At 39.3% G+C, this 144,179-nt stretch overlaps 2 protein-coding genes across 2 annotated transcripts; one reads left to right on the top strand and one right to left on the bottom strand.

Moving 5' to 3' along the window:
• Positions 1 to 22,898: 22,898 nt before the first annotated feature.
• Positions 22,899 to 71,127, top strand: COL3A1 (collagen type III alpha 1 chain). Its single transcript, XM_062506672.1, has 52 exons — positions 22,899 to 23,114; positions 31,446 to 31,454; positions 40,740 to 40,943; positions 42,540 to 42,568; positions 43,151 to 43,267; positions 44,866 to 44,937; positions 48,135 to 48,200; positions 48,786 to 48,839; positions 49,047 to 49,100; positions 49,889 to 49,942; positions 50,100 to 50,153; positions 50,496 to 50,549; positions 51,021 to 51,065; positions 51,247 to 51,300; positions 52,251 to 52,295; positions 53,014 to 53,067; positions 53,356 to 53,454; positions 53,572 to 53,616; positions 54,230 to 54,328; positions 54,770 to 54,823; positions 54,957 to 55,064; positions 56,246 to 56,299; positions 56,422 to 56,520; positions 57,585 to 57,638; positions 57,980 to 58,078; positions 58,232 to 58,285; positions 58,395 to 58,448; positions 58,914 to 58,967; positions 59,330 to 59,383; positions 59,596 to 59,640; positions 59,729 to 59,827; positions 59,915 to 60,022; positions 60,496 to 60,549; positions 61,474 to 61,527; positions 61,623 to 61,676; positions 62,280 to 62,333; positions 62,544 to 62,651; positions 62,812 to 62,865; positions 63,336 to 63,389; positions 64,015 to 64,176; positions 64,301 to 64,408; positions 65,232 to 65,339; positions 65,705 to 65,758; positions 65,910 to 66,017; positions 66,649 to 66,702; positions 66,811 to 66,918; positions 68,048 to 68,101; positions 68,322 to 68,429; positions 68,963 to 69,245; positions 69,720 to 69,907; positions 70,073 to 70,315; positions 70,981 to 71,127. The coding sequence occupies exons 1-52, from the start codon at positions 23,036 to 23,038 to the stop codon at positions 71,125 to 71,127; spliced, it is 4,380 nt and encodes a 1,459-aa protein (XP_062362656.1). The 5' UTR covers positions 22,899 to 23,035.
• Positions 71,128 to 75,917: 4,790 nt separating this feature from the next.
• Positions 75,918 to 122,557, bottom strand: COL5A2 (collagen type V alpha 2 chain). Its single transcript, XM_062506633.1, has 54 exons — positions 122,545 to 122,557; positions 121,481 to 121,705; positions 120,036 to 120,049; positions 118,734 to 118,766; positions 118,048 to 118,080; positions 117,329 to 117,382; positions 113,777 to 113,887; positions 112,293 to 112,370; positions 110,352 to 110,396; positions 109,794 to 109,847; positions 109,125 to 109,178; positions 107,624 to 107,677; positions 106,777 to 106,830; positions 105,998 to 106,051; positions 104,914 to 104,958; positions 103,924 to 103,977; positions 103,010 to 103,054; positions 101,090 to 101,143; positions 99,243 to 99,341; positions 98,769 to 98,813; positions 98,567 to 98,665; positions 98,100 to 98,153; positions 97,490 to 97,597; positions 96,941 to 96,994; positions 96,129 to 96,227; positions 95,411 to 95,464; positions 94,834 to 94,932; positions 94,683 to 94,736; positions 94,532 to 94,585; positions 93,997 to 94,050; positions 93,366 to 93,419; positions 92,988 to 93,032; positions 92,465 to 92,563; positions 91,598 to 91,705; positions 91,420 to 91,473; positions 89,900 to 89,953; positions 89,723 to 89,776; positions 88,646 to 88,699; positions 87,782 to 87,889; positions 87,621 to 87,674; positions 87,361 to 87,414; positions 86,104 to 86,265; positions 85,896 to 86,003; positions 84,859 to 84,966; positions 84,655 to 84,708; positions 84,225 to 84,332; positions 84,065 to 84,118; positions 82,746 to 82,853; positions 81,842 to 81,895; positions 81,435 to 81,542; positions 79,306 to 79,597; positions 78,960 to 79,147; positions 76,928 to 77,152; positions 75,918 to 76,064 (listed from the first exon to the last, which is right to left on the bottom strand). The coding sequence occupies exons 1-54, from the start codon at positions 122,555 to 122,557 to the stop codon at positions 75,918 to 75,920; spliced, it is 4,401 nt and encodes a 1,466-aa protein (XP_062362617.1).
• Positions 122,558 to 144,179: the final 21,622 nt, after the last annotated feature.

Genomic DNA, 144,179 nt, shown 5'->3' with positions numbered 1-144,179 from the left:
GTGAAAATAGGCATCTAAGACAAAAAAAAAATTAAAAAAAAAGCTTGGGGTTTCATAATTTAGAATATCCTAAATAAATATCCCACATTTCTCTTAGCATTTCGTATTTTTCTGCTTTCTGTCATCCCCACCACCCCCCAGTGTACATCAGAAGCAAGCATGAGGGGAAACCAGGCTGAAGCTACAGCTGCTGCTTTGATGTGCTGCCTCATGGCAACATAGTTAGGTCAGATCTGATGTCATGAGGCAGTTTTGTTCTTCCATGTGAGTGAGAACAGAGTGGAAGAGACAGATTTCAGCCCTCACAGTGCCTTCCCACTCAGCACCACTTTAATTTTCATTAAGTCTCTCTACTGCAGAGGAGAAGAGATCAGCCCTTGGTTTATGTCTTCACATGGACTACTACACTGTGCACTGAAAGTCTTGGTCACCCCTGTTTCACCATGAGCTGAGTCATGGAGCTAAACATTCTCAAATTTGTATTGTAAGGAACTGAACTAAAACACAATCATGAATCCTATGTCTGCTTCTATATGTGATTTCCCAGTCACTGCAACTTTTAGTGCCTTTTTTCTATTAAAAGTGGCCACTGCAGGAGTGCAGGAAAGCTCTTACATCAGCCAAGTATAACCATCAACTCTCTTCTCTGTTTTTTTCAACCTTTCACAGTTATTGTGACTGCAGGATGACAGACACATTTGGCCAAGCAACCTAAATGTGAAAACCACACTTGTACAGCACACAGATGGAGTCTGGCAATCGGAGTCTCTGTAACTTGTTGGCCAGATGGGAGTGAGACAGGAAGAGCTCAGCAGCAGTCACCCAGGCATGGGCCAGGAGAGAGCTACTAGGGCATGAACCTTCAAAGTTACACACCCAGAGTGCTCTGGAAATGGTCCAGAGCCAGGAGAAATGTCAGCTCAATCAACAAGAGGCAAACTTCTTGTCTTGCACAGTAGCCCTTGCTGCTTCCAAGTGATCTGCACAGCACAGTTGCAGTAAGGCAGTGAAGAGTCAGCAGAGTATCCATGAATGCTAGAATTTGTAGCCTTCAGGCAAGTATTTGGATTGATTCAGGTATTTCTTAAAGGGATCTATGCTCCAGAGGTCATGCACAGTACAAAATTCTGATTATCTCTTGGCATTTTTTTGTCTCTCTAAAAATACAGCCAGAATTTTTATTGTTCACTTATTTCTTACTGAAAATTATCAGACTTATAATGAGAAAACAGAAACGCTCCTTGGTGATATTCCACTACAAGAGAAATCAAGCACTCAAAGAAAATCCTTTGGAAATGTTCTACCCTCTAAAATCATAGGCAAGATGCTCAGGAATGTAAAACTCATCTTCAAAGGCAAATGTTTCGATTCTCTTGTCTCTCATTAGGACACTCTGTCTGCAATAGAAGTAAGAAAACCTGAAGAGTGGCTTTTAATAGTTTTTTGGTTGTGGGGTTTTTAAGAAGAAATTAAAGACAAAGTTTCTTGAAGCATTATTTTGTCATTTAGGAAGATGTTTTCCAAATTTATGACAATCATAATGAATTATTTTCTTAAAATACCTTCTCTCTCTTTATACTACTCAAAATTATTGTGTATCATGGCACAGATCTCTCTTAAACACTTAAATACAGTATATAATTTAAGCATGAGCCAAATCTCTGCAAATGCTATCAAATATCTTGGACTTCTCTAACTTTTCAAGTAGCACATTCTGATTTACTGCTTTGCTAGAAGCACAGGAAGGAACAATAGGACTAGAATTTCTTTCAGGGATTCCTTTTAACAAAGATGGTGAAGCCTAGATATTGAAAAATTATTTGTAGCATTTATCATCTCTCTTCAATATATTTTTTTAAGTTTAAATCTGAATTCAGTTATTTTTGTTCATATAACTCTTTGTATACATAGCAACATTTCAACACTTATCTTCAGATAAGACCAAAGTCTTACCCCACAAAGTATGACTTTGAGAAAATCTTGTTCTCTTTGGCATTTTCCATCCAAAAATTCAGTTAGAGAAGAATGAGAAAGGAAAATTTCTGGGGGCTGAGCAAAGAAGTTTAATTCCAACACTGAAAGGTCTCCCAGATGGAGACAGCAAACCAGACAGCCCAGTAGACACGAGCTCTGGCCCATAACCTGCAGATAAATCTGGTTGTACAGACAATTACCTCCACAGTCCACTGATGTCAGTGGAAATCCATGCAGGGTGAGGATTTGTGGGCAGACGTTTGGCTCTGCTCAGGTTAGGGAAGCTGCTCAGGTATTCCATTTCTTTGTAAAGTGAGACAGATTCTTGCTGCCATTCCATACTTTTACATTAGGCCATGGTTCAGTTCAAGCCACTAAGAATTGCTGGCTGTCAGGCTGAGCTGGATGCTGCATTCATTTCACCACTGGGAAGTCAGCTCCATATCTTGGATAAGGGTGTGAGTGGAAATAAGAGGTTTTTTTAATCCTATTGTTATCTCATTTTTCTTGCCATACAAACAAAGCTTACTCAGTTTTGACCTGAGTTTGGTCATGTGTGAGGATGCATAAAAAAGGTGAAATTGGAATTCTAACAGAGTTTTATGAGACAGATGACTATTATGTAACTAAATCAAAACAGTGATGCTGTAAATTTTTGTACTTTCATGACAAAATTACATTCCCAACTAAATTCTTTGTGCCAGTTTATAAATGTTAAAGGCATCTTCTACACATGCTTTTCTCTAATCCAGTCATCAATGAAATACAGAAGAAATGTGTTTTATTTATTTATTCCACAATGTTACTATTCCAAACTTAGACATGCATTTTGTAAGTATTTTTAGTTCTGTTTCCTCATATTGTGTCTACTTGCTTTCTCCTGTCCTGATGTCACATACACTCGGCCAAAAAGTAACAGATGTTCCATCGATTACAAACGTAAAGATTGACTTGCTGAAGTATTCAGTGGAAGAAAGAGAAGTCTTCTGAATGTGCTCAACTTCCTGGTATCTTTTCTTTCACTCTATCTTTGCTTCTATTTTCTTTTTATGGACTTCTTTTTCATTTAAGGTCATCTTTTTCTTCGTAGGTTCAGAATACGGTTTTGAAAGTTTTTTCTCTTAAATTTGGTTTGTTTCATTTGCATTTATTGAGTTCCATGGACAACATTCTAATTAGTTTTATGGTTTTCAGTGAAGAGTTTGCTAGGAACAAAGCACATGACTGAGAGGAAGCATCTGTGTCTGTTATTGTGCCTGACATTTTGGTTAGCAAAGGTATCCCATTTAAAAGCTGGTCCTTCCATTCTTCCAGTTCTAACACAGATGTTTGGAAGAATTATCAGTGTATATGCTTTGAACTGCCACTGTGAAGGCACACTGAAAGTGGGTGTGAGATCATGATGGCAGTTCCAGCCTTTCCACTTTGGCCTGTAGGAAAACACAGAAGGCTAGTGATGATGCCAAGTTTCTAATTCATTATTAAATTACACTTTTGAGTTGATTAATTTAAGCTGTTATCTGGACTGCATAGTAGTCAGGTAAGAAGCATCCCACAGAAAATGAGGATAGTAGCTCAGTATTTCTTGGAGCACTCATGTTGCTCAGGGCCACATCAGAGCCTTGCCAGTTCTGCATGGTGAGGCTATCAGGGCTCTCAGCCTCCCCAGTAGGTATTTCCCTGCTTTATTCATTTTAAGAAATACTGACTCCTCTGATTTTTGGCTATTACTTTTCTCTGGCACAGCTGAATTATTTTATAAGACACAAACCTTCCCACACTTCAGCTCACGTCTCTGGCAGGTCAGCAGTCCGTGTTCCTGCGAAGCCAGAATGTATGGATGGCAGCCATGCAGCTGACATGGTTTGATTTAAAAGACTGTAGTGGGAAGAGAGCAGAGTAATGAGTCCCCCAAAACAGGAGGCTCTCGGAAAAAACTCTTGCTGCTACATGTGACTGACCTTTCCGTTCACTCCTTCTGCTCTCTGCTAAGAGCATTTTGGCCTTCTCAAAACATATTTCCAAAAACTTTGGACTAAACGGAGAGGAAAAACATTTTGTCTACTGTATGCAAACTTTTCCCTCCAGATAAATTCCCTTCTGAATTTACCATTCAGAAATCCATAGGGTTTTACTACCTCTTTGCAACAACTTTTTTTTTCTCTTTCAAGCCCTTACCAGACTGGAACACCAGGAGAAATCCTCAAGACTCTTGGACCATGTTATGTGTTGTGCATGTTTATAAATAACAGTATAGACAGTTATGAATTTAGCAATTAAAATATGGATAGATTCTTGGGAGTGTCTTGTGCAGGGACACGAGTTGGACTTTGAAGATCCTTTTGGATCTCTTTCTTGTGAATCTTCTTCCGTGATTCTGTGATAGTCACTGCAGTCCTTTCCTCAGCCTCCTTTTTGAGTGTCATTGGGATACACAATGAAGAATAATAATAGGAAAGGACACCTTTTACTGGTTAGATTGTGTGCTGCTATTTTGCTGCTGATTGTGCCATACCCAGAGAACAATGTCTGCAGGAACTCAAAGGGATAACTCTCATAATAATCTGTGCTGCAGTCCAGCATTGCTGCTCTCTGCACACAAAACCCAGAGTATTCCTGTAGACTGATTCTTCCTGCAGGTTTTGTCACTGACACATCTAACAAAATATTTAGTGAAACCACATCATGATATGACTATGAGTCCCGTTCTTTCACAACACATTTTTTCTCTGCCTGGAGATGTTTATGTCCTAATAAACACTCGATTTAGAGTATTTAATTTAGAATATTACTTTTAACTTAACAGGTTATGTTAAATTTAGCTGAAACACATTACATGAAAATCCAGAAGGTACAGCTATAGACCATATGTAGCACTTCTATGAAATATTGTCCTGACTTAACTGGGATTATTCAGGTATTTGATATTAGGTCCAAAAGCTTTGCTGAGCTAGGACCTTGTGTAAATACAATGTTGTTCTTGCTTTTACAGAGTTAGAGGAAAATACAGGAAAGCTAAAACAAGCTATCAAACAAGATATGTGCAGCTGCCCTGGTACATTAATCTGAAGACAGAAGAGAAACAAAATCACATGTGAGACCTGAGAAACTGAATTCAAGGCCGGTGTGAGTAAAAATGATTCTCTTGAAAGATTACACAGAAAATTTTTGAATATAATTAAGACAGAGACAATTTTTATTTATTGTTAACATTTTATTCCTGTAGCTCATATAGAATAAAGATACAGTTTGTTTTTTTTAATGATTTTGACATTACAATTAAGGCTGCCACTATATCCTGTGGAAATGGGCTCTTAATCTTCATATAATAGATTATAATTTTGAAGTTTCCTTTTGCAAAACAACTTCTTTTTAAAGACACTTGAAACTATAAGGCTGCTGTTATGATGCCTTTCCTGCACAGGACTTCTGTATATTTTCTTTTCTGCAACGTTTTTGCAGTAACATAATTGTTTATTTACAATTTCAGAAGGCAAGGATCATATCTGATATTAGATTCCCATAGTATCTCTAATGGCATTAGACTGCCATTGCATCTTTTCCTAATAACAGCCATAAAAAAAAATTCCTATCTAATTTTCCAGTTTTGAGGAAAATAAGCATTTACTATAGGTGATCTCAATAAAAAATGCAGGAGCAGGTTTATGTAAACAAACTTGCACTTCTGACAACCTTGGAAGAGCAAGCAGTTCTACAGCTACACACCTCTTTGCAACTAAGCAAATCCATGTGCCAACAGATATCTGAGCCCTGCTATTCATTCAGCATTTTGAAATTCCTGTTCTTTCAGTACATGCTAATTTCTAACTGGCCAAATGTGGAAAAATGTGGGTAGGTGGGGATGGCTAACTTGTGTGTGATAAATTATCTTTTAGAGCCTGGGATGGTTCTCTACTTACCTACATTGTTCAATCTTTCGTCATTAAGTATCATTTTAGTGTTGAAAACTCCCAGAAAACAGCCACCTTATGCAGCAGAGCCTGAAAGGGAGAACTGAGTTGAAACAGATAAGGTTTGGATCTGCAATGTCCATATCCATTTATGAACACAGTATTTTAAAGAATGTACTACAGCTGAGGCAGTGCACAGACAGAAGGGATGATATGCCAGCTTTGTCCAGTATGAAAGATGGTTGCTGAAACTTTACACTGAAAATTAAATGTTGAGCAAGAAATGAGAACTGAGGAAGTATTTTGAAAGAAAAGAGTGAAAGAATTAGTTATTTGATGTTGAAATACACAGCTTGCAATGGCTTTTTTTCCTGTTAGGTTTTAGTCTCATAAAATCATTGTTTGTGTTTTGGTATAGTCTGCTGAATTTTTCAACTGATTCCTTTTCAGCCCAATTATTCCCAACAACCAAAACCAAAACAGTAAATTTTGCAAAATAGAATATTCTGGACATTCTAGTGATATTTTCCAAACTCATTCTGTTTATGTAACATATTCAAGCAGTCATGTGATCTTTAAAGTCCTACAGCCTTGTATTATAACTTTTAAATATTAATAAAAGCCAACCCTCAAAAAAAAAAAAAAAACTAGCCACAAAGAACAACTGAAAAGAAATCTGTGATTCTGAAAAGAACAAGTTCAGGTATACTTTGCATGAAATATTCTGGTACTTCTCTGTTTATTTCTTTCCCAGCCCTTGCTGTTACTTTCAGTAAGTTTCTCTTAAAAGTCAGAGGGTAATTCATGTTCCTGGCACGGTGATCAATCTTCTGTCCACAAAGCAGTGACCATGCACGTGCCAAGCTGAACTCTTTTGGGGGAAGGGTGGGAGTGGGCACGTTCTGTTTCCCTCTAGGTCCTTGTGTCTGAGCTCAGAGCTATTCCATGCCCTTGTCTCTCAGCTGGCAGAGGAGGTTTTGAGATCACAATTTGGTTAGAGAAGAACAATTTGACCAATGGTCCCCAGCCTCAAAGGCAAGTCCTGGAGAAAGACTTTGAGTGGTTCATGAAATAATGAGAAGAATGAAAGGGATAAATAAGGAATGGTTCTGTGCTGCCTTGAGCTAGAGAGCAATGAATGAAACCAGCAAGTGCCAATATCAAGCTACACAAAAGGATTATTTCTTCACATAATACAATGAAATTCAAACTGCCAAGGCTGTGGGCCTTGCCATGGGATGCTCTGAATGCTGTTTGTATAGGTTCAGAATTTTCCCAGAAAACTTGCGAGGAAAATAAACAAACAAATAAAAACAAAAAACATGAAAATCACATTTGGAAGACATTAAAACAGAAACACTGCTTGTTGCTAAGGAAATCCCTTAGCTGTAAATTGCTAGAATCAGTTTTACTCTGGGAGAGCATCAGTTTGTAATTGCTCTGCCCTAAAACTCCTCCTGAGGAATCTGCTGTTGGTCACGGGTCAGACGAGAATTTGAGTCCAGAAGGGCCTTTAGTCTGATCCAGTATGGGGAAAATGATGTTCTTGTTCTAAGTGAGTGATGCATTCCACATTTTGCATCAAACTCCCTGCTGCACAGTGGCTCAGCTGTAAAAGGACAGTGTTAATTGAGGTAAATTATGTTTCTGACCAAGGAAAGAACTTCCTCCATTGGGGTAAGGAGTAGTGACCAGCAGCCAGACTAATTAATTCAGTACTGAATAGCAGCTACCTGAGACTTCAGTAGAACCATCCCTTCACATAATTAACATAATGTGATTAACATAATGCAGTCACGTTCCCATGAGCTGGACAGAGCACACTCCATATTTACAAAGATGTTTTGTGTAGGAGAGGGACAGTTTTCTTACCTGTAACTTAGATTCCATCGTTTCTTCATTAAATAAGGCCACATTGAGAGTGCTGGTCCGTGTGTTAGTCCTAAAGTACTGTAAATATTTATTAATCAGGTGTTTTCACTTATAAATATCCAGGTATAAATAAATATCTAGTATTGACGGTTCATTTAAATTTACAAGTGTTAATAATCTCACTGGGCAACTCTAGGACTACATGAAAATAAAAAGAAATAATGTATAGTTATTATAAAGCAGTCAGTATTCTGGGTGTCTGTCTGAAGCACAGTAAAACAGTCCCTCATTATTGAGTTCTTAGAGCTCAAATCAAAGTCTCACAACAGCAGATTATTTCAGGGAATACTGGCATGGAAATATGGAGGAAATAAAGGAAATTACTTGTATGCTGTATAGTATATGTAAGTAAATAATGTAATCAGCATGTTATCTGTGATTACAGGAATAAAACGTGCACTGAGTTCATAGGTCTTGTAGGGCTTTATGTCCATCATGTTAATAATGACAAGAGCAAGGCCAGAATATTTAAAATGTTTCTGTTACCTGTGCATTTAGATTGGAATGGCATGTAGTATGTTTTGGTTTTTTTCACAATTGCAGGAATTTACAGAAATCAAAATATATAAAAAAACTGAATAAATTTTAAGTGCTTTCTCTTAGAGAAAAAAGGAGAGTAATTTTTAATAAAGAATTTGACTTCACTGCAGATCATGAAGTAGCTTGCCTGCAGAGAAGCCAACAGCAGATGAAATCTGTAATGGAAACAGAGAGAGAACGGGACACAGACTGCATAAATATGTGCAGTATGTTATTTTTATTCATTCCAAAGTCTGTAATTCAGAAAAGATTTTCATCCTGTTCCTTCAATTTACCATATAAAGCCATTTCATACATTTTTTTCTTCTGTACAAGACTAAAGAGCTAGTGATGGTTTGCCTTATTTGCTTTCTTTGTTTCCAGCAAATTCTTTCATTAAATGGTGCAGTTGAGAATATGGAAACCTGCAATTTTCACAGTAGAGTAACCATGCTCCAAAAAGTAGTCAGGCTGGCAGTCAGCTGCTCATAGGTCTTGTGCCCTTTGTTTTCTGACTTAGTTAAGAATCCTAAATAAGCTAGTTAAGTTACATTAGTTAAAAAACTGATTTTGTAATTGTCCACATTTAAAAAAAACAAACTTTTTTCTAATCTGCCTGAGGACAATAGACCGTATTGGGTATTTTTGTTGTTTAAATCATGTCTGCATTTTAATATCAGGTCCTTTTCTTTTGATCTTTAGATAAACCTTATGGCTATTTAGTATCAAGTTGGGACAACAGCCATTTCTTAAGGCAATGGGTTTTGCAAAGTCTCGTGTCCCCTTTGGGTTATATATTCTTTTCTTCCATTATCAAGTTGTATTTTCAACTCCACTTCTGGTTTAGTGTCGCTTAATACCCATATGTACAGTAATCCTTCACGCAGTCAAGCATCAGAAATGAGACAAGGTATCTTCTTTCATTTTCTTTTATTTATTTTACTCTGTTTAGTGCTTTACAATATCACCCATTGGATTAGTTCATGTCTTTTTATTCTAGTATGGAGACTTGGAAAAATAAGTGCCCGTGTAATAATTTGTAGCAATGTGTATTTACTTTTAATTCCTGATTCCTGGACTACAAAGTGTGAGTGTCTGCGGGGTTTTATAAACTATGCTTATATCCTGAGTGATCACAAATAAACACTGAGATTGTTTCTGGTGTAAAACATACATTTACCAAAATCTAAATTTCCAAAGTCCCACTAGAATTCCTTGTCAACCCTTGTAAAGAGCTATTCAAAGAAATTAACACAATTCAAGGAGTTATCTAGAAAAGTTAAGTTGTAATTTTTTTCCTGGCTTCTACAAAACAGAACTTTTCAAAAGGTTCAGTATAAAATCTAATGCTACCCACGCTGTCAGGAAATAAGTTTTCCCTTAAGTAGCATCCCACATTGCCTAAGAAAACATGTGGTCTAGGACCTACAACCCTTTAAGACCACATCATTATTCCTCTCTTTTACAAAAAAAAAAAAAATGTTCATTTTCCAAACAAGCACATCTACAGTAGGCATTTTAATTAAAAAAGTATTCTCTCTCGAGGATGCTCTCAAAGTCCTGGAGACTAGAAGTGGCAAGGGCTTTTTAGGACATCCAGTTTACACATCTGCCAGTGCATGATTGTGGAGTGCAGTGCAGTTTTTAATTCTCTGTCTACTGCTTTTTTGTGCCATGCACAAAGGGAAGCAGGATTTATCAGTTCAGTCAAAAAGTCAGTGGAGAAGGGCTCTTCTTTGCAGATTCTGCATGTCTTATTCACCTGAATTACCATAAAGACTTGGAGATTTTGCATATTCTCCTTTCAGAGTGAGACCACAACCAGCAATTTTGGATTAAAATCACATTGGAACTGAAAAATAGCAACTTTTGGAGCTCATTCTTCATTTTTTTATCAGATTCATTTGCATCAGAACTTGCATAGTTCTAGGTGTGAGAACAGAGTACAGGGTAAAATTGGCAATTTGAATTGCTCAGAAACACAAACTATTGTCTCTCTTTTGTTTTTTCTTTTCTTTTTTTTTTATTTTAAGCAGAGCTCTACCTTTATTGACAATGTCCCCTGACTAAATTTCTTCTTGCTTTCCAGAAGTCAAACATTTCTATGATGAGACACCTTTCATCAATGTAGCAAGGTTCCAGGTAATTAAGCATCCTCAGAAGATCTATCAGAGCCACCATAAAAGTGATAGTTTGCTACTTAAAATCCTTTTGGGCATGAGGTTAACCAAAGAGAAATGTCTCTTCATGGTTGGATGTGCATAGTAGGTCCAAAGTTTCTGCTGCTGTTCGTAGAAAATTGTAGAGGAAACACAAGTGCTTTGGTATATGAACATCTGCAGAGATTTCCAGGGCCTGTTCTTTCATCTTTCCTTCTTTTAAGGCCCTTGCAAAGAAACTGCCACTCTTCTGTTCCAAAATGCAGAAAGTGTTGTTAGTTCTCTAAATAACTGTTCAATCTCTCTTTGGAAATTCTGAGCAGCTTCTTCTTGTTTCAAGACTGAGGATATAAGACCTTAGAAACTGCACTTCTCTAAGTTTTGCTGCTTATCCACCAAATCTATTTCCTAACACGTGGCCACTTATTGTGTCCTAATAACATTCTATCTCTTCTTTCAGGTCTCTTTAACTATTGAAAAATCCTTGAAGAAGAAAAAAAGCAAACCAGCATAAATGAAATATTGTATAAAGTTACTGAAGTGAACACATTTTCTACACATGTTTAGAAAAGACATTAAATGTCTTGAGATATTTATGATGAATTATACCTTGTACAAGGAAGTAATTGTTTATAACATACATAAACACAGAATTTCCACAAACTGTTACATTGTCAAATTTACTTACAATATCTCCCAACATTAAGCTCCAGCTTGCCTTGATTGTTAGGTCTTCATAAGAAAAAGTGAAATGGATTTGACAACAGGAACCAAGAGGTATTTATTTCAAAATGCCTTGTTTACCTTGAAAGATGTACCCAGAAATCAGGAGACTTAGTTCCAATCATTCCACTCAATCAAGGAAGTCATTTTGAACTTTGTTCTGATGATATATTGATTATAATGATAAAAATATTTTATTTTTATATTTGAGAAAGGACATAAATTTAGAACACCAACTTGAAAATTCTGGTCCTTTTTTTTATTGGCTCCTGGGAAAAGCCACAATCTCTTCTGGATATGATTGAGATAAAAAGAATACCCTATAACTGAAAAAAACCCAAAACCCAACCATAAAAATACCCAAAGTGATTCACTCTGAAGCTGAAACATATGAAGCTTACTTAATAACATGTATTTTTTGGTCATTATGATATCAAAAGTTACTGACAGTTTATATGTTTTCTGGAACTAAAAAGTCAACTGTTCATTTTTTCCCAGGCTTTTACACATCTCATTGCTATCTAATCTAATGTCCACAAACCCACTGTAAACACAGACTGATGGAAAGTAAACACTGAAGCTTCAGTATCAGATAAACAGAACACTGAAGATTCAGATTTTTCTCTACATAGCTCTTCCCAACTTAATTTACAGCAAACTTTCCATATGTATCAATTTTCATGAGACTTTTTAAACTCAGCAGTGTTTTCTTTGATGAAGTCTAGAATTTTCTTGACCATACAGAGGCTTTGATCATACTTTCTCTAGGTGGGAATGTGGAAAGTAAAATAGAAAGTAAATTTTGGAAAGTAAAGGAGGTGCTGTGTACAATCACAAAATATTTATTATTTGGTACAGAGGTCAGGAAGAAAATATTTTTCACTCTTCCCAGAAAGAGGATAAAAAATGCATTACATGCAATGTCTTAACTTTTATGAGATCTTTTTTATGATAATTGTAAATTTTTCGTGCTTCTCTGCCATTAAGGTTTCCACAAAAAAGAGGAGTGTTAGTGGGAACTTTTGTAGACATGCAGAAAAATTGGTGTCTCAACATTGCTCCTTTGCTTCATTTTACAGAAGCTAGGGGACACAAAAAAGCCTGAAGAGTGGTTTTTAATGAGCTAGGTGAAGGTACTAAAAGGGCATTTGATAAATACCACTGAAGAGGAAGCGAGTGGAATGTTTTGTAAGAAAAGAGATGTTTGCCCAGTTGAGGATTATGGTATTAGCAAAGACCAAAGTGATGAAGTGTGAAACCAAAAACTGAGGAGTTATGACTAACTTTATGTCCAGATACTACTATGGGTGTTTTAGGGGAAAAAAAATAATTTTTAAGCATAGTAAACAAAATAATAATTTCCTATTTGCCAGCAGAGACAAAAACTAATTTTGCAGATGCAATCTAGGGATCTACTCACCTGGATTTTTTAATCCACTCAGAAAGTTCACCCAGCAATAGTCTGAAATTTTTAATATTAGAAAATACCAGGGATATTTTTATTGAAAAGGCTGCAGGAAATAGTGCATTAGTAATATATATATATTTTAGATCTGTTGCATTTCTCCTTGAGTTACCTGAAAAAAAAAAATACATAATGGGATGCTGAAGATGGAAATAAAAGTGCAGGACAATGAGTAGGGCAGAGGTGTAAATCTCCGTCCAAAATGGAAAAGACAGATGTAGCCAGGACCAAGGATCTGCAATCCAAACATTCCAGAGAAATGAGTAACATGTTTTGCAAACACTCCCCAACATAATTAGTCTTTAGTTTTGTGTGTTCTGATCATCAGAGGGATTTTCAAAGCTGAGGAGTCAAAATTATTTACACCCAACACAAATTCCTAACTTGCTTTCACCCTGATTTGAGTGCTCAGTGGCCAATCAATGTATTAATTTTAGGCTTTCAAAGAAACTGGTAACCATTTCTTGTAGAACATCAAGGTTTCTCCATGTTACTGCATATGCCTATGTCTGCAGCACTAAAAATACCACTTTATCCAGGTGAGTTAGAATAATCCTTGAGTTTACACATATTGTTTCTGCTCCTGATAAATATTTTAATAAATGTTGAAAAAACTGCACACCCTAGAAAAGGAATCTCTGGGCAGTATGTAGTCAATTTATTTGCCATAAATTAAAAAAAAAAAAAAAAAAGAAAATCAAAGCAGCCTTTAAATAAACATGGTAGACATGCCAGAAATTTGCTTAAAAGGCTGGACTGGGGAAAGGCTGGCAGAAGGATCAATACCTCTCTGCTTCTGCTGCAGCACTGCCTAAAGTGGCTGCTCATTTTGTGGGTGGTTCTTTTGCTTTTCAAATTCTCAGCTGGATAACTGTGACTCTGTCCAGGCCCTGTCCTTCCCAAAGTACACAGAGATTGGGGAAAGGATAACTAGCAACTGTGAAAATAACTGGGACATCCAAACATGCTTTCCAAGGCACTCATCTCGTCAAACAGGCCAAATCTTGGGAAAGCAAGGACAGTTTCTAATAAAATAAATTATATAAAACCATAGTTATTTCAAGTGTATTAAGGATAAAAATACTTGTAATGGCAGAAAGGCAAGTTGCACCTTAAAGAATTTTCACTTTTAGCAAAAAGAATGGTTTGTGTCGTTAGGATAAACAGAGTGAGATTTTGTTTTTAGATAAGGAATTAAAGGTTCAGGTAGATGTATATTAATGTTTTAAGATATTCTGGTCCAAGAGAATATGCTAAAGCCATAAAATTATATTAAAAAGCTCACATGATCTACAGAAAAGTATAACTGTTATTGCCTTGTGAATTAAGTAAATAAGATTTGTCTGGAACTCAAATATGTCATTTTGTCATTCTAAAGGTCCTTTTTTTAAGATAATTTTTTTAAAGCTCAACATTTGCAAATCCCAAGCTTCTGTTTGTACTAAGTGGCAAAGGGTAAAGGTGAAGTGTATGGAGTGTTTTTGTTGTAGGATTATCTCATTCCAGAGTGCGTTCTGGAGCACAGATGGATCAGCCTTTATATTAACTTATTTCAGACAGAATACATTTTATCTATTGAGATGCCAAAACGTCTTGACTCCAGTTCAGTTCAATGGGTGGAGGTTGTCATGTGTAAAGCAAATATGCTGTTCTGTTGTTGCTGGCTTTGCCTCGTGGGTTTGGAGGCAGCAGACAGGAGCAGAGCTCCTCCAGCACGCTCCCGCAGAGGCACTGATGGAGCAAAAAGCTAAAAAGCTGCAGGAGGGCTGGCAGGGCTGAGGTGTCAGCCTTTCTGCATTTCTGCTCTGTCCTCGTGTGATCTGATGTTCCAGTTTTCTCCATTCACAGTCCGTGGCTCACATGTCAAACTCCTGCCTGCACAAGTGGATCCTCCCAAACCCAAGTCTCTCAGAATCCCAGCATCCCTTTTCCTGCTCACCCCAGCAGTGCCTCCTAAACACCTTGAGAGTTCCCTCCTTGAACACCTGACACTCTGTAAGTTTTAAGTTACCTGTCTACACAGGTGATTGTTTTGGTGGTTAACACTAGTTCTGTTTGAAGGGACACCAAAAATGCAGAATTGCTCACTTAACTCAACAGAGGTCAAATGATAACCCATGGCAGAAAAACATGATTTCATAGAAATAGAGCTGGCTAAAGATAAAGATCACTGGTGAAAATATTCAAAAATATTTGTAATAATGTGCAAAGGAACAATTTGCAGCACTTGTTTTGCAATCTCACGTGTGAAGACCATTTTACAGTACATCTGGTTTAAAAATTGAGGATTCTATATAACTGAAAACATTTTTTACATCTGAAATTAATGCTAAGAGCATGGAACTTGAGTAGTTAATTTAAATTTGACATAATTGTCAAAGCAAAACACAAAAAATGAACTCTGTGAACTCTTTGGGGAAAAGTTTTCTGTTCATGCTACAAACATACTTGCAGTTAAATAGCAGCACACAAAGAGACACTGGTTTAGCTGTCCTTAAACTTTTATTGTGTCAAGTAGTTTACAAAAAAAATCATTACTGCGATGACTGTGAAACTTGGAAATGTTAAAAGAGCAAGAAGCTTCTAGCTTTTGATTCCCTGAAGATAGCTGGGAGCCTGCAGGGTCAGCCAAGTAGTGACTTGTGGAAGCAGTGTCCTACTTGTGCCTTGCTGGCTCAATGTGGAGCTGCTTTCTGACTCTCTGGGGACAGGGGTGAGGGCTTTGGAGACCAGGATCTTCAGCTGCCACAGGTCTGAATAGCTCCTCTGCAGTCTCATTGTTGGGGTTTTTCCTTCTGTCCAACTGGACTCCAGATGTTCCCAGTGCTCTTAGTTAACCAAATGACGTGTAAGTGGAATGAGAAGTAGATCAGAAGCTCTAAAAAACAGGGAATGCAACAAGTAAAAATGGCAGGTTATAAATCATCCAGGAGCCTTGGTATCTGCAGGTGCTCACAGATTCCTCTTCTTGTAAATAATTCAAGATGTATTGGGGTCTCATTTCTACCTCCATAGTAGCTGCTGTATCAGACAAATTAAGAGTAATTTTTTTTTTTTTGTGCTCATCAGGTCACAGTTCAGATGCATTTGAGCCTGGATTCCCAAGGAGATCAAGCCAGCCTAGATGTGGTTAGTGCAACTCTTGGGACATCACAAGCACTTCAATGATAAGGAGTGTGGGAAGTGTCTTTGTATTGGCATGATAAAGTTGTGATGTTTGTACGGTGTTCAACATATTCAAGTGTCTGACTTACATGTCAATAACTAGCATTGTTTCCCACACCATTGCTGAAGTGGTAGAAATAACTCTACAGTGCAAGAATTTCTTTCATGTGCCATTTTTTCCTCACACTTTCATAGAAATGAAAATAGAGAAAAATTCTTGCTTGTTTATGCTTTCTTTCCACTAGTCAGTTCATTGAAAAGACCTTGGTTTGCCTATAAATATGTTTCCTATTTTAACACTTGCATAATGAGCATCTATGTGCTTTGGAATTCTGATTTATTTTAAACAGAATCCTCAAAGTTTCCTTTCTGCTTGAAACATATCAGAATGTCATAGTCTAGTATCAGTTCCAGAAAGAGCCATACGCAGAAATTTCTGGGAAGTATTAATAGGTTTTTTCCCTTCGGAGGGGTCATTAACTCTGCATGAACAGATTAAAGATTCCTGGCTCATTGTATTCCAAAATAGCAAAGCACTGGGTCCAAAGTAAAAGTAGTGCACATTGTTAGATAACAGGATAAGTTATTCAAGGTCAAATTCTCTGAATTCTTATGCTTTGAATTATTTTTTACTCTTTGCTTAGCCGAAATTGCAGCCCACCCTATGTGGACTAATGTGTAGTTTTTTCAGGTACCACATTAAAAGCATCTTATGAATGTTTAAGTATTGCTGTTGGCAGCTTTGTAGCTTTGCAAAGATACCAATGAGGTGAATATTCCTGATGGTCATTTGTTTGAAAACAGTGTTTCTATAAGGTTTTAAAGATGAACTCTGAAAAGGCTTTCAACTTTGCAACTTGGAAAAGGTTTTTTTAAAAAAATGAATAAAAAGGACTTCCTTCTCCCCCTCCTCCCATGTTTGCATATAGGAAATGTTTGATTTAAATACACGTTGTTTTTTCACGTACGTGACGTTTTTTCTCAAGTCAATGTAAAAATAATATGACAAAAGTCCATTGCTGAAATTTTGCATGCTCTGTGTTCATTCATATTTATTAGAGGTCTAAGGTAAAATTCACAAATACTCTGAAATGACAGTGCCATAAATTTGCCCTGAACACGCACACACCTTGTGCTAGTGTTTTCTTTGTTCCGCAATATCACCTCCACTGAGGGGCAGGGAAACACAGGCTTTCCTATGACATAATTTGTGAGACTTCATTTTAAATGGAGGTCCTGACACTTTAAACTTTTTAGGTGATGACATCACATGGCATCAGTTTTTAGTCTAGACACCATTAAGTGTTAAGCCTGTATAGATCTTAACCATAAAATCAGTTCAGATCAGTAGCACAGCTACATACCTATTTCTATTTCTTCAGAATCTTCTTTGTATGCCATTATACTTGATGTTGTTGGCATAGACTTTGAGACTCGAATACCAGGTGGTGATGTGATGTTCTTGGGGCAGGATTCGTCTTGAAAGGAAAGGTGTTTTAAAAGCTGCCTTTGAAAAGCAGAACAGATCAACCCACATACCTAAATTAGAGTCCCAAGCTTTTGCTCCATGTATGACATGAATTCGTAAGTGGCACCATTTTCCAACAGCAGAGATATAGTGGGCTCTAGGACAGGATACTGGAGTTAACAGCAGAGAAAATAATATGTCAAGGTGGTAGATCAGAAAAAATCCCATAAAATACACACTGAGAGAATCCTTGCAGTCAGCCCTCCAGGCTGTCCACCCACCAGTGTGAGCAGCAGCAGGGCTGGCCCCACCATGGTACACTTCCCCTCTTTCCAGAAAAGCAGCTGGATGCTGTTTCTCCTTTCTAGGAAATCAGTGTGCTCTTTGGGACACATGGAACACTTACAGTCCAGAAGAGAACGTCATACCTGCCTCATACCATCAAAACTGGGCTCACAATATTCCTGAAGACTTCTAGTTCCTTTCTTTTTTCAAACTGGAATTTCATTTGCAGTGGAAGACTCTTGTACTGCGATGGTCTCTGACCTCCTTGCACAACTCCAGTGGCCTTCATTTGGAAAAGCTTGGGTTTTTTTCAAAATTCCAATTTTTTTTTTGCCTTGGTAATTTCTTTTGCTTCTCAGCCCATTAATATTGAACAGATCAAGAGTTAAAACATTTAATCCTGTGTTCTTCTGTTTTCTGTTTTTACTAAAGGATGAGTCATAGTACGGATGGCCCTTTGTTATTCTTTAGTAAATTCAAAAAGAATATTTATTCCCTCATTAGAAAAACAATAAATCAGCAAACAGAAAAATGTGAAACACTGATTTTTAAAATATACTGGCCATATCTTAATGTTATTGTTCTGGTTTTGTTTGTTTTTTTTTTTTTTTTATTTAAGAGAGATGACCAAAAAAAGAAAGTGCTCCTAAAGTCTGCTGAATTGCTATTGCTGAAACCTAAGCCTGGATCATTTGATGGTGAGGTCCCATAGGAGCCAACAGCTGAAGTACAATAAACCTGGGCACTTCTGTGATCCACACGTGCTCTCTGGAGTGATGGTGATTTGAACAGAGCCAGCAAGAGGCAGTGATTTCATGATGTACCTCCACTTTCAACACCAGCCCCAAGGTAGAAAGGATATCCTGCTTTTTATGATAATTCATTCTTGGACTGTTCTTCTGATGAATTTAACACATTTTTTGTTACTTAGAAATATATCAAAATACTATTTCTTTTGTCATTGTATAAAATTAAGCCTACACACAAATTCAAAACGGAGTTTATTCTTAAATTTATAAGTATTTTCTGCCATCTTATATTATTTTGATGTCCAACAACCACAATTGCAGAGCACAAAAAGCCTTTATGAGACACTCTCCTGACAGAAAATCTTGTAGCTGTTTCATTAAATACTTCCTTAGGTGCATAGAACTGTGCTATTTCTTTAAGTGAAGATCTGGGTTTTGGTGTTTTATTTTTTTTTTCAGTTATCCAGTGGAAATCTGGATTAGAGACAAGAAGAAAGGATTTCTTTCAAAATAATTTTGACACCTCAGTGAAAAGAAGGAGCATCCTCACAAAGGCACGGAGCCAGTGTTCTGAATTCAGGGTGGTGTCCCTGGACAGGAGAAGGTGCGTGTTCAGTACAGAGAAACCCCGCCCTGGCCATAGATGCCAAATTGCCCAGCATTCGGTACACCCAGAGGTCATTAAACTGGTTTGGCTTCTGTCCCTCCTGCTGGGAAGAGAAAATGCTCTGGGTGCTGTCTCTGCTTCACCCCTGTGCAGTCATAATGTTGGCTCTGCCTTAAGAGCCTTCACAGCTGTGCTGTAACACAGTTAGTTCCCAACATGACTCAGATGAAGGATTTTATTTAATCTGCACAGGACTTTGGAAAAAAAAAAAAAAAGAATTTTAGTTCGTGGAAACCTTGAGAATGTGCAAAGCTGAAAAAAGAGCACACGTGAACAAGAGGTTGGGTCTCATAACCTGATTTCCCATAGTCTTAGGATAAAATTTCAGTGAAAATGGAAAGATGGGAGAAGAATGAAACCATTTCATTACTTTGGCTGTCTTCATTCCTGTAATTGTCTGTTAGGACATCAGCCATAGTTTGCAATGCTTTTAGCTCACAAACAAATGGTTGAGAAGTGTGTGGCTGTGTTTTGGGGTTTTCATTGTTTAGTGGCTCTAGATTCAGTTTTTCTTGTAGGCTCTTTCCCCCACTGTGCTTTCTGACACTGCTTGCTCTGTTCACAGTGCTTTATTCCTGGGAAACTGTACACTCCTTTTAAAATTTGGAGATTCTTTACTATCGTTAAAATCCATACAGGACAAAAAAAAAAAACAACAACAAAAAAAACAACCTATCTTGTTGCTGGCATAGGAGTAACTGCAATGGCAATATTTGAAGATTCTTAGTTCAGATTAAGCTTTCAGAAACAAGGAATAGTTACCAACTGATTCTCCAGGCCAGAACTTTGGGATCTTTTAAAGTGGCAACTTTGGGAACTTTTAAAGTGGCACTTGTATAATTTACTTACTTAAGGACTGACCTTTTGCCAGGGTAGACCAGAGGTCACCTGATAAATATGTAAAAGCAAGTCTCTCATTTGTCTTTCCTATGCAGAATGTCACTAACCACAATACTCAAGCAGGCACAAGCAACCCCAGATTACATGAATATTCCAGCCTCTGATGGGGAGATAGTCAACAGTTTTGATCTACACATCTTTTATGGTATCTACCATACAGCACAAATACATTCAAGAATTTTTACAAGCAGTTGTTCCAGGTTCCTCCATCAGAGGTGCACCAATTTTGATATGAGTACCTTTTCCAGTTTAGTCCAGATGCCATGACATTGCATCCCTAGGAAGATGAGCATTAAACAAGAGCTGCCTACTAAATAATCCAAAATTGCCTGCAAGACTTGAGAACCTTTTTTTTTTTTTTTTTTTAGGGTGACTTTTTCTGTGCAGAGGATGTGAAAAGGAAGACTTTGAACGCAAAGTGTGCGGAGGATGTTCAAGAAATGTTGCTGTGCCACAGCCTCCTCAGGCCACATAAGTAAAACGGTGAATTCCACTCAAAAGGAATTGACTTGTGACAGTAAGTGGCAATTGGCAGAGAGTTTTACACTAGAGTTATGAAATCAATCATACAACCACTATTATGTGAAGGTAGCACTGATGAGGAATTTTAGTAGCTGAGCATTGCTCTGTGCTGCTCCTTAAACCACAGCAAACACACTGCAGAACCCAAGGAAGGCTTATTGTTTTTATGGGATGTAATCATTAAGAGATATGGTTTATGCTTCTATACAGAAACCCCAGGATCCATTTCTGTACAAATTCAAGCACACATGTTGATACTCTCATGCCTGTGGCAAATAGTACGTGTTATGGAGAAAATTGTGTTCATAATCTAGCTATAGAATAACAAGATATCTAAGGTGGACAATCCAGATGAGTTAGAACTTAAATTTTACTCAGACAAGTGCTGCAGTGTGAAAACTGAAGGCAAGCATGAGTGAAAATAAGGGAGTTCAAGGGTGTTCTTTTTTTTTGAAAGGTTAGATATAAGAAATTTAGAGAAATGTTTAATGTGGTCAAGCAGGCTAAAAAACTTGCAGAACTGAATGTGAAAGTGTCTTTAATTCAAAGACCTTGAATTAATTTATTTTTTCTCAACGGTGATCACTTACCAAGTAACAGTCATTAGGCTTCATGAAAATTAAACAATTACTGTGACAAACACATAGACATTGTTACAGTAAATTGACCTGCATGTGATCTTGATAACAGTTAATTCAGTTTAATTCTCTTTCTGTAGCTCAGAATGGTTTTTATCCAGAGTTTGATCTGTTCATTCTATTGAAGAGAGACAAACAAATCCAGGTTCTGGGATTTATTTCTTGTTCTGAGCATAACTCCAGAAGATGAGAAAACCTTATAGGGCCTCGCATAAAAATTGGAAGCCTATTGTCTTATGTTCTAGGACGGCTCAACAGGAGCTGGTTATCTGTTTGTTGATTGTAGCTACTGGAATGCTATAAACCAAATAACCTAACCTGTTAAGTCATATGATCCTGGATATGAAAGCCCAAACCTGTAGGAAATAGTTCTGCCAATGCAACAGATACAGCATGGAATATTGGGAGATTCAGGGGAAAAAAAAGTGGTGTGTAATTCCTTTGGAATGTTTCAAGGCATTCATACCTTATAAACAATTTAAGATGCAGAAGAGATGCTCAGGATATGTAAAAGTGATATCAAATTATTTAAGACCTCTTCATATTTGCTTCAACCTCCTCCACCTCAGGTGACCCCATCAGAAGAGGGTGTTTCAGTTTAAGTGCAAATTTATTTCAGACAAATAGGTTTTGAAATGAGATCCAATAGCTGCTAGATTAAACTTCAGGCTGTTTTTATTTTGTGATGCATACAGAGATAGGAGCCCCTTTTTTGGATGACAGTTCATGACACTCACAAATTATTGAGAGGAGGGATGGTTCCCTGGGTCACTGTAATCTCAGCAACACTTGAGAACAAATGAATGAGCACTTCTGCAGGACGTGACCTGCATGAGATTGATTGACTGAGAGCAGCAATTGGTTTGATCATTGTCTTAGCAGTGATGTCCACTGTGACAGCTTTCTGTCTGCACTCACCTTGGGTTTCTTAAGGCTACATTCCCAGCAAAACTAGATTCATAACAAAACCTACTCAAACTATCTGATTGGGGAAACAAATTTGTGTGTTCTGATCTTCTTCTCAGCAAAATTTTGTGCGGAACAAAGAAAGAACTAGGTTTAAAAGGCATAAGTAGTCTCAAGATTTCTTTAATTTCTTCTTTTTTTTTTGTCCTCTACCTTCTTGTTTGAGGGGCAAACAGACAAGAAAAATGTTTTGCATTCCTTTCAAATGTTGTAATGACAGCTTCAGACTGAATTACTTGAAAAGATTTAGGTTGAGAGATTGATGTTTGTGATTTGTAATCTTGTTCTCTTCATAATTTCCTTTTTTAATGTTTGCTTTCTCCCCATGTCACACAAAATCACGTTGTGAGGCGGAAATGGTGAGAAAAGCACTAGAACAGAAGTTTTATTCCTTTTATTAAGTCAGATTGCTCATCAGCAGAAACACCCAGGTTTGCTCCTCCACTTCTAGGATTCTTGCAGTCTGTGCAGCTACATCTCTACTTACCTTTTATCTTTGTTAGGGAGCACTAAGAATTAAAAACCCGCTTTGGGTTTTACCCACTGACTCTTAATTAACAGGAAAAAATGCTTTACCCCGAGGGCTTTGGCACAGGGCTCTTTTTCAGATGCATATATGTCACATATAGTGCACACTAACCGTTCATTACAGTGTCAGCGTGCGTTTCGTAGGCACACAAAAGTTCCAGATGTGCTGTGTATCTTGTTTAGTTGACTTTAGTCTTCTGTAAAGCCAAGAGAAATATTAATCATTCATTTACTGTTAGGGGATGGGTCTTCTTCTCATGTTTCAGTAAAGGGGGTGGAAAAGAAAAGTAAGCCAATTTTTTTCCTATTTAAGGCCAAAGCTGGGGAATGCTTGTGGCTGAGTTCTGTACATGGCCCGGTGCTGGAAGGGCAGGGAACAACCAATGTTGCTATTTTGAATAGATTTTTTTCTTCCCCCCCCATTTTTATTTTTGCACAGAGAGTCTCATGTCTAATATTTAGACATGATGAGCTCTGTGCAAAAAGTAACTTTGCTCATTCTTGCCGTGTTTCAACCCTCAGTTATTTTGGCACAACAAGTCGGTGAGTAATTCAAGCTTCTTATGATTTCATGTTTTTATTTTATTTTTATTTTTACCAATAATTTCAGTAGCTTGTAAGAAATGTGTATGCACGAATCTCACCAGAACACTTTTCCTTCACTAATTCAGCAGTCAGATATTTAATGGTGAAGCTGAAAGCTGTGGGATTTGAAGTGTCATCCCAAAGGTTTCTCTTTGCTTTGCTTTCTTTAAAGTTAGAAGGACTGTACAGTTCTGTCTGCCCTGGCTGCATTTGTTCTTGTTCTTGCTTGTTTTCCTGCTACAGACACCGGAGAGATTCTAAGCTATTTCTCTTAACTCTTGGAATAACATTTTAACTGCTAGCTCCTTGCTGCCTGCAAGCTCTTTGCACAAGGAATAAGACTTTGCTTCCAGCTATTTTATTTGGAGTTCTCCTTTGTACTTGTTTGTCTTACACTGGAAGCGTGGGGGTTTCTTTCAACAATTTGCGTGCAGAAAAAAAAAAAAAGCCTTAAAATTCTGAACGGTTTTGTTGAAGGAGTTTTTAAGAGTGATATATGAAAATATGTCAGCTTACAGATTTTTTACTTTGGCACAGAACAGGAGGGTAAATTAATTCCCTCAGCTGCAATAGTTTGAATCAGGCATCTGCAGACTGTTTCAGCCCCTCAGGAGACTGATTAGCAGTTGATGGTGTGTGGAAGTCCATGTGAGTGTGTGTGTGAACGTTACAGAGAACAAGAATGCCAAAAACCAAGTGAACGTGGAATTCAGAGGGGAGAGAAGTACTTGGTACACAAGAATTCAACCTAGAGTGAAGATAAGTGTGGTATGAGTATTTAAGTTAAACAGATGAGATTCCACAAGTACAGCTGACCTTTTTTGGATGTGCTCAGTTCCTGCTTGCCAGATATTGTAAACCAGACCTTCCTTAAGATAAAACATTTTTCTCTCCAGTAAACATGAAAGATCAGCAATTTATTTATTCCTACAGAGAGGCAAGGAATAACCTTACAATTAACTCAATAAGCAGCAGCCAAAGAAACTGTAGTGCTGTAAAGGAAAGCCAAATGCCTTTAAAATCACACCCTACACTACTCTATATGACACACATGATGAAAACAATTACTTGAGCCAGCTCGTGGCAAGCCCATCTGTCTCACCACACCTGGACAGGGACCTCTGCTGAGGGGTGAGTGCGAGTCCACCAGGAGCAGCCTGCTGGCACTGGAGCTCAGGAGGATCAGTGCATGAGCAACTCAGGCAGCAGGCTGCAGCCCCAGCCTCCCTCACCCAGCACAGACACAGGCTAAGCCTACGTGCCTATAAAAAAAATTAAAATTAAAATAAAACCCAACTAATGCATATATTCTTTGCCATATACAAGATCTTTCGCCAATAATCTTCACTTAGATTATAAAGATTATAAAATGCAGTGATTATAATTTTTGAGCAAATGTGTGCTGTGAGTTTGCTTACAGCAGCAGACTATATATATATATATATAATATTTACCATTCAATGTTTTATATACCTGTGTCTATCATCAGAGGAATAAGCACCAAGAGACCATCTAATATAAAGAGAAAGAACATCAATTTTAACAAACCCCTCCTCAGTGTCAGGTCTCCTTCCTTCACTCTAGTCATATCCCTGGACATTTCTGAGGTGTAACATCTATTTGGCTCAATAAATGGTAAATTTTGGGTAGAGGAACAATACACAAATGAAGTGTGAATGAGTATTCTCATTTCTCTGCCACATTCCTGTTTCATAGTGTTGTATCTTTTCCTTACTGGGCTAACTTCCATACTATTTACGGGGATGAGGTTACACAGAGAGACTGATAAATCACTAGTTATCCCTTAAAAAATTGGATTCTCTCCTCACTTTAGAATGTTTCTTTCCACACAGTTGAATATGCTTTTCTCAGAGAAAACAATAATTGAAGGAGTTGATTATTCATATCACTAATTCATGTGCAGGGCAGGGAATGGACTGGGAAACCAGATTTTCCACTACTGAAAAGAATTTCCAGACATGCTGAAATGCTCTCTCTTGTCAAGAAAAATGTTTATATGGTTAGTATCAAGTGTAAGTCAATATAAAATTTTCCTTGGGAAATCTTGCCAGGAGACAAGACTTGGCAAGATATTAAGGAAGCTGCTCAGTATACACTGAGTTTAGGGTAGTCAGATGTACCCCTGGGCTATGTGTTTCTTTGTCTTGCCGTAATAGCTTGGAATGGAGATTTGAGCACAGCTTCAGGCTAAACCCCTTCTAGAGCTTGGGATCTGGATACTGTGCAACTGGGAATATTCTGTGAATTCCATGACCAAATGCTGTATGTCCTTGTAACCCACCAGGGTGTTTTTAGCCTGGAGGTGAAATCACCTTGACACAATCCAGGTTTTCTGCTGATGCCAGGGCTTGAAAGCCCTGCCCATGTTCAAGATAAGATGCCCCCTGACGGCTGACAGGACAGGAGGCCAGCACTTCTGACACCACAGATGATTCCGAGTCCAGCACTGTATGTGCAGTTCCTCCCTTTGAAGGCACCTTTACATCCTTTGATATTAAACTCCTCAAAAGTCTAGGATATTAGAATGCTTCTTTAGGAAAGAAATCCATTCTCCACCCTGTGAGCGCAACTTGTGAAAGCATTTGCTAAGCCTTGCAGCCTGCATCCATCCCATTTTTCTTGAGTTTGTAGAGGCAATCATGACAGCTACTTCCAGAGGACAGAATAAATTTTAGCTAGGCAGACTGGAGGTGTTTGGCAGTTTCCACTTCTTACAATGGAAGCAAACCCACAGCACCCTCACATCAGTGTCAGAGGGGAGGTCAGATGGATTTGGGTTTGTCTCAGCTGCATCCATGATGCTTAAAGGACACCTCAGTCAGCCAGAGTAGGACACTTCTTGTAGGCACAGCCCGGTCCTTGAGGAGCTTCACTGAGGTCCTTAGGAAAACTCTACTGCTCTGAAAGTGGTGTGGCAGCAATGCCAGAAACCCTTCAGTGTTGTTCCAAGTAATTTTTTGCTCTAAGGTAATTTAGTGTTTTCCTTGTAATGCAAGTACTATCTTGGATGTTTGGTCAGGAAACTCATTTCTGAGGTAATGGCTGAATGCTAAAATCTCTCTGACAAGACTTATTGACCTTTCATATTACTTTCAGTTGCAAATTGCAGCTTTAAAATTATATATAATCATTAGACGTAGGCTTCAAGAGGCAGCATGCAAATGACTTTTCCTGCTAAGCACCCACTTCTGATCCCTGAGAAAATAATGATATTTTAGGAAAACCTGTAAACAGCTGATTTGGCCATTTTACCTTTTTTTTTTTTTTTAATTAACTGGGAAGGATTAGATAGCATGTGAAGTGGATGGGTACTGTACAGATGTAGTTTATTTGTGGGACTGCCAGACTGTCATGTTTAGCAGTTAGCTGAATGGAACACTGCACACATGTGCTTTTTGTTGATAAATTTCCAGTTTAAGGGTAATGCTAACAACAGAACTATCTCTCCTCAAAGGTTTTGGTAACTCAGAAAGGTTTCCCTCCAGAGTTTTGACAGTAAAACCAGATGATGCACATCTGTGTGCCAAGAGATAATTAACCATCGTAAGTAACCTGGCCTATGTGAAATAATGAAATATCTGGGATCTACTCCTCTCCTTCCATTTCTCCTTGCTATTTTTTACCAAGCACATGGCAGACAAGGTTATGCTTAGGAAAATTGAAACATTCCTTTCTGGTCTGGAAAAATCATGCTAAATGAAGGCCTGGGGAATCCACCCCCTCTAAACATTTTATATATGTTCTTGGAAATATGACAAATTTCATAAACACATTTTATATCACATACCCCTGGAACACATTGGCCTTAGGAAAATGAGACTATTACATAACATTTCATTATTTTCCAGATTTGTTTTTGACTTGAGACCAAATCACCAATCTACACAGGCTGATTTTTCTGAAAGAGGAGGTGGAGTTGGAAACATCCACTGCTTTGTTACAGGGGAAGAGGCAGAGGTACAAGGGTGTTGTTGCTGGCACAAACTTCACTGTTGATGCCTCAGTCAGAGTCATTACGTTTGCTCTCCTCTTAGTGCTGCAGATTACAAGCAGATCCTATTTCCTCTTCCAGCTTCTGCCAAAGTGTTGAGGTTTGAAATAAGCAGCCAGGTGTCACTTGCAAACTCTGCTGATGCCAGCCTTACACAACAGCTGGGGGAGAGTTGCAATTAATGCTGCTCAAAAACAAAAAAAAAAAAAGAAATTACCATCACTTTTTTGTTCCGCAGGCTGACTGAGAGACCAGACTGACACTGTTCCATTAGTCATTGCCCCAACTAATGTTGTTCACACCTTGCTTTAATCACAAATCTGCAGAAAATGGCAGAAATGCCCCCGCAATTGGGACAGCGTGCTGAGGGTCGGTCACAGAAACAATGCAGAGTGGTATTTAGCATTTGGGGTTAAAAGCAACCTCTTCAGAGTTGAAAGGTTCAGCCTGCCAGGAAGGGCACACAATAACATAGTGCACTTTCCCAGGCTGGCGGGCACCTGGAGCACTGTGTAGCTCCTGAGGTTTCTGTGGTAGGCTCCTAGTCTGCTGAAGAGCACAAGCCACAGCTGCTGTAAGAGTTGCAAGATTTAATTTGTTGGTTTGGACTAACAACTTGTCGAAGCTCACAGAATTAGGTATTAGTGCAATAGTCATACCATTAATACTCCAGATTATGCTGGTCTTTAGTCATGCTTGTTTAAGACACTGGGCAAAAGATCTCAGTTAAGAAAAGGGGAATTGTTGGCAGTGGCAAAGATATGTTGTTAATAAATAGGGGGTTTTATGGTCTTAAAGTAACTGGATTAGAGTCCTGCATCATTGCAGTTTGATATGATGGAGGACAGTTCAATTTATTATTGGCAGCACCCAACAAAAAAAATAAAACAGACTTGAGAAAGGTGTAATAAAACCTGCTCTGATTCAATATTGCTATTGTTAGTTCATTCTCCATCTTGTAGCCTGGTTGATTACATGACTAACATGGTTTAGGGTTCAGTATCCACCACCAATTGTCTATGATTTTGAGACATTATGATTTTGGTTTTGGCAGATGATTCAATTTGTTTCAGCAGATGATTCCATTCCAGATGTTCCATTTTGTTCCTAAATGGAACAAAAATTTTAGTGTCATCATTTACGTGCTGCAATACTTCACCAGCCTATCCCTCCTTCTACATATCCATGGAAATACACCTTGTACAGAAGGAGAACTGAGCCCAGATGTGATTCCTGCTCCAGGAGGGCTAAAAGAGGTGTTCTTTTACTTCTGTAGCTTCAGTTCAGGCTGTTGAGGGCAGCATGGCTGGATGCAGAGAGTGCTGCAGCCCCTGGCCCTCGGTGTGCTGCCTGTCTGCAGCCCTGGGGATGCCGTGGACTCCTCCTGGAGGGCAGGCTCTGCGGGGCTGTGCTCGTCACAGCAGTGCTGTCCCTGTGGCAGAGCTGCTGTCTGGTGGCTCACTGCTGGCAGCTTCCCACAGCCTTGGTGGCTGCTGCAGGACAGCCACTTCTCTAGGGATTTTCTTTCTTCCCTTGAGTCTTTTGATGCACAGGGTTCATGAAGCTTTCCTTTCTGTCCTCTCTGTGGCTTCCCTGACAAGAGACGTTTTGTCACTGGAAAAATCTGCAAGGAATTCCCACAGAATTTCCTGATTTTTCTCTGTTCAACACAGTCAGATATTGTCCCAGGGAAATAAGATTTACATATTTATATGTGGTGATCATGCTATTAATATTTCTCACATGGCTTTGAGACTGTATAAAAAAAATCAAATATTAACCCTTGCATTGCTTCTATGGTTAATCAAGAGAGAACCTCCATAGGCAGCAACAAATTATGAATTACAGGAATCAGAAGGTCTCTTCTGTAAGTATGAGAGAGAGAGAGGGAAGTCTGCTAACTCTATCTTGAATGCTGGAAAGGTGCAAGGAGGAATGAGATCCACTATTGGCTGTAGAGTAGCTCATCTTTCACACAGAGGTATAGTACATTATATTTTCATTTATATTTTCAAGCAATCATTATTTTTTCTCATCTTCTCTTTCATGGGAAGGGTTCTTTGAATTTTGATTTGAGGAAGCTTAACCTACTTACAACCATTGCTTCTCTTTATTTATTTTCACTTCAGAGCCAATCTTGTCTCTGAGTTTGCAAAGTGGAAGCCTCTGCCTGTTTCATGTCAACATGACAATGGAAAACATGATATAACCCCCTCCAACAACAACCGTTTGTTGGCTTTAGTTTGGATAAACTTCAGCTCTGGGACTTCTGGCTTTGTTTAGTTTAGCAGAGGAGATTCCTTTCAGATTAGCTCAGAGACTACTTCCATTTTCCCCCATTTATGTCAAACCCTTCATTTAAACGTGAACTATCAGAAAGAGAATGAAAATGGTACCTCCTTTAACAATGTCTGCACATTTTTGCCTTGCTGTTATTCACACAAGTACTCCATGAAGAGATGTCTGCCAGGAAGGAGAAAGCATGCAAAGGACTTTGAACAGGAAGAATGTGAGGGTAATAAAAATATATATATATTTCAAGGCCAAATGTGGGATTTTGTTTTGAAAGCCTAGGCCTTCTACAGCTAAAGGGGCACCCAAATGGCTGTCAAGAAATGAGGGATGTGATTTGTAGATTTAAGACTTTAGCAGAGTTTGGCCTTCAGCAAAATGCAAAGCTACCCACATCCACTGGAGACACATCCCCTTCTGCTGCTGGATTTCTCTTTCAAGTGACTGTGCATCCCAACCTGGAGGGTGGCACAGGCACCTCTGCTCTCCCATCAGGGGACCCCTTTCCTCCTGAGTGCAAACCTTTCTTGGGCTGCTAGGGCAGCTTCAGGCACCCCTTCATTCCCAGCTCCACTGCTGCAAAGGGCAGCAGAACCACAGGAACTCCCTGGGCACGTTTTGTAGCAGTAGATATGAAAGGATGAGCTGTGTCTGGAAAATACTTCCCACAGCAATTCAGCTCTGGCAGTTCTTGGAAAACTCCTGGACATAATCAGTTCCCACTGAAGCTCCCGGCAGTTCACACCCAGTGACCAGTCAGTGCATTAGAAGGCTGTCTGAGGCAAACATCTTTTTTTTCTCTCTTCTTTCCCTTTGTGCTGCTTCTTCTCTTTTCCTTCTTTCCATTTTCTTTTGGGAAAATAAGCAAGAACAAAATTGCATTTTTTTTTTCAAATAGATGAGACAGAAACAATTGCTCATCCAAATAGAGTTAATGGGAAATATGGGAAGCATTGCTCATTGTTCCTTTGATGTTCACTGTAAAAGCCATGCTGAGCATCAAAGGAGAAAGAATAAACTACATTCCCCATGCTTTCCTTCAGCTATATGCAGCAAAAATAGGATTAGTATTTTCTTGGAAAACACTTTCATGTTCACAAAACCCTGTTTAAAAAAAAACAAAAACAATTTACATCTTCTCTGGTTTTATCTTTAAATTTACTGTATGGTGTTTGCTTGTTTCCCTACAGAGCAGTAGTCATTCCGTGCCAGCTGTTTAAGAGAAGAATGTCCTAGTGAAAGCAAACAATGGGCTGTGTAGTGGGAATTGCAACTCTTTGAAAAGAGTAATTGAAATCTGCTCAGTCATTTTGAAGATTCTTTGCACAATATTCTAAGGCTGTTGGTGGCTTGGCTGTTGGCAGGGTGGTCTTCTTTGTAGCTCCCTCCTTTTTGTATGAACAGAATAGCATTAACATGGAAGGAGAAAGAAGAGAGGTTTTCAAGTCCAACTGATTATTTCAGAGCAGCTGAAGAGAGAAAGATTGCTGTAAATGTCTTTCGGTGAGGAATCAAAAAAAGTGAATTGTACAGAGCCTTTTCATTTATCAGGTGTTCTCTGGCTCTGTCTCTTCCACCCATACCTTTTAAGGGCTGCAGCAGATAAACTGTGCTGGATCGAGATGTGTCTGCTGCAGATGTTCCAGCCCTCCTGGGCTATGTGCTGCTGTTTGTTCTCTCCCTGTGCCAGCTGGGGTTGTTGCTGCACAGAGCAGGGAGAGCTAAATGTGTGCCAGGCCTCAGGCAGCCACTTCAGTAGCAAGGCTGCTGACCTCTGATATTAATAAAAAGCCAGCTCTCTGCTTGCAGGGTCTTCGCTGCACCAAAAGTGTGAATTTTTACCTCACAAGGGAATTAGTTAGGAAGTTCTATAGGTCTTTGTGCTTGAAAAATGGCCAGGCACAGAACTTGATATTTAAAAGTGTCTCCAAAATTAAGTTGTCTTTGGTACCCAGAGAAAACCTTGACAATACTTACTTTAGTAGCCCTAGGAGGTTGACAATAAGAGCGTTGTATCCAGTGTACAAATAGCCATTTAATATCCTCTATGAGGCAGATTAAGAAGAATTTCAAATACTGCCATCCATATCCAACAAACTGTCCAAAATGGATGTGGGGTGAATTAGTACAAACTTGAATAAGGAATGAATGAATGCAAACTGTTTTGCAGATAAAACTAGGTTAATGATGCTCTATGTATTCAGAACCCCACCACAACCTTCTGAATTACAAATACCCCTAATTTATTGGCAGCCAAAGATATGATTCTTTTCTTTAGACAGTATGCCAGAGCACTTTAATCCTTCACTGGAATATGAAACGCAAGAACCAAATCCTTCATTTACTTCCAACTTCTGAAATTACAGGGAAACCAATAAAACTGTGCAGGGACTTAGTCCAGAGTAGAATTTGCCCCCCTGCTGCTTTACTCATCTCAGATGTAAGTTCATTATGGCTGTGGAGTTATATTGGGGTGACTTTGTCCAAGGTATCTGAAAATATAAATGATATTTCCACATGTATTATGCTGCCATTGTAATATTTCCCATCTGCTTCAGCCTCAGGAGAGAAGCATTGAATCAAGCTGATCTCTTCCAAGGCAAACCACAGAAACAGCGTTGCATAAATCTGTTAGCCCTCTCACAGAGCTGAGGGGAAAGAGAGAATCATGTCCCGCTTGAAATTTTAATTACCCGCCAAAAAATTGTTTTAATTACAAATTTAGACAGTGCAAAACAAAAGTCATACCTTTTTTCCCCACACAGTGTTTAGGTCTTATCATGCCAGAAGCTTAAAGCATCATTAATTAAGTAGTTATAGTTCAGTGTTTTAAATGAGGGTCTGTGTGGATCAAGCTTTAACAATCAATTTTCATTTGTTCTCTTTCTCTTATCAGATCAAAAGCTGAACTTCTCTTTCATGATGTTTTGATTCTGTCAGTCTGGGAAACCTGTGCACAATGAAAAAACTTTTCCAGTTTTTTCTTTATTCTTCCCAGGACAAACCTACTGCAAGAAATGTCTCAAAGAGCCCTCCGATGTTGCATAAACTCTTCCTGGTCCTAGCTAGAATCAGAAATGCAGAAGTATGTCTTTGAGCTACACCTTGGGGGTGATTTTTCTTTTTTAAAAGTTTGGCAAAATCTAGTGCTTTATTTTAGTAAGTTTCCCCCCCTAATTAATCCTAGCAATGTTGAGCTTGAATTATAGCTTTTCTTAAGAAATATGTCAGGCTGGCTTTTTATGAAATACAATTGGAAGTGGTCAAGTGTTCAAAACTAATATTAACTTGACACTTGGATTCTGACTAGAAGTCTTCATTGACTGCCCAAGGAATGAGAAGAATGCATGTTTAAAGAAACTAATAAATTAAATCATCAGAAATCATATTAGAGCTTGAATTTATGTCCATTTTTGCTCAGTTTAAGGCACAAGTTTTTATGCAAGAATTTGGTATCATTCACTCTAAAGATAAGAAGCACATTAAAATCATATTACTGTAGAGTAGTACTAAAATTTTTGCCAGCACTACAACTAAATAACCACAAATGAAGTTCATTGCAGTCTGGTGCTTATTTTTAGCATGACATCGCATGGCACAAAAAATATTGTAATGTAAGAACAGAGGGGATGGAAAAATCTCATAGGCATTTTACCAATGATTGAATAGCTAAATATGATGCAATGGTCCCTCTAAAAGGCATTGAGTGCACTGAATTAGGATGAAATGTCTTCTTGCTTTGTGTCCTGCTCTAATGCTGAAGTTACCCTTAGTAAAAGATTTGAGCTGTCAGGCACTGAAGAGCTTCAGTTACCATCAGAATGACTAAAAGCTAATATTTTTTAGGTCTGAGCCAAAGCCCAGTAAAATCAAGGGAGGTTCTGATCAGACAGTGATTACCCCTAATCAGGGAGGAATTATCTGAATGCTGCATCTTATGGCAAAAAAGAGGTTGATCTCCACTAAAAATACACTAAATATAAGAAAAATATTCTTTTTTGGGCTAAAAAGCGTAAATATAATTGAGTCACAGAGTCAGCCTGTTGAGAGGGGACACTGGAGAGGAAATCCCTGAGTAACATCTCAAAACAGATGGTCATTCAGGAATATCTTCCTCCCATGCAAAAAGCAATTTGGCCCACGAGGTTGTCAAGGAATTGCTAAGAACAAAGGGGGTATAACTGCCTCTTGAATCCAGCAGCAGTTTTCCCTCAAAATGACTTTTGTGAGTTCAGGAGCAGACAGTCAACATTTCTCTGGGCAGCCCCAAGAGAGAAGCAAGGTGATAAAGAGCAGTCTGCTCTATCCTGCCCCTTGCATGACTCAACTTGAAATGACATTGTGCAGAAAACAGCCCTCCTCAACCAAAGCAAAGAAACCACCTTGCACTTCGTTTGCTTATTGCAGGTTTTGAAACGAGTGAGTTCCTTTGCCATGGTTTGTCACGCCAGACACCAGCTGAAGCAGCGAGGCTGTTGTGTAACATCTCTGATGGGATGTCTCTGCTCACTATTTCCTTGCACTATTTTCCAGCACTGCTGTGGCAGGGTGACCTTTGGAAGTTGTATGAAGAACATAATTCCAGAGTGTCAGCGTGCATGCTCAAATAGAGCAATTCATGAAACACAAATGTTGAGATAGACCAGTGTGACAGAATCAGCTGCTTTAGAGCACATTGCCTTTTGAGAAGAACAGCCCTCTGAAGATAAAGCAGGTTTTTTTCAATTAAGATAAAATTAGAGTTTTTAAATCGCACTTCGAAAGATTAGGTAAAAGTCAATAATCTGCAGGGGAAAGAGAGGCAATTTGTGTTTAACTTGGTAACTAATACGCTTAGGATATATTCTAATCCTGATACTTCTAAAACTTTTTAAAGTCTGCAGAAGGGTTGTGGCATTTGTAGCATAAAGATAAATGAAGGGAACAAGGAATGCGCTGTTTAAAATGCAAGCACTTGTTTGTACCAGTGCAGGCCTGCTTTTTTCGTATTTATTTTGTAATCTGGCATACAGACTGGGGGGGTCTTGAAGCAGGGATACTTTGGCTATGTGACACAAGAATCCTTAACCTGGGGATCCAGACCCTTCTGTACATTGCCAGTGAAACAGCACGTGACTCTGTCCTGCGCCATCTCTGACAGACAAGTACAGTATTGTGCTTAACCAGCATTCTTTAAAGCAGCTTTCTCTTTCTTACTCTGTGTCTGAGAAAAGGGGAGAGCTGGGACTGCTGCAGCAGCAGAACTGTTCAAACGCCAGCTCCCCTGGCAGGCAAGCATCCCTAGAAGTAAGAAGGCTTCGGTTTCATTCTGAAAGAACAGGATGTAGCTGTCCTTTTTGGTGTGAAACTTGGGAAATCTGTGAACTATTCATTCACAGAATAGCTCCTTTTCCATTCCACCTGATAGCAGTTCTTCCTTCTACAGGTCACAGAGCATGAAAGGATTTTTAAGGCTGACCCACTCTGGTTTTTCACAGTCTGCATTTAATTGTTTAATAAATGGAGGTTTCATTACCTCCAATCACGTGTGGACAAGCCTTACAAAATTACATCAGTACTATTAAACCTTAAAATATCCTAATAAGTATGGATATCTAAATTGGCTCTTACGTCCTCGTGCACTGTGTGAAATGGATTCAATTAATTAGCTGTTTAAGACAATTCCAGCTGAGACAATGTATGAAGGCCTTGCAGTGGAAAAACCCCAGCCTGTTAGACCATTTCTTTTCCTTTTTTTCCACCTCTTTTCCTGACTTCTGTGACCCAGACAGGCTTTGAGCCCATTCGAGTACTCAGCACTGACCTGACATGCCAACAAACCAGGCCATCCCAGCTGCTCCAGCCAATTCATTCATTATGAGACTCTGCTTGTTTCCATTACTAATGAAGGGATGGAACGAGTGTGTTTGAGTTTCTTATAAACATCATCCTAGTACCAGACAGGGAGCCCAAACCATTTGCCTCGAGGTAGATGCTGTGGCATTCTTTTCTGCTCAGGAAATGGAAAGCAGCATTGCTTCACATGTTGGGGTGGATTCTTCCACCTACTCCAGTAAGGGAGAATGATAGAGTTTTATTGAAAATAGACAGCATATCTCCCTTCTACTTCATCCTTTGCTTAAACAACCTATCAGACTGTCCTGGGGCTTGCAATTAACAGATGTATTTGCTACAGAAGAAATGTAAAACCGTTTAAGTACTCATCCTGTAAAGCAAATGACCAAAACTAGGTCAGGCTAAGGAAGCACAGATTTTGTATAGTTAAAAAAGTAACACAGATGCCCTTCTTAACTTCATCAGGCTTTGGATTCTGTCAGTTAGAGGCAAGACATTCTTCGTCTTGGTGCTTTAGCCTTCACCAGATTCACTTTAAATACAGCAGAAGTTGTTTGCTTGACTCATTATGTTTGTGATGAGATTCTCACAGACCAAAGCTCCTCAGTTTTGCTTCCCAGGCCATCATCAGGCAGCTGCTGGAGGATCGTGAGTCACCCCTGTGTGGACTATTGCCCTCTCTGAGGCAGAACCAGACAAGTTCAAGATGTTTTTTAATTTCTGAGCCTTTAGTCACATCTCTGTAAATTGGATATGTGGGTCTGCTACTAATGCAATAGCTGGACATTGGCTTTGTCCAAAGTGGAAAAGCCTGTGGTTTTTGAGGATACTATTAGGAAATTTTTTCCTTTTGCCATAAAATTTTGGTTAAGTTACAACCGTGATGATTACACAAATGCAAAGCCAAAACCAAATACAGAGCAGGTCAGATTCTCATGTGATAACAAATGCTCCTTAACCTCACTGGGACTGGGATTTTGTTCCATATGACATCTGTCCTCTTTCAGGCCATATGAAAATGGCCATCTCTGTTTTCCCTTGCTCACATTTGGGCTCTTCTATGCACCCCACTTATAGGTCCTTTGGAACTAAATTGTGATTTTCCTCTCACCTTTCACTCTTGGTCTGCTTATGGACAGCTGCCAGTCTTCCGAGAATGGGAAATAATTTAAAACCAGCATACAACAATTACTGTCTTGCCTTTTTTTAAATTTTATTCACTGTTTAGGCTGGCCCGGGGAAGTGATTCACACAGCAAAACCTATAACAACATGAGTGCTCGGAAAAACTGCATAATTTCAAATTAATGCAGGCTTTCAAATATTTAACTTTTCTAACAGTGCACTAGAGATTGACAGGGCTCCCAACAAAGTGATGCAGTAAGTGCCACAGAAGGGACATCCTGTATAGCCACCATATTTAGGGCTCTGGGAGGAAGAATAAGATTGTGCATTGCCATAGATAAACACTCCTGAGTTCTAATAGTTCTTAAATCTCAGGCTAATGGATATGTTTAGGAATCAATAAGAAAAGCTGGCTAAGGAAAGTATGTGGCTGTTATACCACAAGTCTAGAAGCAGACAAGTCAGCTTTTATATAACCTCATTATTCCTATATGTTACTCCCCAGCGCTTTAGCACAAATCAGCTTTCCAAAGGATTTTGGAGCTAATGGTTAATCTTTATGAGCAATGCAAAATGCATAATGTCATAACATGCTGACACATAGATCTACATCTGAGCACTGAGGGGCTGTCTTTAGCACCCTGAGTCTTCCCAGATGAAAGTTTCCTTTGGAAATCTATTTCATACTTTCATTCTGCCAAAGGCCACAGCAGGTTTCATTGCAGCTCTCCTAGCTTATTTCTTAATTCATTTAACAATGTCCAGAAAGTTAGAAGCAAATATGAATGCCATTATAGCCATACGTCTTCAAATTTTTGTCGTCTCCCTGTTAAATGAGGCCATCTACTGTAGCATAACTGAATGACAAGCTTGTAAAGAATGCAGAGAAATCTCCTTTATTTTCTTATTAATGTAAAATTATCAGTCGTTGTGACATGTTTTGAATTTCCACGGTTTTTATTGATTATGTTGAATAATATGTGGCAGGTGAGTATTCGCAGTGTGAAAAATTGGGCACTGAGGAAAACTCTGCTTCTGTCTTGAAAACAGAATTTTTTCTTACTAGCAGTGCAAAAACAGGAAAGGTGGCCTTCTTCTGCTCCTCACTAGAGCTGTCCTCTTTGCTGTAAAGCAGCAAGATCACATCTCTGAAAATAACAAAACAACAAATCAATGAAAAACAATTAAGAGTTATGAAGAAATTGGCATATGAAAGTTCAAATCCTTGGATATTAATTTCCTAGTAAATAAGGACCTTGTGTTAAACACAGTTTAAAAAATATATGTGGTTTTGAAAGGCTAAGAAAGTGATACTGGGAGCTGAAAAATCAGAATATTATAATTAATCAAACACATCTTTTGGGTACAGAAAAGTGTATGCATCTCTTTATGTGTGTATGCAATTCAAATAACTGTATATTACAAGTGCAAATAGTAACAATATTAAATGCTTTTAGGTCCATACAACGGTATTTTTACTTAACAATTATGACTTGCCCTAGGAAAAAAATTATTTCTCCCCTTCCTAATTATGTCTACAAACAAAAAGAAGATCTTAACCTGTGGAACTGGTAGGTGCTCAAGCAGAGTGTCAGCTGAGTAGTCCATTGCTCTGGGTGACGTGGGTCTGTGCCCATCCATGCTCTCCAGGGTGCATCCAGCCTCTCCTTCAGGATGGATTACCAGCTCTGACCTCGCCAGCAGCTCTGCTGAGCTTCTGCCTCCCACAGCACGCAGCTTTAGAGGGCTTCACATGTGCAACCAGCCACTCTGTCATTTGGTTTTGCTTCTGAGTCACTACAGAGGTTATAAAGGTTTCATTCATAATCCTTCACTTCTACGTTTCAGGCTTCTTGTTTGTCAGGAAACATTTGTCATTAGCCTTGTCAAGACTGGGCAGCCTCTTTTTTCCCTAAGTTGCCACAGTAAGATCTTGGTTTGTGAAAAGGAGGAAAATGTTTCTTGCAGAAACAGCACCTAACTAAGCAGAGAATCATCTTATTTACCTGGGATCTACGCATATGGTTCTGTGAGGTGAGAATTGGGAAGCCAAGCAACATGTTTAGAAACTAGCTCTATCTTGGCAGATTAAGGAAGGATGTCTAGACCCCCTTCAAAGGTACACTTTGTCAGGCAGTGTCCTTTGAAGCAGCACCCTCTGATGCCATAACCCTGTGACATGTGGGTGTGGGGAAGAGGCTGTCCTGGAAATGAGCAGTTCTTCTCCATCTCTCTTGTGCAGAATATGAAGTTTCTAGAGGGGCCCAAAAGGGATGGAAAAAGAAAATTTGAGTTTCTAAGTGATAGATAATGTCTTAGGGGAGTGAGTTTTCATATGTCATTGGAAGGTTTGCCATTTGCATATTTTTTGTGTTGTCAAAGGAAGATAAAATACTGGATCCCAGTTTGATATCAAGCAAAGAAAAAAACAGTGGTTTGAAAATGTCTGGAAGGTGTTTTTGAAGCTTTGTTGCTCTAATCAAGATAGTGGTCAAAATCAACTCTTAACCATAAGGAAAACCAGCCTTAACAAGGCAACATTTTCCTGTTTGCTTCTTTTATATGTGCAACAATAGCATAAGATGGTGTGCATGGACATGGACAGCCTGTAGTAGGATTGAAACTGGGAAAAGAAACCCTTTGCCCCAAGAACTGCACTCCAGCTCTCCCCTCGGGGAGCCATGATTGTATCCCCATTTTCCTTCCAGAGCTCGTGGGAAGTAATGAATTCCAGGGGTGAAGGAGGAAAACGCCAGGTCAATATGACCAAGGAAAATCAGCTGAGTTAGAAAGTGGGAAGGGAGCAGGGGCGAACTAAGCTCAGTCAAACACGTGGCAATAAGGAAGGGGAACTGCTCTGTACAAAATAAAAGGATTTGCTGAAGATGAAAAGGGAAGTTACACATTATGGGAAAGGTTAAATGAAGCATGAGAAGAGAGGAAACACATCTAAGTGTGCCCAGTGCCAAAGAACATTGGTGTGGAACGCACCCACAAATACAGAGAGGAAGAAAAAGGAGAAAAGAGACCGGGCTACTAATGCAGTGATGGAAAGATTAAAAGCAGAGATTAAAGGTGCAGGGAGAGAAGAAAAGAAAAAAAAGAAACTGCAGAACCCACAGGAAGGAACTGCAATAACTTCGGGCTCAGTCTCATACTAGATAATTGTGGTCATTGCAATTTGATGAAATTCAGAAATTTCTTCATGGAGCCAGTGGCAATTTTAATGTCAGAGATTTGAATTACATCTTTTGTCATTTTGTTTTGTTTTTTTTTCTTTTTCAAGGGTGGGGGTATAGTAGGTAAATTATCATCACATTAATATTTTAAGAATGATATAGGCACAAAAATGGTTCTTTCTCCAGAATGTTGTTTTTATAAATGGAATTATTTTTAATTACTCATGAAAGAAAATCTTATAATATTAATCATGACATTCATTGAGACTTATGTTTGCAATCTAAGACTTCTAATAACATATACAAAACTTAAAATGAGCTTGTAAAATTAAAATTAGACACCCTTAGTGTTATTTTATGTTGGGTTCTTAAGTGACCTGGCTTTCTGGATCATGTTTTTCTAAGATAATACCAACCTAAAATTTAATGTGACAAGGCAGTTTTTATCAGCCTTTTCATGTTCATAGTCTATTACAAATTTGATCAGTAAAACAGCTGTTGGAAGGAATTCATAAAGCCATGAATATTACAGATGAACAACTTTTTTTCTGAAAAAAGGACACTTGTAACATTGAGCAGGCCATCTGACACAATAATTTCAAACCATTTGGGCAATTAATGTGAACATTCCTTCAGATCTGTCACATACGCTGGCTTTCAAAAAACTCTTTGAAACCCCTTGGTGGCAGCTATTAAAGCTGGAGACAGGAGGTGGTGCAGAACAGATGGTTTATTCCACATCCATGTGCAAGTGCTCCTGTTGGCACGTGGGGCCAGTGGCACTCTTGCTGGAGAGCCTTGGCACGTTCACTCTTTAGCTGCAGCAGAGAATTTGATTGCTAATTAGACAGTAAGTCAGTCTGACACTAACATTACTCAAGACAGAAGATTATCAGAGATTTAATTGGGCTTTGGCTCAGCTCCAGGAGGTTTCCTCTGATGTCTGTTTATAGACTCAGAGCAGACTCTGCAATTAATGTAACAGATCCCTCCAGTGCCTGAAGAGCAGCATTTAACCTTCACAGGCATGAACCAAAAAACTGAACAAACTATTCTACAGTTTTCATGTTACTCATTTGTTATTTGGAAAACACATTTGAAATAACACCCAACGCAATTTTGTCTCTCTTTCCAGCCACAGGATGTACCCATCTTGGGCAGGCTTATGCTGACAGGGATGTTTGGAAACCAGAGCCATGCCAAATCTGTGTGTGCGACTCGGGATCTGTTCTCTGTGATGACATCATCTGTGATGATCAGGAGCTGGACTGCCCCAACCCAGAGATTCCTTTTGGAGAGTGCTGTCCAGTTTGTCCACAAACAACAACACCACCTCCAAGAGTAAGTTTATTCTCACTGTTGTTTCTTTGGTGCTGCTGCCTTCTTGGGGAATGTCAACCTCAATTCTTTTTGGCTTAGATGTTCTCAAATGCTTCTCTTTTTAATGTTGCTTTCTGAATTCAGACAAATATTTATATTGGACAATGCAGCTGATAATATTAAGTCTTCCAGCTCAATTTTATGTAGACAACGAGCACCAAAGTAGTAGAAAGAGACAGAGGGCAGCAACCAGCCATTGCATTTTTCATTGTATGGAAAAGCATAGGAATTATGTAAACACCTTATCTTGGCTTCATACTCAATCTATATCCATGAAAATAATACCAACACAGAATCAAAGAAAATTAGAGAACTTTCATAGCATCTCTGAGTCTGCATTTCTTATCAACTCAATTCTACATCATCACAGAGTGAATTTCCTTTTGCAGGCTTATTGCTGACTTAATGCCCTGTAGAGGAAAGGTGATTATACCGCACATACCAAATTTATCACCGTATTTGTAAAGACACCAGCATTATATAAACCGGTTGCAGCAACTTAGCCTCAAGAAAATCAAGAATGTTGGTACATGCCAAGCCCCCTACCTAAGTGTTTCAGTGAGTGAGCCACCTCTACCGAGCTTTCAGTTTATCTGAACATTTCAGCAATGTTAAAGATCTGTGAAGTTCTGTTAAAGTACCTGGATTGCCACTGACACATTGAAAATCCTTATCTAGAAAAACAAGAGAGTGAAAGAGATGTGAGGAAGAGAGGGATGATGCGTTTCTGCAACTCTGCAGCACATCTGTTTACACAGGGAATGTCACACACAGATATGTCCCTAGTCTTATTTGCACCTCACTTGCAGTACTCCACTGCTTCCAGGATCCTCTGAGCTACTTCCCTGAACATGTTGAGAGGTGGAAATGAGTGGTATAGGCAAGCATGCTGGAGATTTAAGTACACCTCCCTCTCTTGTGTTTAGAGACTCATCAGTTCTGGAGTTCCTGATAATGAAGGACACATGAACTATTTCCCCAGCCTCTCTTTGTTGTAGGAATTTGGTCAGGCCATTGGAAGCTGTTCTGATGACCTTGGGAAGTGTATAGGGAAATGTCATCTTGAAAGACCCTACATAGTTTCAGCTGAACATTCCTTACTACTGGTAGCAACTGAACACAAAAACTGAAAATCCAGGTAGTAACATGGAACTGAATTATTAATTAAGAAAATAAATAAATTGCATGAGTAGATCTGAGATTGTAAAATTAGCTCATCACACTTCACAGGCTGGAGTGAGAAGGATACAAGAAAACTGTCACAGCATTCCACAGTGGACTTGTGTCCCCATTGCACTCAATGGCAAAGCTGCACTGACTTCATTAGTCCCACGTTTTTGACTCCAGGGGAAGTGTAATTCTATAGATGATCCAAGCAATAGTAGATTGACTGACCAAAAACCTTACAGCTTTCAAATATACTGAATAAGCATTAATGGAATTCATGTGATAAAACTATATTCAAATGTTTGTGTTTTGCTCTATTTTATGTGTGCAATTTTTTGTTTTATTTTTATTCTCTTTTTAAATTTAATTACTTTTTTTTTTTAGACTCCTGGAGTAGTCAGTCGAGGCCCCAAAGGAGACCCTGTAAGTGCAGCTTTTTATTTTTTTTCCCAAGGAAATGAACAAAATCAAGACCCCACTCCTCTAGTGCTATATATCCCATTCAAGCTGCCGAGACACCCTGCTTTCATTGATGTCTGAACTGTCTGCAACAAGACTGTACCATATAGTTATTTTAAATTTAGAATTCTTCTGAAGTTAGAACTTTAGCTTCAACAACACTCTCAAAAATTCAAACTGAAAGAACACAGAGTTTAGTCCCAACTGTATCACATTTGTTATGCTTTGTTATATTTATTTACAGAACTAGGAAAAAAATCTTTAAGACTCCACTAGCAGTAATAATTTCAGATTCAGGAACTGAAATGCTAAATATTTCTGACGTGTTTGATTCTATATCAGTTATAATAAGGTTCCAGCAACCAAGTGTTTCTGTGTGTGAATTTTGTCTGTCTTCCCTGTTTGGTTGTGGCCTTGTTTAGGAGAGGTTTCCCAGCATAGCCACACAGACTTTGTTACAAATGGAAAGGTTTGTCCCTCCATGTCCTTGCAGTTGCACGTGTTCAAGTGACAAGATCTGTAGCTGCTCTGTTTGTGTCTTTGCAGGGTTCTCCTGGAGTTCCAGGCAGGAATGGTCCCCCTGGCCCACCAGGACAGCCAGGGAGCCCCGGAGCTCCTGGGCCCCCTGGAATCTGCCAGTCATGTCCCAGCATAAGTGGAGGTGTAAGTCACTGTTATGTTCAGCTTCTCCCTTGGTGCTCAGAGCCATGCAAAGCAATGCTGTAGGCACCTGGCCCTGGCACCTTCCCAGGTGCTTTCCTTTCGGTGCCATCCATCCCATTTGTGCCTCTGGAAAACAGCTGGGTGGTAGGTGGGGTTTTGCTGTTGTTTTGGGGATTTGTCCATAAAATTTCTCTGGAGTGCAATTAAATCTCTGCCTTAACTTACTTTTTAAAGCTTTTGGGGCCAGATCCGCTGAAGGAATAGATAAATCAGAAATAATCTGATCAGAAAGAGTGTGATGGAGGATATCCCCTTAAGCTTAATGGGTAGGGAAGTTTCCTACTTTCCTACATTTCATCAGTTCACATTTAATAACAGAACAGTCCAACGAGACTAGACTGAAGCGCTGCTCCTCTGTTCTGCTCACTGGGGAGTGCCATGGCAGTACTGTTTGTCTTGGTCCCTCGTTTTTTCTGGCTCACTGAATGCTAAAGTCGTTTCAGAAGAGCTGGGCACACTCAGCAAGAGAGCTGATTGCAAGTAAAGTTTATTAGCACTGAGGCAATGCTTTGTTATGAGGTGACGCTTGCATCCAGGCCACCAAGCCCAGATTTACAAGATGGGACTTCTTTTGCACAAAGCTGATAAAAATTGTATGTTAAAACAAATGCTACTTTTGAATACAGGCCACTGATTATAACTTCCATATGCACTTTCCACTCCTAGGTAAGCCAGAAACTGAGGAAAGATGTCTCGTTTTTATTTAATTCTGAGAGGGATTGGCTCTGGAGGGCTGAGCTGTGCAACAGTTAACCAGTCCCAGTGGCACCAGTGACACTGGTTTGGGGTTTGGAGAGGCAAACACAGGAGAGGAAAAGAGGCTGAATTAGTCTCCTATTCCAGCACTTTATCAAAGGTGTGCTGTTGGATCCTGACAGGAGGGTTGGTACTGGGAGCACAGGAGTCTTGCACCTGGCCAGTGCAGGAGCTGGATCCACAGTGGTTTGGGAGAGCAGGCAGAATACTGCATGTGTTCAACCCTTCCTGCTCAACCACCTGGGGGCCAAGAAGGCACCACTGCACTAGTGCCACATTATTTGACTGACTGCTCGTGTGAAATGAGTCATTCATTAGGCACAGGTAAAAGAAATCGGGAAAATAATAATAATAAACCCTGGTGTTCTTTAGTGCAACAGAAAATATTTCATCAAGTTCCTTGATTGAAAACTAAGTCCAACAGAAATGAGACAGACAGAGAAAATAGGGAAAGAAGCTAAGAAGGAGTCAAACCAGAGTAAAAGGAGAGAGAAAAGTAATTTTGTGCTTCAGCTGAGGCCCGGCTGTCAAGAAGAAAAATGGATGTGCCCAGCCTAGGGAGCTAATGTCACCATGACCTCAGAAGGAAGACATTGGCTGGGCTTCTCTTATGCAAATATAGGGCAGCTATATGTTAAGCTAGTACTACTCAGCAGATACAAATGAGGTATTTCCATGCATTTGCCATACCACTGCAAGAAAAAATTAATTTGGTTTGTAGCGATCACATTTTTTTTCCATTTTTTTTTCTTTCTTTTTTTTTTCTTCTATTTCTTTTACAGAGCTTTTCTCCTCAGTATGACTCCTATGATGTGAAGGCTGGTGGAGCTGGTATCGGGTACCCACAACCCATTGTAAGATGATAAAGCTTTTTTTCTGTCCTTTCTTCTTTTTAAAGAACAAATTTTCTCCTCATAGATTATACCTCAGATGAGTATGTATGCTGATGTTAATCTAACAATATAAGTTTTCATTTAATTGTTGCCTGCAAGTTGAATGTGATGTAAGGCACCAGTTTGTTCAGCAATACTATTCTAGAAAGTAGCTATAGATCATCTGGATTTTTATTTTTCGGTTTCTTACATTCTTTTTCCTGATCTTTGTCTGTGATTCACCTTCTTACACTACCTAAACATTTTTCCCTTTCTGTCTCATGTACATTCCTCATTTATCTGCTTGATACTCCTCTACTTACTTCTTCCCTTCTTTCCAACAATTTTTACCTGTTACACTGCCTTTAATCTTCCTTTACCCATTTGGTATCATTTATCTTTACTGAGTATGATATTCCATACTTGCTAACTTTTCCACGATTCAAACTTGCCTGATAACAAGTGAGTAAACCCTTCTTACAAACTTTATTAATCCCTAAACTCAAAATATTTTCACTTTTTCTTTTCACAACTACCATTTTTTTACCCTCAGCTACTCAGACTCTTTACTAAGGATGTTGTATCTGCTTGTTAGACCTGATCCAAGATTTTCGGGTTTTTAAGTGAGAAAAACCATAGACTGCCTCAAAGAATTATACCTGAGCTATGCTTCATGTGCGATAGAAATCTGAATGTTGCACCTCATGATTCTCCTTTTAGGCACTGGGATTAAGAGATATTTAACATGAACAGTTCTTGATTCAGGCAATCTGCTACATAGAGGGTGTGGTGCATTGCTGTTACTGGAAATTGGCTGTGCTTCATTAAGCAAAATCATTATTTTCAGCCCAATACTGCATGATATGGTTTGGGTATCACATGTTGTAACATACCAAGGCAGAGCCAAGAAAACAAGGGAGGAAGGGAAGAAGGAAGGAGTTCCATTGGATCATCTTGTGAAATAAGGTTTACTAATCACACCAGCTCTTTTTTTCCTCAAATACAGTCACTCTTTTCTCACCTTTATTTTAATCTGTTCCCACCTCCTTCATTTGCTAATGTGATCATCCATGCATTTGTCTTCTTCAACCCTACATTTTGTCCTTGTTGATCCATATATTCATATTCACAGTTTTCACCCACAGCTGTCATGCCATCTACATTCTGCTACATGGTGTCTTACTATGGGATGTGCTGAACCAGGCAGACAACGGAGACACCTTCAGTTAACAACTGTGGTTAACTCCTCCCTGTTTTGGCTTTTTCCCTGGAAATGATTAGTGATTTCTTGTGCTCTGACTCCTGGACTCAGGTTAAAAAACCCATCAAACTACTTTATTGAACACCCTAGAACATCTTCAGGATTGTCTGTATGTTTTCAAGTCAAAAGGGCTTTTATATTGCATTACAGTATAGATGACCTCAAAGTAAGTACCAGCAGGCAGATGTGGCTGAAATCACTAGAGCTAAGTAACATTTATAATTTGCATTACATGGACTAATTTCTTTGTTATGTTATAAATTTAACAATTTTAAATTTAAATACTCCTCATGAATAAATATCCAAACTGAAATAATTTGGAATATTAGCAAAACAATGAAATATAGTACCAACATTGGCCGTGTGTAATTACCATGCCTGGTATTTCCTCAATCACACATCTCTCCATTGCTGCATTCCCATGGCTTTACACCATTTGTAGACTGATTTTGTGCTTTGCATCACAGTTTCTCTTCACTTTCCCATGTGACCTCCACATATTGTCTTTGTCTCTTTCCACCAGTGCACATTCTCTAACTGGAGGATGCTCATCTGTTCAAAGTCTGGAGATGCTAGCAGCAAGCATACCCCTAACTATCAGTTTATCTCCTCAGTGTGTAACTTGAAAAAAAATTGTATCTCATTTCTTTATAGCCATATGTCTGATGGATGGATGGATTGATTGATTGATTGTTATTGATGAGTTGATAGCATTGATTCTGGTTGGATCTGTAGTTACCTTATACCAAATGAGTTCTAAAGAATGAACAGGGACTGCTCATTGTATTCACACATCAGAGGCAACCCCACTTCCCAAACCCTCACAGCTCTGCCTCTTGCTGTACCTCTCTCCTAGAAAATAGCAAATATTACAATGGCTCACTTTTTGAGACAAAAGACGACTATGAGCTAATATTATTTATTTTTGTAGTATAATAGTGTACTGTCCTACATATGCCAGTATAGTACAGCAATATTGATAATCTTGCCTTTTGAAAATTAGGTTCCTAAAATTGTAGTACATGACCTTTTCTGACACAATATTACAACATCCAATGAAACACATTTCATACAATATTAATTAAGGAATTCTCTGCCAGTGCTGCAGCACAGAGTGATCTCATGTCATCAATAGATGTGATTCGTCTGTAGGAAGGATCTTTCTGTAGGAAACATGTGAAGAGTTTAATTTAATAAAACCTTTTTCTAAAGAACCCCCTATAGCAGCAATAGACCACTGTGCTGACTTTTAAATGTTTTCTGATTTGTAGTATCCAATGCTTTTGTGGTTGTTGCTACAAGAAGTAGAAGCATGGAGGTTTTGTCTAGTCCAGACCTCATCTCTTTCTTATGGCTTAGTACTGTTAAAGTTCAGAAAAGATTTCACTGGTGAAAATGTTTGCCTTCCTTACAACAACAGAAGTATGGCCCTAGTTCAGTGTACCTCTAGGTCATGAGCAATCCCTCATGTTGGGCTAATTAAGCTCAGTTACACGGCAGAGAAGCTGACACTCATTTACTCTGTCTAACAAATTCAGTTCTACTTTCTACTCTTCCCCTTCAGGCAGCTGAAAAGCAGAGCTCTGAGCATCCCTCTGGGGTCTAGAGAAGGGCGGTAGTGACTCAAAAATGCAAAGTAGCAGCTCTGAAAGTACCTTGGGAGTATGTTAGCCAAGTCTGCAAGGAGCAGCCCAGAGAAGCCTTTTCTGAAGGGACAACTAGACAGTGTATTTCTTCAGCACTGAGTGAATATGCTGCTGCTTCCTTTTTACTGCACCAAGTGCAGGTCATCAAGGATTTTTCTCTGAACTAAATATGTAACAGTTTATTTCACAGTTATTAATGTCTATTGCAACTATATTAAGCTTTATAGCTATATTACATTAATGTAACTACTGTTCTTTAATCTGCACTATAGAGTGGCTTTCCAGGACCCCCTGGCCCCAGTGGCCCCCCTGGCCCACCTGGTCATGCAGGTCCCCCTGTAAGTATCATGAATCTTCTCGTTGTCATCTTGTATTCTTTTATCTGAGCTCCTCCTTCTCTCTGTCATAAATATTAAGTACCTTTTCAACTGATAAATCTGGATACTATGCTGAAGAATTTGATGCATGAATGTCATCTTGGGCTGTACCATCACCAAGATTCAAGAGCTGAGGTCAATACACTGTGCTGGCATAAATCCTTGTGTACCCCTTGAGATCTCTGCAAGTCCATGGGGTGTCAGCTAACAGTATTTGAAGACATACCACTACCTGACATCCTGTCAACATTCCCAAATGTCTATCCATACAAAATTGTAACAGGAGGTAAAGGAAAGTGGGATACCCATTCAGTGAACCCACCAAGGGTCTGAGTTTTTCAACATCCATCTCCTTTTAGAGGAGCAGTTTAATTCTGATTCCATGGAGGCATGTTCTACCTGGCTCTGGTAATTTCACCTTTGGTCATTCATTGACCCATCTGACTACACTTTTCCTTACAATTATGACATTATAAAATATAACAGCACCATGAAATGGTACATGCAGTTGTTCACATCCTAACTGAGTTTTTTGCTGTATTCCAGGGCTCTGCTGGATACCAGGGCTCCCCTGGAGAACCAGGACAACCTGGCCCTCCCGTAGGTACCAGTTCTGTACCACTCTGTGTGTTAATGACATGATCTTAAAAGCATGAATCTGTGTCACCACTGCACTGGATGGAAATTTTGCAGTTTATGGTGATGCATGTCAAATGTCCAAGTTTTTATGATGCCTAATGCATTTTTTGTTTGAAAAATAATTAATATTTGTTATTAATGTAGTTAATATTAATTACTTTTTTACAGGGACCTCCAGGTCCTGTTGGAATGATAGGCCCAGTTGGTCCACCAGGAAAAGATGTAAGTTCACTATTATTCATCCAGTTATTAATAAATAGGAAGGGAAACATTCATTAACTTGATTTCATTAACTTTGTCATTAAGTGGCAAGACAATAAAGCACATTAATATTGTTGCATTTGAGAATTTTTAACATATCCCTATTTCTCCACTTAATTTGGCTTATATAAGGTCTAATTTTCCATTCCATAAAAGGTTCCACTTTAGCAGGTAATTTGATTGATTAAAACAAAAACAAAAAAAAAAAAAGAAAAAGATAAGCATAAAACATGCTATTTATTTGGTACTAAATAAATTAGCAGTTATAAAGAAAATCAGACAGCAGTGGTAGCTTTGTGCTCCCTTTAAATCTTACAGTGGGACTTAGAGCCACTGACACCATTGACACAATCTGTGTCAAGGCTGGGAGTCCTGAACAGGTAGGTGGAGTACCAGGCAAGGTGCAAACACCTACAGCTTGTGTTGTGTCCATTTTGAGTGTTTTACTAAGAAAAATAAGTTAACTAATAAGTTTAATAAGTTTTCTGGGATCATCTTGTGCTAAAGGTTGTCTTGAAGTAACTTTAAAATTAACTAGAATCTTGTTAAAAGCTGAGTTTATAAATTCAGGCAGTTGTTTTCCAGAAGGCAATGTCAGACTACCCTGAGAGGATTTGCAAGACCACCACTGTCTTTGGTGGAAGTTTCACCTGCTTTCTCCAACTCACTTTGTTCTGCCACAACTTGTGCTTTGCCAGTAAGTAAAGCAATAATAAAACACCCTAATTTTTTTGTTTTTCTTTCAACAGGGAGAACCAGGAAGACCAGGCAGGAATGGAGATCGTGGAATCCCCGGATTACCGGTATGGAAAATCTCCCAGTAATAATGGAATTCTAATCATAGGTTTTGTTTTCCTATATCAAGTTAGTCAAGTGAACATGGCACACAGTGAACGTTGGCTTGTGCCCTTCACACAATAAGTACATGGTTTATTAATCTTTCTATATTTGTGTGTTTAGGGTCATAAGGGACACCCTGGAATGCCTGGGATGCCTGGGATGAAAGGCCAACGAGTAAGTATTGAGTATATTGATTTTAACTGAGTCTGTTACTCTCCTTGATTTATGGTGTTACACACTTGTGATCTTTCAGTCATCATTTCCAAGACCGAGCCATAGAATTAAAGTTAATTTCTGCACAATGTAATCTGAACTTCCATAACAAACATTCAATTTTTTTCTGGTTACCTCAGTTGTAGAGCTCCATCCCTAATGCCAAAAAGGGTTCCAACAGCTGGTAGCACTCATTATTGAAAATATGCCCCTTTTAGGGGTTTAATATTTTGCCAAGAGGAATCAAGTTTTCCAGAATGCAGGAGGAATGCAATTCACAGATATGGTTTTACATTCCCACAGGGTTTTGATGGAAAAGATGGTGCCAAAGGTGACAGTGGTGCTCCTGGTCCAAAGGTAAAAATCTGGAGTGTCATTTTTTCTAGACAGTAGAGTAATGACCCCCATTATTTGTTGCATAGCTGTGCTTTGCATCTTAAACAATTATAAAAATACAATAAACATTAAAGAAATCCATTTAATATCTCCATTAAATGAATACTAATCATTCCAGAGGAGTTAGATGCTCTGAACCTTGGCTTGTCCTAATTTTCCAGCCATAATTAACATGAGATACCAAAATGAAAGGACGTCTCAGTCATCTGACTTTCTTGAATAGTATTTTAAAAGCTGAGTCTTTCAAATTTGTATTTCCTGTTTAATTTTTAATTTGACGCTAATACAGACTTCTCAGCACTCAGTTCATGCTGAGGACACCCAGCACTCCATAGAAAGGGATAATAAATTGGGCTTTTTTCTGTGTCTCTTCCCCTTGAATAAACCAAAAATGTTCTGACCAAAGTTCATTTTGTTTTCTCTCTGTAAAAGGGTGAAACTGGTCTTCCTGGAGCAAATGGAGCACCGGGCCAACCGGTAAATATGTGCATCCTGGAGTGTTTAAATGTTAGCTGAGTTGGTCCTCATTGTTTTAACTTTAATTACTCCACCACATGCAGTGGACGACAGTGAGTTATACAAACAAGGCTCATGTCTCTTTGTTCAGCCATTTTATTTTAGAAGCCATTTAACAGATTGATTTTGACATGTTTTCTAGGGACCAAGAGGTCCAGCTGGAGAAAGAGGAAGACCTGGGAATCCTGGTGGCCCTGTAAGTAATCACAGACCTTGTTCTTATCCAGGGGCAGCACATATTTGGATTCAATATGTTGAGAATTCCCTACTTCCTTAAAGCAGTTGTAATGCAAAGGAGTAAAAAACTATACAGCATCTGTAAAAATCTCTCATGAAGACCTTTTAGTCCGCAATTCAAGATGTAACACTTCTGGCCCACAGCATGTTCACCATCTTATTTCCTGTTTCACTTTTTAAAATGAATAGATTAAGTATTGAGGGAGAGTTCAGTGTTGCAGCATAAGCTCAGGTTTGGCAAAGCGAAGCAGGAAGGTGGAGTGGAAACAAAGAGTGGCAAGGGATGGCAGGGAGAGGGAGAAAACACAATCTCAGAAGTAACTTGTGGGAAATGATAAAATTCCCCTTTGATGGGTTGGGGGTCCATCCCTCACTCTGAAGTTTTTGAATTCTTAGTTCACAGCATTCAACACAATGAGCAAAGCAGGTTACAGCCAGCACCTTGTTTGTGCAGACACTGCATAACCTGAGCACAGGGTCTGGTCTAATATGGTTACAAGACAGGCAACAGGGTTTAAGTCATCAGTGTTCATCAGGTTTTTGGAGTGGAGTTTAGTCTTTTATGTGAATCAGAAGTAACTGTTACTTCGAAGTACACATCTATTGCAGTCTTTCCTATTCACACAGGCAATGCTTTGTAGCTGTTATTTCCTTAAGAAATGTAATTAGAATGTATTTTTGCATCTTCCTGTCTCAGTGCAAGTCACGTAAAGTGTTGGATATTCCTTCACAACATATTTAGTTAATTATTACTTTGGAATTTCTCCATTAAGGAATCCATGGGTCTTAGTCAACTAAGTGGGAATGTACAGACACAAAAAATATGGTCTGTGAGTCATGGACATGCAGGGATGTGGCTTCTGTGTCCAGGGTAGTGCTCTGTACCCAACACCTCTCTTCTTTCTGTAGGGTGCCCACGGCAAAGACGGATCTCCAGGAGCAGCAGGCCCACCTGTAAGGCAGCTTTGACTTTCAGTATTTGTGTTGCTTTAATCTAATTACTTCTAGCTGACATTCTGCAGTGCCAGCAAACCTGAAACTGGGGTTCACTTGTTCAAGAATGAGCATTTCATTTAATTGTATTTCATAATTGCCTTGGTTAATATTCTGAAAGGACACAGTGCAATAGGAGAGCTTTAATGCTGTAAATCAGGAAATGCAAAAATCCAAACCCAGATTATTCTCAGAGAACATATAGATGGATGGAATTGCTACACATCATGATGATCAAATTTTGAATGATCTTACCAAATAAATTATTTAGCTGTCTAAAGTTGGCAAACATTTTTCTTTCCCATCTGCCCAGGAACCTGAGCATGTCCACTTGTGTGTATAAGAGCTGTATTGGCTTTCTATTCTCCTTTTTTTTTATAATTAGAACAAATTTTGAAAGTTTTTTATAACTTAATCTCCTTAATGATAGATTTCATGTTTTTCAATTTAAAACACAGAAATTCAGCGGAATATGTAAAAGTCAGGGTAATGAAGATGTAGGTGTGATATTTTAGGACTAGCCAAATTTCATATTTTATGGCATGATTTACATTTTCTATTTTCCAGGTGTTTCCTTACTCAGAGAAAAATCCCATAATCAGACTCTCTTTTTTTAACTTAAGATTGATTCCATATGGCTTTTACCTTTTGCATTAATGGTATTTCTTTCACTTTTAAGGGTCCCCCAGGTCCCCCTGGAACTGCAGGATTTCCAGGCTCTCCAGGCTTTAAGGTATTCAACTAAAGATGCGTAAGTGCATGGGATTTGGTCCTTTCTCCAGTTACACATCTTAAGTCACTCTACACCATTGTTTTATGAGCCCTCCTTTTCCTGGCTGCTATTACACTGTTTGCAAGCCTAGAGCAGACATGCTGCCATAGACAAACCCAATCCTCATCACCTTCATGAATAGCCACAACAGAACACCACTAAGTGGTAGAAACCATTAATTTAATGCTGATTGCCCCGGAGATCCCTAAAGTGCCTTCATTTTCTCATTGTACTCTTTTTTTTCTGTAGGGTGAAGCTGGTCCTCCTGGTCCTGCTGGTGCTAGTGGTAGTCCTGGAGAGAGAGGAGAACCTGGTCCTCAGGGTCATGCTGGGCCACCTGGGCCTCAGGTACATCAGTAACACTTGGGACCTGAGAGGCACTGTGTCACCTGCTTTTCACAGAGCCCTAGCAGTCCTTTGTTCTGCTCCAGCCAGCATTGGTTACCCAGATATTTATTTTTCCAGGGCCCTCCTGGAAGAGCTGGAAGCCCTGGCAACAAAGGTGAAATGGTGAGTACTTCTCACATCACTGCCATTGCTGTGCTGTGTTGGTGAGGGTCACCGTTTGGACTGGTGTGACTTTTTCTTGTCCCCCTGCCCTGTTGTTCTTGGGCAGGGGCAAGTTCCAAGGTTTGTGAGCGCTGGCCTTTCAGGCACTCAGCTTCATGGCTTCTCACAGAAACCTGTACTTTCCAGCTGGCATCGAAAGACCAGGAGAGCAGCTCAGACTTTTTCCACAGGCTTTGTGATCATCCATGAAGGGCTCAGGCTACAGATCCAAAGATGGGGGATCACACGTGTAATTTTATAGGGTTTGGGGGGATCACAAGTAAACCAATGGAAAACAGGGTTAACACATTTTGACCAACTATATTACCTTTCTTTGTTTGGGACAACCAATTATAAAGAACCAAACCTAACCAACAATACTCTAAAAAGATAAGAACAGCTTACATGTTTTCTAGCATGAGACATTCTAAGCAAGTAGTTTTTCTTATCTCAAAGAAAATGCCAGAGGGCCCTCACAGGGGTGTCTGCAGGGGGATTCATCTCCTCTACAGACTGGGTAGTGTCCATCAGAGCTGTTGTCTCTTCATCTCTGTCTGTTGTTCTCTCTCTGCAGGGACCTTCTGGTATTCCTGGTGCTCCTGGTCTGCCAGGAGGCCGTGGCCTTCCAGGTCCTCCAGGTGCAAGTGGAAACCCTGGGGCGAAAGGCAGTCCTGTGAGTTACTAATGATATTCACACTGGTTGTACAAATAGGGTGGAAGTAAGCCTCATGTCATTAAAAAAACCCCATTGGTCTTCACCTATTCACTTGAAATTGTCTAATAAATTATTTTATAATGAAAACAGACAGTTATTTTTGGAAATATATAACATAATATTTTTGATGTCTGAATTAGCTCAGGAATAGACATAAAATTTTACTCTGTGTTTAAGATTATATCAATTCTTCCCTTTACTGGATTTTGAAGAAATCCCATGACTTCCACTTACAGGTTCAGCCAATGCATGATGATTTCTTTGCAGAATGTTAAAGAAAGAAAAGGAATCAATAATTTGAAATATCATGTCTACTTCCTAGTATTTCAGTACATCTAGTAGCTCTAGAATGATGCTCAGTTGCAACCCATAATTTTAGTGGGATTTTCTATTTTTTAGGGAGACCCTGGTAAGGATGGTGCAAAAGGAGATCCAGGCCCAAAAGGCGAGCGTGTAAGTGATTTCAAAATGTGCCCAGAGACTTCTTTCAACGAAGTTTGAAAGAAGTATGTGTCCCCATACAAAACGTGTTTGGTTTTTTGGAGACTTCTAATTCACTGCTGAGCTTGGTTTCTGTTGTTGCCAGGGTGAAAATGGCACCCCAGGTGCTCCTGGGCCTCCTGGTGAGGAAGGGAAAAGAGGTGCAAATGGTGAACCCGGGCAGAACGGAGTACCTGGTACCCCTGGAGAAAGGGTGAGTTGTGCTACACGACCTTTGGAGCTAGGACAGAGAGAAAATTCTGAAGTTCAAAACACTTCCAGGAGAAATTTGGCTCCATAGGTCTTCTCAGCAAATTCCAGATGTGAAACTGGGTTACAGAACTGGGGAGAATTCTTATCAAGTTTCTCCTCTGAATTGCAGCTCTTGGATCTATCTCAGTTGGAAATAAATTAATTTCTTTCAGGTTTTGAGATAGAAGAACAGTGATCTTATATATCTGGAAGTTTTACCAAAAGAATTTTGCTAAAAAGCAATCATAAACTATGAGAACTACAAAGGACACAAATAATCAAAATTTCAAAATTACTTCTCAGTTAAAAAAAAATAAAAAATCTAAATAATTTCTGCTCTAGAAAGTGAAATTAATGTAAATTCTTCTGCATCCAAGGTGTCTTTACGTTCATGTCTCTGTTGTTAATACATCTTCAATATCAATAACACCAATATTGTCAGAATGTCTTCTATGTTATAATATTTCAACCGCAAACAGGGTTTTTGGCTACTATATTAAGTAATTTTACAAAAATTTAATAATTCTCACACAGAAACACACGAAATTTTTTATTCAACAAAATAAATTGCAACACCATTACAAATTTTAGATTTCCATTCCCATCAGAAACAAAGGTAATTGTGCTGACCTATTTGTAAGTCCTAACTTAATAATTGATTGCAATATTTGCTGAAGCTATGAGGAATCCAAAGATGCATAATGAACTAATTAATCATACTAAACATATAAAGAGGGCTGCAAAATGAAATTTATAATTAAAATTTCTTTTATAAAGATGGCTTTAAATATAAATATTAAAACAATACAACAGAGCTCTTCTCAGTATCAGGAAAATAATTGCTCAATGCCGAATGTGATTTTTGGTTTTTTATAGCATTTTAGAAAACTCATAAATAATGATGCAGGGCCAGTTAAAAATAAAGGAGGACAGGCTGTAATTTCAACAGGAACACTACAATCAAAGACAAAATAGTCTTCAGTTCTTCTTACTAAAGTGACATGTCATTTTCATCTTTTTTCTTTTTTTTACCATTGATTTCCATAATGAGAAGTCTAATGGTAAATAGTTTAGAAGAAAACCCAGTTGCTGTTACCTGTGCCATTCTGCCTATGATCCAGAGTTTGTTCTTTTTCCTGGCAGGGCTCCCCTGGCTTCCGTGGCTTACCCGGTAGCAATGGACTTCCAGGTGAAAAGGTATAAATCTTCCTCCAAAAATTCCTCCAAACTGTTGGAGAACCCATGTGAATTTGGATGGGCAGTTTCAGATTCAATGTGTTGCTGATTCCCTTGCTGTGAATCTCCTCATCTCTCTCCAGGGCCCTGCAGGTGACCGTGGCAGCCCAGGTCCCCCTGGCCCCAGCGGACCTGCGGGAGAGCGCGGACAAGACGGCGGCCCAGGTCTTCCTGGAATGAGAGTAAGACAGGACATGTCCAAGAAAACGGGCTGAACTCTGTTAGAGGTGGCTCACTGAGCTCACATGATAGAGGAGAATAACCTAGAAATCCTTTCCAGGAGCTCCTGTAGGCAGTGCTGTCATCCATTCACGGTGGGACAGGTAACCGTGCGGAGTCAGGGCGTTCCCAGCAGGCTCCCAGAGCATGCCAGGCCCTGCCAGGAGAAATGCCTTCAATACCAGTTAGCACTGGGTGATTTCCTGCATTGGCTCTTTACATTCCAGCAAATTCTAACATTAAGCATTTAGGGGGTTTCATTTAAATATGTTTATATTTCAATTATTATGTAAAAAAATAATTGTAAATAGACTTAAATGTTTAAATAACTTAGACATAAATTTAAGTATTCCAATATACATAAGTATTTTATTTTTGGCTTATTTGTAATTAAAGCAAATAAGCTGTTGGTCAGTTTTTTACAGTACGTATCAGTAAGATTTCAGAGGTGGCCTATTGTATAATACTGACAGAATGTGACAACACCTAAGTGTACATGGAACAGCATTCTGGGAGCTGCACTAAGAATTAGCAACTCCTAATGACAATTATATTGACATTAAAAAGCCCAACTGCAGGCCTATGGGAGCTAAACAAGATTTTATTGGCAATGAGAAGGAACTATTTTAAAATACAACAAAAATAATATTTAGAAATTTAAACAAGTTAATGAAAAAGTGTTGCACATTGTGTTGCTTCCAGGTAGAGATGTGTAGTCAGAATTGTTTGATCCTTTTTTTTTTCCATCTAAATATAATTTTCTTCCTACATAACGAAAGAAAATTTTTGTGCTAGTTGTCTCGTTTATATACAACCCTCAGAAAAAACAATAAACCCATAAAGACTGAGTTTGTTTGCTTTCTCCAATTTTCCCCCTTCATGGGATGAGGGAAATAGCAAGACTTTTAATCTTTATTAAACAGGATGATAACAAGCAAGTAGTATTTACATATTTATATTTATTAATTGAAACTTAATACTGTACACTTTAAACTGAAGTTGTTTGGTTTTTTCCTTCAATTTGCAGGGTTTGCCCGGAATTCCAGGAAGCCCTGGAAGTGATGGGAAACCTGGTCCTCCTGTATGTACATTGTGCAAATATTTTATCTTAATCCTCCTGCTGACCCAACCCTACCCTCATCCCACAGTATCCACATTAGTCGCAGCCAGATTTGTTGGCTCCTCTCTGTTTGATTTAACTGCCAGAGCAGTTTTTATGCTGTACCATTGTAACAGCAGCCTGCAAACTCTGTCATTTCATCCTGTGTGAAAGACAGAGTAGAAGGAACACGAGTTGCAATGCAAACCACATCATGAGTTTTGAACAGTGTCTCCCCCTCCCTCAATGTTTAAAGAGTCCTGGGAATTGCTTTACTCCACCTCACTGATGCCATGTCTTCCTTTCTTTTTTGCTTATCCCAGGGCAATCAGGGTGAATCTGGCCGCTCTGGCCCACCTGGCCCTCCAGGCCCACGTGGCCAGCCAGGTGTGATGGGTTTCCCTGGTCCTAAGGGCAATGAGGTCAGTGGGATTTCTCTTCTTTTGTGTTGATGCTTGATGAGTCAAATGTTAAACTAAATGGCTCCGTAGTGGGGCTATCTCACGCTGCTGCTTTAGACAGTTGTCCACTGACCACAAGCAAGTATTTCAAATGTAGTCTGTCTTTTTTTTAAGGGTGCACCAGGCAAGAATGGAGAAAGAGGCCCGGGTGGACCACCTGGACCACCTGTAAGTTTACCTAATAATTTGTTTAATAATGACACAATATTGATAATAACTTGATGGGTCTTACAAAAATGGCATCACTCTCTAATAGCCTAATTTTGTCTTTGAATAGGGTCTTGCTGGGAAGAATGGTGATGTTGGCCTTCCAGGTCCTCCAGGACCTACTGTAAGTGTGGTGGGCCCATCGAGGCAATGATGGGGGTCTGGCTGCTACAGATAAGACACTGGGAATTTAGCAGAAGGCAAATATTTTAAAGATACAATGAAGTATCCTTTTATGAAGACAAATAAAAGAGCTCTTCTTTGCCATTATTTTAATGAACAAATATTCAAAACTTTGGGAGGAGAAACTTCAGTCAGGTATACCTGGTGTAGATTGAAATAGAAAGTCAATTTAGAGGTCTTGGTCTTTTGAAGCAGAAGTGTATTGTTGCTCCTTTAATGTTTATGGTATTTCAAACTCCCATCAAGTTAAAATGTATCTGCTGAATCCCACAACACCAACATACATTAGTCTTTGAGCTTGTCCAATGTCATTATCAGGTCACAATAAGGTGGTGTGGAGGTGTTTATAGGCTGAAGTGTTCTCAGGCAAGTTCACGGATTTTCTTGCTCATGTGTTTGATTCTAGGGTGCTTCTGGGGAGAGAGGAGAACCAGGAGCAGCAGGCCCACCTGGCCTCCAGGTGCTGTGTGCTTATTGTTTTCTGATTCTCTTTAATAGACTAACACAAACGCACGAAATTTTAAAATAAAACAAATATAGGCATCTGAGCATTTACATTGGAGTGCCTAATATCATCATATTTTGAATATAATAGAATATAACAGACCAACCACTTGACAAAAGTTACTGCATCATAGATCATTGCAAACCAGGTGGTTAGCTGAGATTTTGTCACCTAAATCCTGTAGCTATCAAATTGGCATCATCTTTCTGAAGGATTGGAATGAGCTGGCCACTGATCTTTGTGTCAAAACCAAAAATCTGAAGATGGAAATGCATAACTTATCTGTGTAACATGGATAATACTGCTCCTTCATATAGGGTTTGCCTGGTGGACCAGGACCAGCTGGAGAGAATGGAAAGCCTGGAGAACCAGTAAGCAGTAATTCCTTTTTTTTTTTTTTTAAGTAACAAAAAATTAATGAGAAGTTCTTCCTAAATTGTATTTCCAAATTCAGACAGCTCTCACCTCCTCAGAGCAGCATAGTCTGATTTGGGGAACAGGGGAGAGAAACAGGGTGCCAACCGCAATGCAGATGTACTAAGTAAAGTTCATGGATAACTTACATTTATTTTCTCATAAACAGGGGCCAAAAGGTGATATTGGAGGACCTGGATTCCCAGGCCCTAAGGTAAATAATAAAGCAAATTTTGTAATGACATAAATGAATTACAAAAATATGAGCCTGAAAACCAAGAATAGCACATTTTGTATCACAGGGTGAAAATGGTATCCCAGGAGAACGTGGTGCACAAGGTCCTCCAGGACCTCCTGGAACAAGAGGTGGACCAGGTCCTGCTGGTACAGAAGGTGCCAAGGTACCCACAGAATTTCTTCCTTTTCTGCTATCCTGCTACCCTTTGTGTTAAATTTGCTTTTTCTAATTAATTTTTATTACTCCTTAGGGTCCTCCTGGCCCACCTGGTCCCCCTGGAGGCACAGGACTGCCTGGCTTACAGGGAATGCCGGGAGAAAGAGGAGCTTCTGGAAGCCCTGGACCAAAAGGGGAGAGGGTAACACACACACACTTTTGATTTTATGCTGGGTTTGCTCATGTCTTCACTTAGTCCTGACTTCAGAGCTGCAGATTGTGTAGCAGTACTGTTGATTTAGCAATGGGATGTGGGTCCTAGATGTTGAAAATGGTGGGGTTTTCCCTCAGTTTAATACATGCTAACTATTTTTCTGTACTGGGTCTCTTGGAGGATGGGTACATCAAAACAGTTCTAATGAATCTAATTAATTTTGAGAATAGTTCATACCACAGGAAGACAACTTGGCCTGGACTTTATTTTTGCATCACTTTGGGGTTTTTCTCTCACCAAAGAATGTAGTATCTGATGCTGAATACTGGGCAAAATGCCATCCCCAGTTTCATTAAGGAAATCTGGCTGTAGAGAGACCCTCAGTATGAGACCCTTCCCCCCATGCAGGCTCATCTCCTGCTTCCTTTCTGCTCATGACTATTTTGTCTTAAACTTCTTAGGGAGAACCTGGTGGTAAAGGTGCTGATGGCCTGCCTGGTGCAAGAGGAGAGAGAGTGAGTATTTAAACATCCAGTCGTTTATCCATGAGCTTTACACGGCCAGCTCTTACAACATGAGTAACCTCACAGTGAATAATACTATCTAGGACAGCTAAAGTTGGATTCTCATTGTGTTTCCAGCAGTGCAAAACTGGGTTTGTAAACTAAATAAGCCCCAATTACTAGTTTTTTTTGTGATTACCACTCCTCAGGTAAATGTAATGGAATGTTTTGGAGAAAGATTGTAGTTGACTGGAGCAATGTTTTAGAGGGAAAGAAATCATATGAAAGAGAGAATCTACCTGAGTGGTGTTATAACGAATCACAAAAAGATATTGGGAGTAAATATTCTCATACAGAATACTCCTACGGGTTAGAAAATATGACATATTTATACATATATATTGCAAATACACATAAAATGGACACTTGAAATATTTACATCTATCAAATCACTACCTGCAGGCAGTATATACATGAAAGTAATGAGGGATGACAAATATACAAATGCAGCTTGGTTGGATTGGAGGAAATATAAAAAATTTATTTCAGACTTAAATTTTCAAGAAAGAAATAAGTCAGGGGGCTATGGGAGATGCTGAATATGTGCTGAAGAAATGTGGATCAATTATCTATCTGAAAATTAGTGCAATGGGTCACTTCTATTGTATACCATTAAAAGAGACCTATTAATTTCAGGTGGTTTTGGATTAGGTTTGGGTACTGGGAAAAAAAAAATAATAATCACTTAGTTGGAGATTCTCATACTGCAAAATGGTGTGATTTCAGAGCATCACTCCAAAACATGGTGTGCAAATGCACTTTGGCACTGTACCCTTGTCCATCTGTTTACACTGAAATATAAACACTGTTGATCAAAACAGAGCAGTTAACACTGTCATATTTTGTTACAAAATATATAATTTTATAATTGTTTAGGGCAATGTAGGTCCCATTGGTCCTCCTGGTCCTGCCGGCCCACCTGGAGATAAGGTAAAGCCTCCTCACTGTGGGGTTTGCACAGTGGAGTCTCAGGGGGGTGTCTGAGGAGAAGACAGACACCCCATGACCATCCTTGTTCCTTGCAGGGAGAGACTGGCCCAGCAGGTGCCCCTGGCCCCATGGGCTCCCGTGGAGGTCCTGTAAGTGACAGAACTTTCCTTCCCTCCTCTGTAACTTCACCATGGCTCCTCTTGCCTGGTGCAGACATCAGTGCTGCACCAAACCCATCAGCAATACATGTGGCTTGGGTTGGAAATAAACTAAGCACATTCAGCTGCTGTTGACTCTTGGGATTTAGAAGTACTAAAGGCTTCAGAAAATCAGGCTTTTAACACTGAAAAAGGGTCAGTGGGCTGTGGTGACAGGGAAAGGCAGGAATGTGAGCAACAGGCATGTGCATCTTGGTTTAAAGTTAAGTAAACTTTTAAAAATACTCTTTCTTGTATTTATTTTTTTAATATTTAACACTTTGGGATCTCAGATGAAGACCATGGATTGTGCTCAGGGTTTATACAGGTGTAGCTGAGTTAAGTGCCACATTTTAGATAATTATCAGATCATTCCTGAACAGCTGTGTTTAGCATTTTGGAGCAGAAGTTGTTTTGGGTTAGATGTTTGGGTTTTTCCTCCAAAGGCTGGTGAGACAAAGAAACTTCAGCAGCCTTGATAGCAGTATTCTCTAACTTTTAAAGTGAAGTTTATCTTTCTAACATCTTCCCTTGCTGACGTGTGGTTTTCCACAGGGTGAACGAGGAGAGCAAGGTCTTCCTGGGCCTGCTGGTTTCCCTGGAGCCCCAGTAAGTGTCTACACTTCTCTTCTGTACTCAGGCACACACAGGGCAACATGGCTTTGTCCTTCCCCTCCTGCACTGCTAGGGCAGTAGAGTTTGACTGCATTCACACTTAATTTAATATTTAAATTCCCTTCAGAAGAGCACCTGGATAGAGTTTCTTGTCACAGCATGTGCTTTTTTGAGTGGTAATATAACAATATACTTTTTCTACAGGGCCAAAATGGGGAACCTGGTGGGAAAGGAGAAAGAGGCCCCCCTGGTCTGAGAGGAGAGGCTGGACCCCCTGGAGCAGCAGGTCCACAGGGTGGTCCTGGAGCCCCAGTAAGTGTTTGCTGCTCCTTGTTGGGAGAGAAAGGTTTCTTCAGCCCTCCCTCAGCCTTGGGCCCAAGTGCAGGGAGATGAACTCCCTGAAACTTATTAACACTTCCTGTAATATTAATCTTTATCAAATCATTTGCTTGATCTGCTTCCTTCCATGTAGGGTCCACCTGGTCCCCAAGGAATAAAAGGAGACCGTGGATCTCCTGGTGGGCCTGTGAGTATCTCTTCAATTTAGTCACTGCTCAATGTCTCTATTTATTGCAACAAATGTGATGTCAATGAAAAATAAGAACTTCAGTGACCTGGCAGTTCAAGAATAATTAAAGTGTTCTAGAAGGAGTAATTAAAGTTGAAGTCTTTAGTGATCTGGATTACATTGATTTTAATATAAGGTGCCAAAGGAGCTTTTGACACAATGACCCAAAGCTCTTCAATGGCTTATCTCAATAGTTATTATGTTTACTTACCCTTAACTCAAGTTTAAGGAGAATAAGTGGCCTCCCCTTGAAAAAAAAAAAATAAGATTTAAAAAAATTGTGACTTTTTGTTCCTTTTCAGGACATTTAATTCAGGTTTCAAATAAAACATGACTGTAATTTAAACTCAGCAGGTGTGTAAAAATCAATTTATTCCTGTTTTTCCAGTCTTCAGAAAATGACAACTAAAAGTATTGATCTCCTCTAGGGTGCAGCTGGTTTCCCTGGTGCTCGTGGTCTACCTGGTCCCCCTGGTAACAATGTAAGTTGGTTTATCCCCTTTTTATTTCAGTCTTACTTTATGGGTACATTTAGACATATATTAATACGTTAAAATATATTATACAAAAACATTCTGAATAGGATGATTGTACCTCAGGCAAAAATCTGCAAAAATGAGTTTACACTCCTTATGGTATGGAATAGAAAGTAGGAATTTAATTAAGGTACCATTAAGGTCAATGCAATTCTTTCCATTCATTGGCTCAGCTAAGATTGTAATGAAAGCCATTTCATTCTGCACGTGTCCAAGACACCATATTAAAGGCATATGGCAGGAGTGATTCAAGAAAGCAGAAGGGCCTGCTCCTGTTTCCAATTTCTGTGGTAGAGCCATGGATAAGGAATGTGTACCCTGTGTTGGATGCATTACAGACACTGGGCATTCAAAATGTGCAGGTGTATGTCCAGACAGCAGGGATAAAAAATATACCACTTGTGAAAGTGATGCATGAAAGGATTCTCTTACAACACCAGATCAAATTTGGGTGCATGGGGCTGGACCCTAAATCTGCCTTCAGGCAGTGACTCAGGTCTGGCTAGCTTTCATGAGACCAATGCCAGTACATGTGTGCAGCTCACAGTTTCCTTTTAAAAACTGTTTTTAGGGTAGTCCAGGTCCCCCTGGTAACGTAGGGCCTGCGGGCAAGGATGGGCCTCCCGGACCCCCCGGCAGTTCTGGTGCTCCTGGAGGTCCAGGACCTGCTGGAATCAGAGGCGAGCCCGGCGCACCAGGAGAGAAAGGGCCCCCAGGAGCACGGGGAGAAAGGGTAAGTGTCCATTCAGCAGGGACGGTTCCACCAGGAGACAGGGGTTATGTCTGCCCAGAGCAAGCAGCCACCTATGGAACGTTAGAGGTGCTGCCACTGACTGAAGTGACCTTTTCCCAAACAGGGGGCACCAGGTGAGCCAGGTCCTCAAGGCATCGTTGGCGGCCGGGGGAACACGGGTCTGCCAGGCCTGCGTGGCCCCAGTGGCCCACCCGGGATGGCGGGGGCCAAGGTGAGAGCCCTTCACTGCAGCTACACCCTCAACCCTAGCACAACCCTAACCTGGCTGCTAAAAATAGCCTGGAGATGCACAAAGTGTTAAAAATAGCTTAGAGACCCAAAAAAGCAATGCATTGGGCTTATTGGGGGGTTTAATGCTTGTCAATCCAGAGATGAGAGAATTTACGGTTATTTGTGTTTACATGAATAAGTTCAGGCTTTAAAATATCTGGTATCCAGCTGCTGTGGGATGTAAGGTTGTCTTTCAGATTATATTATGTATATTATATATCTAGGAGTATATTACCCACTTTACACACTTTGGGAGGGTCATGAAGAGGAGGCTGTAACCCCTCCTGGGTACAAGATCCAAGTCATAGTCTCACCTACCACTAGTTGTTTACCTTTGCATAATTCTCCATATGTTTTTTGCTTAAATATTATGACCCAAACAGAAAAGTACCCTCACCTCCCTTCACAAATGGTGGTGTGAGGCTTGTTTTGTATTTTATTACTAATACAGTGATAGACCAGCATTTTTTTTTTTTTGTTAACAGCTTTGGCCACTGTTTTTGGGCACATAAGAAGAGACATACCTGTTTATTATTTCTTAGTTGTCAATTAATAAGGACCATTCGATGGCCTTGCATGAATATTACCAGCAATGAAAAGAAACCAGTTTGGCCAAGCTTTTATCTCTTGTTTTGTGTATTCATAACCAGCAAAGCCACATTGGCCCCTCACTTCAAAATCCCTGCATAGTTGATAAGATGAAAAATACAGTGTTATCTCCTAAGACCATTATGTGCAATGGAATCCTCTCCCTTTTTGTTCAGGGTGAAGATGGTAAACCAGGCACCAACGGCATCCCGGGAGAACGCGGTGCTCCTGGTCCCCAAGGTCCTGTTGGACAAAGAGGCTTACCTGGAGAGCCTGGCAGAGATGTGAGTGCATGGGATTTCCCTGCTGGCTTGGGAGTTACTCTGGGGACAAATAGGGTTTAAGGTTCACAACGCCTCCCTCCTTCAGGAGCCTGATGCACAGGGGTCTGGGCAGATTGAGCCCTCCTGTAAGGTGTAGCCTCCTGTCCCTGCCGACCCTCACTGCCTGGGGACATTGTCTGTCTCACTTGGAGCACGAGACTGCACTGCCTACAAAATAATGCAGGTCTTTTAGGAGCCACTCCACCTCCAGGAGCTCTTCCTTCTTGAAAACTCTGTCTTTGATGAGCATTGTTCAAGTTTACTGGGAAACAAGCTGTCTGCTGGTCATGCAGTGTTTGAACAAACTGTGCTGCTCTGTTTTGCAGGGTAACCCTGGCTCTGATGGCTTGCCTGGACGTGACGGATCCCCAGGAGGCAAAGTAAGAAATCACCAGTATCCTTGGACTGCCCAATAAATGAAACATGAATACACGTCATGTATATGCCGTGTAATTTGTTCCTTGAACCTCCTGTGCTCCACTGAATATACTCTTATAAAACATGGTATTTATTACCCCTTACTATCTGCAGGGTGACCGTGGTGAAAATGGCTCTCCTGGCCCTCCAGGACCCCCTGGCCACCCTGGACCTGCAGGCAATGCTGGTGCACCTGGAAAATCTGGTGAAAGAGGATTTCAGGTAATACCAAAGTAAACAGGTTACTGCTTATTTACATACCCTCCCTATGCAAAGTCCATTTCATGCAGGAATAGAGAGGAAGTTTTGAAGAGTCATCCTTTTGTTACTATCAGAGTTCCTTGACATCAAGAACCTGTTCTATAAAAATATCCAGGGGAAAGACATCTCAGTGTTTATGTTCTGTTAACTTACAGAAATTAAGCTCACGCTTCACGTACTCCAAAGGATGCCAAAAAGTACATCATCCCACCAGGCCCTCTCCTAATTTCCATCCCATGTGGTGCTCATGCAGCACAAGCAATGTGTTATTTATTTAGAGTAAGGGAGTAACTTTGGAAGCCCTCAAGTTATTTCTCAGGAGTGCTGACACCAGCAGAGTGAGCACTGAGCACCTCACCAAGAGAGGCGAGGGCTGTAGTGCCTGTGTACAGATCAGGGCAGCTGAGAAAGGCTGACATTGCTACCAAAATGGCCTGGCCAGGATTCTTGCTGATTCTAGTGTATAGTGTATGTGGAGCTTCCCCTTTTTCCCAATACCTGCTGGCTGTGAATATACACCTGATCTGGAAATAAAGAGGTGAACTAGGCAGCTCCAAGTGATCCATCCCTTCTCATTCTCACCATGTCACAGGGTCCACCGGGTCCTCCTGGCTCTACTGGTCCTGCTGGTGCTCGTGGTCCTGCCGTAAGTCATAGCTAAAACATTTGTGATGTCCTCCATTCACTGTTTCTGTTACATGGGCAGTTCTCTTATCTCCTTCTATCTTCTTTTATTGCAAATCTACCCCTACAGGGTCCTCAAGGGCCTCGTGGTGATAAAGGTGAACCTGGTGAACGAGGCAGCAATGGCATAAAGGGTCACAGAGGGTTTCCTGGTACCCCCGGTCTCCCTGGTCCTCCTGTGAGTATTTTGTATTGGATTGGGAATTACAGCTGATCTTATTTTCTGCGTCTAAGCCCCAGGTACCTAATTAACCTTAGCTAATTTGACGGGAATCTATGTAAATTTGATTGTCAGGTGTTTCAAGATCCAGATTCCCGGACTCAACCTGACATAAGCATAACTAAAGAACTGGAAGAAGCTGTTAGGAAGTAAAGATGAGTTTACTACTACCCTTTCAATAAAAACTTCTTAAATACTCATTTATAATATAATCAGTCTATTCCTGATTTAATCGGGAAAGAGAGAAGTAGGGGTTGAAATGTCTATGTCTGTTAGAAATCTATCCTAGACAGACAAGTAAAGCTACTCAGAGTCCAGACACCTCTCTTCTGCCATGGAGCTTTCATAGAAAGTAATACTAGAGCAAAATGGGCAGGAAATTGTAAACTGAATTGTAAATATGCCTTACCATTTGAACACATCTAAGATAATTGAAGGACAAGAATAAACATGCACGCCATAGGTATTTATGACCAGTAAATATTTAAGAAGGGATTAATTCTGAAAAAAAACCTACAAATACTCCTCATGACACAAGTGAGAATCAAGAAACCAAAGCTCACTCAATTAACATACCAAAGATGGCACCAATACCAACATATTCAACAGCACAATAGAACCTGGAGTCTAACACGTGAGAAAAAAACTGATAAATTCTCATTTGATGATCGATAGCTTTTAAGCAAATGGCTTAGTTCTTTGCAGTGCACACATAGAGCAAATCTGTAAGTGAATTTGAAATCATGAATGTTTGACAATTTATTTAAATAACATTACTGGTAATATTATTAAAACTGCAATATTTTGGCTATAGCTAAGTAGTCTCATGAATATAAGAGTTCATCCAAAGCCCATTGGTGTCAGTTGGCTTTCTTGCATTTTGGAAAACACATCTCTAGATGAAAACATGTTAGAGAACATTCAGTATTTTTTCTGATTAAAGAATGGCCACCATTCTCTCATATCTGACATACCCTTTATATAAGGATATGTTTTGTATAATCTTGATGATGTTTTCAGTGTCTTTATTTAAGGCACATCCAGATATTACCAGGAGGTGTATGACTGACTTTTCCTTTTTTCATAGGGTCCCCTGGGTCCACAAGGTGCAATTGGAGGTCCAGGAGCTTCAGGTGCAAGGGTAAGAAAAACTTCTTACTCAGCCTAATTTCAAGGCAAATTCAGACGTTTTAGTTAATATATACATAGATACAGACATAAATTTTAATTGGCCATCTTCAAAGATAGCAGCTGAAGAAAGAATAAATACCTGATAAATCATACAGAAATAATTGAAATACCTCACAAAGTAGTTCTGAATTATCTGATAAACGTATCGTTTGTGTTCTTTCTTGTTCTAGGGTCCCCCAGGACCAGCTGGCCCACCTGGAAAAGATGGTACCAGTGGCTACCCAGGTCCAATTGGTCCTCCTGGCCCCCGTGGTACCAGAGGTGAAAGCGGCCCTGCCGTAAGTAAATGGTGCAAACTCACACAGGAAAACCTTTGGGAATGTTCATGAAACACAGGATGCTCAACTATTTAAATATCTCCCTCAGAAACTCTCTATTTCATGGACAAGATTTGTGGCAGGAGGTATCTAGCTACCAAGGCTAAATCCAAAACCAGTTTAGTGTAACGACTGATGCGCTGTGTTGGTCTCAGCTGATCACTGATTTTTCTGTGTACAACAGGATCTCCTCCTCCCTGTGGAGCACAGGCTCCCTTTGGGAGGGAATGGAAGCCATGGAATGGGCTTCCTAGACTGCTCCAGAGAGGCCACAGCTGCAAAGGCGTCACCAACACAGTCACCTCCTCAAGCCAGGAAATGGTCATCCTCTGGGTTTTAGTGGAAAGGGTTCCTTCTCAAAGGCCAGACATAAAGACAGTCAAACTTGACAAAATGAGAGGAAAAAACTACAATTATAAGAAAATAAAGCTTATTTTTTTTAAGATGAGGGCCCACACAGAGTTTTAGCTTTAACCTGTTCACTATGTTTTTAGGGTCCACCAGGGCAGCCTGGTCTTCCTGGTCCTTCTGGTCCTCCTGGTCCATGTTGTGGTGGTGGTGCAGCTGCCCTGGGTGCTGGTGAGAAAGGTCCAATTTCCTACGGGTATGAATATCGAGATGAGCCCAAGGAGAATGATATCAATCTGGGTGACATCATATCTTCCATGAAATCAATTAACAACCAGATTGAAAACATCATTAGTCCTGATGGGTCCCGGAAGAATCCAGCTCGTAACTGCAGAGACCTGAAATTCTGCCATCCCGAGCTCAAGAGTGGTATGTTTAGAGTTTATTTTCACCAGTGGTACCAGGGCTTAGGGATTGTTTTGGTTTTTTGGTTTCTTTAACTCGAGTATTTAAATGTGGATGTCTTCCATAAAAAATTGACTTTTTTTCAAACAAACGTCATGAAAAAGATGATAAACGTAAAAACAATTTTAAACATTAATTAACTGTGCACTTATGCAGAATATATATTTGACTTCGCTCCTTAGAAGTGAACATATGTTTAAAAAATTTTAGGGGGAAAAAAAATTACAAGTTCTAAATTTTCATATTTCAGTCCTCTTACAGAATTCACATGAACTCAGTATCTTTTTATAGCATCTTATTTTCTGTGGCATCTCTTCTGTCAAAATTAATACATTTCCTGATTTGGCTCAGAAACCTGGCAAAGAAATAAGCTTTACCATCATGCAGCCAGATTCCTCTCCAAATATATTAACATTTAACATTTTCCCTTGCCTCTAGGAGAGTACTGGGTTGATCCTAACCAAGGCTGCAAGATGGATGCTATTAAAGTCTACTGCAATATGGAAACTGGTGAGACCTGCCTCAATGCTAACCCCAGCACTGTGCCAAGGAAAAACTGGTGGACCAGTGCAAGCAGTGGAAAGAAACACATTTGGTTTGGAGAGTCTATGAATGGAGGCTTCCAGGTGAGACATGGGCACAGTTAACAGCCCAGACTGTGCATCGCAACATCCTAAAAACAAATTCTGAAATTAGAATGAATGAGACCAGTAGTATGTGAAAAAATCATGATGCAGGTTGAGCCTAGACATGAGTGAACAAACCCTCTTGTCTGTGTTGGTACCCTGCAGTTCAGCTATGGGGACCCTGAGCTTCCAGAGGATGTCTCTGAAGTGCAGCTGGCCTTCCTGCGCATCCTGTCCAGCCGTGCCTCCCAGAACATCACCTACCACTGCAAGAACAGCATTGCCTACATGGACCACGACAGTGGCAATGTTAAAAAAGCTCTGAAACTCATGAGCTCTACAGAAAGTGAGATCAAGGCTGAAGGAAACAGCAAATTCACATATGCTGTTCTGGAAGATGGCTGCACTGTAAGTAAACAGGAATTCAGTGTTGTAGTTAATTAATTCCCTCTAGAGGACTAGACCCATAATAAAGGAAGAGAGAGCTTTGCATGGCCTGGGTAAGGAAAGGACACAGCTACAGCTAGTAGGAGGAATATAGATTCAGTGCACCAGAAGTGCCATTCCTGTAGGAAGTGAGGTCTGCTTCCATTTAAATCTGTGCTTTACAGCTATCTCCTTGCTTTAGAGTCAGTGCCACGGGAGTCACAGTCACCAAGTTTTGATCCATCCCCTGCCAACTCTAAAACTAATCATACCAAACCAAGGCTAGCTGGTTGAAGCCGTGGGCTCTGGTTACGGGAAGGGGTAAAGTCAATTTGCAGATCCAGCATTTCTTCCCTGCACCTTGTCAGTGCAGCAGAAAGTACTGGAGGGGAGCAGGAGCATCCCTGAGTGTGTTGGTCTGACAAGACCTGCAGCCTTTTCAGTAACAAATGGACAATACTAACGCTGTCCACAAGTTCTCCCTCCTGGGCTCACTTCCACAGAGACAGCAACCAGTCTTCAACAGGCTGAGAGGGTTTGTCACTACAGAAATAGGAAATCTGAAATGTGATAACCTGTGGGATGATGGCCACATAGGCCAGCACTCATGTCTCTAATATTTTTTTCCTTTCTGTTTAATTCCACAGAAACACACTGGTGAGTGGGGTAAAACAGTTTTCGAATACAGGACACGCAAGACAATGAGGTTGCCAGTGGTTGATATTGCACCATTGGATATTGGTGGTCCTGATCAGGAATTTGGCGTGGACATTGGCCCAGTCTGCTTCTTATAAATCCAAAATCCTGCTTTTTCTGAAACCCCAGCAAACAGATTCACACTCCAACTGTGCTCCTTTGTTTCAGCCTTGTCAGCTAGTACAGGTGCCCATCTGTATCCCAGTTATTTATTAACAAAATTTCTGGGGGAAAAATCAATTTGATATCAAGGGTTGTTTGTTTTGTTTTGTTTTTTGCTATTACACAAAATACAGTAAAAATGCTTTTTTTTTTTGCTCTATTTTTTTTACCAAATTCCATCTTCAAAACATGTCTCCGTGGTGCTATAATAAAAACTTCAACACTTAATAAAACAACACTGTGTTCTATTAGTTGAATGTTAGCCAATTTCCAAAGCACTGATTGCTCCCAGTACCAAAGTTTACCCTTCTTTCCAAGATGCAGTCCATAAAGCTACAACGACCTCCCTGTTTCAACTACCTCAACATGGACAGAAACTGGGATGTGTCTGATGAGTGAAACCAAAAATCAGTCAAATCAATCAAAATGCATTCGACCCAGTGGTCAATTCTGTGGATTTGTTTGGTATAAAATTTTCTATTTCTGTACTGATTAGCTGTGAAAGGTACAGTTCATCTTAAGAGTTTAATACCTTAATGTCAGTAGTCACCATAATTTTATTGTTGGATTGTATCCTGTTGTCAAAGGTGCTTCTCTACTTTCCTGTCATTGCTGGTCAAGACCACTAAAATTAGGGAAGTGTAAAAGACTAATATGATGGTGCTAATGTATTTTTCACTCCTAACTCTGCAAGTCAGGGTTATCGACTTGCTCAAAAAACCAAAACGGAAAAGGATTTAAAGAATTGTAAATGTCTCCTATCAAAGATTGTCATTGGCATGTCATAGTTGAGAATTTGCTCCCTGCACTTGTAAAAGTCAATAAAGATGCAAAATTGTGAATTTCTTCTGTCACGTTAACACATTTATAGTGTTGAAGGTTAACCATCTTTGTAAGCTTTTATATGGTTGTTGGTCTATTCCTTACAGAGACACATAATAAAATATCTTAATAAAATTTCTTGTTGTTTCATAAAACTGACTTCTTTTATTTTAATTTTACTATTTGTGCCTTTGTTCAAACAAACAAACAAGGCAGGACACAGCTCTGGCAGCACCATGATTTTTCAAAGATCAGTTCCTCTGTTTGAAGGAAGTTTGTGCCCTTTCTCCTCTGGCTTTTAGAAAAAGCATAAACTGGTTTTTTTCTCTTTTACTGATCCTGAAGATATTATCCAATAATTGCCTCACAGGAATGAGAACCAAATTCACAATAAAATCTGTCTATGGGTACACAGTTTCTGAGGCATTTCTATTTCAGATACTGAACTGCTGATTTAGTTTTAACTTTTTTCATGATTTTGAAACCATCTAATGCTCTAATTTTTACCTTGTTTTTCTCTATGATATTCGCAAACTTGCAGGGGATTTTTTTTCCTTCATTAAATTTCCATTTATTTTTGCTTTTGCAATTGTTTTTCTCTTTCTGGAATCCTCCAGAGTATTAAACCTTCAGTATAGCCTGCATTTCCTGAAAAAGTAATTAAAATATCCATAAATTATGTGAGTGTTCACCAGCCCACTTACTGTGCTCAGTCTCAGGCAGTTATGGGAGATAAAAGAAAGCCACAGGCGCTCTTACAACAGTACTCTACAACAACAAGAAAAATAGTGCTTTTTGCTTTTAAACTGTTTTTAGACTTGTACTTGCCTTTACAGAGAAGAAAAAAATCTTCCATTTTCTTGCTGTTCTGTGGGCTTTGGTTGGGTTTGTTCCAGCTGTAATGCCATGACATTTTCTTTGTTAGCTTTCTGTGTTGCTTGGTACATTCTTCTACTGTAGTACTGCTGGTGCTCTACAGAACCTTTTTAGTGCTGAAGACTTAGAGCTGGTTATTTATCATAGCCACAGGGAAGCTAGCAAGGCAAGGAAGGAGTTTGGGAATTTAATTTCTAGATTAGCTTTTAATGAATTGTTGCCAAACAAATATTGCATTACTGCTTTGGAGAAACCAAGAGAAGGTGTCTGTCAGTGCTGGAAGTTCTGGGGTTTGTTTCTCCCTGAGGACAGGTCAGTTATGGGAAACAGAACCAACTTTTGTACCTCAAATTTAATTGAAATGCAGTGACCCAGACTGTATTGCTGTAATCCCTCTATTATTTTAATCACTCTGAAGTGCCTTTTTTTCTACCATTTTTGAAGGTATTTGTCTCTAAGACAAGACTTCACTAAATGTTATAGCTGGCATTTACTTATTGCTACTTCATAAATTACAAATTATTGGCTCATTCATTCTAGGTTCATGAAATTAAAGCCGTGTTTGCATGAGACTATGCCATGGTGCCTGGATGAGGCACACACACACTTTTTTGTTTTTTCCTTCCTAATATAATTCTACAATACTTTGGGGAATGCATTAATGGGGAAAGAGGTGTATGCTCTAAAGACAGTCAAGAGATGAGAATTTCCAACCACTTGCATTACAGACTCCTCAGTTAATTACCTGAGAGTTTGCACTTCAAAGCAGACTCTCCTTCAGTGGTTCCCCAGCCCTGGTTTTTACAGAATATTACCTCAGATTGCTCTCTAGTTACGGCTCTTTTCCAGTGCTCAAGGCACCTGGCTGAGGAAATACTGCACACTTCATATGGAGATAGAGATGTAAAAAGAGACTAGAAAAGAAAAGGTATTTTTCCTCATCAAATACTCTTCTCCTTCAACAACCTTACAAACTATTTATACCAAACATTGATTATAATACTTAAATTAGAGATTAAAACTGAATTCCAAACATAAACCTATCCTCCAAATATTAATGTTATCTAAAACTTCTCTAGGAGCCAGTATGGTAAAGTAACCCCTGAGTCACATATTTATAGAAATTGATTCAAGCCAGTAGGAAAGAAATCATAAAGTTCCTGCATAGGCAGTTTTAAAAAAAAAAAAAAAAAAAAAAAAGTCTCCTATCACTGTTAACTCCCACTGCCACTATGGCCAAATTGGTATTGACCAAATCACGTTTCATTCTTGAATAAAAATTTTCTCTGGAGTCTCAAACAATATTATTTAGGCAGCTTTTCTAGGCCTGCTGATTTCCCTCATACAATTGACACCTACCTGTAAAAACTGACACAGAAGGTACTTTACAAATACTCCTATCTTCAAAGTATTTCACAATGCCTTGCAAATGATTTATGCGAAGAGCAACCAAACAACAATTAAATACTTCTGTTTTTAATTTCCTGGGAATGAACTGATATGGAATGAACACACTGGAAGGAGTTTTACAAAAAGGAAACCACTTACATAGCGAGAAGCATGTATTTAATTAAATGCTTTGCAAAGATACATGAAAAAAGCTATGTGCATGAATTTCTTTAGGGAGAGCCCCAGCTGTTTATTTTTTTTTTTTTTTTTAAGGAACAAACAAAAAAAACGTGGAGAGCACAGATGCAGTAAAGAAACAAAAAATCTAAGTAAGTTTGTACCCACATACTTTACAAAATAAAGCATGTTGGAGGTACAAAACATTCTATATACTGAATGACCAACAAATAAATGCACTGTAACATTGTTCTCTCAAACACTGTAGGCTAAACTCTGAGCATGACATTGACAGTAGGCATCTTTATTTCACCAGCCTTCTAGAGTCATTTAGCACCATCACTTTGTTGCTTTTTTATTTTTTGCCCTGCCTATCTCCTATCTTGAAATAACAACAGAAGCATAGCACCTTTCAATATCTAAAATAAAACCAGGAATATTAATTGCATCCCAACTTCCAGAGATGAGGTAGCTCATGCTAAGAAACGATGGAACTTTCCTGCCTTGACAGCTCAAGGCCAGTAAATCAGATTAATGATGATGCATGTCTGGATGTCAGCTAAAACCAAGGAATTTCTGAAGTTTCTTTATTAGCAATTGATCTGGCATACATGTGAACGGTCTGCAACACACAGAAATTGGCACCATATAAAAGACATCTGTATAATTTCATATGTAATGGCTTCTTAGATGGGCAAATATTGGAAAATCAACAAGTATTGGGTTTAAGATGCATTTTGAAGATTAAGGATAATTTAATGGAATTACATAGATACATTGAGAAGTGAAATCTAGCCTTAAAAGTTAAGATATGGGACACCCCTACTGAAAACTCATATTTACCCCAGTAATATTTTTACTTCATAAATTAACCATGGCTATGGATCACTCTTCTGAGAAGACTTACATAGAAAAGTGCAAGAAAAACAATGCCAAATTAAGATGGTGTTGTCTGAAGTGATATTCTTCTACAAAAGACACAGATTTCTGTGAATGGCAACCACAGGAACACAAACTGGGGTGGAGGGAGTAGGTATGATTGAAATATAGCCAAAGGTTCACAAAAGTGCTCTACTTTTCTGTTATTCAGTACACATCAAAGCAAAAGAAATAATCATTAGAGCTTTACATAGTTCCACATTAAACCTATCTATTTTGAATACCTGGAAATGTCAAAATAATTTGAAACAAAACCGAGGGAAAGGATTCATATTACTTTTAGGAGGTGGTCATCAATCCTCTTAAAATTGTACTAAAAAGTTGGTTTCAATCATTGAAAACAGAAGGTTTGTAAGTAAAATAAATATTCAAAAGGAGGCCGGGCATTCAGAAAGAGCTGTATATACAATGCTGATCCAATATCAGCCATTACTTCAAGAGTCTCAGGATTAACTTCAATCAGTCTAAGTTCATGTTGAATTGCTGCTGTTGCTGGGTACTGTGGTATATTCCCCCCTTGCTCTTACACAAAGCAAACTGGCCCAATTTCAATTCCAAATTCCTGGTCGGTGCTGCCAACGTCCACCGGTGCAATATCGATGATGGGCAAGCGTGCCACGTTCTGTGTTCTGTACTCAAAAACAGTCTTGCCCACATTCCCATTACGTTTCTAGAGGAAATAGAAGAAGAAAAATGAATTAAAAATTAGGCCAGAGCTCGTGTCCAAACCAGCCTGAAGTGCAGCTGGTGAGTCAGTTGTCTGATCGTGCTGGAGGGTGTCACTGCACCTTTGCTGAGCAATGCCCTGAGCAGCACTGTCTGCACTGCACCTAGGTTATTCTGAAATGTCTCTAGTGAGCAGATCTATCAGACTGACACCTCAGGGTTGATCTTTCTCTTTTGCTATGAAATTCTTGTTAACAATATGTGCCTTCACCCATAACTGTGGGCTTGCTTTAAAGCACAGAGAGTACTTGACTTACTTCAGGTGCAAGACTAGATTTAGGAATACTTGCCACTATGTTGGTCTTGGCTGAAACTGCTTTTAAACATGAAAAATCTACTACTTGCTGGTTTCTGTGCCCACCAGGAAACTTTAGGGAGAGTTTTCCTTTCCAGCTCAGTCCTAGTACCAGTGAGTTTCCTCCACAGAACTGCTACAATATTCTTGCCCATCTGGCAGCCAAAACTTTGTGTTATCTCACCAGTTTGTGCAATTCCACTCAGAGCTAAACAAGTACTGGGAAATGGAGAATGCCAAGATATGTACCTCAGTGTGCTCTCTAAGAAGGAATTTGCAAACAGCCTCTAAATAGTGCAGACTTCTGTTATGTGAAGCTAGAATTATAGCAAAAAACCCTGTTTGATCAGTTACTTCTACAATTCATTATAAAATCCTGCAGCATTTTAATTACTTCTTTGTGCGAGGGGTTTTTTTTTTGTTTTGTTTAGTTTTTTTTTAATACAAGACAGAAGTGCAAAGGAACAGAAGTCTTTTTCCTCCCCAGCAAAAAGCAAAACCCCCAGACTCACAGAACAACTGTCGTGCAGAACAGTGTATCTGAAGCGGCTGTTTCCCTCTGCCTTGATCTCCAGGTCATTGGCCCCTTTCAGAACCACAGCTTTTTTCAGGTTCTTTGTCTGGTCATCCATGTACCCAACGCTGTTTCTACAAAGGTAGGTGATGTTCTGGGAAGCTTCCTTGGACAGGAGGCGCAGGAATGTCATCTGAGTGACAGCTGTATCCCCGTACACGAACTTCAGAGACAAAAAACCAGGTCAGCTTACAGGGCAGGGAAATTAAGAGTTGGTGACTTTAGAAAAATCTATTATTGTCATCTTTCAGACTAGTTGGAGCTCTATTATATAAAATCTACGGGTGGTTTCTTTTGTAATTTGCTGCCAGTTGAGGACAAAGAAATTTAGACATTCTGCAACAGGAAGAATTTAGAAGAATTTGATCATAATTCTCTGCAACTGAACAACTCAGAGGAAGTTGGGCCTCCACAGATATGCCAAGCTTTGGAATGAATTCTGCCTCATTTCTGAAAAATATTCTTACATATGAAATAATGCATTAGAGGAACCTTGAAGCATGTAAGAAATATCAAGCACAGAAAACTCTTTTACAATGCACCTTATATATCACCCATTTATGAAGTTGTTTTCTGTAGGGTTTGTATTGTATCTAGAAGCAGCACAAACAGATTAAATTTGGCTATATAAAAATAAATATACATTTGCCTGTGGGCCTTATAAACTGATCAATTGGCACAGGAGTTTGACAAATGTTTCAAGAAGTGTCACTGTTTCTATAACAAAAAAGCAATTTTTCTATCAGTAAGAGAAATTCTGAAATTCCTGAGTTGTTTTTTTCCCCCTGCCCATGCAGGTTCCATTTTATTCATGTTTCATTAATCATTGCAACATAAAAAACAACAGTCAAAAATGTCTAAAAATGTATACATTTCACTGAAACTGGTGAAGAGAAAAATCTTATTCACGGGTACTTTCATAATATATAGAGTGTGGTACCTCTGTTTAGTAATCTTGGACACATTTATTATTTAGAATCCATAAGGAGTGCACTTGACTATTACATAGCTCATACCATTAGTTACCAAATTTGACAGTGTTTCAAAAATACTGAAATATTCTTTTTTGGTATTCCTGAAGATAATTGGTTCCTCCAAAGAGCATCTGCCTTACAAACCCCTCTGTGGGCAGCTAAACATCAACTGAGATGTGTTGGGTCATGGCAAGGCTTCCTGAATTTAGTAACTAATGAAAGCATCACAAAAAAGCAATCAATATCACATCTGTTCTCAGCTGTTAGAAGTTCTGAACTGATTTCAGTAATCCAGTTGATAACAGCATTATTTTTTACACACCAAATACTTAATTTAAAGATAATGCTGGTCTGTGAAATAACATTTGAAGATATTCTCTGTGCTTTTGATAAACTAGAAATGGCAAAAACTGGTTAATAATTATGTGATTTGCATACCGTAAACTTCTGTTATTTGTCAGGATCATTGAGCCTAATTTTAGAAGTTACCATAGAGGAAAAACCCAGCAGAAAGGTAAGTGAAATTTTTTCTGCCTAGAGACTGATGGATTCATCACGGATCAACCTACACATATGATAACAATCATACTTTCATTCAAAAACAGATCTATAAAGCCAGTTTCATAATTTTTAGCCATACAGAGTTTTCTGAAAGAAAGATTAGAATCCAATTAAAACAGCAGGGATCTGGATTACGTATCAGGGTAGAAGTACAGCTCTTTAAGGACAAGATAGAGATTTAGTAAAAGACTGATAGAGAAGCTGATGTTTTTGTCCAGCAGTGGTCTGCTTTAGCCAATCCTGCATTAAACGCACTTGCATTGATTTTTCTCAGCTATTTCCTACCATTACTACACGGTACTCACAATCAACCAGTCACTCAACAAGTGCAATGCTCTGGCTGCAGCAGAATCTGCTCAGAGCAGCAGCTGAAGTTGCAAACCACAAGGCAACAGGCTTCAGAGAACCAATTCTTACCAGTGCCTACTTATTTACCTGTGATCCCCTGTTCATCTCAAGGCCATACCAAACAGGCTTTAAGTCAGAGGACTTGCTGGCCCACCACGTTTTGCGGGGCACAGTAGACGGGTTGGCAGGAATGCAGGTCTCCCCAGTTTCCATGTTGCAGTACACTTTTATAGCATCTTCAACACACCCTTGGTTAGGATCAATCCAGTACTCACCTACAAAGAACACAAAACGTGACGTTGTTATATTAACAAAGATCTTTGAAACAACTAGGACGGCATAAGCAGAAACGCGCAGAGCAGGCCAGGGGGCGGCAGGGCCGTGCTGGGCACAGGCAGGCTCCCAGAGCAGCCAGCAGAGTGTGAGCACGCACCGCTCCTCTGGGAGGGGTGGCACAGCCTCAGGTCATCGCAGGTGCGTGCTGGGTGTTTCCTGGAGCCGTCGGGGCTGCGCATGGTCTCGATCTGGCTGCTCAGGGACTTGAGCGTGGCGTGGACGCCCGGGTCTGTTTTGTTGTGGTCGTCAGGGGCTGCTTCATCTTCGGTGAACTCTGGCAGGGGATCCGCCATGGCGTCGTCGTAGTGTCCCATGATGTCACCAAGGGCAGCGGTGAGGTGCCCAGGAGGCCCCGGAGGGCCAGGAGGACCAGGCTCACCTGGTGGGCCCTAGGGGTCAAAACATAAAGGCAACAGGAGGTCCAGTAGAGTAAATCCTATGCCAAATGACAGCAAAGCCTGCCACCAAACAAAACCCCCAAAACTTCAGGGCCAGTCACTCTAAAGCACAGGGAATAATTCAGATATAAAGAATTCACCTTCCAAAGAACAGGGATAAGACATGAGGTACGTATTCACTCTGCTTCATGTCCTTAATGCCTTGCTCAACTTTTTCTTATTCCTGATTTTAAATTTAACAGCTGGAAAAAGTTGCCAAGGAATGCCCTCATTCCCTTTGTTAAACCATCTGTCCTTCCTTGTTCAGACCTCTGCCTAACAACTTTATTCATCAAAATTCCTGCCTCCCCTCAATTGCCTCATGATCATTTTCCTGGATGGAAAATTTGGAACTAGAAACACCTTTATACTTATGCAGTCTAAGTATATATGTGCTGAGCAGTGCTGAGCTCTCTGGCCACAGAACTCTGGTTTTTCTGTGGGACAGAATCTACATCATCCTTACTTGGAAGAGCAGGTGTTTTCTTGATTGAGTAAATTTTCCCAAATTGTGGTTTGCGAGGTTCCTTCTGTCACTGTGAGCTGGGACACGTGAGAAGTTATCTGTTAATAAACATATCTCACCCTGCCAGCCCTTCTCTGGCAGCACAAAGCCTGGAATGTTCCTCCAGGTGAATTTTGATGCTCTGGTGCACCAGGTGGTGGATCAGAACTGGCCTTTCCTTTGAGAGTCATTACTTCAGAACTCACAACTGGTGCTCCAAATTCACATACAGAGCACACATCCAAACTAACACACACCATGTCTGAAAAGTGAAATCTCTTTTATTTCTTGCTTTTTGGTTCCAACTTAGAGCTGCATGCAAGCCCCCATGGAAAGCAAAACTAAAAATATTGGAATGTGGTATTTCTTGTATGGTTTCATTACACAGATGATAGAGACACATTATATTCTTATGCTCTGCCATAGACTTTTCATACAGGTCTTGGTGTCTGAGCAGAAGTGGAGATACTAATAATTAGTAGAAATTCAAATGAAATAGGCAGAATATTAGCACACGATAGACACAGGAAACAGCATGTGTTACCAGACAGAAAGTCAACAAAAACTGCCTTCCTTTCCTTGCCCAATATTTTGTTCTACCTCTTCCACAAAATAAGCAATATCAACCTTTAAATTCTCCACATGACCTCCCAGATCACTTTTTTTCTCAAATTCCACTGATTTTTAAATGTATCATCTTTCAGATAGTTTAACTACCCTTTTTTGAGTACTTTGAATTGGTACACGTGGAATATGCCTGAGGCATTCAGCAAGGTTTAGGATTCTGGCCAAAGCACTGTTCATCAGTGGTGAATCAGTTCATGGTTGGTGTCTGTAAACCTTCAGCATGAAGCTGAGCTGGGCTCAGTGCTAGAGTTTGGGCTGCTGCTTTGGAGTGAAGGATTTCCCTAACACATGGCACAGAGGAGGAGGGTGCTGGCAGTCAGGCTGTGCTTGGGCCTGAGGGTTTAGGACCCAACTTGCCCAATAGCCATGTTGAACCACAGGTCCAGCAGGATCCTGCCAGCCAGCTGCAGAACTAGATCCAGCTCAGCCTAAGGACAGACAGGTGGATGAGCCTGGGATCATCCCAGGTTCAGAAGATGAAAATGAATAAGAAATGAACCCCTTCCATCCAGTTACCCTGGATGTTTGCTGGAGAAACTATCACATTTTATCATTTGTCTTGAGCTCATAGATAATCAAGAAAAAAACGTGTTGGACTGTAGAAAAGAATCTGATTATTTGAAGATAACCTTTTCCCCCATATTCCCATCAATTTACCTCAGGTCCAGCTTCTCCCACAGTCCCTCTAACACCAGGAGGCCCAACTGGCCCAAGTGGACCAGGACTTCCATCTTTTCCAGAAGGACCAACTGGACCTGGAGGACCCTGGAAAATACAGGAGACAGAAGGAATGTATTTCAGCATTTAATAAAAAAGTTTTACAAAACACCCTGTTATAAGCAATAGCTATTGAAGCAAGGTGATTACTTGTGCCTATTACCAAACTTTTAAAAATCCCCTTATATTAAAGATGCTATGGTAATCACCATGTGATACCAAAGTCAATAAAAAATCATTGATAAAAAAGGGATGCAGAAATAGACAACTGAGCAAGAAAAAGAAAAAAAAAAAAAAAAACAAAAACACAAAGCCCAAGCAAGAAAAACCTTAAAAGTTATACTCACCCGAGGACCAAATGGGCCTGGAATGCCAGGACTGCCCTGCTCACCAACTGGACCCTAAACAGAAGAGATTATCATGTCACTGTGCCATTTGGAGCATATTACTTTAGCTTTAAGGTATTAGTGTGTGATATACACAATTTGGTACATATAGCATTAAAATGTACATAAACAATGGGTGGCACCATTACTTTAAACCCTTAGCAACTTCATAAAATTTACTGGTGCTTGGCTGTAAAGCTGTTTCTCTAGAAAAGCCCTGGTTTCAAGGAATTTATAATCAGAATGGCTTATAAGATAGTAAATGACAGTGCTATCACCAAGTAAAAAGGTAATTTGGGTGTTGGGGTCTTTTTGTTGCTGCTGTTCCTGTGTGTTGAAATTTCCAGTGTTTGCACAGCACCAGTGAATAAATTTAAAAAAAAAAAAATTAAAAAAGGCAAGTTTTCCATTATATTTCCATTCAACTGACAATGAAATAACAAAGTTCTTGAAAATATTAGCAAGAGATGCTCTCACAGTCCTTTTGGGATTTTGCACTGGATCCCTTGACTCCAATAAATTCAAACAGTGCCAAAAAGTATTTCACACTTTAAATTGCTTATCTGAAGCTCCCAGCTTTTGTTACCATCTTGTGCTGACAGGTCATTGACTGTCAGGGATTGGCCTTGCAAAGGGAACAAGAAGAGGACAACACATATCTTGCAACAACAGGTTTGCCTCATCATGCAACAGTATTTTCAAACTGCATTAAAAATATTAGCAAGTATGGGCACCAAGCCACTCAAACACCTTGTGGGGAAAAAAATAACCAGTTTGCTTTTTTTCCCACTTTAAATAACTATGTTCATGATACACTATTTAAGTACCAAGCAAATAAAATCATAGTAAAAGCAGAACAACTTACAGGAGGGCCAGGAAGGCCTTGAAGCCCAGTGAAACCCCTGTGTCCTTTCTGGCCCCTATCACCTCGATCTCCATTGTCACCTTTGTCACCACGAGGTCCTTGGGGACCCTGCAAATATCAATGATGGAATGTAAAATCCTGAACTGGGAAAAAAAACTCCCACCTTGAAACCCCCTCATTTGCTTTCAGACACTGCACTCAGACCTCCTTCTCTTTTACATCTGGAAAGATGATGATGCTGAGGCAGCTCCAACAATCTTAATTTTTACCAAAGAATAAGAAAATAATTACAGAAAACTGTGCTGTGCTTAAATACAGTTGTAATAAATTTCTTCTACTCAGCTACATAATACAGTAAAATAATCCACAAACCCATACTCATGATAATAAATAATTTACAAAACCAATTTTGCTAATACTCATATATTTATTTGCCTTACTGTATATGGCAAATGGCTTTTGTTGACGAGACTGAAATACTAAGGATCTCTCACAGACTCATTATGATAAAGCATATTTTCAGTATGAAATCACCCAGGCTGCATCACAGCTTCTTTCACCTTCATAATGGTTAAAGTACAACTGAAGTTACATTCCCTAACTACAAACAACATCCAGGCAGCACAAATACCTTGCCCCTATTACTGTCACAATTTCATTGCTAGTTTTGATAATTGCAAACTTCTTTACATTAATTCAAGAATCACTGGAAAATGTGGCTGCTGTTTTCAATTCCATATTTTTCAGCTCAAATTGCATGCTAAATTTCTCAATGCCGGATTCCAAATACTTTATCAGTGGCATCACTATCACTAATTACGCAATAAACGTTATTGTCTCTCAAATGACATCTGCTTAGGCACAGGAAAAATTGTTTTGAATTTCCCAAGTTTGCAATTAATTTTCTGTTCCAGGCTCGGACTGTAAAAGACTTATGTAACACAAAAAAAAGTTGGAAGTTCATGAGTTGAATTAAGGCCTTTTCCTAATGGGAACAGGTTGATTTTGTTGTATTTCGGCCATTTTTATCTAAAAACATCCCTTTTTGTTCAGCATTCATTTCTTTACTCACTATTTAGACCACACTCCAGCCATTTGCTAACTCAGGTCCTACCATTATCCAGACAGCAACATGCTCCAAATAAAGAGGCTCCCAGAGCATTACTGGAGTGTCCAAATACAAATATCCAAATTTGTGCAGCTTTTCACAAATGAAGCACAGGTGAAGCCCTGCTTGGCGTTCTCATTTGGGCTCAATTCCTCACACACTTTCCTCAGGGCTTCCTCTGACAAAACCACAGTGACCAGGGGAAACTTACAGGCAAACCTCTTTTTCCTGCACGACCTGGGGGACCCATGGGACCTCGGGAACCCTACAGAGATTGCAAACAGAAAGAATGTGAGGCAATGCATGAAAATCATACACAATAGTTTTTGATAAACTTTGGAGGAATTATTTTTTTTAAAAGCTTTACTTACAGTTTCACCTCTTTGACCTGCATCTCCTGGAGGGCCAACAGGACCTGGAGTTCCTGGACCTCCTGGAGAACCTGGTAAGCCTGCAGGGCCAGGTTCACCACGATCACCCTGCAAAGCAGGATTTCAACTGTTTATCTAAAGAGGACAAGTCCAGACCAAAGCAACAAAACTGCAGCGCTACCAGTCTGTTTTTGAGCAATTGCAACCTACAAAGATATTCCTGCTGCAAGAACTCAAGTCTGAGTTTGTGGAGGCAGATGTTCTTAGCCTCTTAGCCAGGCATCCTCAGCTTTGAGAGGTACTATATTCAAAGCTGTGATACACTTTCAGAACAAGCTCTCCATCCAGGTTAACTGAATGAAAAGAAAATCTACAATAAGTCAATAATAAAATGGGGATTTGCACAAGATAAATAAGAATATATTCTTACACGTTCTCCAACAGCTCCATCTCGTCCAGGAGTACCATCGTTACCAGCAGGTCCCTGGAGTTATGGAATACAAATAGAGCTATGGATTAACTCTGTAATCCTGCATTTCTAGAAGAATTAGAAATCTGTTCTCCACCTCTAACTTCAAGTCAAAGAGAACGACCACCAGTCCTTTCTTGCATACTACAGTGCTGTAATACTTACTTCTGGACCAGCTTCACCTACAGGCCCAGTGGCACCTGACTGGCCAATAGGTCCTGGGGGACCTTTGTCACCAGGTGGCCCCGTGGGACCTTGCTTTCCTGGGGTACCCTAAAAAAGATGACAAATAGCATACTAAAATTTTAATTGCAAAACAAAGAAAGCAATGAAAACCTGCTGTTTGCCAAACTGCTCATTAATCCAGACTGAAATACCATGTACATTTGAAAATGAAAAAAACCCTGATATTTAAAGAAAGGGCTCTTACAGAATTTGAATATGTATTTAATATACTTTGTATTTTTAAGAAGTCACTGATAAATCAGTAAGTCTGATGCCATTAACTGCAATAGGTATGGTGTTTTAGATTTCAGAAAAATATAATGCAGTTTGAAATAATTAACATGATTTTCTGGATTACCACCACCAAACATTGTTAGCCCAGAAAAATTTCTGTTGTAATGCCATGAACGTGCATTACAACAAATTTCTAGCCAACCTAAGCTATAAAGTAACTTAATGGATCCAGTGGTAATGACAGATCCCCCATACCAACCCTTTTACAAATGGTCTATTTAATTGCTTGATCTACTGGATCATTAGAGTATCCAACAAATATCTATAAATCCTACATGAAAGCGAAGAGAGCTCAAGTGGCAATTTGGAAGGCACAATTCACAATTTATGAAACTGTTCACAGAGTATGTACTCACATTCAAGTGACCTTTGGGCACTGAAATGAGAGTGTGGGGTTGTTTTTTTCAGGGATCAAGTTTTAAGTCAAATAGGAACATTTTACACAGAAGTCTTAATGCTATTACTCTTAATTCAGGTTCAGACTTTCCATTATGGCAGAAACAAAAAGGAAGTAAACCTTTCCACCTCACGCATTTGCATTCGCTTAAGTTCCATATTATTCTCTCTCTGTTCACTCCTGCAACTGGAGTTTTCCAGCTTTCTCCTGGTGCTAAGGAGCACTACACTGCAAATCCCACACAGGAATTCCCAGGCAGGTGGCACGTGGCCCCACCATTACTCACTGCAGGCCCTGGCAGCCCAGGCATGCCCCTCTCCCCTCGCTGTCCCGGCATTCCAACAATTCCTCTCTGACCAGTAGTTCCTGCTGGACCAGGGGGGCCATCGGGGCCCTGGAAGGCACAGAGGAGAAAGCAATGTCACTGCCACGCCAGCAGCAGCAAGCAATGGGAGCAAGCCTGGAGCTGCTGGAGGGACATTGCAGGCACGTACCGGCTGCCCGTCGTCCCCCGGGTCACCCTTGTCTCCAGGGCCACCAGGAGGCCCAGCTGGCCCTCGATCTCCCACACGGCCATGAGAACCAGGGTCACCACGAAGACCTGGGGGACCTTCTTTTCCTGGCTCACCAATAGGCCCAGCTGGCCCTGGGGCTCCCTAAAATAAAATAGAAATGCATCATTACGTTGGATCCTTTTCTGACCAGGACAATAAAACTGTAAGGATTGCGTTTTAATTAACTAAAAATGCACGCTCAGAGGTTAACTAATGTAAATGAGCCAAAAGCTATTGTCATCTCTTTTATGATCAAATTAATGAAATGAAATAAATATCTCAACCAACCCCCAACACTCATCAAATCGTGTCCAAGCTCCACCCACGACCCCCCAGTTTTCAATTTCAAACTCATTCCTTTAAAAGACACTTTTTTTGGTTCTCTTTTTTTTTTTCTTTCACCTTAAGTATATAACCACTACTAGAAAACTCACCCTTCCCTATCCGTTCTAATATCATCAAGCTAAAGTTCATATACAAACTTTTCATTTCCATGGTACAAATTAGTGTTCCAACAGACCTTTGTTTACTTCCCAGATACTTTTAAAAGACTTCACAAGCATATTAACTTTTCCATCATCTCCACATTTGGTAACCTTACGATGACTGCAAGTTGTTTTTTTCATCATAATGTTAAAAGTCATACGAAGCATGACACATTCTCTGTTTGGAGGTCAACCCTCAGCTTGATCCACAGCTAGTATTTTTTAATAGTCTTTCTGAAAATGTTTAAGCAGAAGAGATTTTGTGTTTGCAGGTTTGTTTAGTTTATTCTAGTGGAACTTATAAGTAACCACCAATAAGAGAGCCCAATAGAGGCTCTTTCTTTTCCAAAAACTGTCCTCATTTCAGTCACCGCTGAAAGGAGAAAGAACTAAAATATAGAGGAAAATATAAGTTGGGGTTTTTATTCTTCTAAGCAATTAAGTCACTGGAGCAATATGAGCAGCAATTTGAGTGCCTACTTAACCCAGTGGAAAGCCTTGGATCAATATCAGGCATTGGACCAAGCTGAAGACTAACAAGCTTTACTTAATGATGCCAACAATCAGTCACAGAAGTCAGTGTTGACAAACTGGTCTCTTCAATAGCATCAGGCCATAACTACTGCTTCACTTTTCTTGTTTCATTTAACCTTCAGATTCTTGGTGACCATTTTATTAAACATACCTACTAGGAAAATTGTAATTAACTTACAGTAGGTCCTGGAGGCCCAACTCTTCCAGCAGATCCTGGGAATCCAGTAGCACCCTAAAAAAACCCCACCATTTTTAATGCCATCTTTACCAAAAGAAACACAGCACTAGTTACCTCAAATGTACTTGGCTGAATTAGTGAGTAAATTATATTTACATACTGAAAAAAAACAAGCTGAGAAATGGAATAATACACACATTGCATAAAATTTCTGTATTTGATTATCTGCAGTCAGGTCTCAACACATAATATCTACTCACAGGTGGACCCTGAGTTCCTCTACCACCTTTCAGACCAGGAACACCTGGAGGGCCCTAAAAGGAAAGGAACAAAGGAGAAACAATAGTGAACAGCCAGAACTTTTCAAATGAACAAGATCAGCCTATGTCACTGGTTCTGTCATGACTTCAGTCATACTTACTGGGGGGCCATGAGACCCAGCAAGACCCTGTGGTCCTGGAGATCCTGCATCTCCTTTCTGTCCAGGTTCTCCAGGCTCACCTTTCACACCAGGCTGACCATCAGGGCCCTATAAGAAATAATACTTAGAAGAAACATCAGGGCAGGGAACACCAAATCTTTCCTAACAAAATAATTCTGTAGAGAATTTCTAAAAGGGTAAAAAAAATACCAGGGGTACAAAGCAGTCATTTGTTTAATGATTCAGCATGATCTTTAGAAGACCACACATGACATTTTCTAAACATTCTGTGAAGCCACTATTTCCATTTTAAATATTTTACTCATCTAGCTTGCGTTTTTCCTCTCTTCAGATTTTCTATTCTTTTCCTCAGCAGCTACAAACCAAACACTGTCTTTTCTAGTTTTGTTTTTTTTTTTCCCACCAAAGGAAGCAGGTGCAAGACTCTGAAAGGGATCCTGGAACAGGATATTTAGGCTGCAGGAAAGCTTAGTGCATTTGAGTCCATCTGGTCCATCACCTCATTCCAGCCTTCATTAGTCATGGCACAAATCTTTGCTACCTTCAGTAGACACTTTTTAACTTCCCTCATTTTAATCTCAAAGGAGCAACATAACATACTAACGAAAATATGAAATCTGGTGAGCAATTACATAATCTTAACAAGAAAACTACTTTTCAATTGTCTGGGGTGCTTATTGGCCCTTTCCTTCATTTGATATACTGATGGGAGAAAGAAACAGTTCTTTTTGCAGTAAAAATGTGATTCCAAATCCAGAACACTGCAATATTATTCATAATGAAGGAAATGAAGTGTGTCAAAGCATGAGCAAAGGAAACTCATTAGTGTTCCAAAACACATACCGGGGGGCCAGCAAAACCAACAGCACCAGTTGGGCCATTTTCTCCTCGGGAACCCTGGTCAGAAAAATTGAAATAACTGTGTTTAAAAACCATCTCTCCAGAGGCAGTATCAGTTACAGTTCCATAGATCAGAAAGGAGGTTAACTATTTACCATAATAAGTGTCATTATACTTTTTCCCTATTAATCAGAATCAAATGATCTTTTAATCATGAAACAAAGGATGTTAGCTATGACGTTAAAAGCAGCCATGTGTTCAAGACTACAGTGAGCCTTCAGATTTCAGAGATGGAAGGCACAGGGAAGCATGAACACAGAATTAGGAGAAATTCTGGTCACAACCAACCCCTTCCAGGGATGGCCAAAGAGTACACACTTCATTGAACCTATCACCCCAATCACACAGGGGGAAAAAAAACAGTAGTTCAAAGATGTACTCTTCTATAAGGTCACAACAGGCTTTGACTGAGCTTTCCACACAACATTTGCTTGGAAAAGAAGTAGCTGAAAGCTGCCAACTCCAGCACTCCCTAGAAGGGTGGAAGCTGCTCCAAATTATACTGGAAATAAGAGTGTTCTGATTTATGACAGGGACATAATCGATTTCAAGCAGTGTGAAGGATCTAGAAGGGCTGAGCCTCTAATTCCCTAATTGAAGTCAACCCTTGAAATACTTCAAATCACTAATAGATGGAAGATGACAAGAGTTACATAACTGGATGAACTAAGGATTACCTCTGCGCTTTGCCCATTAAATATTTGTTTATGTACTGTGGTATCTGCTAGGGGCATGCTTTTAAAAACATTGACACAATTATAAGTGGTGGCATAGTTTCAGGAGTGAGGTAAGTGAGGGTAACTCTATAAAGCTTGTCCTAAAACAAGTATAGGTCACGGGAAGAAAATCTGGTAATACTTTTGCAAGTGCACAGCACCAAGTCAAACTTCACATTTGGCTACAGAGAAGGGGAAAGTAAAAGGGGGAAATACATCAGCAAATAAGAAAAATGCCTGGAGTTTGGATCAGCATTAGGTATTGTTAACTTATACCAGACAAAAACAAAGCATGTTTACTCACAGGGTTTCCACGAGAACCAGGAGGACCAACTAGACCTCGAGGACCTGGTTCACCCTTAAAGTAAAATGAAAGGACTTTATTTCCCAAGTAATTTACTTGTTTGGTCATTAAAATGCTAAATGAAGTCTGGCAATATTAAGAAACTTCAGTAGGGAATGGAATAAAAATCTTTTTTACCTTTTCACCAGTGGGACCTCCTGGACCCATTGGACCTATTGGACCAGGGAGACCCTTTTGAACAAATTAAGATGAAAGAAAGTTAAAAAAGTAATGCTCCAAAAAACCCACAATAATTTAAAACTTCTCATATATTACCATTCCTTTTTTCATTCCTTTGAATTCTTCTACTTTATCTCTGGAAACTTCTTTTACCTTCTTTATCTAAAATTGACTTGCATTTCCTCTCCCAATGACCAAACTCCCCTCAAAAGATCTTCTTTCCTTCATTCTCTCTTTCTTCTCTAAGTTAATCATCTGTTTTATGTAGTATTCATAAATAAGGCCAATGATAAAAAAAAAGCCCCAGCTGTATTTTGCTCTTTCAAAAAGAAATCAAGTCTTTTTTTTCCCCACTTGCACAGAGCTCTGTTTCTTTTATGTTAGTACCTAACTTTTTAAACTAATTTTAAAGTATCGATCATTTTCTGAAGATTCATTTAGACCTCACAAATTACTCAAAAGTGTCCTTTATCTCTTCATAAGGCAGGCAAACAGGTTGCAAACTCCCCATCCAAACCCACCAACTCCACCTAATGATCCTTCAGCTCACCTGTCCATCAACTACTGTAAGCTCTAAACATCTCTTACAAAGAGCTGCTCTGTATCTTTGGATAATGTTTGATTTAGATTACCAGCTCACAAATGATAATTTTATTAGAGTTATTGCACAGGGGGCTTTCTCAAAAAAAGTTTTCCTCTAACTTTAGTCCAGACAGGATCCTTGTGTTTTGATTGTACCTCGAATTTCCAAATGCTTAGCAGCTAGTACTCCAACTGGTCTGCACAACACAAGAATCCCAGATTTGTTCTCAATTCATGTAAAAGCTAACTCAAGTAACATCTGGGAAAGAAAAATGGTCAGTGCATACAAAGAAAACCCAGTGCAATTGGGATTATTGGACAGCTGGTCTGTGCAGCAGAGTGTGTGCAATGTGTCTTGAACACATCTTGAGCAGACTGGAGACCTTATTAATGCAGTGGAGATTCAAAACTTTCCAGAGGTGCCAGCAATTTACTGCTTATGTGAGGCTCAGTACATCTGCAGGAGTTTTCACCTGTGAAATTCAGGACAGATTGTGGCAACTCAATGCAGACAATAAGGAGGCATCTGCCTTAGCCCAAGTCTGAGAGCTGGAAAGTTTGCCTTTTGCCTATTCATCTCTGCCTGTCCATTTTTTCATGTTTTTTACTATAGTCAACATAGACGAATCCCTAATCAACTGTGAATCCTTTCCACTGAGCTCTTGGCTTGCATTATTGACGATTCCAACTAGGGGATTGGAGCACAGACACCCCAAAACGTTGTGCACAGCAGTCCTGAAAAACCTGAAAATTTGGAGGGTGAGGTAACGACTGTAAACCCATGACATACCAGGATACCATTATATAGTGTTTAACTCTACAAGCTGAGTAGCCTAGCACAGTAAAAAACCCTGTGTGTGAAGAGTAGGTCTAAAGAGAGTGACAGATTTACTTACTCTTGCCCCATCATTGCCAGCTGTACCTTCAGCACCTTTCTCACCTACGCCGCCCTATGGAAAACACCCAAGAAGTCCCAGTTATGGCACTGAATGCTGAGTGGGTCATAGCCTGGAATAACTGCAGTGTTAAGGGACAGGTCATTCTACTCAAGAGGACAGCAATAAACAGACTTACTCTATCACCCTTTGGGCCAGGTGTTCCAGCAATCCCTCTCTCTCCAGGCATGCCCTGAAGACCCGGTGGGCCTGGATCACCAGGTGTCCCACTAGGGCCTGGGCTTCCCTGGAACAAAAAACAAGTTGTTGCCTATTCATCTGAGAAGCATCTTTGTCTCCAGGCTGCAGAACATGTTGTGCCTGTGTTGAAGTCTCTGGGGGTACAGTTTTAAGTAGTAATTTTATCTGAAATTTGGACTTCATTCATATCCAAATACTTTTCTTTTCCCATTGTGTTACTCAGGAAGTTCAACTGTAGTAACATAATATTTCCAGATACATTAATATTTAATCAGTGCATGCTGGAGATGAAAACAAACAAAAAAAGAAGCTTGAGAATCTTTCTTCCTTGGCCTGGATGTCACATAGGTTTAGTACAGAAAGCAGGTAGTAGAAGTTGCCAGGGGCAGTGATGCTCATTTCTATTACAGGTCTCACATAACTAGAGGCACTCCCTGCTTGGCCTGACTTTGCTGGCCTAACCACATCCATAGCAGGTACATGCATGCAAGCATGAAGCTTTCAGCATTTTCTTTTAACTGCTTAGCCCTGCCAAGTGTCTTTGTATAAAGTGGCATGGCTCTGACAACATTGCCAGAAGGTTTTCTGCAGTTCAGAAATGGCTTTGCCCAGTTCTACTGTGAACTCTCCACATTTAAGTATGTTGCAAGTTACTAATGTTGTTATAATTTGGAATTGTGTGTCCGTCCTTATACAGTGGAGATGCCTTTAATGTTAAAAATAAAAATCTCTCCCTTATGGTCATGCAAATGAGCAGGATTACACATCACATCACTGCAGCAATGCAAATCTCCACTCAGTTCACCTTTGGGCCATCGGGACCGTGGCCTCCAGCCATGCCCTTTTCACCCTGGAGTCCTGAGGCACCTGGCTCTCCCCTTTCCCCTGGGTTGCCACGTTCTCCCTGGGAAATGCAAGATTATCAGTTATTTACAAGGCAGGCTAGAAATCTGGTAGACAAAATCCTAAATACACCATAAGTGCAGTAGAGCCTGTTAACAAATTCTAGAACTGATTAAATAAAAACTAGCTTTATGCTTATACTGTTAGAGGTGGGGGAAATATGTTGCCCACAAAACTAAAAACTCTCATTTCACAGCATAAACCAAATCATTTAGTATTAAACACCACTTCAGGAGCTACAAAATTTTTAAAGGTAATAGATTTAAAAGAAACCATCTTAAAACATATCCATATTTGCTACCATTTTTTTTTTGGTGGGGAAAAAGGTCAAATACTGGCTTTAGCTGTTGAAGTCTGTATGACACATCAACTTCATATCTCAGAGAACTGTTGTGAATATTTGAACTCTGAAAGAAAACACTTACCCTGGGGCCCAATGGACCAACAGCTCCAGGATCTCCAGGCACACCCTAAGAACAAAATTCAGCATTAGAATGAAATCATTATTCATAACTTCATAGTTATGGAAATTAGAGACAAATATTTTTATTTCCAAAGTACTGTGAATGTAGATGGCCAGATCTAAATCCTATCTGTCAATGACAAGAGGTGATAGTCTAGCTCAGTCCAAAAACATAGATTATCATAATTATTTTATGCCAAGTAGTTCTTAGACAGCTTGCAGACTACATCAATCCGTAAGTATTTTGAAACAGAGTTGGAAATTCAATTAGAAAGTGAAGAAAATGTAAGACTACTTTATAAATTGTATTCTTTTTAATGTTATGTTACACATATATTACCTGATCACCTGGCTTTCCTCCCTCACCTGGAGGACCTGGTGGCCCAGGCAAGCCCTGTAAAAAGCAATTTAAATGGTCACTAACATGACAGAAAGTTGTGTAAATCCAGACTTAAGTAGGACACCAAGATCATGAATGTTGCAGTACACTTAATACAAGAGCACACCATCAGACATCCCCAAGGGAAAGAGTTATATGAATATTGCACCTCAGTGTTTCTCCCTCTCAAAAATGAGATAGCACCCCTTCCTTAACATTTCCAGGATATGTCAGCCCTAAAAGCAAAGTTCTCTATAAACAGATAGTAATTTAATCAATACTTCATTATAAAGACAATTATGTTGCTATATATTTGGAACTTTTTTGGAAAACTCTTAAATTAAAACTGATTAATATCAAAGGTTTTCTCAAGGGATACAGAGCTGGTATTTAAGCCTTTACCAGTTTGGTTTAATGCACAGCTGATATGAAAGTTATGGATCATTAATTATTCTGAACATCCTGCCTTAGTTCTGAAGTTGTATTATATTATACATCACTTGATTGAATAGCTCCAATTTAAGTTGATAAAGACATGGCTGTTTACTTTTTAATTAAAAAAAAAATAAAAAAATAAAATGGATGCACATACCTGAAACCCTGTAGGACCTGGAGGGCCTTGCTCTCCTCTTTCTCCTGCCAGACCCTACACAAAAGGAAGTAGTAAGTAAACAGAGGAGGAATATAGGCAGGCTCCACAATTTTTATTTTCTCTATGCATATTTTCAATTATGTATTTATTTATTATGCATTTTTACTTATCCCAGGACAAGATGGCCTACCTAAAAGTTATAATAAGATATGTATCATTGCTTTAAAATCCTTTCCCTAAAGGCTCTCTGGTAACAGGAAAACACTCTATTCCATTAACACCAAGAAAGACAGGAAAAATTAACTAAGATCATTTTTTACTCCTTGCACTATTTCTTGTAATGGTTAATAAAAGGTATTAGACTACTAATATATATATTTTAACACAAAGCTAGCAATTTTTCTAGGACAATTTTTTTCTCTAAATGCTCTTGGAATTTTTTGCTCGGAATCAACAACTGGAAGTTGATAAGAATAGAAGCCAAAAGAGGAGTGAGTAGATGGAGTGCCAGGCAGGCAGGTAAAATCTGACTTACTGGTGGGCCAACAGGACCAGAAGGACCAACTTCACCATCTTTACCAGGGGCTCCCTACAGTAAAATGACAAGGAAAGAAATCTTGTGTAGTGAAGCACATAACAGAAAAGCACAATTTTCTGTGATCACTGCAAATAACAGCCCCACTCACTCTCTGTCCTGGGACTCCTGCATTGCCTGCTTCACCAGGTTTTCCAGGATCACCCTAAATTGCAGAAATAAAAATGACTGGGTTTAGGTATTTTTTTATCCAGTAAAATATACAGTAATGGCTCAAGGCAAGCAGGGATTGCCATACTCACACTGCTACCCTTTGGCCCAGGAAGGCCCATGCTGCCTGGCTGACCTCTGATTCCTAAGGAACCTGCTGGACCTGGACGTCCATCTTCCCCAGGAGCACCCTGCAGAGACAAAGCATTTTCCACATTAAATTCTAACTATATGTACTCACAGGAACTTATTAATCCCAAGAAAATGCTTGGATATATAAAGAAAATAATATTAACCTGGTTTGGGGCTTCACTTATCAGTCAAAATGTCTTTAGAGCAGACTCAGCAATAGCCATACTGCTGGATTTAACCAATTAGGACTGAATCACGTACAAATAATTTATTGTGCCCTTAAAGTAACAACTAGAAAAATATTTAGTTCAAACATTTAACAACGATGAAGCAGCTGGTAAGCAAGAGACACTGCTACACAGACAAAACTAAACAAGCATTATTGGTACTACCTTTGAAGTTAGGAATATAAAGTGAACTATCAAGAGAGAAGATGAGCCTTAATAAATAAAGTCATGTTAATAAAAGCAATTTCAGTGAGGCGGGACCTTCGAATTACTGTGATATTAACTGAAAAGACTTATTTTTTTCACTTACCAAGGGGCCAAGTTTTCCTTCAGGGCCTTGAACACCTGGATTTCCAGTTAAACCCTAAAAGCAGGAATAGTATTGATGTTAGGGTTAGGTCTATAATTCTCCAATAATAAAGAAATATAAATAAATATCAAATAAATGCTCAGTTAATATCATAGCACAAACTTCATCCTTATCTTCACTTTACAACTTCATCCTTCACTGTTTTTGATCTTCCTTCTTCCCATTCTCTCCTTTCCTGATTTACAACTCTTGAGCTTCTCACAAGCTCATCTTTATTTTTACCATGATGTCATATTTTACTGCTCCCTTTACCATCTTTTCTGATATTTTGAATTGTCTGCCAATAATTTTCCTGGAAAAATCCCTAGGGGATATGTACCACTCAATCTTTTACATTATCAATCACCAATTTAATGAAGGTTGGCCTTCAACCCATGTTACCTGTGAAAACTGTGCTTTACAAACACACCTCCTTCCTTTGTATCAGCTGTTCTCAATCAGGGCTATTTCTCCTTTTTCTAGGACAAAACCTGTGCTTCCCAACATCAGCAGGAAATAAAGATAGGTCTTATGGCCTTTAGCCCCCCTGAAACCAGTCTGTCGTTGCATAAGAGCTTCTGAATTCCCAATCATTCACCCCTGCCTCTCGACAAATGAAAAGATTAGAATGAAAGGGTTAAAATGAAAGGATTACAGGGTACTGCTCTCAGTCCCTTACCCTTGCACCTGGAAGGCCAGGTTCACCAGGACGTCCAGGATCTCCCTGACCTCCTTTAGGTCCAGAAGATCCTGCAGGACCACGCTCTCCTTGGGCTCCCTAGAAAGACACCAGTGAGCCACTCGTTAACAGCTAGAACAGTGACAGCAGGAGAAGGTTAAATAAAAACTGTATCTTTTATTAAGGACCTATTTTTGGAAACAAAGTTACAAATCATTAATATTTTTACTATTATTAGTTTCCTAATTATTATCTTTTCTCCCCAAAATTATTACTTAAAAGCTGTCTCTTCCTTAAAGCAAGTTTATATAAGCATTTTAGAAGTCCTGTATTTTTACCAAGAAGTTAGGAATTTACAGAAGTACTAGACAAATGTCTATGTGAGTCACTTCCCTGGAAATGTTACAGCAATTAGGAAAGCCAGATAAACCCATCTTTTTTAAGGGACAAGTCTAGAAAATCAGACCACACACAAAGAATAGGCAATTTCTCACAGAGGCCCCTCCTACACAGTAATACATAAAGCAATATAGGAGAATAGGTGAGTTCCTTATCTGTGCACACTTCAAAATGAGGGACCATTAAGCCAGGGACAAGCAAGCAAAGCTGAACAGCATGGGAACTGGAAGTGACTTTTCCCAAAAAAATTTTTTCTCAAAACATTTAGGCCCCCCTTTTTGCATTTGTAAATTGGATCTGCCTATTTGCCCAGAAGCAGACATTTTTAATGAAACACTTTCTTTTTGTATGTCTGGATGTATGAAGATTTTAAAAACTACACAGTAAAAGATGGACACTTTAATTTCATTTACCTTTGGTCCAGGCAAGCCATCAGAACCTGGAAAACCACGGTTACCAGGAGCACCCTAGGAAAAGCAGTAGATATGAGACAATGATCTTAATTTTTACATAGCTTATTACAAATAAAGGACCAGATGTACGGATTGAAGATTCAGTTCATTTCCTTACAATTTTCTTATTTAGGTACTTTAACTTGGAGGTGGGGGGTTTATGAGTTAGAGTGGTAAAAATACCAGTGTGTCATTCATGCATGCTGGACAGCTCCTTCTGTGTGAGCTGCCTCAGTGAAAGCAAAGATGAGCAGCTGTACAGGTGTAGGAAAAAATCTGCAAGATGAGCCTGTCCTATCTCCATCCTTTCTCCTACCATACCATCCTGGGCACTGAACTGCCACGTAAAAGTATCCAGTGTGAAAAATAACACACAGCAGTAAGTACTGCTAGGAAAACAGGGTTTGACTACATTCACAATCAAGCTTTAAGAACATCCATGGGTAGGTCAGAAGGTTTTTCAGCTTAGCAGTGCATCTCTTAAGACATTTATTCCTCCAGATTTCTTACCCTCTCTCCAACAGGACCTGGTGGACCTACTGACCCTGGATCACCACGAGGACCTCTTTTTCCTTCTTCACCTATCGGGCCAATGGGACCCTGGGGACCTTGTGGGCCCTAGTGAGAATAAAATTTTATTTTAAAAAAACATTGTTAAGCTCACAGTTTCTCAGGCATACTGAAACTGACTGTCTTCTGGACACTATAAACATTTTTCCAAATAAAGGAGAAAAAAAAACAGTTTGGCCTTGGATCAGTTAAAAACAACAGCTTTTCAGCATCTGCTTTTCTCTTTTACAATGTTTATAAGCTAATAAATTGTAATTCTGCAGTTGGGCTGTACCCTGCTTCTCATAATCACCCACAATAATTTGTATTTGCTCAGGCTGCAAAGGAGTCAAAATTCAGTGAGACTCTAACAGAAATTTTCGGAGAAGACAGCGGTAAAGAAACTATTACTTCACCTCTGTATTTTTGTCAGTTATTACATGATTATTTAACTGGTGAAGATTGGTTGATAAACCAACTCAAACTCTGCAGAGTTGGTTTTCTCCCAAAAGTTCCATGGTTATAAGCCTCTGTGTTTCCTCTTCATCTTAAAAAGCATATGGAGACTTACAGGTTCACCTTTGGGTCCTGCTTCCCCCTTGAAACCTGGGACACCAGGGTCTCCCTGAAAACAAGCACATGAACAGCACCAGTAAAGTTCAAAGTCCCAGTAAACCACTTCAGCATCTTGCATTATGCCATGAAACAAGTATTTCCCAGTTTAGTCACTAGCTCTAGGCAGTATAATATGATGGTCATAATGGTTTGCCTTTACCCTTATTATGCTTGTTTATTATTATGTTATGGAGAAAACACTTAACCAAATCTTTTTCTTTTTTTTTTTCCCAGGTTTATAAAGACACACTTCTTTTTCAAAGAAGTCGTGGTATTTTGGATACACAGCAGATCAGGAGGATGTGAAATTTAGCTCTCTGCTTGGCATGCCACTGGAAGCCCACTGCTAAGCCCTGCTTCAGTTCCATGGAGGGCCACACGTGCCAGACCCTGCAGCTCCCAGAGACACAAAGAGCCCCTTACTGGCTGGCCTCGAATGCCGGGGGGACCGGTGCTGCCCTGGGGTCCTGGGGAACCTGGGGGCCCTGACAGTCCAGGGGGGCCTCCAGTGCCTGGAGATCCCTACAGATACAAACAGGAAGCACAGTCAGGTAACACAATCAAAATAAGGAAATAAAAGAAATCAACGTGCACAGTTTCTTCAGCAGGGAATATGGTTACTTACAGTAGGGCCCTTTGCACCAGGGGAGCCATCTGTCCCTTCAGCACCCTAAAGATAAGGTACCAATCATTGAAAATCATTTTAACAATCACTACAGCAGAAGATAGTTATTTCATCCACTTTACAAGACCAGAAAATAAAGGCTATTAAATAAATGCAGAAACATATGCAAATGCTAAAAAGAGCAATAAAGCATGCAAGTTAATGTGATTTTTAAGGTTGAAGATCTTATGGTTAAGCTTAAGTTTTAAGGTACTTTGAAGATTGAGACTGTGTAACTTTCAGTTTTCCAAGTTTCAATAAAAGAAATAGTTACTATCAATACAATTAGCACAAAACAAAGGAATGAGACCTCTTTTCCTTGGGAAAAATGGTAATTTGAGTAAGACTCTGTTGTCAGGCAGGGCACTAAGAATCCCCATAAACAGGAGAATATGCACAAGCTGAGCACTGAGGAACCCAATTCAATGCACTCACAGGAAGACCTTGTGACCCAGCTGGGCCCTGAGGACCTGTTTCACCTCTTTGTCCTTGAGGACCTTCAGGACCACGAGGACCTGTTGGACCTGCTTCACCCTAGGATTCCACAAGAGAAAACAATTTCAAATTATTTTGCTCCAAAAAGCAGCGCTATAAGGTAACTCAGGAGGAATACTGAGCCTATAACAGAAAAACAATTCATGTTTGAAAGAGTTTACTTTCCTCAAAATACAATTTTGATTACCTAATTTTGCTTCTGTTACTTCTAGGTGAAGGCAAACATTACAAGTACAGACAGGATTTCCCCCAGTGTATACAAGACAAGGAAACTCTGCAGAAAAGCTGCACTATCCAGGAGTCCAAATAAGATCAAGAACAGACCTGTCTTTCTAAAATCCCTCTATATGTCTGTAATTTTACAAGTTCTTTTTTTACCTTCATTAACAACAAGACTTAGGCCTTAGATATGGTAACACATCAGGGATTGATTGATTTGAGGGGTTTTTTTGTTGTTTTTTTTTTTTTTTGCACCACAAATGAACTCACTGTTACAGAATCATATTAAATATCAAATTCCTGTAACATTAGACTGGATGTTAAAAAATTCCTCCCAGCATCTTCTTGGAATTTTAACTTTCTATAGGAAATATGTCTTTTGGAACTGATGGCTGTTAACATCACATCTTCATAAAACAAGTCCACATCTTCATTGTATAATCTGCCAAGCTTTTACGAGTTCAAAGCAACTATTCCAATTTTACATCATCTGATGATCAAACTTGAAGGTAGGTTCTCCTTTTCAAAAGCTCTAGGTGATTCATCATGTGACAGTATTTTTAAACATTTATTTGGGTAAAATCATGCTGAGCCATACTAAAACTTTTTATGACATGCACTAAAAGGGCTATCATTTAACTGCACACTCCTCTTGTCTCGACTGTACTTTTTCCAAGAAAGGTTGGAGCAGATGATCCTGGAGGTCCCTTTCCAACCTGCTATTCTGTGACCCTATGATTAAGTGGATACTGTTATTAAGACTTGTTTCCAAACAGCGTCATGAATGTTGCCAGCTTCACAACAACAAAAAACATCTGCTGATCTTGGCTTCCTGACCAGTCTTGTAGAACATTTTCTTATCATGTTTTAGGAGTGTAAAGGGACAAAGAGGAGCAGGTGGATGCAGAGCATGTATAAGAAGTATAAGGAAACTCTATGAGTTGTGTTTTCTGTCTTCAAAGACATTGGCTCAAGGCCAAGAGAAAAAAAAAAAAAGCAGCACTTTCTTGAAAAGCAAAGGAGGGAAGTGAGACAGGGCTGCAGCAAAGGAAAGTTTTTCATTTCACAGCCCAATCACTCCAAGCCACAAAAGGCAGTAACTGTGACTTGCTCTGTTGTGATGAACCACACATCTCTGCTGAGGTTCAGGCATTTCCCTTACCAGTCTAGATCATCTCAAAAAGCATTCTTGGCCAAAATGAGAAGTTTCAGCACTAGAAGGTCCTGCCTCCATACTGTCTTGCCCTCACAACCTCACTTCTAGCAATGTATCTTGCTATTCTTTGAATATTCAGGACAAGATTGCTGCAGATTAGCACGGCAATCATTTCATAATCACCCCTTGACATGAGCAAAAGGGAAAGCAAAGTATCCTAGCAGTGGTGAATTGCAATTGCTTCATTTGGCTTTGGGTTTTATCCTTCCTGAAGGTCTTGACTAAGACTGATTTCACAGCAGCTCCTGGGGATCTGTACACATGTCAGTCTGAGTTATGTACAGTCTAGTACACATTTTTAATTGTGTGTTGTTCCACATTTTAAAAAGACACTTTCATTTTATTTTTTTACCTTTACACCAGGAATTCCAGGAAAACCTGGAGATCCAGTTATGCCAAGTGGGCCCTATAAAAGACAGACACACAAAGCTGTTAATTCAGAGGTTTAGATCACACAGTATCTCATCACTGGGTAAACATGGGTCTAGAATTACATGTATTTTTTAGTTGTAAAACATTTGTTTATAACAAAACCAAAATAACTATAAATACCAGGTTTTTAAACAATAGATATACATTTTACAGAATCGTGGTGCAGTTCTTTAATAAAGTGTTTGCTGACTTCAGCAAAGCTACAGCTCTTGATCCAGCTATTAATGCCTGAATCACAAAGTACACAATTCACGGTGAACAATTATGGGAATTAAGAATCCTGAACTCACAGCCAAATTCATTTGCAAGTTGTAAAACATAGATCTTGTATGAAAATTTCAGGGCTAGGGAGACAAAGATGTTTCCATTTCCATGATGTCTCCTGTGCTGTACAAGACATTCAGAAGATCTTTCCACTCTATTCCAAAGTCTTGGCGTGGCGGCACACAGTGGTTATTAATACTCACTGCAACACTCTTCCCAGATAATTCTCTTTATCTTCTCCTGATTTTCTGTCTTTTTGTAAAATATGACTCACGCTGAGAAAAAACGTTCTATATAATAAAGCTCTCCTGACAAACTTAATCAGAACAATCTGTCCCACTGAGCATTAATTACAGACAACATTTCTGCCGTGACCTTCCACTGAATTTCTACAGAGCTGATGTAACAGCTCACCAAGTATATTTTTGAAAACCTATGTCCCAGTTTATTGGACCACAAATAATGTCTGCCAAATCTCTCTCTTGTTGCAGGAAGAATTCCAGGATTATGCTGTACCACTGCACTGACCCAAATAACAACACATTTCATTAACGTTTTCTCCAGTGAGAAACACATGCATTAAAGGATGAGTATCTCCCTTGTGACACTTCATGGGATTTTCCAAAAGTATTAGCCAACCACTTGTCATGTCCAGTGAAGCTGAGCTTGCACTTTACACCAAAGAAAAATTACAAACTTCATGTAAAAGCTCACAGCTTGCCACCCAGCTTCTTTCAACTTTGCAATTTGTTTTAAATATTGAAAAAAAATTTCTTTGTTTGAAAGTTTCTTCTAACAACTTACATTTCTTTCATGATACACTAAATAATTGAGTTTTGTAGATTTTAGGCATTTACACTCATTTTTTGAGCTTCTCTTACGGTTAATTTTTCTCAGTGAAGTATTTAATAAAACAGTCTGTTGAATAAGATGGCACAGGTAAATTAATTTTTTCTCAGAACTTTGTCACAAGTAAATAAGGAGTATGCACAGACTGAAATTCTTATTGCAGGCAGATGCGGTTTAGGGTTTTGAGGGGGTTTTTTGATGCAGTGCTTTTGAGCTTTTGGTTGTTGGGTTTTGTGTTTGGTTTTTGGTTTTTTTCTAAGCTGAACAGGCCCTTTTATACACTTGGCAATGGGGCAATTGCAGGGAGCAAGTTGTGCTGTCACTGAGTGCCTCTCTCCTTGCTGACAGGACTCATCTGGCAGCTGTGCACGTGAGGGAAGATAAATGCAATTATGAACTGCTTTAGATTGCAGGGCATGCACTTGAGACACTTTCCTCCCTTACCATACGGGCTCCACAAGAGCAGCAGAGCATCACCTCCCCAGGAGATGCTATGGCCAGCTCCTCTGCAAATTAAAACCTTTAAATGAAGTAAACTACAGAGGACAATTTTGCAGAGGACAGCACTAAAACTAAAATGAGCAGAACTAGGAATCATTCTCAGATAATTAATTCCAGATGCACTTAACTGATACCAACAACTGCCAACTTTTTTTTTTTTTAATTTATTTTTTTTGTAGTGAAAACACTGAGTGAAAAAGTGGCTGATTGAGAACCAATCACTTACCATTGGGCCTGGCTTCCCAGGCATGCCATGCTGGCCACGTCCACCCTAGACACAAAAATAGAAAACACAGAGGAGTTATAAGAACTCTACCTAATTTTGTAATTATTTATTCTCAGCATTTGTGATAAAACTACATCTACTAAAGTGATTGAAGAAACGTTGGATTGCACATTCCTCTAAACACTGTCATGGAAAACTTCTGGAAGAAATTAAGCTTCCATTTGAGTTAATGGATTTCTCTGTTTTCAGAAAGGACAATATTTTGAGTGTCACTGTATGGGGCATATGAAACAAGTGGATCATATAGAAGGCATGAGGAGAAATGCCAGAAAAACAGTACTTGACACTGGATGTAAAAGCAGCAGGATGAAAGTTCTAACTCAAATATGATCTCATGTCAAGGATAATCCCTCTTTTTTCTGAAAATCAAAATATTTTTAAGAAGATAGTCTTATTATCTGGAATTAAATTTTTGGATTTGATCTAAATTGAAATCTGAATTGAATGTCTTCATCTCAATTTTCATTTAAACCTTTTCCAGAGAAAATTGAAACATATAATTTCCTGCTCAGTAATTTTTGCTGAAAAGACCCTCTCCCAAGAAATCCCACAGAAACACAGAAGACATTTTTATGTCCCATAAAATCATGCTGTGAGGCTATTTGGACTCATGGGCAGCTCTGCTATGAGAAGTTACCATATGGCCACCACTCTCATTTTAAAACTGTATTTAACTTTTAAAATTTATAGTAAAGATATCACCTCACAAAACTGTTCACCCTTAACTTTCTTAAGTTGTAGAAGAACCCACAACACAAGTGACTAGCAAGTGACATGAACAAACACTTACAGGCTCAGGGATTTAAATTTAATTTAGCAAAAGAATTACAAGAGAGAAGGAAGATTCTACTTACAGGGGCACCCTGTGGTCCAATCCGTCCTCTTTCTCCTGGCATTCCCCTAGGGCCCTTGAAGAAAGCAAAAAAGTGCATTATTTAGGAGGGCATCATGTTAGAATAATAAAAAGGGTTGGTTTTTTGCATTCCTGCAGGAGTAATTTATTCTATAGCAGAAAAGAAGTAGCAGCTCAAATAAATCCTTACAACCTCACAGGCTTGCCCAGTGGAAATTTAATAAACTGTAATTTCTGTTGTTCCATTCCAACAGTATTTCCAGTTCTAAACACATTAGAATAAATTCTGTATATACTCACCAGGGACAATAATGCAACTTCTCTTACTAAATCTCATTCACAAATTAGATTCCACTTCAGGGATATTACATTCTACCCACAACATAGTGCTTCATAGAGAGATGCCACTACCTGATATCAGAAAGAGGTTTTACTTCCAGAAGCACTGCTGAGAGTCAATATTTGTCATGCAGCACTACTCCCGCATATTCAGCTGTCCAAAACCACTTGTGGATGTAAATTACTCTAAAATAATGTTTCTCCATTTCACTTGCAGGTCATGCTTACTCATCCTCACCGTAACCTCCAAAATCCTCTACCCATGGTTTTCTTAACTAGTTCATTCCTGATCTAAATTACTCCAGAGCAACCCAAGCCAGTTTTTCTCATGTTGAAATCACTCCATATGAGGCATCAGCATGTAAAAAAGAAAAGACTATCACCCTACACTTGGATGAGTTGGGAAACCATCACCACGCCTACAGCCAAGTCTCTGCTGAGCCTTCTGATTTATCATTATTACCTATGTCTGTGACTGGAAGGGAAGAGCTTAGAGTGGACCAAATCCACTGCCAGCGTAATGGAAAATGAAGCCTTCATGAATGGAAAGTTCAGCTCCATGAGCTCAAACACAGGAATCAAAGTCCTGAGATTCCCACTAGCAGTAGTATTTACAGCCACTCCTGCAACACCCAAGGCACGTGACACTCACTAGAGGACCTGTGGGACCCATGGCTCCGGTCGGTCCAGACTCTCCCTAGAAAAAGAAATGAAATAACAGAATTAGAGAAGTGGGTGAAAGGAAAATTGAGTCACATCTCACACCTGTCCTCTGTGCTTCTGTTGGACCTCAGGGGCAGTTTGCACAGATACCTGTGTGCATCACAAATGGCAAGGACACTGCTCCCCACGCCCATGCAAATTCCATATTTACGTGTTCTCAGTGTTCGTGTTCTCTGCCAAGACTGTTGCTGCTGTTGCCTCCACAGAAGGTGGTAGGCAATCTTGGGAAAGAAATCTTTTCTTATACAGACTCTCCTTAACTACTAATCTCACATTTAAATTTAGATTTTGGAAGATTCACTTCATTTACTATGTTTTTAATCTAAAGGAATAGTTCTCTCCCACATTCAATTATCACCTATGCCAGGCCAAAAATGTTTCAGCACCAGCAATGATGAAAGTGGAAAAGCCTTTAAAAAGTGTTCTATGCTCTCTTAAAACATCTTTTAACCTATCATGGAAGGACTGACTCCTTTCTGCTCAGTCTGGGCTGGCTATCCTGTGTTACCATTACTTTGATCTGAAGTTGTAGCAGTGCCAATGGGGATCAAAAATTCTAAGAGAATAAATAAAACAGTCAATTTGATTAAAATATTATTAAAATATATACCCTCTCCTCTCCAATGCCTGTTTCTCTTATGTCATCTATCATAATTTGAAGGAGGAGAATCAGGTTTTAGTTATGCATTGCTTTATTTGATTATATTAAAAAATGTTCAACTTGGTCACATAGAGCCAACAAGAACCACGAACTGTTCAAGTGGAGGATTGTAAAATGTGCATGGGCCCTTTGCATTGCCTTCAGAATTACATACATGTCACAAATGCTCACCCAGTGATCCCTTACAGGCATCAAGCACACAGCTGAAGCTGGGACTGGCATTATTGAACTCTCTCCCCATATAAAGGTCAGAGAGGGTACAAAGCTGTGTTCAAAAGATCTCCTACCTTTTAGGATTTTGTTTTTACACAAAACATGCTTAATCAATTAGTTGGTTGGGCCATAAAAATACCTTTGCTCCAGCTGCTCCAATTTCACCTTTTGGACCATCAAGTCCTTTCAATCCCTGTAAGTTATGAAAAACAAAGAAATTGTATTTATATGTATGTACACAGAGAGAGCACTCCTACTATTATTTTTAAAGTAACTTGATATTAAAATATTAAGAATAGATCTGAGGTGGCAAGACTAAGAAAAGAAAAAAAAAAATAAAGAAGAAAAAAACAGATGGAATAAAGTTTTTAAACATTTCCTAAATGGAAACCATTCGTACAAGGTACATATCCTTGGATTTGGTTTCCTTTTTAAAACAAGAAAGTTTAAAAAAAATCCTAAAACAACAAGGAGGAGGCTCTGAGCCATAGGAAACCAATTTATTCCTCCCTGAAGTAAAATTCTGGCCAGAAAACTTGGTGATTTGTAATCACTCCATGTTGCAAACATATCCACCTCTCAAGTTCCCCACCCTAATTCAAGACTTGCCAACAAAGTGAGAGAACTGTCAGGTTTGCACCTCCTGAAGCTTGGCAGGGCTCATGCAAGCTCCTTCCAGATTCCCAGAACATTTGAAAATAGAGTGAAGAAAGCACTGGAGCATGTAATACAGAGGTCAGCTTAAAGGGGAATAGCACTGATTTTCCACAAGGACCTCTTTCTCTCAAATGCCAGTAATTCTGCTACAGCTGCCTCATCTGTAGTGTAGGCAAATTCTGCACCAATACAAAGAAAAATCTTCATTCTGAAACTGCCAGGAAACATCATCTGTATCAGAGGGAAAACCTTTCCTCTTACCCGGTGACCCTTGAGGCCTGGGAGACCAGGAGCACCAGGAAAGCCTCGAGGGCCCTAAGAAGGAAAATAAAAAACAAATACCATCCTGATTCTGCAGATAAACACAGGCAATAATGGTAGTGACAGGGATAAGGGCAGCAGCAATACTAATATTGCTGATACTCCTTCACCTTCATCACATGAGGAACAGCATTTGGGCAGCTCACAGATGATACAGCCATGTAGTTATTCTCAGCTTTATACACGTTTTCATTGACATGAAATGATTGATCAACGATCAATGATTGATCGTTTAGATTGCCATGTGATCAAACTTCAAATTTCAACAGAAGTAATGAAATTAGATGAGTGGCAGGTCAAGTTTTGAGAGTTAATATGGACAAACATTAATTAAGCTGAGATCAAAATTCAGATCACTTAAAATGAAAAAGAAACTCTGAGCTGCAAACTGTGCCTGTTCTTTCAGAATATGTCAGTCCAGAAACATGAATAATAAATGCTACCAAAACACATTTAGCAATTAAACCAAAGCTCTCTTGCACTTAGCTTCCCACCAAGTTTCTCTGTAAAGGCCAACAGAAGAGAGGTAAGTGCTTTGTGTCAGAATATTGGTGATATGAATTTCAAACAGAAATCTCAGATAACAACAGTTATTCTCTCAGCAACAAAGCAAACACTCATCTGGAGCCTAGGAGTGAGTTAAAGACCTCAGATACTGCATGGCAGAACTTTGCACTCATAATTAAAAGCAATACTGATGAGTCACATCAGGATGAAGCAATAAGGAACCAGTACCATATGATGACATGCAATTATTTTACTAAAATTCAAATAACCATGCTCTTACTGGAGATCCTGGAAATCCAGGCTCACCAGATTGTCCTGGTCTACCAGGTTCACCCTAAGGAAAGAGAAAAAAAAAAAAAAAAGGAACACATTAAAACAGGAGTTTTGAAAATGGACTTTGGTATCATTCTTCCATTCAAAAAAACGAGGACATTCATATCAGTACCATGCATCCTCTCTTTGCTGTAACAATATCAGTGACATTAATCAACTGCATATGTCCTAGCAAATGTGCATTAGACACATTAACTCATGAAGGGCTTTTAACCAAGAACTGGGGAAACTGAAGGCTGAGCCCACAATGCATCCCAGTCAGGAGATGGTGCTGATACCTGGTTTTCCTGGGAATTCATGAGGCAACCTCCTGTCCTCCTCACACAGAGCATCAGATTGCTGCTATTTCCCACTGCAACAGCAATTCAAAACTCCCTGCATTGGAGCTTGTGACTCTACTTCTGTTTAAATGTTTTAATATGTGTATCATTTCATTCTAGGACAGTGACTGTTTTCTTTGTATTGCAATGAAAAACACGGTGAAACCAAACAAGTATATTTTGAAGATGAATCAAAGCCCTCCAGAGCCACAGCCAAATATTCCTTTACATGCACCAATCAGTTCAAATACACCCAGGACACCAGGATGCAGGAATATAAAAGGCTTCAGAAAAGCAGTTTCAAGTCAGAGAGAAGGAAAAGTGCTTCACAAATGCAATTAAAGACACCCAAACAATGGAAATGGGGGAAGTTCTTAGAGCAGTGTCAAGATTTGACTTGCCTGCACTGAGAGTTAATTGTTGCCAAGGATTCTTAAAAATCCTTGTGCAGTCTAATGGGAAGATGGCTGTTACACGATTAATTTCTATACTAAAATGGCATCTGCAGTTTTCTAACTAATTTCCAAGTTATAAATTACAGTTCAGATGGATTTAGTGTGATTTGCAAACAAATACTAGACAACTACCAGTAAGGTCTTAGGCTACTGTTGTGCAATACATATATGCTCATATAAGATGCATGAAACATACTTTTTACATATATATGTATATATACATGAATAAAGAAAAAATCAGTTAGGAACGTAATCAATTCTCATTTTTTTAAAGAAATGAAATACTAAAATCTTGTCCAGACACACGCGGATGCTGCCATTACAGCTCTTCTAACCCAACATGCAATCCCAAAAGAGAGGAGATGCCTCCAAGTGATGCCCTGTGATTTATTATTATGTTTGATTTCAAGAAAGATTATCTCAGTTAAGAACTTACTGAGGCAAGAATTAGAGATGGTGTTTAGACTTTAGGTATGATGATGACACATAAGGAAAGGGAAATGGCTGCCAAGATTCACAGTTGTGATGCTGGATTTAATGAGGAGTACAATTACAAAGGAAAGCAGACAATAGTAGTTAGAACAGGCACATCTGCTGGTTAGTCACTGTCTCACAGATGCCAATGTTTATTTTATTAAAAAATAAAACAAGATACAAAGAATAATAAACTTACATCTTCACCAGGTTTGCCTGGAGGTCCCTCTGGTCCACGAGAACCAACTGGCCCCTAAGAAATAAATATATTTGTTGAGAAGTCAGTTTAGCCATGACTTCAAGATCTATTTACTCCATTTCCAAGTCTGGTTTTAAAAAAACAGAGGTAGGAAAAGGAATAGTTTATTCTTAAGTACATTTGCTCAGTTTTGTGGTGCTCTTTCTAACCATCCTCACCCTAGAAAACCTGCATTATATTATATGAAAATACAGGATGAATTCTTTAGTAAAAAAAAAAATCAAAACATTAAAAATCACAGTTGCTGCTGCTTCAAATTTCTGGCTCTCGCTTTTACTTTTGAATCATGTTGTTGCCTCAAAGAAAAAGTATTCTCATCATCCTTTGTGTAAGTTACACTATCAGGTCGGGTTTTACCAGTGCCTAACCATCCTCAGACCCATGCTGGAAAAGTGAGAATTATTTATTTCTAATATAATCATTGCTATTCACATTCAAAACAACTCAAACTCACTGACCCAGGACAACATGCTTTGGACACCACAACTCTTCAATGAAGTTACTTAATAATTTCAGCTGAAACAACATGACAAAAACTATGTTCTGACACAAAGTAGTACAGCATATTTGCAATTCTATTGCAGCAATGTTTGCATTTATTGGTCTTACCATAGGTCCTGGATCTCCAGGTTCACCAGGTGGGCCTGTGGGGCCAGCACCACCCTAAAATTAACCAAAGATTAATACAGTTGCAAATTCCAAAAGCAATCATAATGACATAATTTAAAATCCATGACCAGGAAAATCACAGCTTGTGGGAGAGTCTGGATTCTGATTCAGAACCAGTTCAAATTTCCATATGAGTGAAAGTTGGATATTAAAACCCCTCAAGCTGTAGATAAATCCTTTGCCATACACAAAATGAAAACTTTACACTATGCCAGTACCGAAACCAGAACAGTCTCCATTTTCATTGCTGCTCACTCATTAAAAACTGTGTTGGGTTAAAACCCCGTTAAAGATCTAATTAAATGTCCTTTTGGAGGCAGTCCCTCTGTACAGAGTCCATCTGGAGCAGTGCCCTTGTTTAAATTCCCTTCTGGATGAAGAGGCACTCAGCCACAAGTTACTGAGGATGGACACTGCCCCAGAGATGCACAAACCCCACGCACTACGAGCTCTGCCTTCAGCTCTGGACAATTGAATCCCCTGAGATAAAGCACTCACTTGTTTTCCTTGGAGACCCTGAGGACCTCTTGGACCCACTGGACCCTGTTGAACACACAACTTGTTACACACTGGAGAACAACCTTTCCCAAGTAAGGTTCATCCTAATGGCCTGATAGTGCCCACCAGCATTTCTAGTCTGAAAGGTTTTTACTCAGGAAACTGGAGTTATGAAGTCCAAAAGCCACAGGAGTGTCATTTCATTAGCAGCTGAAAATATGGACTTGGCTGCTTCCTGCAACCTCACGCTCTCTGGAATCACAATAACCAAATGGTCTTGTCTAGCTCCACGGAAAAAAGGTTGTAACAAAATAAGAGTTGGGGGGAACAGTCTTCACTTGAAGGGAATGTCATTACTCAAATGAATCTCATAATGGAATCTATGACAAATTAATCTTCTTGTTCTCAGTCATGAGCTGAAAAGAAGTAATGAAAGGATGTGTTTAAATGTATCATACAAACCACCAAAAGAGCTTTCCAAATCATTGTGGTTAGTTACACAAAACTCAGATTGTCCCTTAGAAAGTCTCATGGGACTTTTAGGAACAATTTCAAATAAAACTGTAACTTGTAACATGAAGTAAACATTATCTTGTTTGAAAGTAATCATCTTGGGTCTAGAAATACAAAAAATATCTATAACATTCTATCTATCCATTTTGATAGAAATTCAAGACTTATGTCTTTTAAAATTCAATAATTTTTTACTAATTTTTACAAAGCAAATGTAGAAGAGTTAGCAATGGGCCATCTGCAAAAAGCTAGTGAACATCAGAAACAAAACAGTCTTTCAGCTGCCAGCTACCCTGTTTACAAGAGAAGGAAAAAAGAATGTCATACCACATGATGAATCAATCCAAAGACAGTGAGTGCCAACTGACTTTAGCAGACTTTGTGTAAGGCCATAGATATATGAACATTAAATTTAATAATATTTGAGAATTATAAGAGAGGAAGTGGTACAAGAGATGCAACAACTTGAGAAAAACTGAGTGAAAGGATTAAGCTAAACAATGAAAGCAACAGAGTAGGACAGACTTGTGGAACAAATCATTTTATGTTCAGAAAGCAAATTCACTCAAGAGAGATATTCATCAAAAAGTTCTTTGAAGAAATCACTGCAAATGTTAGTCCTAAGGCAAAGAATCAAAATTCATATGGTACTGGAACTGATTTTGAAGGCTTCTAGTGGGGACTTGGATAAGATTCAGGTGGGCAAACTCATGGTCAGTACAACCACTAAAGGATGGTTTCCTTCAGAGTGGCAGATAAAAATATCAGCAAAGAGGGTAACAGCATTTCCAAGATATCAAATGTAAAGAGAAATATTATTAAGAAACATCCCCAAGACTTCCAGAAGAGAAAACTTAGGGTGGTAAAACAGCTCTCACAGACAGAAAAGACAGTAGAAAATGTCAGTGTTATCATTAAGTCCCCAGTGCTCTCAAAGTAAAGGGTAAATCTAAGCAGTGAGGGATGCCAGTGAAAAATCTGGGCCCACTGGAGAAACTGGAAGTCTGTCTTGAAATAACAAAGCATGGCTTTGACTTAAGAGCTACTTTGGGTGATTTTTTTTTAAATTACTACAAAACAAATCCCTGATTTGATGTCACATGTGAAAAGTTACAGTTTTGTTTATTCTGCTTTGTGTTATACCTGACAACTTTCAGCCACTTTGCAGTGACTCAAGAGGAGCTGCTTTTTCTCCTGTACCTTACTGTTAGTAACTGCTATATTTCAGAAGGAGAGACAGATAGAGGTGGGAGAAGATGTCATTTAACAGAAGAACACTTTTCCCCCAGGTACTGTGCAAACCTCTACGAGAACACACTGTACATCCAGGTTCTAGAGGCACAGGAAGCTGTAGAGGGTGAATTCCCTTTTGGGTTTTTGGACACACACTCCACTTGCAGCCTCTCTTACATGCTAAAGTGATCTTACCACTGCACCAGGCATCAGTCCCATCTGACTACCAAGTCCAGACTTCTCATCCAGTCCTGCCATCTGAGCTGAAAAGGGCTGGAAAAATAAGATGGGTAATTTTAGCTGTAAGTCATTGTGATGGTTTGTAAGGCAAAAATTCATGCAATAACATCTTCATTATTTACCTCGCTTTTGCAGTGCTAACAGCTAAATCCTTGGTTTAATCCCTAAAACAAAATCTGTCTTCCTATAAATTTGAGGTTTTAAAAGCTTGAGGACCACATGAACACATTACAGGCTTACTATTCAATTTCCACTTTAATATTAAACAAGTGTAAAATGACCTAAAAAGAGGAAAGCCTCCCACTAAATTAATTGTTTTTTCACCACCTACAAATCTAAACCAAAACTACCATATTCCTTCATGTCTTCTAAGTCTTCCTTTTTATTCACTTACCATGCTTCAAGTTCATAAATATCTTAAGATAAATGAAAATGTAGCTGATTTCAAGATGACAAATTAGAATTTTTAAGCATCTTGCCCTTCTCCAGCAAAGTTGAAAGCCATTCCTGTTCCTATCAATTCACAGAGACCAATAAGCTAGAGAAGGAAGAAACTTCCTATGCAAGCAAATAGTTGAAATCAACAGTTTTATTTTGCTTCATTCAGAGCCAGAGCCTCATTCACAGCAAGCCAGAGCTTACAGGGGCTGAGAACAAGAAACAGCTCAAATGTGGATTTAAATCTCCCAACATTTACAGGTAGCTCCTCATTAGACTGGTCTCCAAACACATATTCTAAAGGCTGGAGATCGTGTTCCTGTCTTAGATTTCCAGCCACCCCTTTCTTCCATATTTTCTGTGGAATTCTATGTGGGATAACAGCCCAGCACCCACTTTGGGACTTCTGTCATTCTAAGAGATTCCTGGGAGCTGAAGATGTTTATTTGGGCTGAGTTTGCTGGATTCAGGAAATGTGGGAAACATTGGGAAATGTGGTTAAGTAATGAAATTATGCCCAAAATTGCAAGCTACTGGACTAACATGAATATTGCAGATTTTTGTCACTATAATTATCGTTTTCAGTAACATCTCAGGAACAATGGAATGAGAAATCAAAACAGGTGTCAAAACAGCCATAAATGTGTAACTGAATACACTTGAAAAATTCAAACATGCATTTAATTATCAACCATAATTAATGTACAGTAGAAAGGGGAGGAGCAAAAGAAGTTTTGCAGAATACCTTGTCTGTATCTATGGCTGGCTAGCACTGCTTTCACAAACAATTTCTTACTTTATCTCCTCAGTGTTGGTCTGAATAATTCCAGCAAGAAGTATAATCAACCACATTTTAGTCTCTCTCATTAGTTATTTATTTATAATTATAATTATTAGTTATTTAATAATTCCATGGTCACAGAACCAAAGGCAAGTCACCATTGTTATCACGTGGATCTGGTCCAACACTCCACTTTCACTAGAGCAAATGTAAAACTTACCCTGCTTATTCCATCTGGTCCTGGGTGAGTGGGATGCCCTGGAGGACCAGGGTCACCAGGCTGGCCAGGGATACCAGGCTCCCCATCAATCCCTTGAGGACCACGAGGACCCTACAAAGAAAATCAGGAATGCAAGCAGTGTGCAAAGGTATTCACTGAAATTGTTGTAACTGGCAAACAGCTGCCTCTCTGGGATAAATCTGCATTTCTACAGAAAGACCTTCAAACAAACAACCTCCCTAAAGCTCTGTTCACACCTTGAGATCAGAAGCCCAGACAAACTAATCATGAATCCAACACTCAAGAAATTGCAGTAATTTCTATCACTGGCTTTTCTAGAAACTTAGGCTTCCTGTCATTCCATACTGGAGCATGCTATTCCTGAAAAACACTTTGGCTCTGCACATCATGCAGAATGAAGTTAATTCACTTCTAAAATGAGTACAGCTGAGATAAGTGTAAATAGGAAACTCCAAAGTAATGCTGGATTTTTACAGCCTATTTGACATCAAGGATGGTGTAGCCAGTTCATACCACTGTTGGATTCTCAGCACAGTTAAAATGCCAGAAATGCAGGGAAAGTTACCTGGTGTTGAAGTCACCTCTAGCTAGTATTTACAGAAGAGGTTAGAGCCCATCCTATGGCTCTCATTTAAATGGGATTTTTAATTCCTAAACTGCAGTCAACTCATATAAGAACTAAAATTAAATATGGAGGCAGCTAATAAAACATTGGTGGAACAAAATGTGTAGTACTGGGGCCAATACAGACATGCTTCAGTCATCAATACAGACTTTAGAGTGCTTGTTACTATTTTTTCATTATAATAAAATGCTTGACCAAGGCAATGAAAAGTTTTAGACTATATAACAAGTTCTTCCTTTTTTAAGGATGCTTAAACAAACTTTTAGAAGCCTGGCTCGCTGAGTCATCTTTTCAAACACAATTAACAGTCAGATTGAAGGATTTAATGGAATTTATGTCTGAAGTGGTAGAGTTTGAACTAGTATGGTTCACAGAAGGAGCTGTGCATGTTGGATGGAAGCAGAAGGTTTTAGCACAAAAATTCACTCTTAAATACCTCTATTATAAACACAAGTGCCAAAGCTAAAAGTGCTTACTATCCCAAGGAGGAAAAGAGTGAGATATTTCATTTGCTTTTTCTCAAAACAAAAAAGAAAACTAAGCATTAGAGGAAAAAAACTCCACAAAACCACAATTGCCTATAAAGAATTTGGCAAGTCTCTGTAGGATTGCTGGTTTTCAACACCCACACAAGACACCTTAACAAAATCTAATAGATAAAAAGGTTTTTTAAAATTTCTTTTCTGAAAAGGACCTACTTTTAGTCACCAAAACTCAAGCTGCTTCAAACTGCATACCTCAAAACCAAAATGTCATCAAAATGCATGTTTGTATTTGTAGGTAGCAATTAACTAGTGCCATATAGCCAGTTTGGTGGGGTTTTTTTAATAAAATAATGGTTATGATTTTATTTATTTTACAGTATTTATACGTTTATATGGACAAAAAAAAAAAAAAACCAACTTCATTTTCTTTCACCAGTTCAGTGTCAGTAAGGTAAAAAAAAAAAAAGTGGAAAAAGGAAAACTATCCTCAAAAATGCCACGAGGTGGCACCATTTAAACACACAATTTTTCTCATTCTGGCCCACGGCTGCTGCTGGTCAGGAAACAATTAAAGGTTTTGCATGTAATAAAATAAGAGGAAAAAGCGGCTCATGGAAGGACACTCCCAAACTTCTATCTACTTCAACTGCTACTGCAAGTAAAATTGAGTGTAAATCCACAGAAAAAGAAAAACATATGAACAGTTCTGAAGATGTCCAAGTTTATTTTGTGTCTTCAAAAGACCATTTGTTAATAACTAAAACGTCATTATGCTCCAAAACTCCCCCTCCCGAGATGCATTTTGAAAACACAGCCATGCTATCCCCTAGCTGTCCCTCACTGATACACCAGCAAAGAATCTGGTGCAAAAAATATGCTAATATTCCTGAATTCATTTTACATCCAAGGGTGCTGCTTTTGTAAAAGGTGGAGGTCCATAACGAGGTTGAGTTCTTTCTGCTCACTAGTCAGGGGGAGCCTGACTTTAAAGAACAACAAAAAACAATCTGAAGAAATAAGTAAACAGCTTGGAAATGTGCTTAGTGAGTTAGTAATGACCCAGTCAGTAATGTATTTAACCAGATTAATTTTACAAAGGCAGTCTGCACAAGGTTATCTACTCCATGAGGGTTTTTTTTCATAATATAAACTGCAGGTGTGAGCTAAAATTTCTTTTCTACAAGTGAAAATAAAAGCCCTGCACTGGCAGTCACTGTATCTCTGGGAGCAGTGCTCTTCATCTCAGACCCACCTCTGGCATACACACAGCTCATCAGAACCTGTGATGGAACATTTGCAAATGAGCTACTGCTTCTCAATCCTTTCTTAATCCTTAAAAGCACAATAATAACCTGTGTCAAAAGGACTCAAAGCCATTTACAGGCTTTGGGGATTTTAGGTGCTTGTGGCCACCTGTAGAGACACAAGGGATGCATGGCAGGGAATGAGCATTTATTTAGCATCTCATTGACAATACTGAACATTAGGAAAGCAACTCAGACACAGCCTCATGCAGAAAACACAAGTCAAGATTTCCCTGTGAGCCCCAAGACTTCACAACTACTCCCAGGGTTCTACTAAACATTTTGATACTCATTCTTCTGCCAAATGTCTTCTGGAGATCTGAAAAGAAGCAGTGGCTTGGCAAGCATCTCCAAGAGGTTACACACTTACTGCACTGCTTTAACAACATCATTACCATCCACAGACAACAGGCACGCACTGGAAACAGGGCAAGAGTGTCTGGTTTAGGCCTGTGTCTAAGCTCAGCACTGGCTTGAGGGACAGGAAAATATCCACATTGAAATTACAGTGTTTCGACTCTCCAATCTGCTTTTAGCAGCTTCTGCTCTTCGACCCAGCTTCTCCAAAAGGAACATGTCATCTGGGGTATTTTCAGGCACTCCTTTTTGGCCTTTCTGTGGTTCTCCACACGCAGACACAGACACCGAAATTCCCTTATGAAGTCTTTATTTCCACTGAGCAATCCTGGTTACATTATTCACCAGCATACCAACAAATGTAGTCACATATTAACTCCTGCTAACTTCTGAGCTTGGTCTTCCCTGCAGTGCTCTGAGCCACACAGCTCACACTGCTACTGCTGCACAGCAGTCACCAGCAAACAGCCATCGAGTTCTAATCAAGGGAACGTGATGTTCCAGGTATGGCTGAGAATGTTTGTTGAGAAAGTATGGCTTTGGTGGAATTACTGCTAAACCTCTGACAATTTCTCAAAATATTCAGGTTTCAATCTACCCCAGCAATGATGAAATAGAAATGTTTTCCTGTTTGTTACCTGATTCCTGGAAAATACGAGGACAGTTTTGGTAACTCTAGAAGACATAGAGACAGTTTAAAGCCATTTAATCTTTTGAGGTTGCTTCAGGTACTTTGTTTCTGAGATATTTAATAACTTACAGGTCTTCCCTTTGGTCCTCGTTCTCCTCGTGGACCTTGTGAGCCTGGAGGTCCCTAAAAGAAAGACCAAAAATATTTTAAACTTTAAACTCTTTTAAGGTTTAACTCTTTTAAACTACCTAATGATTAACAAAGCTCTGCAAATATGAAATCAAATGCTAATTTGAAAATTAATTTGTGGGTTTTTTTCTAAATCATCATGTAGAGAACAGCTGCAGTCACTAAGTATTCAATATTTCTTCTCAACTGGACATTGCCTGAAGGGAGTAGAACCATGATGCAGAGATCTACAAAATTGTTTCATCTTCCACGTGCATTGCGGGTCAATGCAGCAAAGGTTTTCTGAATGCTGGAGGCTCTTCATGCAGAGATGTACAGGTCTGAGACACCCTTCCCAGCTAATCCAGGACCTCAGGCACAGCACGGAGCATCCTGCAGCTCCTCCTGCTTGTCCCTGCTGGAGAGGCATTCCCCAGCACCCAGAGGCCCCAGATGGCCACGTGCTACAAGCACACATCCATTCACTCTGGCCACGGGCTGAACCAGCACTGGGAAGAGCATCCCATCATCTTCTCGCCTGCCACAAGCCAGAGGCTCTGCAGATTATCCCCACTGGGGCATGGAAGATCCTCCTGGCCACCACCCTCACAACACAGACCAGACGTGGCAGAAAGTGGCAGATGCCTCATGAGAGAAGCAGAGGATCAAAAAGTACTCACGGCTGGTCCCGGGCGGCCTCGTATGCCTGAAACCTAGAGCAGGGAATAGAAATCAAAGTCACCACACGTCATGGCTGCATTTGTCCTGACTGCCCTACAGAAAATCAGTTACTGCAAAGAAAATAGCAAGGCAGGATATTAAAGTACCAAGCAAGATAAAAGGCTTTTTAGGGAAAGGGGGGAAAAAAGTAGTAAATATAATTTCCACTGGTTATCTTTTTCCAATTTGGAGTCTTTTTATTAGCGATGTGAAAAAAAAAAAACCTTAGAAGTATCACTGCTCCTCTAAAAAAAAGATTAAATAAATAAGTTAATTACAACGATTTAGGCTCAACCTATTGATTATTTAAAACTGTTTATCTTCACACTAGAAAGGAATAAATACATAATGAAGTTTTACTTCACCCCTTTCTAAACACTATTAGATGGAATTTTATTTCACCCCTTTCTAATTTCCCATTACATTTTTACAAAAATCTAACCATAAAGATTTAGTTCTTCTGCCATAAAACTTACAGGAATCTCTAATGTCACCTATGTGAAACAGCATACTTAATTCCACTCCTTTCATTCCTAGGCTGTATGGTTTTGTTGTATTTACTTCATTACTGCAAGTCTGCTTTAAAGCACTAATATGTGAGCTTCCTTCTAGGGTGGGCTGATGGATGAACAAAATACTGACTTACAGGTGGCACTATTCCAGGTTCTCCTTTTTGTCCCTGTAGGAAAAACATACCAAAATATCAGATGCCAGAAAAGAAGTGCAAGTACAATTAACAGTACAAGTTTCACCAATACCATCCCTGAGACTGTGATAAAAAGTAAGGCTTCCTTAAAAATACAGCAAGACTAAATTAAAGTACCTGTGACATATAATCCATATTATTTTAATACTGATGAAATGAAGGCCATAAATTAACATTATCCTCTAGCTGCATAACATACTGTCTGAAATATGAATTAAACTAAAAAAATGTTAGAACTGCTAGAAAGAGCTAGAAAATACTTTGGAGTCCTGTTGTTGGATGATTTCTGTGAAACACAGAGCCTGAGCAGCATTTAGATTCCATTTCTTCAAGATACTAAATGAAAGTATGTATCATCAAATCCATGGATATAGAAATCCATCTGCAGCCTAGGGACAGGAGACAGTGATATTGCATAGCTTCAGAGTAAAGGACAACAGCTACTGACAATTGAGTTTTCTTTGAGCTGAACGGGTTGACAATGATTTTATGTTACATTAAATAACTGCGTTTAGACCTACCAGGGGTAATTGTTTTTTGAAGGAAAAAAAGAGGACATCGCAAAGATAAAAAAAATTCCTGCCTTGCTTATCAAGTAATAAATAATAAGGTGGGTACAATCCATTGATTTCCATAAACTACCTCTGCATAGAGAGCACTCAGTTTTGGTAAGTGCAGGTACTTGATCATCTAAAAGTTATTTCAATTATTTCTTCCAGTTGCTTACTATCTTAGAAGCCTATCTATGGGAATGCCTTAATTTCTCCTGTGAGAACAGGTCTTGCCTTTGTTTAACTGCACACACAGAGGGAAGCTGCCCCCAGCCCCGTGGCTCTGGGCAAGGACACACTATTCCTCCTGCCCACTGGGCAGCTCAGCCTCAGCACAAAAACCAGCTGCAAGCTTTAACACTGCAGCATCCACTGACAGAATGGTCCCTTCCCTCAGCCTGCGGCTCTGCTAGAGGCGACACAACCAAACTGCTCCAGCTGGAATTCCTTTGATGTAGACAGCAGGGATTTTCAGCCAGGGGATTCTCTATATTAAGTTCAGGATTTCTGCCTGCATCCCAATGTTTTTTTCATGTGGACTGCAATCTCCCTAGCCACTGAGGAAGGCCAAGAGAAAGAGATACATGTTTTTAACAGAGACTATGTGTATATTTTTGTGATTTGCTTCAAGGAGATGCATGAGTCTTTCAACAGTAGCAATACATTACAAAAAAAGTAAAGGAAATCTTACCTTTCTTCCTCTACCTATGAGAAAGGACAAAAGAAGAAAAGAAGAAATTAGTGGTTTTACTCTGAGAGACAGACTACAGTAAGAGTTGAGTGGAGGTGATGCACTAGAGCCACCCCTGATGCTGGATGCAGAGGATGGTGCATTGCCTACAGGGAGCTGGGGGAGTTCCCAGGGACAAACACTCTCCCTGCTTTCGGTGTGAGGAACCTCAACACTGTGCAAAAATGTCCTTTGATTCTCAGCCTTTTTCTTCATTGCACACAGTAACAAAAAACATTTTGAGAAAGCAGAGTATTTTGTGGGGGATTGTCAGATGCTGGCCTAATGATTGACAGGAAGTCAAGGGAAGTTTTATTACTGGCTCCAATAACTATTGATGGATCCACAACATATTACATGGTATTTTTCAGAAGACAGAGCTCACAGAGGGATTTTTGACCTTTTCTTTCTTAGAAAGCACCTGCACTACCATGGGTGTGCATTCAGAGTCAAGCCACACTCATGCCCACAAAAATCCTTCAGAAGAATATTTTATCAATACCTTGACTAACAGTAAGGAATTTGGGAATGTATCCCTACTGCTTTTATATTTGCTGGGTGTACCCTGCTGGTGTTTGCCCAATGCCTCCCAAAACAGAGCAGGATGCACCATCTATTTATTAATGCTCACCACATCTTGCTTCACTGCTCAATTACACAAGTCCCTGCTTTGGTCTTTATCACTACTTTGTTCAATATTAAGCTGATCAACAGCAAATATATGTCCTGAACAAATTAATTATTATACATTAAATGTAGCTCTAATAATTCAATACACAGTATTATGGAGCTTTAATTGCAAGGTAAAATTTTTTCTTTTAGGAAAATGGAGGGGGGATTCCTTTATCCAAGTCTCTCTAGGAAGAAAAACTGGACTATAAAAGACATAATCTTTAAGGTATATAACAGAAAATATGCAAACAGGGAGTCAATAATACTTCACACTTCTTTTATCTCTCACAAAAGGATCCATGTTTTCACCTTGGGGAAACATTTTAAATTTACTCAGTTTACATTTATTAGAGGGACCCTGAAGTGAGCATTTCATAAAATGCACTTATCATACATAGTTATGTATTCAAAATATATTTATCTTAATATGTTTATTATATATATTTATCTTTCAGATGAACCACAGAAAGAAGGATTCAACCTCCTCAAAATACCAAGACAGACTTCAGATCAACCTTTTAGCTGTAAAGCCATTTGGGCTTATATCAGACTTATAGTCTAAAGCAAACTGCTTTGAGTCAGCTATGGTGCAGCCCAAGAGGGATGGTAAGTGCCAAGTATCTACTATTTTCAGACTTATATGTTCACCATAAAAATACCTTTAGGAACTTCAGTATCACAAGATCCCTAGTTCTTTGGGCTGTCTCTCCTTTCAGACTAGAAAAGGCTCTTACCTATGGTGGGGTCAAAATCCCGTGATGTATGGGGACACACAGGACAGCACTCTCCTGGGGGCACCTGGGGGTTCTCACACTCCAGCAGATCTTGACACAGGATCTCGTCGCAAAGAATAGCTCCATTGTCACAGACACAGATTTGGCATGGTGAGGGCTTCCAAATATCCCTGTTCAAGTACACCTGTCCATTCTGAGTGCAGGCTACTTCTTCACCATCTTCTCCTGGGACAGAGGAGAGAACATACAGCACATTTTCCAACCATGAAATCAAAGGAATGGGACTGGACAAGGAAGGAGCACAGCTGGAGATGAGAAGCAGCATTACATGCACAGTGAAAACAGTGCACCAGCATAGCTAAAGCTGATGTCAAGGACTTTTAAGAGATGTGTCTTTCTTACTTTACTACCTTATTTCTTGATGGGAAAGAAGTAAAATAGAGCCACCAAATTCCCCACAGTATCAAAGGAACTTTGCCTCGTGAATCTTTGGCTGTCATTCTGCTCAGGGGGGTGTCACCTCTGCCCTGGGGAGCTCCTGCCAACTCCCTGCTCTGGGTAAGTACTGAGCACAGGGCTTTGGAGTGGTCTGGCTGGGGACAAGAACCTGTGACTTCTGTCTGGAGCAGCACACGTTGCCTGCTCCCTGCTGGCTGACACAGCCAGATGGGACAGGGTTCAACAGACAGGGCAGCAATCAGGGGAAAGAGGAAAGACCATCCCATTTGTGGGGTGAGGTTTATTTATTGGTGTGGGGGAATACCAGCACAGAGAATCAATTCTTCCCAACAGGACAGCCAGCCTCTGTCCAGGGGCAGCAGCAGCAGCACCCACTGCAGTGGTACTTGCAGCAGGGTCTCCAGCTGAGTAACAAGAGGCTCCTCACATGATTTATGTTCAATTTTTATAATCCAGCTGGTCGTGGCCCCACGTGATTAACTCAGCACACACACAGTACTGCCATGGATCTATCTTAACTACATACTAAATGCCCCTTACATATTTTAACCATATATGAAAGACCATCCTTTGTCACTATTTATACAGGACCAGTAGGGACTGACCATATGCACACATCTTGTCTATGTAGTTATTCACACAATCACACTTACATTTGTACTGTTTTACCATATATAAGTCTTTGCCTATTTTGTAGCCAAACACACTGGATATGTTCGGATTTTTTTTTTTAATCATGAGGTGAGTATATCTCAGTATCTTCTCCTAAAATTAAAATATGTCAGAGTTCAAAAAACAAGTAGAAAGTTTTGCTTGTGTATCCAACATTTCACAGAATGCCCTAGCAGCAAGAAAAGATTTTTTTCATTTTGTCCTAATGAATATTTCATCCACTAAAGAAGCAAGCAGCTGCAAAACCAAAGAACCATCCTCAGGCTGTCCCCAGACCATGTGTCACAACTTGCAAACCAAGAAGCCCAGTGCCAAGAGAGTGTCTGAGTCACACATGGCAAAGCTGTCACTCACAGTTCAAAACTTATTTTCCTGACCCCTGAGATGCTGCAGAGATTTATCCTACATGGGTGGGAGCTCCATCTGACCACAGAAATCCCTCTGATCAAAACTATCTTTGGAATTGGACAATCCAGTTAAAACCACTGCTGAAAATTCCCAAACAGGTTTAATTTGTAACTGATACAAGACTGGGAGTAGGATCAATTGTACACACAGGACACAACCCCCAGTCAAAAATCATAACCATTGTTTGTTTAAGCAAACCTGCTACTAGTGTAAAAATTAACAGCTCTAAGCACTAAGACAATTTCACTGTTCTATACATTTCTGTCCTAATTTAAACCATATGTAAACAGAACATTACCAAGTAATAAATATGAGCAGATTTGGAATTTCAGCTTTGTGCCTCATCTCAAGCCCAGTTACTCCATCAATGTCAAAGCTTGGAGAAAGGGAGCAGATGTGTCATTAACTGTTGCCTGCCATCACTAACAGCTTTCTAACACAAACAAATTGAAATTTTCACCAGGTCAGCTTCTCTTCAACCTCTTTATTACACCAACAGACAAAAGGACTCAAAGAGGCACTGCAGAAGCTCAGGAGGAAATGTTTTCAGTGTGAAGTAAAGACATCAACCAAGTGTGCTGTACAGTCCATTTATGACACGGTGAGAATCATTTTCCAAACTGCAGATCGTATTTTGGAAAGCACTCTTCTCACTTCTCCCTTGTGAGCATGACATAATGCACTGTCTGACATATTTAGCCTTTTCCCCCCAGATGTCTGGCATATGGTCTATGTCTTCTTTAACATATCACCCACAGAACTCGTTGTGCTGCTCTAAAGAGCATCAGTTTGAATAAATGAAATTTCTAAGTTATTGAGCCCGAAGTCAGCATTCTGTCATAACTTCAAATAAACCACATAGCAACTGCTTTGGCAAATCAGAGCTGAGCCAGATGGTGACTTGCTTCTGCCTGGGTCCCACTCAGCAGCTGGGAAAGAGGCAGACAAAGGCAGGGGAAAAAGCACATACCAACTTCTGAAAGCTACTAAGAAGAAGTCTGCTTCCCTATCAGATTGCAGATATGATGGTAATGTCAAAAAATAATAAAAAAAAATTTAAAAAACAAAACACACACACACAAAACCCACAAAACCAAAACCCAATATTGTAATATTGTCAGAAAGCACAATGCTATGTCTTTTGATTACATTCAGTGCTCCTAGTTTTTCTTTCTGCTGTGACTGCACAACACTGAAACAGTAACCTGGAAAGGGCAGCTCTTTCAAAGCCAACTCATTTCACAAGAACGTTTTGACATTCTATTCCCAAGCCTGAACTGCAGGCATGTTATCCAGCTACTTCCAGACTGGTAAAGGCAGCAAAGGAAATCATTCTACCATTTCCTCTCTGGCTTGGAAATTTGCAGTTTTGTTCTAATCACAGAGACCAAGTCACAAATTCTTTATACATCACATGTCCTTTCTACCTCTACAGCTGTAGCATAAGGTGCTGACTGGCTTGAGAGGCAGCTTTGGAAATTTTTAATGAGGCAAAAGGATCTGCTAGGTCATTAACCAATTCCTTTCTTACCAACAAAAAAGTACAACTCTAGTTGGTACTGGACCTGACTAAAACCTGACAAGATTCAAACCCACCGAGTTTCAAAGCAGTCTGCAAATACAAAAGGCAAGGTAGGAGAAATACCCAATGATGCATTTAAGGACTCATTCATCCATGAGCTTACACAACAACCAACTCTAAGAAAGAGCATCTCAATGCAAAGCACAGTAAGTAAAGTGCAATTCTGTTCTGCTTTACATTGATGTGTTGGAGTTTTACTTTAAAGAACTGATCTATCAGCAGTCAAACCGTGGGTTACAGTTCATTTACTGGATGCTCAGACACAGAGACTATGGAAATAAAACCACACCAGGCACCGACACACCCGGGCGCAGTTTGGTGTCACCACTGAAGCCATGCTAATCACTGGGAGGGGAGGAAGGGCACAGGGGACCCAGCGTGTCATCCCAGCCACCCCATGGCTGCCAGTGTCTGTCAGTCACCACGAGCAAGAGGCAAAAAGTTTGTGCACACCCCAGGTGTGTAAGACCTCCTCTGCTCTGGGCTGCTTGTGCCAGGCTTGTTCTCATTTCAGCTACATCTCTCTCAAGGCTAATTCTCAAGCCAACAGCAGGACAAGGGTTTGAAAAGACAGCATGTGAAATAATTTCAATTTTTCACCACATCATTTTGAAAGCAACACCTGGAAATTTACTGCTGCTTCATTTGCTGTTTAAAGCTACTTAGTTCACATTATTGTGCCCATAATGCTTTCACTGATTCCTGGTTCACATCTTGCACATAGTTCAAGAAAAGTAAGGCCTGGACATGGAACCATGCAGAACAAATAGAAAGAAGAAAGGGAAAATGACACCACAAAAACGTGCACCATAAAAAGTAGAATCAGTGAACCACAACCACTACGCTACCTCAGCTGAGGTGATGGCAGGTGACTGAAGGACAGGATTATATATTTCAGTGACCTACTTGAAGGAAATAAATGGCCCAAGCAAAACCAGCATATACTAGTGTTTTCTGCAGACATGAACAGCATTGAGTCATAGATTAAATGACAAGGAAAATAAAAGGATCTGGCATCAAAGCAGCTCCATTTCATCACATTTTTACTGGTCCTACCAAATGTGCTAATTAAAGGAGTCCAGAGACTGACAGACCTACAGTGGTAGAGAACACAGTCTAACAAGAGCAAAAAGGATGACAACTGGTACTGAAAGCAGTCTGCCAGTTTTAGGCTTTCTTCTGCCAGGCTGGGCTTCTTGACGCATAGTGTAACCAAAACCCAATTCTTTAGCATTGTTTAACATAAAAAGATTGGAACAGAAGGGGTATAGTTATTTAATGAAAAAGGGTTGGAAATAAAACAGCTTGCACAGGGGCCTTCTCATCCTCTCTTTGTCATCCTCACGCTAGTTTGTGAAAAGCATAGGGAAATATAAGATTACACAGATACAGTGGTTTTAAAGTTTAAAAAGCTAGAAAATGAAAAGCTGAGTTTTGGATATGAATTACAAAAGTTAATCCTGCTGACTCACAAAGCAGAGATGCAGAAGTAAATGAAAGTGAAAGATGATACATGCCAACAACTCTCCTGCAGATGTACTCTTGTGCATCTGTACACACTGCCAAGACAGAGACAAGAGAAGCTTGGTGTTCATAATGTTTGACTGTCAGCCTGCTGCAACCATAATGCAGGGCTTGATCCAGATCCCATTAAATCAATGGGAAAAACCCTTTCATTTACTCCAAAAGAATCAGGTTGTCTATTTTGTTTATATTTTGGTAAATTTTTAGTAGTAATATAGTATTATCTTTCATATTACTAATATATATAATTTATAATACTAATATATATAAAATATATAAAATTACTGTGACTTGCAAATTATCATGTAAACACCAATTATTCTGAAAATCAGATCATTTTCAGGAATGCTGAAAATTCTATTCCTCAGAACAAAAGGTGTTGAATGCTTTAAAGTCCAAGTGAGTTTCAATGTGATTGAGGAGGTCAACTCTCTAGACAAGGAGCTGCAAGCCTTCAGAAGTAGAAAGGGTATTCTTTTAAATAATGTAGATAATTTTAAAACAAATGAAAAATTACAGGCTCAGCTGATTTTCCTTCAGAGGCTAAAAATACCAAAAAATATGAATAAATACCGTGAAGCATCAAGGTGCAAATCAGCTCCCAACAAGAGACTTAATTAATTGTTGAAAATGCTGTGACCATCAATGAAGCCCTCCTAAATGCCATATACTGCATCTGGCCAGTTGCTTCTGGCTGGCACAAGGGGCAGGGAGTTCACCCTCTGAGATTCACCAAGAAAAGCCAGCCTCCAAGCTCTAAACAGCAGTCCAGAAGCACAGAGCAACAGCAGGATATACCCTGAGCTAGGAGAAGAAATCATCTCTTGGGTAAAGGGCTCTCTTAGTGAGACCTGGCAGCTGGGGTTTGTTTCTTCAAGAAATTTGTTCCTAAACCAATCAATCAATCAATCAGTTTTCTGCTCAGCATTGTGATTTCAATTTTGACTGAATGAGGGAAACCGAATAGGAAAAACTATGCTTAGGCTACAGCTGAAAACCTCCACATGAATTCCAAATCAATATCTGAAGTCTGCAACTGCTTCTACACTTACCCGGATGGCATTAATACCACCCTACAATTGGTTTGGAGGCCCCCATTTCCCATTTTTCTTCCAGGTTCATGAATTTATGTCTCCATCAGGGCAAAAATACTTTTTGCCTGCCTTTTTTATGGATAAGTTTAATTTCCAACACAGAACAATCAAGAACACTGTTTTTATTACAAGATCCAATGCATGCTGAATACAAAGGGAGAAAATACTGGGATCCCTTCCAGCAAAAATGCTTTCTCTCACCGGTCCCACAGCACCATCCAATGTTTATTATACTCTTGAATTCCCTAAAAGCAAATCATGGTGGTGTATCTGCATCTTAACCTCACTGCTCCTCATCTGCTGAACAAGACTCAACCCTTGTATGCATCCCAGACAAGGCAGGAAACTGTGCAGAAGCAATTCATTTGAACCTTGCTCAAAGTTTAGTCAGACTGGTCCTTTCCTTTAGGTTATCTCAGTCTTGGATGTGTCTATTCCAAAAGCACTCAGTTAAATTAACTCATTAGAGTTATCCCGTGAGCAAGGTTAGATGTAAACAGGTTGAACTTTTTTTTTCTCTGTTTTGACTTCAGTTCACAAGTAGGCTGGCTGGACACATTGCTGGGTGCCTGCAGGAGAAGAGGGTGAAGGAGCGTTTGAAGAGCCTGATATGCCTGCAGTGCTTCTACAAATACCCCCAGACAACCACATTCAAGCCTCCAGCATACAGTGGGAAATAAAATTATTTCCAAATGTCCAAGGCTGCACAGACACTGTCATGGGGAGGCATTCAGAGCACGCCTGAGAAAACACTATTGCAGATTTCAGCAGTTTCAGATCAGCCAAAAGCTGAAGTTGGTAGAGGGTCCCTGGTCTCTGCTGGAGCCCGCACGGCCACAAACGCTCTGCTTGGACTTTGTCATGCAAGGTAGTTAAAGTCAGTTCAGCTACTGCTGACTCAGTGCAGAAAAAGCCTAAACAAAGTGCTTATCATAGGCAATTATTGTGTTTTATTATCTCAAAAGAGGCTTGAGGCAGCAGAGACTATTCAGTTTTATAAGCAAAATATTGGAGCGCATTCTTGACTAAGGAATGACATTTTTAAGAGGAATCACTTCATTTGCATGAAGACAGGCTGGTCCCAGAGAAACATCAGATTCTTTTGGTGGGGAGCTCACAAAAAGAACACACAGCAAACACGTTTCAGGCAGTGGAGGCAGGGCCTGGGCTTGGCGCTCCTGAACACAGACAAGTTCAGCAATGCAGGCATTGTCTTTAAATTTAAAACAAAACTAAAGCTGCAATTAGCACTTTGCTTAAAATATAAGAGGTAGAAACCTTCTGAAAGCAAACACACTCCGACACTGGAAATTCTGCCCAACTTGCTGCTACTGGAAATTAAAGCAAATGTGACCAGGACATAATGAACTGCACATAATATTTCTAAACTTAAGTCTAAAATAGCAAGATTACAGTAAGAATGTAATATTATTCCACGGTCTATTTTGGCTCCCTTTCTGGAATCCATAAATATTTGGTTTTGGTCTTTCCAAAAGCCAGACTTTGACTGCTGTGAATTAGTAAAAATAATGCGTTTTGGCTGTGAAGAAAATTCTCTCAGCTACTTCCTGTGTCATTATCAGTGAGACACAATTTCCACTCACAGCCCATTTGGAATCCTGTAGTAAATCTAGGGATAATTCACAAGAAACCACCCTGGCTGTCCAGTGAGCCAGAAGCCTATGGTCCTAGGAGCAAGGTGTGCAAGGTAAGGCAGCATTGTGCCAGCCAGGTTCCAAAACAACCATGTCTTGATGCTCCCAGCACTGATCCCTGAGGAATGTCACAATGATCCAGCCACCAGCTGGACTAAGAATTGCCAGCCATTACTCTGTGAACTCAGTAGTCCCACCAGGTCTTCATTCACCTGGATATCCACCTGTTCAGTCCCACCCTGAGTACTTCCCCAGTTTGTCTATGGATGCTATGGGAGATGGTGTCAAAAGTGCTGCTGAACCAAAAGTAAACAGCAGCTTCACTTGTGCCCCAAGCCAATCATCTCATAGAAGGTAATGAGGCTTAACCAATTCAATGGAAAGGCAAAAATGCATTAAGAGCCCCTAACTCTGTCTATACCCATCTATTCCAAATCTTACAAGTTCCACTGTTCCAGTTTCACATATGCTCTAATACTCTGATTCTAACTGGTAAAAGAGCATTGCACTGCAAAATAACTGGTTTGCCTTCCTTGTTTAGCAGGATTTGGCTCTTTTGAAGTCACACAAAATGCATATGGATGTCTTTTATTATATCTAAGACAAACACTTGCTGCTGCCCAAACACCCTCATTCTTTGAAGCCATACACATCAAAGTTCAATAGAAACCTATCATTACACCCTGCCTTTTCCATAAAGCTATTCTGCATTGTGGTTTGCCAACTGGACTCCTGTAATCCCCTAAGTGCATCCTTGCTGGTTAATATCACCCTCTTTTTCAACTAAAAATAAAGATTTGTAATTAGCAAGAAAACTCAATTCCATAATTAAAAATCCTTGCATTCCAGCAGGCTCAGCATTTCAAACTGAAGTGAAAACTGCCCAGTGTTTGGGTGGAGTAGGAAGGTATTGCTGGAAAGCTGTTCTCATAATATGCTGTTTGTACAGCATAGCCATTCATTTGCTGATATTCTGGGCCTCTAAGAAATTTAAAAAGAATAATGGTAAGCAAAAAAAATCTGCAAAAAATGTCAGGAACAAAGCATCTTGTTTCTTTTTTACCACCATTACCTTTACCACAGTTGAGACAGCTCAGTCAGCAACTTCTGGTTCCAAGTTGACATGGAACAGACTTTGGCAGCCCTCAGGGAGCCATGGCTGCTTTCTGCACAGCATCAGGGAGGAAGGTTCTAAAGGAACCTTCCAAAGTTTCTTTGGAAGTTTCTTTTTTTTCCAACCTTTCTAAAGTTTCCAAGTGTAATCCTGAAGATAATCACACACATGCACATGAGGAAGAGAGAGGGATTTAGATGTGTCTCATGCCCAAGAGAGAGTTAAATTTATTTATCACTTACAGGAGCAATATATTTAAGTAATATTTATTACTTATAGGAGCAATAAGCAGTTTCCTCCTTTGGGTGTGTAAAAGGAACGTTAGAAGTAACATGTGAGTAGGGCTCAGCTCATTTCAATAAAGGTTTAGGATGAAAAAAATCCTTAAGACTGAATAAAAAAGCAAGGCAATTAGCATTGCTCAGGAATTTTTCTACAATGTGGGTTGTTGGGTTTTTGAGGGGTTTCTTTTGTTGGAAAGCATCTCATTACTGAAATACCAAGGACAGTCCTTTTATTAGCTACATAAATTGAAAACATTTTCTTTCATTCTCAGGATGTTTGAAATCACCTATTTCAGTCAAAAAACCCACTGGGATTTGCTACAGGGAACCTCACACCAATAAAAGTCCTGTAAAAAAATCCAAGTCAAGCTGCGGAAAAATGTTTTCATTGACCTGACCCAGTTCCATCTTTTTCATCATTTCTGAGTCATGAGACCTTTTCAAGGTTGCCCCAATTCATCCAGGCTGGCAAGGGAAAACTCAGTTATTTAAGAGCAGCTTCCCCTCTAGCCCAGGCTGGTGCTTGTACAATGCAACAAGGATGACTTCATGTAGACTCATATTTGCAGACCAGGGTACTTTAAATCCTGCTGGAAGGAGAACAGACCTAGGTCAAATGAAGAACGTCCTCACTCCATTTTCAGAATGCTGCAAAACTTCATTAAATTTAAGAAGGAATTTTAAGCAAAACCCACTTTCTTATTTTGACTTGATGAAACAGTGGAAAAAGGCAACATTAACTTCATAAGAAAAATCCCATGAAAGAATTGCAGGTACCTTTGCCACCTGGATACTCTGTGTTACTGTATGACACACTGGAATAAAGTTACGTATTTTTATTTCCATTTGATTTTTAACTTGTCTTTGGTACCATCCCAATTCTTGGTCCATAAAAATGTTTTAAAAAAAAAAAAAAAAAAGAAAATAATAAAAAAAAGAAACTAAGTCAAAGAAGACATACTATCCACCCTGTCATTTAGATGCACAGCAGTGATAAATGGATGCATACCAGCCCTTACTTTGCTCTGCTGCAGGATTATGGTTTCTGGACAGAGGAAATTAAAGGCTTTTCTGCAGGCTCTCCTGCTCCTAATCATTGGATATTGTTCCATACTTCAGGGAGGAAGCATTATGAACTTTGTCAGGGAAATAATCCATACTAAAAAGTTTGGAATGAATTAAAATTCAAGCAGGGATGCCTACTTTAAAAGAAACCAGCCGTCATCACCTCCAGCTACTCTTTGCTTTAAACCTAATCTATTTAGTATTTCCCTTACTTCCTCCTTTCAAAACTACTTCATCATTTTTCAGATCTTTTTAATTTTACCTTACTATTGTTTCTTTGATATAAGCCTTTAAAAGCCCAAGGAGACAGTATCCAAGTTACAATAACATTTTTTTCCAAAGCAAAGTACTCTGAATACTGACATCTTGTTGCACCACTTAACTCCCAAAGCAGAGCTAGGAGCTGAAATTAGGTTCATGTAAATGCATAAAATACAAAAGAGAAAATAAAGCATTTCTATAAAAGAATGGAAACCTGTGTGTGGTTGAGAGAAGCATTTATGTTTACAGGATGCAACTCAAACATTAGGCTCGAGATCACTTCTAGGGAGCAATCCAGGGTATGTGGGCACTTTAGAGTGATTGTGCCCCATTGCTGGTATCAAAATTTGGCCTTCACTGCACTCAATAACCAGTATAAACAATAGAGGGAACCCTGACATAAAACTGGGCTTTAACATGACCAGACTTTGGGCTCTGAAGTGGAAATGACCAGCTGGAAGCCAGGAATCCTGTACAACACTTTTGACTCAGTTAAACAGTCAAAATGTCTCAGTTTACCCATCTCTAAATTTACATGACAGTTAGTAAAACAAATATATACTTTTTCCTTAGAGAAAAGGTTTCAAAGAAAGAATTTGGCACAAACTCGGCTGAAAAACAGCTTTTTTTTTTTTTTTACTTAAGTCTTCAGTGCCATTCAATGATAAAACTTTGGGGACAGCTAAGGGCATCAAAAGACATTTTTTAATTGTCAGTGGGCTTTAATCCCATGTAAAGCATTATCATGCTTACATTAGAGGCACTGAAATTTCACGATGCATCATATCAATTCCTTATAAACACCTTTCAGCATAGTTGGTTTTTTTCCTCTCTGAAGCAGTGCATCATTAGAAGTGATGATCTGTGGTACAAGAAATGCATCTCAAATTGCATCTTTCACACAGCATTTAAGACTACAATACAAACAGCAAATATCAACAGCCCAATCACTTGTTTCAACCTTACAGTTCAGGACTTTCATGAAGGACATAAAGGTTCAGTTTAGGGTTCTGTGGGCTCTATTTGAACAGGGAATTATTGCTGGATTTGCATTAAAACAGTATGCTGGGACTGAAACAGCAGTTTGGCATACAAACATAATGCAAGTCCGTTCACCAAATCTCTGCAGTATTTTTTATAATCACTCCCTAGGGAAGCTCAAATAACATTTTACTTGGTTCAGATAAACTCCAGCTTATCACAAACTCACCAAAGTCTTTCAAAGTCATTTCTCCTCAAAAAGTACCCACATTTTCTACCTTTTTCCTACATATTTTCATTTTCTGAACCACAAAACCCAATCACTTCAACTTTTCCATTTCCCAAATTCTTTCTTTTGAACCTCTTCCCTAAGGAAAAAACATGTATTTGCTTTACTTCACCACCTCACACATCTGAGTGTTTCACCAAGACACCTTAACATGACAATTCCCCATCCAAGAACTTCTCGACAAGACTTTTTAACTATCAGTAGCAAGAAGTAAACCACAGCACCTTAAACAGACAACCATTTAACTAGTTTTAACTGTGAATTTAGAAATATGACTCCAGTTCAGCACAGTACTGAACATGTTGGAATAGACTCTAGGTAACAGTAAAGACCAATGCCTGTTATCATCAAAGGACAGAGGTGAGATCATAATCTTGATTCTTCAAAGGCTGTAAGATACTTATTTTCAACTCCTTTAATTGGTGGCTTTATTGCCTGGGTCATTACTTGCATTATTGTGTAAAATAATACTGGAACATCTCTGCAAATTAATGTGTTTTCTTCTACCTGGTACTGTGATTTGATTAATCAGTTAAGGATGATATACTTCAGATTTAACAGAGCTTTTGAAACAAAACTGATCTTTTAGCTCCTTCAGAACTTTACAATCACCAAGGGCATCATCAAAATTAGTCATTTTTCTTGAGGAAAAAAGCTGGGAATATTATGTTGCTTTCACAGATGATGTGAAGAGTCAGCTCTCAGAAATCTGTAGCTGTCAGGAGACTGAGCCTTCTCCAGTTAATGCCAGCTAAAGATTTTGACTTTCATTCCCTTGATCAGGAACTGTTTTTCACATAGATATGTACCTACTGGACAATTCCCAAAGGATTAGAAATGGCTGGCATGTATCCACAAAGTGCAATAGATGGTTTGTGACAATTTCCAGAATGCAAATCTGTCCTATTGCTAGATTTATTTACACTAGTGAAGAAATGCAATACTGCCAATGCCCTGCCTCACTAACTCCTTCTCCACTGGTGGTCAGGGCTAACACAGCCTCATGCAACTACTGCCAACAATCTTTTCTGTCAATAAGGCTAAATATGTCATCACTACATTATTTTGTATTATCACTAATCCTACCAGGTTGGTAGGCTTGGAATCAAATTCATTAAAGAGTTGTTACAATCAAACGAATTTTCTGAAATAAAATGCACTGCAGGGCTTAGGAAGTGACAATTTCAGCCCACTGAAGATGCACACCAGTGCTCAGGACAGAACATTCTGAGGGAGGAGTGTCCCACAGTGGAGCTACACCACTCAAGAGACACAACTGATGTGCACAACCACTGAGGCAAGACATGAGTGAGGGGCCAGAGCGTGCGGTACCTGCAGTGAGACTGAGCTCTGAATCACCACCTGTGTGCCACACCCAGACCTCCCAAATCCTCCATGTAATACTCTGGGAGCCAGTACTCCAAACCAGCTTTTCACCAGCCTTCAAGTACAACCTAGCTTCTGCCTTAAAGACAGCTGTGATCCAAAAGTGAACTGCTGACACACCCATCAACATCTCCTTGGGAAAGGGCTTTCTGCCTGGCTCCTTTCAAACTTCATGCCAGAGTTCAGGCTTTCAGTGATGTTGCAACATATACTAGATGCATATAATAAAACAAATTGATTCTAGGAGACCACCCACAAGAAACAGGCTTTCAGTACTGAGTTGGTAACACCACATGAATTAATTCTTCTCTGCTTCTATTCACCCCGGGCCTAACTCAATGTTTAAAGTAAAATCCTTCAAGACCTGTGCTCTCCTAACCTCTACATGTTGTCATAGATCTTACTGTTACACATGATAAAACCATGGACAGAACTGCATTAAGTGAGCAAGAGAGAAAACCAGACAAATCTCACAGACTAAAAATACAGAATTTGTGTGAAGACTTAAGAGTTGCACTGAGGTTAATGGATCTACATATTCACTGACAGACTCTCCCACTGTTTACCACTGCCCTTCAGCACAGTCACAGTTTTTAAACAATAAATTGTAGCCATTTTAAAAGCCACAGAATAAGATACAAGTCTAAGTGTGGTCCTCTGTGTTTTCTCCCTGAAGAACTACCAGAATAGATGAAGTGGAAGAATACAAAAGGAATAGGACTTTTTGCCTCTGGGAATTAAATAAACATGCATAAATCAGTATCAAAAGGGAAAAACCATCCTTCATAAAGTTCATTCTTATCAAGTCCATAACTGGACATGATAAGAATGAACCTCTATATTGAAGAGAGCAAAATATTTTTGTAGTGATAAGTTTGACAAGGAAAGATAATAAGCACCTTATTGGAAACAGATGGTTTACACTGCTATGCTATAGATAAAGTTGTGTCAGCATTTCCATAAAAGGCCTCCCTGTTTCCAGCAGTTTCCAGCTGGCAGGCAACATTTCTACCCCAACCAGAAGATAAAAATCACAGGAGCAACCTGGAAAAACCGGGGGAAGAGCAATTCCTGGGCTAGCATTGGGAAAGAGAGAGGGGATGTGTTTGTGGGAGAGGGTGTGCTGGTACCCCAGCAGATTCTGGCAGCAGGAGTGGCTGTGCACTGCCCGGGCACTGCTGCAGGGAGCTGGCTGGAACAGAGCCCCAGCCCACGGCAGGCGCTCCGCCGCCCGCGCACACGACGCGTTTTCAAAAACAGCCCCAAACCAAGGATAGGTCCCGCTTGAAAACAAAAATAACACAGGTAAGACAGCTAGCTGTGAGAGATGGGAAGGCTACTCCTTAAAAAAGCCCGGTGAAAATCTCTGGCCAACGGATGAGCCAGCGCAGAGTTCATTGCTGCTGAAACAAGCCCCAAGTTAATAAGTCACACTCGTACATTTGGGAAAACATTAGTTCAGCTTTGTCCTTCCCAAAAGCATTGACTGCTTTGATCTAGAATTGATGGTTACCTGGGATACTTTAATGTATTTTCACTAACTTTATCTATTGAAAACCAATTCTTTTGAAGACATATGTAAAAAAAATAAATATTACAATGTGCCTCTTGCTGTGTTCTAGATCCAACGCAGAATTCAACATTATCATTTATACCCTCTTAATTTAACAATTACAAAAATGTTTTTTTAGCCTCAATAAATTTGGATCAGTCTCCTCTTTGTACATTTACAATTCACATTGACTAGCTCTCCGTTCTTCTGCTAGAAACTTTGGAGTATTTGAATTTCCTCCTATATTTGGATCACAAATCCTTTCCTCACAAGGAATTTGCTCACTGCTTGACAGGGGAATTTTTGACAGGGTTTATTTGTGGTTGGCAGACTGTTTTGGTTTTCTTACTGTTGTAGAAGGCACTGAAAATGAATAATAAACACTGTCAACATGACAGATTAAATCTGTATCAGATGCCATGAGCTATTGCATTTACTCTCATATGTAAACCATGAAAATGTACAAAGTGCAACAAAGGTTGCACTCACCTAAAGTTAGACAACAATTTTTTTATATATATACGTGTGTGTGTGTGTGTGTGTGTGTAATGTAAATTACATACATGGAGTTTTTAATAGAGAAATTCCCCCAAAAGGCAATTTTCAGAAAATTGGAAGATTGCTGTTTTTTGTGTCTGGCTGGAGTTTTTTGAAAAAAAAAAAAAAATGAGTGAATGACCAATTTAGCTAAGTATTGAAATCTGTGACATTTCAGCAGGGGTGCAGTCTCCTCTGCAATTCTGAACCTGTAAATGCAAACACAAGTAATTGATATAAATTTGGGTTTGGTTCAGTATGCTTGGAGAATCTTCCCTGTGAATGTAATGTAGGACAAACAGGGAGAGGCTTACTTTCAAGATCAGAAGCCCCCTCTGTGCACACCTGATAAACTGCTATATTACAGAGAAATCACTCTGATTTGGTTTTAATACAACACTCACCAATTTAGAAATCTAGTAATTTAAAACCAGAACAATGTAATTTGCTGGTTTTCTGATTTTTATTCCCCCCTATCAGGAGCAAATGCCAGAAGCCAGTCTGACTTAGTTCTTGAAATATATTATGCCAAAACATGTAATCCTTTTGGTACTACAAAGTGTGCCTTCATTTTTGAAATTACCCAGTCATATTGTAGATTATTTTAGAAGCTTGACAGAACTGCATCAGCATTGTTCTGGGATGCAAAATATTCTTTCAATGAATTAGAAGAACAACACAAGTTATATAGTCACAAGTTTCACGTGTTTGGCTGTGGCATTTTAACAAACAAAGTTATAAATACATTGTGTTCTAAGCAAACCTCACTCTGAGGCATTCCTTGGATATCAACACTTGAAGAATATAAACAGCCTTGGTGATTCAGGGCCCCTTATACCCTTGATATTAAGCAGAGCAATGCAGTTTACACTCCATACAGTCTATAAATCAAACATAACAACTTACAAAAGCACGTAGCTCAAAGGTTGCTTGTTGTACTTCATAGAATCTTGCCAAGAAATCAGAAAGGTGACTGCTGAGTGAGATATAGCTGTGGCATTAGTAAAGAATTAATAATAAATAAAGTATGTCCATTCTAAAAAATAACCTTCCTCAGCTGCTGACTATCTGGCCATTGAAACAGGCTAAAAGTCTTAACATTCTTTACATTTGAATACAAAACCCAGAAATACCTGCACTTCCTAATTTCTATTCAAACATCAGCAAATACACAATCTCTAATTATAAAACAAGGTATCATTTGAAAGTAATGGTTGCAAATGATCAAATTTAAATTATTATACCATAAAAATAAAAAATAATTCTTAGACACTGGCCTTTATTGATTCTATTATATAACCTGTCGAATGGATTTAAAGCTTTGGTTTGGCACACCTATGTACACTGGCAGGTACATCTGAAGAAACCACAATCTCCATAATGACTATACAGCACTTGGTAATTACATTTCAAGATCTGATTCAAACAATATTTCAATTTATGCTGCTAATCTAATCTTCTCTTAACTATTATATTAGTAGGGCAGTCACTGCTCATTTTTAAAGGAATAATATTAGATATGAGATTAGAGCTCAGCATTATGATTGGATTCTGAACATATTAAATTATTTCTCTCAAAAATAATCTCAATTCTGTATAATTTCTTAGTGTGTTTTCTTATTACCCCTAAAGTAATTTACATGAGACTCGTGCCTCATCGCACTTGGCTTGGCAGCAGTTTCAGGACTCTTACAACAGGAAAGGATGTTATTTGTACTAGAGCTGATCTCTGAGGCCTTTCCACAGATCCAAGTACATATCACTGAAGCCCATCCACTAAATCTCATTATAAGAGACAGTGCAGCCTCTCAAGGTGAAATGGAATCCATGAACCCTGGCCACTAACAGGGAACAACAATTGTAGTCAGCCTTACAAAAACCCTCAAACAATCCTAGGATGAGATTTCTAATCAATGTGAATATTGATATAATGTAAAAATTTCAAACTCAAAAATTTCAAACAGAAATCACAGCTGAGCTTTACTGCTGAGGCACTAAAGAACAATAAAGATTGTGTCCTGTTAGGAAATGAGAGTGTAGAGAGCAGACAGTACCCTTCAGTCTGCATCTCTGAGACCCCAAGATTTCCAGCATAAACAGACCTGACATGAGACCACACCAGACATGCTAGACCCCACTGACATTATCCAGAAGCACAGATGGGAGCCAAGCATCCACAAGAACCTTCCTGAGAGACCACATTCTCCAGCTAGATAGGTGAGGAGCCATCAAAAAATTAAAAGTACCTTTAACAGTTCTGGAAGGACTGGGATAATGAGGCACACTACATTTTTCAATAGTGATATAATCAATAAAAACACAGAATAATGAGCTTAAGAGCAAAGTGGTGAGAGGGAATGAAGTATGAGATAAAAGTGTCAGATAATGGATGGTCTAACAGTTACTTCCACCTCCAAATGCAAGAATCCAGTGAATAATCTTTCTGAAATTTAAGATAGTGCTACAGAAATTTCTGGTTTATACATACAGATATTAACATTTGGACAACATGATTTGGTGATTCGTTTTTTGTTTTGTTTTTTTTTTTTTTTTCCTCCAAACTATATACTTTTATAGAATCCTTTACTGGTGCTATGGAATAAGTTCACTCAAATACTTTGAAAGAATTATTCTTTAAATACTGGAGAAAAATTCTGGGATGCAACCCATGGCCTAGAGATGAACATCATACTGCCTTCCTCATAGTGGTGAAATTCCCTCTTCAGCACAGACTGACCATTTAGGTTGATTTTGTACTCTAACATTTTGTATTCACTATATATACTTTATATATATATATATGTAGATGTATTTTTTACATATATTACCAACTATAGAAGTGAGTAATGTTTGTTCCAAGTTTGCCTTCTGAAACTCCAGTTCCAAAATGGAGACACAATACATAGCACAGTATATATACACAATTATGTAACACTAAGCAGTTATTCAAACAGCACAAGCTTCAGCCTTAACACATATGTGTTATAATGTTCCTTTCAACAAGTGGGAACTTTCCCATCTCCACAACTAGGAAATTATTTAAGCTCAATGCCAAAGATGCCACCTCAGATAATAAAAGAGGGAAGTGAAACTTCCTCACTAAATCACAATGGCCTGTGAGAATACAGGGTCCGGGATTTGAAATCCAGGTGAAGTTTGGGGATGTTGAAAAGAGCCACTCCTGAGCATTTTCACACCCAGTGATTTCTACAGATTTCTTAGCACACAGGGCAGCATGGCAACCTGAGCCCAATTTGCAGTGCCTAGCAAAGCAGCCCTAAGTGATAAATTCCATCTCCTGCTCAGTCAATTAGAGAGCAGCAGGAGGGTGTTTAAGATCTGTGGAGGAGATTCTGCCTGCCCAGGCAGATGCAGTTTCTGCAGGGACATCTCCAAACACACCTGCACTCTGCTCCCAGGGTGAGCTCAAGCCTGGGGCAGTTCCAGCAGGGATCCCAGAACAAGGCTGGAATGGCACAGAGCCAGCAGGATGCTGAGCCCTGGCCTGCAGCAAGCCAGCAGCTCCTCTGGCAACTGCCTGGATGCCTGCACCAATGGAACAGTTTGGAGAGTCAGCATACTAAGCTTTATGAAATAACTACTCTTTAATTACTAAATCAGACCGATTACTTTTTTTCCCTACTAGAGATGCTTATTGCCACTTTGGTATGTCAAAGCTTTCATACGTATAAAACTGGTTCTTTTCAACAAAACTGACTTTTTTTGTATTGTTGGCACATGCTCTGCAGGATGCCTTCATCTCAACAGCATGAGTCAATAAAACTGAAACCTACTTTCATAAAATGCAGAAACCAAAACATTGACCTGTGACTATGAAGACCCACTGGAAATGTCAGGTCTCACAAAACAGTCCAAAAGCAACTTGACAAAAATGAGAGCTCAGCTAACTAATGACTTCTTCAATACCAAGCAAAGCATATTGTCCTCTGAAATTGATGCACCGTTGCCTGAGCTGCAATAACAAACAAGTCCATTTCCAAACCAAACCATAAAATCTGCCTTAATTATCCTTCAATGATTCTCTCATTCTTCACAAAGTTCTGTTCTAAAAGCTTTAAAACTAAAACTGAATCTTCTAAGAAAGCATTTCTGAAAAGTAACTAGATTTAAATTAGTTTAAACTACCATAATTGTGTTTGTATAAGGTAAGATCAATTCAATTAACACCTTAAGACTTCTATTCAATTATTGTAGATGTATTTCTTGGCTCTCAAATTGAAAAACCCACCAGTACAGTGATTCTTTCATTTTCCTTCAGTGGATGACTGGTAAATCTCTGACCAATACCTTCAATAAACACTTCCACATAAATTTCCATCCTCACAGAAAGCTTGCCTAACACAAGAAACAAAAGAGTTTCTGTGTCACATTTTATATCTATTTTTATGCCACAGGAGATCATTTTTCTAGGCTGAAAGTGGTAGTTTCCTGCGAGATCCACCCCCTCACACTGTAGCTTCTCATGGTGAACACTTCAAAATACCCAGAGGAGGAACACAGATCAAAGAACTTTATCTAAAAAAAAGCCATTGATCAAAGTTTTGCAATCTAAAGTTCCAGTACACAACCAATATTCTTCATCAGCTGCTCACTTTAACACACAAAAGTTGCCCTCTGCAGGCCATTACTGATGCTCAGACTTTGATTTTCTATTTCAAAAAAAAAAAAAAAAAAAAAAAGATCATTCCTTTTAGTTGCATATTGCCAAGAGATGACAGACGGGAAAGTGAACTATTAACACCATTTTAGTCCATTTTCCTTGCTCTCTCTGTAAGTTTAGATTGCTTCAGTTGCCTCAGCATTAAGTGCAATAAATACATCTTGAAAAATTCTACCACCAGTAACAAATTATCTAGAGTAAAATTTAAGAAGTTGACTACAGCAAACAACAATTTTGAGTGAGTGTGTTTGTGAAGGGGCTTGAAATGCCACTTTGAAAAACACTTAGTCCAAAATGTAAGCAACTTTTCTGTTACAGAAATCCCTCCACAAAAGTTACCCATAACTCAGGGTCAAAAAGGAGGCAGCACCTATCAGCATTTTTTTATACTCCAAACAGGTGGTGAGGGCTTAAAACTGAAACACATTCCTCAAATTTCCTCTGTCTACAGCATATAGCATATTTGAAATGGTTTGCTCCATTTATTTGCAATCTTCATGTCTGTTGTAAGTACAGTGAATACATGCTGAGATATCCAACGACAACAAACCAATCATCACTTGCCAGAACAACTTCAAAGCTCTGAGACATGTAGGGAAAATCAAAACGATGCTGCAGGAATTTATTTTCCAGATTCTTCTCTTCAGAGCTTACTAGCAGCTCTGCCTTTTAAGTGTTCTTTGTCATATGGTGGGGAGAAATACATCCTGCTGCTATTTACTTATCTTTTGGCAGTGGCAGCTAATCACAGCCAGGCTGTGATTCTGGTATTTCATCCTTAGGACCCCAGTCAATCCTACTGCAGGGAACAGGAGACTCGACCCTACTGCATCCCTTTCCATTGCTGGATGGTCTGGAAACCTGAAGCAGCTCAGACACACCACTGTACTTAACAAGCACATTGTTCAGGATGTACTTTATCTGTTAGGAAATGGCCTCAACTGCTTTTACAAAGCACTTTCAGACATCTGTCAATAATGGCAAACAGCATAAAGTAACATGAGATTTTTTTCTTCTCATCCTGTTTTAAACTAAACCAAGAATTCTCTTACATTTAAAAAGAAATTCTTAAAATATAGATTTGAGACTAAACCAGAAATATTTAAAAACCCAAAAACAGACAAAATCTACATTACTGACAGTGGATTATTTAACTGTACCAAAAGACACACACATGGCAGGGCATAAAAGGGGTGCAGAATCCCTTTTACAAACCTGCTCATTTACAACAAGGTTACAATGTACATTGCTGTCCTCGAGTGAAGGTTCTGTTCAGGAGTTTGTGACTTCGAGGAAAGTGAGCCAGAGTTTTCCTTTTTCTTTCCATGAATTAAAATCCCTCACAAAATTTTTGTTCATGACTTATGTATTACATTATTTTATAATATCCTGCCCTGTGCAGGATAGCATATAATAAATGGAAAACAGACACGATCACTCTGGGATTTCGTTCATTCAGAATTTTTTATGGATTTATATGCATGAAATTTCCTTCTGTCTTTCAAAAAGGCCAGTCTGGAAGTACCAGATTCAACTTACTGTATTTAACAGACATTTAGTGCATGTTCTGACCAGTTAAAAAAAGAGACACCATGATGATATAGGAGGCCAGGACCAAATCAGGATGGTAGGGCTGTACTTTTAAAAATTCATACTAATTTGACAGAAGGCATCAATATATTTGTATTGGGAATATATTATTGTAAATAATTCTTTTATCCTGTCTATTTTTTATTTATCCAAGTTTAGCAAAACCAAGGGGCACCAAAGACAGAAAACTTCCCTACAGGAAAAACAATAAAAGTGGATCAGGGGGATTCCTGGAAAAGACTTCTTTTCTTTTTTCATGTGTATGGATGGTGCTGCTATCATGGCCAGTATCTAGAAATACTCTATCCAAATACCTTTCTTAATACAATCAAGCAAATCTCTTTCCAATCACTTTTCCATTGCAACTTTTACAGTCTTATAAATGTGTCTACCAAATTTAAGCTCGAAATCATCCATATAGGTCTGTGAGCTACAAACAAATACTAGTGTTTGCTTATCAAAGTCAGAGTGTATTAAATACATGCAAGAAATTACATATAAAACAATAAAAATACACTTAAACCCAAATTATTTAAACAGTTCCTTAAATATATTTCCAAATGGATTTCATGCATCCAATATTAATGTACAGAGGTCCCCTAAGATAACTACAGCTGTCTATGAAGTGCATAAAATGCAAATGCAGCTCGGTGTCCTGGATGAAACCAGGCGTCCTGACATTCCAAACCTGAACAGATGACATCAGAGCCCAACTTCTAATTCAGCCCCTGACACTTCTTCCCAAAAAACCCGAGTGCAGAGAAGCAAACAAACCAGCCAGGACTGTGGAAATGTCCCCTTTTTCTCAGGGAACTGGGATGTATTCAGGAGATGCACTTCAGCCCCTCTCTTTAAAGAGAGCCAGAGGAAAAGTCAATGTGTTGTTTGCAAATTTAAAATGCTCTGCAGTACACTGCACTCCCAACATTTTTCAGGGCCCACATTTAAAAAACTGCTAAAAAGCCATTATCTCAGGGATCAGCTGCTCTTAGCAAATATCTGTGGGTTTCCTTTCCTGCAGTCATTGCACCCCTGCCCCCTGCACTTCCCATATATTTTGTACTTAGAGAACTGGATAAATACGAAAGAGCGATAAGGGAAAATTCCGGACAGTAATAATTATTAACCCAAGCATGGGAGTTAAAAAAAAATCTACATTTCATCTGTCTTTATGACTGATTACATCCCACCATACTACAAAAAGAACTAAAGCACATATTCCAGTATTTTAGTACATATGGGAAATTCAGATATAGCCAGGAAGGCCATTTCAAACGGAAATAGCTTCAGTCTTCCAGAGTTCAGAAAACTATTCCATTTCTTTAAAAATATCTCCCAACTCCCAGGGCAGATTAAATCCAGAAAATGTGGAATACAAATCAGTCTGAAGGCCCAGGTTAGCTTGATGAGATTCATTTTCAGCCCTTGGCCAGAGTTTATTTTCCCTTCCCATTTGCACTCAACAAATCATTGCTTGTGCATTTTTTTTCCTCTCTATTTCACATTATCACCCTGACTTGCTCAAAACAAAGAAAAAGCCTGGTCTAGGCAAAGGCAGCTGAAAT

Source organism: Cinclus cinclus, chromosome 21 (genome assembly GCF_963662255.1).
Source record: "Cinclus cinclus chromosome 21, bCinCin1.1, whole genome shotgun sequence".
Taxonomy (NCBI): Eukaryota; Metazoa; Chordata; class Aves; order Passeriformes; family Cinclidae; genus Cinclus; species Cinclus cinclus.
Note: the sequence above shows the minus strand (reverse complement) of the source record. Positions and strands in the feature narration are given on the sequence as shown.

Bases quoted from the DNA above. Each gene is read 5' to 3' on its own strand.
- COL3A1 (XM_062506672.1), top strand. From the start codon at position 23,036: ATGATGAGCTCTGTGCAAAAAGTAACTTTGCTCATTCTTGCCGTGTTT. The intron at 54,329-54,769 runs GTGAGTTACTAA...TCTATTTTTTAG, and splicing joins CTGGGGCGAAAGGCAGTCCT to GGAGACCCTGGTAAGGATGG. The intron at 65,340-65,704 runs GTGAGTGCATGG...TCTGTTTTGCAG, and splicing joins CTGGAGAGCCTGGCAGAGAT to GGTAACCCTGGCTCTGATGG.
- COL5A2 (XM_062506633.1), bottom strand. The intron at 109,179-109,793 runs GTAAGACCAATA...TTTATTTCTTAG, and splicing joins CTGGAGATCCAGGACCTATG to GGGCCAGTTGGTTCTCGTGG. The intron at 79,598-81,434 runs GTAAATTGATGG...TTTGACCCCTAG, and splicing joins TGGGAGAAGCTGGACCTGAG to GGCCCACCAGGTGAGCCTGG.